Raw genomic sequence first — 144,179 nt, 5'->3', positions numbered from 1 at the left:
AATTTACATTTCTAGAAAAACTCTGAGGTATATGCACAAAAAGATACATACAAAAATATTTATTGCAAAATGACTGATAGAAACAAAATAATAGTTAAAAATTAAAAGTCAACCAAGAGGAGGTAGATTAAATATGTTATATTTGTATGATAGGATATAGCATATGTGTTAAACTGAATGAACTAAAATTAATACATGAAGAATAAATCTCAAATTATGATGATAACATAATTACAAAATGAGAAGATAATGCAAAATGTATGGTACTATGTATGCTTTACAACAAAACACAAAAATACTACATAATATTCAAGAATACATATAAATGTACATGAAATATGTTCAAAAGACTAAAAACATGTATACTAAGTTTGTGATAGTATTTATCTCAAGACATAAATGACTAGTTATGGAGGGAGAGACTTCAAATGTGTCTATAATATGTGTTAATGATTATATAAAAACATATAAAGCAAGTTATAACAAATTATGGAGAAGACAATGGCAACCTACTCCAGTATTCTTGCCTGGAAAATCCCATGGGTGGAGGAGCCTGGTAGGCTGAAGTCTATGGGGTTGCAAAGAGTTGGAGACCACTGAGCGACTTCAATTTCACTTTTCGCTTTCATGCATTGGAGAAGGAAATGGCAACCCACTCCAGTGTTCTTGCCTGGAGAATCCCAGGGACGGGGGAGCCTGATGGGCTGCCATCTATGGGGTCACACAGAGTCGGACACGACTGAAGTGACTTAGCAGAAGCAGCAGCATAACAAATTATAAATTATAAAATTTATGGTTGGTGGGTAAATGATTATGCATTATACTTTCTGCAAATATTTCTTTGTTTTGGAATTTCTTGTCAATAATCACAAGCAAACCCAGGAAATACATTTAGTAAAATTTTAGTTACTGAAATAAAGATAATCATCCCTTCTGTTGGTTATTTGATGTATTTGATATTAGTTCAGTTCAGTCACTTAGTTGTGTCCGACTCTTTGCGACCCCATGAATTGCAGCATGCTGGGCCTCCCTATCCATCACCAACTCCCGGAGTTCACTCAAACTCACGTCCATCGAGTTGATGATGCCATCCAGGCATCTCATCATCTGTCGTCCCCTTCTCCTCCTGCCCCCAATCCCTCGCAGCATCAGAGTCTTTTCCAATGAGTCAGCTCTTCGCATGAGGTGGCCAAAGTACTGGAGTTTCAGCTTTAGCATCATTCCTTCCAAAGAACACCCAGGGCTGATCTCCTTTAGAATGGACTGGTTGGATCTCCTTGCAGTCCAAGGGACTCTCAAGAGTCTTCTCCAACACCACAGTTCAAAAGCATCAATTCTTCAGCGCTCAGCTTTCTTCACAGTCCAACTCTCACATCCATACATGACTACTAGAAAAACCATAACCTTAAATAGACGGACTTTTGTTGGCAAAGTAACATCTCTGCTTTTGAATATGCTCTCTAGGTTGGTCATAACTTTCCTTCCAAGGAGTAAGCGTCTTTTAATTTCATGGCTGCAGTCACCATCTGCAGTGATCTTGGAGCCCCCAAAAATAAAGTCTGATACTGTTTCCACTGTTTCCCCATCTATTTCCCATGAAGCGATGGTAACAGATACCATGATCTTAGTTTTCTGAATGTTGAGCTTTAAACCAATTCTTTCACTCTCCTCTGTCACTTTCATCAAGAGGCTTTTTAGTTCCTCTTCACTTTCTGCCATAAGGGTGGTGTCATCTGCATATCAGAGGTTATTGATATTTCTCTCAGCAGTCTTGATTCCAGCTTGTGTTTCTTCCAGCCCAGCGTTTCTCATGATGTACTCTGCATATAAGTTAAATAAGCAGGGTGACAATATACAGCCTTGACGTACTCCTTTTCCTGTTTGGAACCAGTCTGTTGTTCCATGTCCAGTTCTAACTGTTGCTTCCTGACCTGCATATAGGTTTCTCAAGAGGTAGGTCAGGTGGTCTGGTATTCCCATCTCTTTCAGAATTCTCCACAGTTTATTGTGATTCACATAGTCAAAGGCTTTGGCATAGTCAATAAAGCAGAAATAGATGTTTTTCTGGAACTCTCTTGCTTTTTCGATGATCCAGCGGGTGTTGGCAATTTGATTTCTTGTTCCTCTGCCTTTTCTAAAACCAGCTTGAACATCTGGAAGTTCACGGTTCACATAGTGCTGAAGCCTGGCTTGGAGAATTTTTAACATTACTTTACTAGTGTGTGAGATGAGTGCAATTGTGCGGTAGTTTGAGCATTCTCGGGCATTGCCTTTCTTTGAGATTGGGATGAAAACTGACCTTTTTCAGTCCAAATTTGCTGGCATATTGAGTGCAACACTTTCACAGCATCATCTTTCAGGATTTGAAATAGCTCCACTGGAATTTCATCACCTCCACTAGCTTTGTTAATAGTGATGCTTCCATGGCCCACTTGACTTCACATTCCAGGATCTGGTTCTAGGTGAGTGATCACACCATTGTGATTATCTGGGTTGTAAAAATATTTTTTGTATAGTTCTTCTCTGTATTCTTGCCACCTCTTCTTAATTTCTGCTTCTGTTAGATCCATACTATTTCTGTCCTTTATCGAGCCCATCTTTGCATGAGATATTCCCTTGGTATCTCTAATTTTCTTGAAGAGATCTCTAGTCTTTCCCATTCTGTTGTTTTCCTCTATTTCTTTGCATTGATCCCTGAGGAAGGCTTTCTTATCTCTTCTTGCTATTCTTTGGAACTCTGCATTCAGATGCTTTTATCTTTCCTTTTCTCATTTGCTTTTTGCTTCTCTTCTTTTCACAGCTATTTGTAAGGCCTCCCCAGACAGCCATTTTGCTTTTTTGCATTTCTTTTCCATGGGGATGGTCTTGATCCCTGTCTCCTGTACAATGTCACAAACCTCCATCCATAGTTCATCAGGCAGTCTATCTATCAGATCTGGTCCCTTAAATCTATTTCTCACTTCCACTGTAGGATTTGATTTAGGTCATACCTGAATGGTCTAGTGGTTTTCCCTACTTTCTTCAATTTCAGTCTGAATTTGGCAATAAGGAGTTCATGATCTGAGCCACAGTGAGCTCCCGGTCTTGTTTTTGCTAACTGTATAGAGCTTCTCCATCTTTGGCTGCAAAGAATATAAAAGAATATAATCAGTCGATTTTTTTTCAGAAATCACCAAAATAGCTATTACTGTTTTGAGATGCCTATAGTATTTAACCATTTGTGTTTTTGTCTGTAATATGATATTTGGAGTTTTCCCCAAATTTTGATTTGAAGCTAATTGAAATTTAAGACACATGAAGTGTTGCCCTTCTGTGTTCTAAAGGCGCACATGGAGAGCTTTCAGTCATTGTTACAAATATAATGCCTTCCTATTCCCCAGCTCCTGGAGCACAGTCCTTGTTTTAAAAGGTGATTTCCACTCCCGGCCACTGTCATGGAAGATGAAGAGGTTATATCCTTTGGCTCAGATGCTAGCACATGTCTGAAGCTCCACCAATAATTAGCTCCACCAAAGTGCCACGGACTTTGAATATTGAACATGTGGCTCCGTGTAGGGTCAATGAAAGGGTAAGAACATTGTGGAAGGTTCAGTGTACACTTTCGGTAGCAGCAAAATTTTCAGTAAAGCCTGCAGCTGCAGCAAAAGTTGGCTGCATAGTGCCAGTAACAGCAAGTCCTTGGATGGTCCTGTTTATGAATCAAGTACTTTGCAATTATGTGAGCTAACTGAATAACTTTTCTGTTAAAATGACCCAGAGTTGCTATCTGTTGCTTTCAACCACAAAGTCTAATTGATTAAAATTCAACATGAATGAAACCCCCTAAACAGTAATATACATATATTACTATAATATGTATAAACAGTAATACATATATATTACTGTAATATATATAAACATATATATATTTTAAAAATTATGGCTATTTCTGCACATTTTTGGAAAAAAAAGGTAGAGAAAAGTAAAAATGTTGCTTTGAAATAGAATCTTGGGTACATAGTATATCTGTGGTTAAACAAACAGGTGTTACAACTGGTATAAAAATTTTAATTCAATGCACAAATATGAATTCACTCATCACTAGGAATGTAACTACATTAAAAAAATTTTGTTCTCATTTCTCTATGCTTAATAACCTTCAAATTTCCCAGGTTACATTCATGATATGAGATGGATGTGAAGGGGAAAGTATTGAGCTGATCTTGTCACTTGGATGTCATAGCTAGAGCTGGAAACCCACTAAATAGCATAATTCCTTAAAATTAAAAAAAAATAGAAAAAAACATATTAATTTCTCAATATCAGAAGAATTTTTAATTTATCATTTAGTTACTAAAAATGTAATAGTTCCTGGAAAACTAAACATCTTTTATTCCTTAGAGTTCGTAGCTAAGATGTATAAGTCTCTAAATTTTTCAGACTTAATTTCATTTGTATTTAATCTCAGCGAAAGGGCAAATCATAGATAAGCTGATGTTCCAATTTGTGTGGTGTCGCTGTTGTCATGGGCTGAATTGTATCTCCCTAAAATTCTTTTTTTTTAATGTTTAATTATTAATTAATTAATAATTAATTTAGGCTGCACTGAGGCTTAGTTGTGGCTCCTGGGATCTTCACTGTGGCATGCCTACTAGCTGTGGTATGCGGGAACTAGTTCCCCAAGCAGGGATCAATCCTGAGACCCTGCCTTGGGAGCACAGAGTCATATCCTGTGGGCCACCAGGGAAGTACCTCCCTAAAATTCATGTTGAAAGCCTAATCCCCAGGACTTCAGAATGTGACTGTATTTAGAGACAGGGACTTTAAAGTGGTGATCAAGGTAAAATGGGGCTTTTAGTGTGGACCCTCATTCAGTTTGACTGGTGTCCCTATAAGAGGAAATTTGGACATGCAGATACACTAGGGATGAATTTACACAGAGGAAGGACATTGTGAGGACACAACAGCCATCAGCAAGCCATGGAGAGTCTTTAGGATAAAGCAACTCTGCCACCAAGTTGATCTGGGACTTCTAGCCTCCAGAATTCTGAAAAAATACATTTCTGCTGTTTAAACCACCCAGCCTGTAGTCTTTGTTATGACAGCCAAGGAAACTAATACATCAGGTTTTCAATGACTAATAAGATCCTGGAATAAGTGATATTCAAATTGCTCTTTCTGTCTGATAAAGAGTAGGGATTCAAAACTTGCAGATATGTCAAGAAAGCAGTTAAGTAAATGTAATATGATAAACATTTTTTTCTAGCTTTTGATTCTTAAATATGTCTGTATATAGTGGCCAGTTCTCCTTTTCAGGAAAGATCAGGCTTCTATTTAGGGAATTAAGTCCTTTCTACTTTTTTATATTAATATGCCAGCTATTTTGTGATATTTTGTTGATTTAGATTATATACCTTTTGTTCTTTCATTGGTGTTAATTTCCTTTGCTTAATAAAATAATGTTTATACCCATCTGTCAGAACTGGTAAGAAAAATTTAACCACCTAGGAAATAAGAACTAAATTCTTTACAGAAGTTGGTTGTAGAAGGGAAAAAAAGCAATAAAACATAGTAGATTCATTGGGGAAATAAAAAAGAGAAATACAATTCTCTACTGTTTAGCGCACTTCTAAGGAACAAAATGAGAAAAAAAATATATTGGGAGTAAAATGGTAGTCAAATACTTCTCAGCAAGGAAGAAAATGGTGTAAGGGAATTATCAGACCACTCAATTTATAGCTCATTAAATTTTTGCACTTTGACTGAGTTATTTAATTTTAAACTAAATTGCAATAGATAGTGTGTATTACTTGATCAATGTCCTGTATATAACAGACATTTGCTAAATGTTAGTTATTTCCTTCCTTCTTAAAATCCAAGAAACCTAAAACTCAAATCCTTTGGTAGGAAGAAAAGAAAAAAATGTTTTAAAAAGCATCTTTAAGTGAAATTATCATGAACATGACTATTTGAAGTGTTTGGCTTTATTAAGCAACAAATAGCAGCATGCAGAAGAGGGTTATTTGTTGTTGTTTAGTCTCTTAAGTCGTTTAGATGAGAGATTTCATGGATTAGGCTTTTATGCAGAAAAGGCTATTTGAAAATGTATATGAATAATTTGAAATTCATATGCAGAGAAATACTGGCTTTGAAGGGTTTGAAGAAGGAAGAAGTGTGGGCAAAGCCACACATTTGAGAGATGATTTTGGCAGCAGTGTCTGGCAGCATGTTACAGAAACACAAAAATGTGCACCAGAGGTAAGGCTGCGTATGTGGAAGCTGGGGAGGTGAGATGGAATGAGCCAGCTGCGTATGATGCTGCTGGGGAAACAGAAAAGTGTGTTATGAAGGAAGGAACACTGACAGGGTGTTTTTCAGTTTGGGGCCAAAATACTACTAAATGGTTGATTTTAGGATGTGGCGTCTTAAGAAAAAACTTAGGGATGGAAGAGTAAAGAACTAGGGGGTAGAAAGATATAAATACCAACATTTGGTACCATAAGGAAAAATATTCTGAGTAAAGTAGGTAATTTTTTATTCTGTAGAAAATTTAAAAATTAAGAATGAGAAAAAAATTATTTACTTCTGATTTCTCAAGCCAAAATTGTTAATTTTTGGCATAGATACTTCATATATCAATATAGTTTTATATAAACTGTAAGGTTTCTATAATATGTTTGACATATTTTTCATATTTGCTGCATTAAATATCCTTCAGCAGTATTTATGGCACATTATTCTGCTAACCCTTGCCCCATGAAATACTAATGAATTATTTATAAAAATAAGGTTCTAAGGTCAAATTAAATTTAGAAGCATTCTCTACAGTATCTCATGCATTCTTCTATGTGGTGAAACAAAATGATGTTATAATATTAACATATCTGAAAAGTAATGATGCCTAAATTTATATAATGTTACAGATTCTGAATATTTATTGTTTCATTGAATGCATTTCAGGGGCTAGCATTTTAACACAAGTTTGGGAAATAAAAATTACTTTGTTTTAATATATATATTTTATTACAGTCTGTAGATATAGTGTATTTAGCCAATTCACGATTACTGGAATGTTTCATTTTTTATTTACATAGAGTTAAAGTAGACTAGCCTTATAATTATAAAGTTTAGCACTTATTTGATTATTTTCTTATGGGGCTTTTCTTTTGGTAGGCTTGTTAGAGACAGTGTATACGATTACTCCGGGAGTTGGTGATGGACAGGGAGGCCTGGCATGCTGCGATTCATGGGGTCGCAAGGAGTCAGACACAACTGAATGACTGAACTGAACTGATACGATTAACTATAGCTTTAAGGTATATTTTATATCATCTTTCAGAAAGTGTATACTAACTTACCTTCCTATCAGTATTGTCTGCATATCTTCAAATTTGCCAATTACAAATTGATTTTGAAAAATAGAGCACTTGTCTAAACTGTATTTATGGGATAGGTGTGTATGTTTTTATTTTATAAGTTATGCTTTAGTATTAATTTTTAATCATTTTTGTTTTAATAAGTACAAGTAGGAGATAATGTCTTTCCACTCAGTATGAGAGCTGGTCACATAGTCAGTAAGCAACAGAACTGGTTCTAGAACACAAGTCTCCTTAGTCCTTGTTGTGTTCTCTAAACCACTGTACCACATGCCTTCAAGAGTTTCCCTGTCATAGACTCATTTGTGGGTTGTGCTCGGTTGTGTCAGACTCTACCCACCCAGTAACAGTTGCTGTTGTTCAGTCACTCATTCGTGGCCAACTCTTTGTGACCCCATGGACTGCAGCCTGCCAGGCTTCCCTGTCCTTCACTATCTCCTGGAACTTGCTCAGACTCATGTCCATTGAGTCAGTGATGCCATCCAACCTTCTTGTCCTCTGTAGTTCCCTCCTCCTGCCTTCAATCTTTCCCAGCATCAGGGTCTTTTTCAATGAGTTGGATCTTTGCATCAGGTGGACAAAGTATTGGAGTTTCAACTTCACCATTAAGGGATGTGCCAAATCCTAGTTACTATAGCAGCACAGCAAGAAATACAGTTTTTCTTTCCCACTTTGCCATTCCCTAATTGTGTGAACTAAATACTCAACTCCTTGACAATTTAGATTTCTTTTGTGTAAAATGAAATGGGTCCTTTATAGTACAAACATTCTATAATAAAGGTGGTTTAGTCGTTAAGTCATGTCCGACTCTTGCAACCCGCCAGGCTCCTCTGTCCATGGGATTCTCTAGGCAAGAATACTGGAGTGAGTTGCCATTTCCTTCTCCATCTATAATAGTGGATATGAGTAAAAATATTATACCACCTTAAATGTGAATTGTGTTAAATTGTTTATAACTGCACATGCCTCTTAATTTTGAGTAGCTTTCCTTTCTTTTTTAAATATTGGAATTAAGTACTTTCTCATTCTATTTAGTATAGATAATGTTTGCTGTTTTTTGGTCAATTATTATTAGTTGACATTTTCTACTGAACAAAATCAAGAAGGGAAGAAAAAAAATAAAAATAAACTTTGAAGAACTGCAGATAATTATTAGTAAAAAAAGAAACAACAGTAGTTCTGAGAAAGTATTTATGAGCTACTTTAACTCATTATATAATGTTTTTTCTTTTTTTAATTTAAAGTTATTTATTTTAATTGGAGGCTAATTGCTTTACAATATTGTATTGGTTTTGCCATTTTTTTTTCAAAATTTCTGATTTACAGAAAAGTTGAACAAATACGGCACAGAATTTCTAGACACCTTTCACCTAGATCCCCCAAAGTTACTATGTTACAATATTTGCTTAATCATTTTTTTTAGGTGAAGGGTAGATTTTTCTCTAAACCATTCAAAAGTAAATTGCAACAAGGAAGTGCCTTTGCCATAAACACTTTAGTATTAATTTCCCAAGGAGGTAACCATGGTACAGTTTTCAAAAAAGGCAATTAATATTGATGCAAGGCTTTACTGTGATTTCTCCAGTGTCTATATTAATGAACTTTGTGCAAAAGAAAAGCCAAAATTATGTGTGTTCAGTTGTCATATCACTTTGAAAGAGAAAGTGAAAGTTGCTCAGTTGTATCTGACATTTTGTGAAAAAAGTCCATTTCCATGGACTGTCAATGGAATTCTCTAGGCCAGAATACTGGAGTGGGTAGCCTTTCCTGACTCCAGGGGATCATCCCAACCCAGGGATCAAACCCAGGTCTCCTGCACTGCAGGTGGATTCTTTACCAGCTGAGACACAATGGAAGCCCAAGAATACTGGAGTGGGTAGCCTACCCCTTCTCCAGTGGATCATCCTGACTCAGGAATCGAACCGGGGTCTCCTGCATTGCAGGCAGATTCCTTACCAACTGAACTATCAGGAAAGCCTGTCATATCATTTTAGTTTCCTTTAATTTAGTGCTGTGTCATTATTTTGCATTTTAAAATATTGAGTATCTTGTGAGAAAATGTGCTAAAATATTGTAAATATTTTAATTATTAGCACTTACTGATGTTGCTGACTGATTAAATCATTATGATATTTGGCAAATGGTGATTTCAAATGCCATAATTCTTGCAAATTTTCTGTTAGCATGTTACTGAAACAAAGTAATTTCTCCCTAGTTATATATTCATTTATATCGGTATGAATTACTAAATACTGCTTTATTGAATATAATCTCTTACTGTAATTATTTATTTTGATATTCAAGTTAATACTGTGAGATACTGGTTCATATCTCACAGTAATGCCTGTGAGAGCTCCTTCGAGTTGAGTCTGGGTCCGTCTCATAATTCCTCCATCATTCTTGTTCATTTCTTGACATTTTGGCTCAGAACTCTTCCAGGATTATCTTGTAATTTTCCCACCCCAGTTCTGGAATTAGCCACTTTTTCCCAAGGGTTTCTGATTCCTTTAAGAGAAAAGTGGTATTTGGAGAACAAAATGTAGGTGTTAGATGTGTTTATTGCTTCTGGGCAGCCATTGCTTTTGCACATTTTTACAGTTCAGAAACAGGTAGTTTTCACACGAATATTTCCAAGCCTCATCCAAATCTACAGGCCTCATTTTGTCTTCTTGATTTCCATATTTGTTTCTCCCTTCTCTGTCTCCCATTTCCATAAATTTTTGTGTGTTCAGTTACAGAGAGTATAGACCATGACTTTAGAACTGCTTATTCATTTTTATCATAAAAGCAGCCTTTAACTTGGATTTGAATGTGTTATGAGTGCTTTTAGAAGGTATTTTTCCTTTTGTCTTTAGGCCGGGGCATGTAGACTGACCACTGTGCTGACAGTAACTCAGTTTTTATCTCAACCATCCTCCCTTTAAGTTGTAACATCATTCATTTGAAAACAGGTAAGTTAATATGTTTCTGTTGTATTCAGTTTTAGGGGTTTGTAGATTTTACGTATCTTTTCCTGAAAATATGAAACTTTAACACGACTATGAAAGATGTGTATAGAAAGGTATATTCAGAGAATATACCAATAGACCCTTTCTACCCATTCTTTGATATTAACCAGTATCATTAGTATCTAGTTTAGCCTTTCTTGTTTCTTTGGGTTTAAGCAAGTTTAATACATACATGTATTTTACTTTCCCTCTTTTTTAACACCAGGCTTCCCTGGTGGCTCAGTGGTAAAGAATCCTCCTGCCAATGCAGGAGAGGAGATGTGGGTTCAATCCCTGGATCTGAAAGATCCCCCTGGAGAAGGAAATGGCAAGCTGCTCCAGTATTCTTGCCTGGTGTATCCCATGGACAGAAGAGCCTGGCAGTCTACAGTCCTTGGGGTTGCAAAAGAGTCAGACACAACTGAGCAACTATATAAAACAACAACTTTTTTATACCCGTTACTCTTCTATACGTATCCTTTTTTACATAACAATATGTATTCTAGAAATTACTCCATATAAATTCTTCCTGTTTCATTTTTACACTTTCATAACACTCTATTGGATGTGGTTATATTAGATAGACATAGGGATACCAGAGTTTATACAGTTACTTCCCTATGTATGTCCATTATATTATGGCCAGTATTTTGTGGGAAGTATGTTGGAGTAAATATTGAGCATATCATGTATTTTAGTGTTGCTGGAGATATATTTTTAGATAAACTCCTAAAATTGGGATTACTATATGTTTTTTGGTGAGTTTTACCAAATTCTCCTTCACAAGGTTTGTATAAATGTGTGTTCCCACCATCAGTATAGGAGAGTCTATTTCTCTAGTCCCACCAATAGATGTACTATTTTGCAGTTTAATATTTTCCAATTTGGTAAGTGAAAATACTGTCTCAGCTCTGTTTTAAATTGCCTTCTTCTAATTATGTATGAATTCTAACCTAATTTTGTATGTTTAAGGATAATATTTTCATTTTTTGTCTGAAAATTATCTGTATTTTTTTGTCTGTTTTAGGCTTTTGTAATTTTTCTCTCAGTTTTTAAGAAATCCTTCTATAGTAGAAAGGTTTAGCCCTGTTTCTATGATATGTTGCAAATATTTTCTTTAAGTTTGTGAGTTTTATTTTATTTATTTTATAAATAAATTTATTTATTTTAAAATATTTTACTATATTTTGTCATGTCAATTAAAAATTATATAGCCAGCTAATCATTGTTTTATTTTATTGCCTCCAGATTTTTAGTCATAATTAGAAAGTATTTTCCTACATGCAAGTTAAAGAAGGATCCACCAATATTTTATTTTGCACTGGTAAAATTGTCACTTTATGTTAATCAGTGTCACCTTATTTTTGCTGAAGTTTTTTCTCATTTTAGCTATTAACTATTTGAAAATTAAGTATATCATCAATATATCACCATTTTCCACCTTCCTTTTAGTAGTTGATAGTAATAGTTGATTTGCCATTGACAATAATTGTGGGATCATTTTGGGGATATATGTGTCTACCACTAAAATTAGTGTCTACTGTTAAAATTAGTAATTTTTCATTATATATTATCAAAAATTTTTTTAATTTAAGAGAAGTTTATGGATCTAAATAGCACGATGCTAATAAATTCATGCTGACAAACTATGTGAGCTTCTTTACTTAAAATGGTAATAAAGCCAGGGAAATACTAGCCACTTACATTTAAGACCTTGTAAGATATTCACTTAATTTGGACTTATTCCTAAAGAGAAGAAAAGAGTGTTTGTAGGCTTTTAATAATTGATGTGACAGATACTCTGATTGTAATGTGAATAATAGATTAGAAACATATAAAGCATTAAAAAAGGAGACAACATACTGAAATATGATGATGGTGGTTTCTTCCAAGGAATTAGTTTTTGTGAGAGAAGTGAATAAATTTAAGACATATTTGGAAGGTAAAAGCAACATGATTTAGAAATGAATGAATATGGATGTGAGTAATGTGGAATAGTCCAAGACAAACTCAAGGTTTTTGTTTAGTTCAAATGTATGTAGAGTCATAACAATGGCTTCGTATGAAAAGGTGGAAAGAGATAAGTTGAATTTTGAAATGTTGAGTTTTAGATGACTACAGGACCCTAAGTCTGAGGTTCAATAACTAGTTGCATATATGAATCTGATTCCTAAGAGACTACAGTTAATGATTAAAGAGCTTTAAAACAGAGTAGGATGAGTTTTCTTGAGTAAATTGTGGACATGCAGTAATCATAGTTACTAAAAATGGCATTGTAGAAGGGAAGATGGACAAATGCTGAAAGAAAAGTTTCTTAATAATATTATATATACAGATGCATTTCAATGAATCTATTCATTTCAACAGAAACTCTGGGGATGTTGGGCTTGGAAAGAAAGCTTCAAACAGTTTGTGGGTAGGTGTAGCTTGAGGCCAGATTTTCTGGTCAACCAACTAGGACAGTTATAGATGCGAAGATCTCCTTTACCAATGATTTTTTAAAAGCAAGGCCAATAGGCCACATGGTTATTACTAAACAGAGTCAATTCCTGACATGCCCTCCTCTGAAACCTTACAAAGCAACAATTTGGTAGGAGAGGGAAGTGAGCAAACATATCTAAACTCCCGTAAGGTAACTGTTGAAGCTTAATGCAAGGCATACGGCAACACAAACCTTCTGATCTATATACTCTACCCAGTGTTTTTAAATCCCATATCTACTAGATGCTTGTGAACTTTGAAAGCATAATGCAGTAATGTATTTGAAAGAGTTAATGAAGGAAGTCAAGAGCAATAAAAGATCACAAGACAAGAAGGTCAGTCCGGCCAAAGAAAATGGTGATAAATTGTAACCAGGTGTCTTTATTTCCTGATTCCTCAAGTACTGCACACTCAGCTTTCTCTACTAGAAAGGGCAGCTTGTGAAATTCCATATGGCATTTGTCAGCTTCAATAATTCTTTCCAAGATCTCAGAATTATTTGCTTTAATCTCAGCTACTTCAGAGGCAGATGAGTAAACCATTGGGAACTTACATATGTAGTAAAAGAAAACCTACTGTTCATTGTGATTTAGGAACCTCATAGAAGTACCTTGTAGGCATTCTGATGTTTGTCTGCTATAATCACTGAGGACAAAGTAGGTCTAATTGTAACATTGCTCATATACACAGGTCAAAAACCTAGTTATGAAGCTTTCTATAATTGTATATACTGATGTTTGCAACACAGATACTCAAATTCCTGTGAATGTATTTCATATATTATTCATGTCCTCTCTGAGTTTCTTCATAAGGTTAATTTTTCTTTCATTGCAAACTCACTAGATATAGTAGTCTTTGTTTTTGTATTGGTATTTGTTTTAGTCCATATTGTTTCACTAAACTATATTAACAGGGAAACATTCAAAGAATTCTTCAGTGTAACAGATTGTATCTGTCTCTGAGATACAGAGCAGAGAAACCATCTGGGAAGAAGCAGACAAAGTTTAGCAACATTTTTCTGGTATTGGACCAAGAAAATACACTGATCAGAATATGGCAAGAAGCAAGCACTTGCCACCCAATTGGAAACGAGGCAAGATTCCTATCTGCCATCCATGGCTTGAGAAAAGGGATAAAATATAGAAAAATGCACTGTATTTAAAATATCAGTATAGAAGAAGAAAGAACATTCTTCTACTGTTCCACGTTAAAGAGATGCACTTTTATTTTTTTTTAATGAATTTTTATTTATTTAATGTAAAGCAATGAAGTATCGTTGCTTTACAGTATTGTATTAGCATCTGCTATACAGCAAAGGGAACCAGATATATATATGCATCGTGCTTATGCTTGGTTGTGTCTGACTCTTTGTGACGCTATGGGCTGTAGCCCACCAGGTTGCTCTATCCATGGGATTTCCCAGGCAAGAATACTGGAATAGGTTGCCATTTCCTATTCCAATATGTATACATATACTCCTTCTTTTTTGGATTTCCTTCCCATTTGGTTCACCACAGAGCACTGAATAGAGTTTCGTGAGCTCTACAGTAGGTTCTCATTAATTATCTATTTTAAACATAGTATCAATAGTGTATATATGTCTCATTTCTATGTGAGCATTTTCCTGGAACTGTCTGTCAAAATATTGACTCCCAAAGTGTTCCAGTCTTTAGGCATGAAGCCTCAGGGAATATTTTGATCATCTCAATGGATGGGTAATTAACACATGATATCTTGAAAGATGCAGATCTTTTGGAAAGGAGTAATATCAATAACCTCAGATATGCAGGTGACACCACCCTTATGGCAGAAAGTGAAGAGGAACTCAAAAGCCTCTTGATGAAAGTGAAAGTGGAGAGTGAAAAAGTTGGCTTAAAGCTCAGCATTCAGAAAACGAAGATCATGGTATCTGGTCCCATCACTTCCTGGGAAATAGATGGGGAAACAGTAGAAACAGTGTCAGACCCAAAATCACTGCATATGGTGATTGCAGCCATGAAATTAAAAGACGCTTACTCCTTGGAAGGAAAGTTATGATGAACCTAGACAGCATATTCAAAAGCAGAGACATTACTTTGCCAACAAAGGTCCATCTAGTCAAGGCTATGGTTTTTCCTGTGGTCATGTACGGATGTGAGAGTTGGACTGTGAAGAAGGCTGAGCACCGAAGAATTGATGCTTTTGAACTGTGGTGTTGGAGAAGACTCTTGATCATCCCTTGGACTGCAAGGAGATCCAGCCAGTCCATTCTGAAGAAGATCAGCCCTGGGATTTCTTTGGAAGGAATGATGCTAAAGCTGAAACTCCAGTACTTTGGCCACCTCATGTGAAGAGTTGACTCATTGGAAAAGACTCTGATGCTGGGAGGGATTGCAGGCAGGAGAAGGGGATGACAGAAGATGAGATGGCTGGATGGCATTACTGACTCAATGGACGTGAGTCTGAGTGAACTCCAGGAGTTTGTGATGGACAAGGAGGCCTGGCGTGCTGTGATTCATGGGGTTGCAAAGAGTTAGACACGACTGAGTGACTGAACTGAACTGAACTGAACTGATGTGACCTTCTGGTATCTGATCGTTCAGTGCTAAGAGATGATTTCAACCAGCAGTGGACAAGGATTCACTTTTTAAAATGCTTGCATATAGTTTCCTTGGATAAATATCATATGTACCTTTCTTTTTATTATTTCTTATTCAGGAAGAAAAGTTAGAAGAAACTAGTTTTCACATTAAGCCCTCTTACTTCAAAAGATCTTTTTCATTTCAAAAATAGTTGGGACCTTAAAGTAGGAAAAGCAAGTCTGGTTTTGCCATGATCTGGTTATTTCTATAAATTTAAACAAAAGAGGAAAAAATTAATGCTGTAAGAAATTGCAAAAATGACAGCTCCATTATCAAATAACTGAGTTTGGGATATTTCACAGCATTATTTTTTCAGAGGTAGAAAAGATATGTTCCTGGATAGGAGACAAACATGTATAAATAGAGTGCAGAGGATTTTTAGGGCTTAGATACTATTCTGTATAATACTACATTGGCGGATCATTTCATTATATATTTGTCCAAACCCATCAGACGTACAAAAAGAAGCATCAACCCTAATATGAACTATAAACATGGAGTAATTATGATGTGTCAATGTAGAGTCATCACTTGTAAAAAATGTACCACTCTAGTGGGGGGTATCACTTGTGAGGTTGAGCAAGGGAGTGGTTAGCTGTGCTGGGGAGGTATGGGACATCCCTGTGCCTTGTGTTTAATAATACTGTGAACTTAAAAATGCTCTAGAAACAGTTGTTTTTTTTTAAGTCATGAAAAGACATGGAATAAACTTAAATGCATATTGTTATGTGAAAAAAGCCAGTTTGGAAAGCCTGTGCACCAGAAGATTCCAATGACATGCTCTTCTGTAAAAGGCACAACTTGGAGGCAGTTTGTATGTGTGTTCATGTGCTCAGTTATGTCCGACTCTTTGCAACCCTTTGGACTGTACCCCACCAGGGATTTCTCAAGCAGAAATGGGAAATTGCCATTTCCTCCTCCATGGGGTCTTTCCAACCCAAGCACTGAACCTGAGTCTCCTGTGTCGCCTGCATTGCAGGTGAACCTTTGACCCGCTGAACCATCAGGGAAGCCCATGGCGGCAGTCAAAGGATCCATGGTCACCAGGGATTAGCAAAGAAGGAGGGATGAATTATCAAAGCACAGATGATTTCTAGGGCAATGAAATTATTCTGTATGATACTCTAATGGAGGATACATGTCATTATACATTGATCCAATTCCCATAGAATGTACAACACCAAGAGCTAATTGTAACAAATGTACTTCTCTGGTGGGGAATACTGATAATGGGGAAGGCTGTGCATGTGTGCAGGCAGGAGGTATATGGGAACTTTCCACTTGAATTTTCTTTGAACCAAAAACCGCTCTAAAAAAATAAAGTCTACTAAAAAGAAAAAAGAAACAAAGTGAAACTCAAACTGAAACTCAAAGAAGTGACTGACATTAAGAAGCTACCCAGAAGAAAAAGAATTCTTGGCCTAGTCTGAAGCTTAATGACATGCAAATTGTCCGTTTGAGAGGAATAAAAGAGGAGCTTATTACTCAGACTTTTGGTTATTTTTCTGATTGGGAGGTAGACTATTTTATAGGAATGTTTCAAACAGTCCATTGCTTAAAGACAAAAATACAAGGAATGTTCTGTTTGATGAGCCCTAACTCAGGGATGGAAACTAATAGCCAGACAAAATTGTGCAGGAGCCTCCCATTTCAGAAAGGAGAATTAATCATTTTCCATGAATCATGAATTAGGAAATTTATAACATTAGCAACTCAGTTGTGTTTGATTTTGTAAAATCTTTTTTTTTTTTTTTTTTTCATCTTGATGATTAGCAGTAAAATCTACTGTACTGGCTTGATTGTTTTTAGTGAAAACAAAGAAAAGAAGGAATAAAGGAGACAGCATCCCAATTTCACTACAAGCTTGAGGGAAGAAAAATCCCCAAAGGAGAGATTAGTTGGTTGAAAACAACCAGTGTAGAAATAGAGAAAAATTAGTCCCTTTGGCAAAGTAGATATTAAAAAAAAAAAGAAAGAGGGGTGATTATGATGGGTTTGAAGATGGACCCTGGGACAATGAATGTAAAAGGGCTTTGTACCAAATAACATTATCATCTTATAGACATTTGGAAGAGAAAATGATTTTTGTTTTTCTTGATAAGGATACTAGAAAAAAGCAACTGAGAACAAATTTTAAAATAGAACATTGTTTATTCTTTAGATAAGGATTATTTCCAGTAATCACTATAATTTGTCACTGGTAAAGTGAAATGTGGAGTCAAACCTTTCAGTACTTTTTTTTCTTAAGTTTCATGGCAAAATAGGATATATTGGTACTAAACTACATCTCACTAACCTCTTTGCCTCAGCTATTGACACGACAAGTTGTTTTTATCTTGAAACTGTGCTAAAATACACTTGGCTTTGCCAGTGAGCTAAAATGGCTCACTGTTTTCTTGCCAGAAAACCAGAAACTAGCAATTTTTAAAATGGGTAATAATTTATGCTCCAATGACCTGCACCTACCTCCTTTTGGGTAATATAGTGGTGTTTCATTTAAAGATTTTAATGTATTCAAACTTAGTTTATTACTATTAAAAAAGTACTCAGTTGACATTCACAAGACTGAACTCCTTTGTCTTTAAATATACAGGTATAGCAGGGATATAATTCGGTAATATAAAATGCTCTTCTTGATCACATAGCACCTCCACCTTGTGTTTGATGGAATGGAAATCTCCAACTTTAGGATTGGATATTATTTTTTTCACTTTATTGTTATAGAGCATTGATAACAATGCAAATTTCATTCTAGTTATCATAATGTATGCATTTGATTATTAAGCAAAATAGAAATAAGAGTAGTAAATAATAACTTGCTCATTACACACAATTCATTCAAATAACATGGGTCAAGGAACATAGGCCAAGTAGAAATAAAAGGTTAAAAGATAAAATTCTTCCAGGGAGCTGAAGGTAATAATGGCTGTCTAAGTTTGCATCTTTCAATATATCATCTCCAAACGATTCAAAAATATAAAAAGAAAACAACAATAATAGCCAATTCATAGTAAAAGTATGCCTCAAACATGACATAAAGATGAAAAATGGCCAAACTTCAAAACAACAGTAAATTAAAAAAAAAAAAAAAATCAAGTCCCAGGAAACAGTCTTCACATGGTACACCACTGCCAATCTTGTGGTGAGCAAGGACAGACCGAGAAAAGCAGAAGAGAAAAGAGAAGAAAGAAATTTGTGAGACAATTAGGTAATAAAGGGAAAAAATTAGAGTCTTAGCAGTCAAAAGAAAACCAAATATTATAGACACACAACCTCTTTCCCAACCATTAAAAAAGAAGTAACAATGCCCCCTAAAGGTCTGGATTTTTATCTATTTTTTTCATTGCTATTAATAAAAGAGGATGCCACTGAACTAGAAATTCTGTTAAATGCCCAACGCTCACAAAAATGAGCAAAACAAACAAACAAAAAACAACTCTGAATTTATACAGAATTATTCTAAAATCAGAAAATAAACCTTAATGAACTTTAAGTGATGAAACTCTCCATCTATCCAAAAATTAAAAAAAAGAAAAACATAGCAAAACTCATCTGTAAGGCAACACCTAGTTAAATATACACACAAAAAGTATTTAGATATATGGAAAAATCCCTTGAATTGTAAATTTCAAAATTCAGAAAGGAGCAGAAAGAGAGAGAAGGAAATGAAAGAAGGTGGATTAGATCCAGCATAGAAATGGACGTCATTGAAGAAATTATCTCAGAAATAAAAATAAATGCATGATGCTCTAGAGAAAATAAAATAAATAAAACCACATTATAATTAGGAAAAACAGGAGAACAACCAAAGGTACAAATATTAAAGAACTGAAAAGAGCCAGTATGAACAATAGTCAAAATAGAAGATAAGAAAAGAAGGAATAATGTTTGTATAATTGGAGTTCCATGTGTACGTGTGCGAAGTCACTTCAGTCATGTCCAACTCTTTGAGACCCTAGGGACTATAGCCCACCAGGCTCCTCTGTCCATGGGATTCTCCAGGCAAAAATAATGGAGTGGATTGGCATGCCCTCCTCGAGGGGATCTTCCCAACTGAGGGATCGAGCCCCCAGCTCTTCTGTCTCCTGCATTCGCAGTGGGTTCTTTACCACTAGTGCCACCTGGGAATAATTGGAGTTAGTAAAGACTAAATTTTTAAGAATATACAAAATTAATATTTATACTTGTGATTGAACAAAAATGTCCTGAAGTAGAAAATCTGGGTCTATAAATTTAAAAGGCCAAATGAGAAACTGGGAAAATTATGTGGAATCATCAGTCTTGAGAAATATGTAGTAAACTATTAGACTTCAAAAATAAAGAAAAATAATTCTCAAATACACTACAAATAAGATCAAATAAATTGCAAGAAAAATAGTTACATTGGAAGCAGAATTTTCAAAATCTTGATACAAAGCCTTTTTTTCCTGTTCTTTCTGAGTATTCTTCCATTTATTTTGGAAAATTTTCAGGAACACTTGGGAGATAAGTTAACCTTAGTGACAAATGGATGGGAATTATGAAATTGACTGAAGGGCTGAACTTCTCTGATGAAATAAACACGATAGAAGTGTAGTTAATGACTGAGCAGCTGCACGTTAGAAAGTTCAAAGCACTGCTAATGAAGACTCTGGTCCAAAGGATGTAAAATTTGTATCTGGAAAGTTTGACATACTCTGTTTTCTCCATTTCTCTCCAGTCCTCTGACAAGCCCACTGTTCCTAAAATGCCAAACCTGCACAACATTTAATCCTCATCAGGTCAATTCTCAAACATTCTTCTACTGTTTCAGATCCAGGACCATGTAGCTGAGGATCCATTCCAGGATACCTGTGATGGACTGAAAATAATTTCTAATGTTACAAAAAAGAAGGGGTTTTAAGTGTTTCATCTTCCTTTCAGATGACTTGTGTGGTTATAAAGGAAGCTTCCCAGGTGGCATAGGAGCAAAAGAATCCACCTGTCAATGCAGGAGACGTTGGTTCCATCCTTGGGTCGGGAAGATCCCCTGGAGGAGGAAATGGCAACCCACTTGAGTATTATTGCCTGGAAAATTCCATGGACAGAAGAGCCTGGCGGGGTACAGTCCATGGGGCCACAAATTTTCCTTTTATAATTGTTCTTATCAGAACAGAAGGAGCATCTCTAAGTCAGTGACTTACAGATCAGGAGCAAGGGAGAATTTTGCTCCAGCAATTGCAAGATAATAGTTTTACTAAATCATGGAAGATTATTTTTGGAACTTCTCCAATCACTCCCATTTGGGAAGTATTGTCATTTTTGTTACTTGTGACTAAAGTTTCTGTAGGGCAAGTAGGAAAAGGAAAGTGAAGTCGCTCAGTCGTGTCCGACTCTTTGCGACCCCATGGATTGTAGCCTGCCAGGCTCCTCTGTCCATGGGATTTTCCAGGCAATAGTACTGGAGTGGATTGGCATAATTATTTTGTATTGTTTGAATATTCTTTGAGATATGGGTCTCTGTCTTTTAGCACTTCATATTCTTATGAATTAAATTATTTTCTATAAGAAACTTTTTCTTGGGACCTTAAATACATTATTTATAAAAGAAAATATGTGAATCATATTATTTATATATAATTTGAAATAAATTGAAGTCACAGTGTATATACTTTCAAAGTTTCAACAGAAAAATAAGAAATATAATTTTATATACTCTGTCAGTACTTCTATTTTTCCTTCCTTCCTTCATTCTTGAATAAACCAATTCAAGGTCTACTCACTAGTACTGAGTAAGGCAGGCTTTCCTACAAGTAGAATAAGAGCCCAGTGTATGGTGGTGTTATCCAAGCAGATTGGGAAGGTCAGCCATTCAGGAATGGGAATTGCTATGCTGAGGGGTGCGTGGTTTGGGACATCAGAGCCCAAGTGAGTAAGGAGAGCATCTTCAGGAGGTGTGAATGCAGCAGGCATCCAGCCAAGTATGTAGGATCTGAAGAGGGATGAAGAGAAGCACCCACAACGAGCAGCAGTGAAACTGACATAAAATTGTTTACATTAAGAGGAAATTGATCAAATTTTTAAAATATTGAAGATGATTGGAGACAGATTTTTTTACTTAAATTCAAGACCTAAGAAACTCACAGATTGATCCTTTGTACTTGTAAGATCCCACACTGAAATAGCATCCAGGAGTTTACTGTTGAAGATGAAAATACCAAATGTGTAAAGGGAGAAAACAAAATTGCCCCCTTGTGTATACTGAGTAGGTTGCACATTGTCTGATAATATACCAAGCAAAGGCCACAGCTCACTTTAGTAAAAATGCCACCAAAACATGTAAAGTCTGAATCTAATCATGAGAGCACATAGATCAAACTTGAGAATACTTCTAAAAAATAACTGATCTGTAATTGTCTCAGGTCAAAATCATGAAAGTCAAGGAAAACTGGGAACTTGCTTTGAATTGAAAGAGGCTAAAAGAAAAATGGCAACTGAAGGGAAAAGTGGTCTTAGGCAAATTAATTCCAGGACATTATTGGCAAAATTGAATGTTCTCTGCAGGTTAGTGATTTCAGTGTTGGTTGTAATGTGGCTACATGAGAGAATATACTTGTTAAGAAGTACACATGGAAGTCTTTGGAGTATTAGGACATTATATTGGTAATTTACCCTCAAAAGATTCAGAAAGTAATTGTTTTGTATTATTCTTGCAGTTTTTTAATAAATGTAAAATTACTTCAAAATAAAATAAAATCATACAGTGTAAAACATTTAACTATATTTAAGAAGAACACAGTTATTTCTAAAACTTATTAAAAGAAATGGTTATTTATATAATTAAAAATCATTCAGGAAAGAAGCTAAATTCTGAATTAAATGTTAAGGTAGAGAGATTTTTCACAAATATTTGTTATTTTTAGTAATCTATTTAAAAAGTTTTTGCATGCATCAGATAAACTAAACATTATGGATAAAATATAATTGATGAAATGCAATTTATAAAATCATAGGTAAAATACTTAATAAGTAATTTAGCAGATAAATTATGCATTCAATGAGAGGAGTTCTTATAAAGCTATGTGCTTGTTTTGTTAAGGAAAATATCCTGTTTTATGAGAGAAAGATAACATTTGTGAAAATTCACTCTTGAATAGGATAAAAACTCAAGACGTAAAAAAACAATCAGTTTCCAGAAAAAAATTTATCTATACTTCTGTTTAGCTATACAAAATTGCACTGAGCTCTGTCAGTGAGGCCTCTAATGAATGGTCTTTTGGGACAGTGATAAATAGGGCTTGTTGAGTGTGAACCATTTTCATGTGTTTTAGTCTTTTTTTCGCTCCCGATGATAACTCCATGGCCTTTGAGATTAGTACTCCATCCTCTCTTCCACAGACTGTGCACGACTTGAAAGTTGGCTCAAGGAGATTTTTGAGTCCTATAGTTCATTAATGCTTGTATTTCCCCTGCTGTGCAGAACATTTTGGGCTCCACTGGTGGCTCAGTGGTAAAGATTATCTGCCTGCCAATGCAGGAGACTTCAATTTTGAAGAAGTGTTTGACTGTAGTGAGGTGGAGGAGAGTTGGGTATATCATATTCTCCAGGGGATCTTCCTGACCCTGGTCTCCTGTATTTCTGGCATTGGCAGGCGAATTCTTTACCACTGGGCTAACTGGGATGCTCAGTCGCTTCAGTTGTGTCCGACTCTGTGACCCCATGGACTGCAGCCCGTCGGGCTTCTCTCTCCATGGGGTTTTCCAGGCAAGAACACTGGAGTGGGTTGGCATTTCCTACTCCAGAGCCACCTGGGAAACCATGCTCAATTATTATTTTTATATTTTGAATTTTTAAAATTTATGTATTATTTTAATCGGAGGCTAATTACTTTACAATATTGTAGTGGGTTTTGCCATACAAAATAATGGTTTTGTGAAATTTGTTTTCTTTTTATAAAACTGCCTATGTTACGTCTCTTGATTTTGCCTCTCAGCCTGCAGTGCCTTAAGTACCTCCCACTTGTTCCTTCACAGAAAAAGTTCCTCCACTTCCAGTGTGGCCCAAGGTTGCTACACTCATTTTTAGACTTCAAGACTTTGAGTTACAGATCTGCCCAGTAAAACATTTGCTGCTTCTGATCCCTAAGTTTTTGCTATAATTTTCTGTTTTGCTTTAGCTCTCTTCCCACAGAGATCCATCTCTTCCCATGAGCTTTGTTTTATAGACTCTCCTGAACCTTTTTGACAAGCATGGCATTAGCTTGCTTAAAGACCAGTTCTGTTGTAAATGTTTTAGGATTATAAAGGCGTTACCAAAGAAAAAAAAAATCCACAGACTCAATTTATCAAGGGAATTTTCTCACAGTTAGCTTAAGGGGCCTCCAGATTCCTAAAAGCCTTCGGTACTAGGAATGTTTAATCCAGATCTGGGTGCCAGGCACACATAGGAAGGACAGGACCAGGCTGTATTTTCCCATTGCATTCACCTGAATTTTTCTGGTCCATTGTAGATTTGCCATAATGGAGAGAGAAGTGGCTTTTGTATACAAATATAATATTCTGGTTAGTTTTAGCTCTGAAAAATATATACAGAAAATCCTGCACAGGAAGGTCTCCTGATTTCACAGAATACTATACCTTTCCCTTATAAAATATGCTATAACAATAATAATAGCAAAACAATAGCAACAATTATAATAATAATAATGGAAATTTCCTCAGCATTTATTATGCTAGTACTTTATTAACAATATCTTTATAACATCATGCTAATATGATCCTTAATGTACCAAATGAGAAAGTATCTTATAAAATATATATAATTGGCCTAAGGCCACCCGCAGTTACCACTTGGAGAGTTGTGTCTCAAACCCAACGCTGTTTTGACAAGTCTGTGTTTCAGCCACTCTATTCATTTGCCTCCATGTCTATGTTGCATATAAAAGTTATTCTAAGCAAGAATTAGAGAATCAGCCTTACCATCCCTCTATGCAGTAGTATGACTCTGCTTTGACTCATTGATACAAATTAAAATCACTGTACACAGTATCTGAACTTTTCCAGTAGTAAACATCAGCCTTATCACTCCTGAGAATAAAGGGACTATTCCTTCTGTGTTATGTCCGTTCAAACCATGTTTCAATATGCTGAAGAAGGCCATGATACTGCCTTTATACCTGACCCACAGTTATTTATCTCACATAGCATAAATACCACAGGCTGTCTGGTCAGGATGGGTTCAGGTGTCAGTCAGACCCACCACTTACTAGCGGTGTGCAAGGATATTATTGGTTTTAGTTGATGATGAGTTTTCTCTCCAAAATCCATTGTCTTTAAAATATGACCTCTGTTGGGCTTCCTGGTGTATTTCTGAATATCAGTAGTGGGAAAGCCAAATTACTTTTTGATCAGCAAGTCTTCCACACCTGATGTAAATCAGTGAATGAAAAATAATACAACAGAAGAAGGTTTTGCCTCACTTCTCACCAGTAGCAAGACTCCAGTTCATACCTATCCAATGCAGTTTGTTACATAAGTGTAAAGAAATATATTCTAATATATGCTTAAACTATTATTTATGAACCTACAAATGAAAAAAGTAGTGACTAATATTACTGATTAAGTGAGATTATTTCATTCTAATTATTGGGAATATAGAAATATTTTTAATTATGTAATTATTTTGTGCTTAGAAACAAGTGAGTATACAATTGTTTCATGTTAGCAAGGTGAGCTAATGCATTTATGTCTGTCCTCTGCCAAAATGTCTATACAATGACAATAAAATAATTTTTAATGAATCAACTGAAAAAATTTTAAATAAAGCATGGAAACTAGAAAGTGCTAAGTTGACAGCTAACTCACAGATGCTAAGAAGCTGCCAGACATTTAGCAGGCTGCTGAGGGGTGAAAGAATTTAAATCCTCATCTTCCATAGTGAAGGGCAATACAGACATTAAAATAGCAAGGCATGGCAATACAAATCTATTCTTTGTTGTTAGAGATGTAGAGGGAATTACCAAAAGAAATGGCAAAAGGATTGAAATGAACTGCCCTTTGAGAGTGAATATTGGAGGGGTAGGTAGTACACTGCTCTTTTCTTTACAAGACTTATAAAATTATTTGATTCTCTAAATTATGTTCATGGATCACCTGGATAAAAGTAAAAGTTATATTAAAAACAAATGAGTAGTTTTTTGAAATACTGTTGCCAGTATGGGCTTTCTGTGCTCTATTGTGAGTACTCTGTAGTAACTAAACCAATAACATCAGATCTGTCAAAGCGTTAAGATGAGTTTTAGTTACATTTTATTGAATCTATCCAAATTCACTTCTATCTCCATCTGAAATAAAGATTTGAGTACATAAAAGAGAGGAACCTAATCTAATATGAAAATCAAGGGCTTTTCTAAGAAATATGTAACTTATATTGATCTTCAAGGATGAGAAATATTAAGCAGCAGAGGTGGAGAGAATATCATATGCCAAAGATCTGAAGAGAAAGAAACTTGGAACTGAATTCAGGAGCTGCCAGGGCAGGGGGCTGGCAGGGAGGTGGAGTCAGGACTGCTGGGATGGAGGGATCCAGGATCCAAAATGGTAATCCAAATGGTAAAAACAGGAGCAAGATCATTTAGGGCCTTGGAAGTCATGTTAAGGGTTTAAGTTCATAAAGTTCTAGATTTTTCTTTAAGAAGAAAAGATTGGTTCTATCATGGAGAATATAAATTAAGAAGAGAGAGAAAGGGAGAAAGAGAAAGGGAGAAAGAGAAAGGAAGAAGGGAAAGAAATCAATTATTAATACCAAAGCAAACAAAATGAAGCACAGAAAAGGAGAAATTATCATAGTAGTATTTATGACTTAGCTGTGAAATACATGGTATGGTCATAATAATGTAAGCAAAATTTTGATACAACTCATTTGGGAGGAGACTGGAAGAGTGAGGTGGCACTTAAATGGCAAAGTAATATTTTTACTACTTAAGTGAGTTTCTTGAGAAAAGAGGTAGAAGGAGGGTAGCTAAAAAACTTGAAAAGAGAGCTCAGGATGAAATTCATTTGTATGCACACATAATAGCCATAAATGGCACTATATAAAAATTTGAGAGGAAAATCTTATCCCAAAGGGAATAACCATTGATAGTTGAGGAAATATAATGCTTTCTTACAGCACTTTCATTGCTCTATTCTCTATATATTATGTTCACCAAAATGTTGTCCACAGTAGAATCAAATCTGCTCTAGAAAGCAAGGTGACTTACAAGGTATGAGAGTCAGACATTATACTTGGATTCTTTTACCAAAAATTATCTCTGGGTAACAAAATATTTAAGAATAAATTCATTTATGTATTTACATTTAGGTTGGAAGGTTCAAAGTAGAGCTTTCTTTTTTTTTTTTTTTTTAGCAAACCAACAATTATTGAATTTCCAATCTTGTTTTTCCCTTTTAGAGGCCAATTGTTTGGCCTGTGTAGCCAGTTTTTCTGAGTTATCATTTGGGGAAATAACCTTTTGTACTTTAGCAGAGGTTTGGCTGCTACTGGCCCCATTAAGGGCAGCATTCCTTGCAAAAGTGTCAGCAAGATGATTTCCTTTAGCTTCCAGAAAGTCAAGTTTATAATGCCCTGAATCTTCATAATAGCTAAAGTGTGTCTATCATACCCTAATGGTGGCTTCTGTGTTTTGGGGCAAGTGCCCCAAGGGCACTTTTTTCTTTTCATATACAAAAAGGAAAAAGGGAATCTAATAATTGAAGGGCTCAAGGGGAGAAGTGTTTATAAACTCTACTTTAGGGCCTTGAAAACCATGCCGTCTGGTTGTTCCCACAAAATTGGGTCAGGGTTGTTGTTTAGTAAAGCATACAGAGGTTTGGCCATAAGAGAGAAATTTGGAATCCAGTTTTAGCAGTACCCAACCAGCCCAGGAAAACCTCGCACTTGGCGCTTAGTTTTGGGTTTTGGGGAACTAAGGACACCATGACGTCCAGCTGGATCTAGGTGTGACCATTGTTCTGCTATCAGATGCCCTAAATATTGAACCTGGGTTTGAACAAACTAATTTTTCTTGGGTGACTTTACTTCCCTTTAGGGCTAAAATCTTTAGCAAATGGATGTTGTCGTCCTGTGAAGAGGCCTGAGAAAAAAGCAGAGAAGCAAATAGTTCACATATTGCAGCGAAGTACACCCTTAGCGAACTTCACATCATCCAGATCAGTCTTTAGAACTTGTAAGAAATAAGAAAGACTGTCAGTAAAACCATGACACATTATTGCTCAGGGGAATTGTTTTTCTTCCTAAGTGAAGGCAAAAAGGCACTGGCTAGCTTTATCAACAGGAATACTAAAGAATGCATTGTGTATCTCAATTACAGTGAAGAATATACTTTTGATGAGAATGGATGTTAACAACTATGAAGGTTGGGACAATAGGGTGTGGAGAATTAAGAATGTTGTTTATCACTTGGAGGTCTTAAACACAGCCCTCTACCCTTAGCCCTTAGTATTTCTCACCAGTAAAATAGAAGCAGGCTTTCCAAATGGCTCAGTGATAAAGAATCCACCTGCCAAGTAGGAGACACAGGTTCATTCAATGGGTCGGGAAGATCCCCTGGAGAAGGAAATGACAATCCACTCTAGTATTCTTGCCTGGGAAATTGCATGGACAGAGGAGCCTGGCAGGGTACAGTTCATGGCGTTGCAAGAGTTGGACATGGCTTAGCAACCAAACAACAACAAAAATAGGAGTATTACAGTGACTGATGCAAAGGATAATTAGGTCTTAAGTCTTGTAATCTACTATCAGCCTTATGCCTTGAAGGGCTTCTATACTTGTGGAATAAAACATTGATTAATTCAGGGAAGAGGTTCTAGAGGATCTATTTGAATCTTTATATTAATGGGACGTGCACTATGAATTTCACCAGTATCAGATATTTTGCCTTTGAGGAAGATGGTAGCTGATTCAATAAGGACAAATGATCAGTGTTTCAAGAATCCACACTTGTAGCGTCAGAGACAAAACAAAAAAAAAATGTCAAAAGGTTATTCAATCCACCTGTTTGGTTATTTAGTGACTACTGTCAAATTCCAGGAGTTTTTTCCCCTTTGGGGTAGAGAATTTCAGCATGATACTTTTCTATGGAGTCTCAAACTAATAAATGGATGTTGCATGGGAACTAAAGAGAAAAGTGTATGTATCTCTCAAAGGGCCTAAATAAAAGGAAATAGATTCAGAGGCAGGAATGCCTTGAAATGCATTAGTGATTCCCATTGTTGAACTGTTTTAGTACTCTGATGTTGGGGCTGCTTTATAATAAGTTGAACACTGATAGTATGGTTCCAGTGTTCGGATTGGAAGAAATGCATCCCCAATCTGGAGAAATGTTTTTCCAGTCTGATTAAGAGTGAAGATTGGGAAGAGCGCCCTGTAGTTCCTTAGAAAAGTGAAGAAGTGAAAGTTGCTCAGTCGTGTCTGACTCTTTGAGACCCCTGGACTATAGCTTGCCAAGCTCCTCTGTCCATGGAATTCTCCAGGCAAGAATACTGGAGCAGGTTGTCATTCCCTGCTCCAGGGGATCTTCCTGACCCAGGGATCAAGCCTGGGTCTCTACATTGCAGGCAAATTCTTTACTGTCTGAGCTCCTGGGAGGACAGAGAAAGAGTGAATTTAGGGGCTGAAATTGTGCCCCCACCAAAGTTACTTAAATTTATAACTATCTCTTTTTTCTAATGTCCTGGCTCTTTGCAATAATAGGAGAAACTTGGAGGGTTTTGGTTTAATTTAGGAACATTTAACAGCTAGAGATGAAGGTTAAGAATTTATCACTTTTCCTTTTAGGTGACTCACGTAGAGTGTGAGAGGGCTGGTTTGCTGTATTAACTAAATTCAGAGACGATGTAGTTTCCCATTCTATCCCGGTTCTTTTTATTGAAGGGAAAACTCCTGGTTCAGCCCATTAATAAATGTGTGTGTGTGTGTGTGTGTGTGTGTGTGTGCACATGTTCACGTGCTCAGTTGTGTCCTACTATTTGCGACCCCATGGACAGTAGCCCACCAGGCTCCTCTGTGTGTGGAGTTTTCCAGGCAAGACTACTGGATTGGGTTGCGATTTGCTACTCCAGGAGATCTTCCTGACCCAGGGATCAAATCCGCATCTCTTGTGTCTCTAGCACCGGCAGTGGGATTCTTTACCAGCTATGCCACTTGGGAAGCCCGTTAATAAACAGAGTTAAAATATTTGGCAAAACTAATACAATTATGTAAAGTTTAAAAATAAAATAAAATTAAAAAAAAAAAAAAAAAAAAACTACCCTGGTGGAATCAACATCTGAAGGAAGACCAGAACAGATTCATCAGATTTTGGTGTGCAGGCCTCAGTTTTGCTCTATTGAACAGGGTTGAAAAATCCCTAAAAATTGCCTACTGAAGTCCCCTAAGGATTACTCAGACCTGATCTTTTAATAAATAAGTGGGCTGGTCTCCCAGTTGTAATTCTAGAGACCTTTCAGGATTTTTCCTATTAGTGGTTTTTGTTGAACACTGGGCCTGGCCTTCGCTGACAAAAAAAATTAACTAGCTGATATAACTCAGAGAAATGAGATTGATACATTTGAATCACTATATTACCTTCCTCAGAAGATTTGTGAGGATCTTTGGTTCCTTCAAGAAAATCTTTGACTATGGCCCACAGTTCAGCTTTAGTCTGGGGAATATAAGAAACTAAGAGTGTAGCCTCTAGATACTCAGAAGACTGAATTTTAGAGGGACAGGTTCTGAACAATATAGAAGAAAAGGGAGTGGGAAGAGTTTCAGAGAAAAAGGGAAGTTTGGTGAGAGAATTAGCACGAGCATATAAAGAAGGCATAGGTGGGCACAGAAGGAAGGAGGAAGATGATGCCAGAGGTGGAGTCTAAACATAAGCTGAGGCACAGAGACAAGATGACACAAAAGGCAGAGCCCGAGACAAAGAAATCAAGGAGGAAGAAGCCCCTCTCTACAAATTGCCTGCTTTCATTCAGTCTCCAGAGCCTTCAGGTATTTTTTGTTGTTGTTGTTTATTGTCTAGGTGTATGGCTAGTATTTATGGGAAAGTCAGGTTTTAGGAAGTCATCTCTCCATGCCAGTTAACAATCTATTTCTTTCTAAAGGAGAAAAGCGTAGGAAAGTGTCGGCTTCCTTCTTATGTTTGTGACGTATCAAAGTTGGACCCTTGTTGGAAAGTTGTTATATCTTGCATTTTGAAAGGAAGAAGCAAGTATGTCTACCTGCAAATCTTGAGAATTTTTCCTAATTGGGATTCCTAATTCCTTAACTTAAAGGAAATGTGAAGATTGCTAATATGAGTTCTGTGACCTCATATGCCTCGTAAGAGGCATAGAATTGTGTGTTAACGCTCTAGTAACTGACATGAGGCACAACCATTGTCCCGTGGCTCTCTTGATCCCACCTGGTTTGCAATTTTGCTTGGCTCTTCATCCTCTCTCAAATATCCACTTTAATATTTCTTGATAGTGCCAGTAACTTTCCAGCCAAACATAATGTGTTTCTTGCCAGACGTTGTTCTGCTATCACAGGCTGTGTTCCAGAACACCAAATTCTTTCTTCAACACCATAAATACAGCTGACTATTTTTCATACCATCCCTCCTTTCTTCAAAATGACAATCTAGAGGCAGAAATACAAATACACAGTGAAATTAAATTAAAATTGAAGATTGAAGTGAAAAATACTTTCAACTTCTTATTCAGGGGCTTAATAAATACTTTATCCATTTCTATTTTTTCTTGCTGTTTTTGTCTTGTTTTGCAGTTTATTTTATGGGTATTGTCAGCTTTCTTGACGCATTTTGTCTGTGTATCTTGGAAGGAGTCCTATTCGCTGAAAGTGCTACATCAGAAAGCGGATGGCATTCTTTCAGAGATATGTTAGAAGAGATTCTTACCCTAATGAAAAGTTAAATTTAATATCTCCAAGGTCACTTTCAACTCTAATGGACAAAGATATACTTTGCAAGCTTATCACATCTCATTGGAAAGGAGCTATTGTTTTTACTTAATTCTGTATTCTAGAACTAATGGGTCCTTTGAATACATCAAAATTATTCAAAGGATATTACATCTAATATATACTATTCTAAAAATCACAAAATTAAAAAGAACCTAGGTTAATCATAAGGGCTGATTTATTGCTCTACTACACAAGAAGCCTACCATTAACCTAACAGAGGCTCCACACAGAAAAATCATTCTGCAGTGGAGGAGGCCAAAAAGAAAACTAGCCCCATGCTGAAAGAGAACCTATTATGGGTGATTTGATGATATTAATGGCATTTTCCTTCCTTTTCAGTATTGTAAAACCTAAACATTTTAATGGTGCTCATTTCCTTGCCTGGAGGGGAAAGATTGCATTACTCTAAACCTTTTGTAAATTTTAGAGCATATGTTATATAGTAATTTGATTCTCAGACTTTACTGAGTTTAGGGAGCTTCATGCCTTTGATCAGAAGCTGTGAAGCGAGAGCCACTCGGGCTCCAGCCCCTGTCTGCCAACCACTGGACTTCATGATGGTTCACGCTGCCAGGTGGACAGAGACTGATTATTTTCTGGGTCCCAGTTTCTAAGTCCTGCACTGTAGGTTAGCCCAGCCCATAAAGTTGACTTTGTGTATACAGTGCTCCGAAATGGCATAATCAACACATTTTTCTTTCTGCACATGGCAGCAGAAGAGAAGAACATGCTCTATTAATTGATCTGCTGAAACCTTGGTCCACGGGGAAATAAATCTTTCAACCCTTGAGTTATAAGGACTGTAGTTTTCCTAGGGAAATGCAGATCTTTGAATTTGCTTTTCTGTGTTAAGCCAAACCTTAGTTTTCCGTTCGCCTATGCGTTCGGGAACACTAGAAATCATTCTTATCTGTCCAATATGTTAATGATTATTATAATTTCCAATATTAGATTCTCCTATTTCTCATGCACAACAATGATCTACTTTAGAAGAACAGTAACAGTAGAACAAACGAAAGATATAGAACTCTTCTTCAGTCGTAACCAACACACTATCTCTTACTGAAGAACAATTGAGAATCAAATTGCCAATAAAATTGAGAGGATGCCTGTGGCAGATTGAATTCAGTTCAGTTCAGTTCAGTCACTCAGTCGTGTCCGACTCTTTGCAACCCCATGAATTGCAGCACGCCAGGCCTCCCTGTCCATCACCAACTCCCGGAGTTCACTCAGACTCACGTCCATCGAGTCAGTGATGCCATCCAGCCATCTATTCCTCTGTCGTCCCCTTCTCCTCCTGCTCCCAATCCCTCCCAGCATCAGAGTCTTTTCCAATGAGTCAACTCTTCGCATGAGGTGGCCAAAGTACTGGAGTTTCAGCTTCAGCATCATTTCCTCCAAAGAAATCCCAGGGCTGATCTCCTTCAGAATGGACTGGTTGATTGAATTATTATGTATTAATTTTTCACCACTCTCTGAATTCATAACTTTTGTCACCTAATTTTGCAAGTCCTTTCCGAAAAAGTGGGCTCTACTTTTCACTCCTTCAGGTTTGCCCTTCAGGTTTGCCTGGTGGATATAAGTGAATGCACACGGCAAAAAAGGAAACAAAGTGAAGCATGAATGGGCTTGCTCCCTGGAATTTCTGCCATCTAGGGAAGAACATGCAGCCAAGTAGCCCTCTAGTCCAAGGAGACCGGATATCCTTGGGGGAGAGCTCCATGGCAGATCTAAAGGTCTATGTGAAGCATAGATTCAGCCTATCCCAGCTGATCCTCAGCTGAAACACAGACTCACAAGAAAGCTCAGCTATTAGTGAGGTTGCCTAACTAATTTTCGATCAGATACAAGAATGATTTAGAGATTTATGAAAAAAAAATGTGCTTTTTTTCTGTTTGTGACATCTTATTACAGAGACTGTCTTATTAATTCTGTATACTTATGATTAAAATGATTATCACAGATTTACATTTTACTAATGTCCAGGTCTTTTACTCATAGTGGATCTCCTAAATGCCCTTCTCAGAAGCTTATTTACTTTAATCACCTGTAAATTTTTAAAATGTGGTCATAAAGTAAAAATACAAAACTTTTGATGCATGAAAAGATCAATTCTTTAGAAAACAGGCCGAGAATAACTCATTTCCCTAGAGTTACATATTAACCATTCACTGAAAAATAATTAAATCATTTAATTAAAATTGACAAATTAAAAATCCTAGAAAAAAATTTGATTTAGGTTATAAGTAATAGCAATATGCATCTCTGTAGAACAACTCATTCACTAAAGAGTTCAACGCTGCCATTTCACATCGGTGCTTACGAGAATGGTATGACACTGCAAGATGCACTTACTTTAGCAGATTGTGTCTAAATGCACGTGTTATTTTACGTAGACAAGAAGTAGTGGGAAGGATTTTGGTGATGAATATTAGAACATTTCAGATTTAAGGAGAAATTCTTCATGTTTATGGTCACCAAAAACATTTGAGGTTTACTGATTTTAAACTGTCAAAGATCAAGTTTTCCATACCACCTGTTCTACGTCAAACCTCTTATTGTTTTGCCAAGGATCTCCATATCTGTGTATTCTTATTTGGAGGAATCCAAGGTTGAAACTCCATGCTTTAGGGAAGGGACATGCTTGGATATGGTTGCTATGATCAGTCTCCATCGAGCAAGTAAGGATTGCCAAAATTAATGAATTCTCCTCACCGTGAAGGCGATTTTGTAGCAGTGGCAGAAAACTTTTTTCCAAAGTTCTGTTTGTAAACCACAAGCCTTTCTGGTTGTTGTTCATCTGACCGAGTTTTGTCTATTTGTAGTATCCTGGCTCATAAATTTCTGTGATTCTTCCTTCAACCCCATTCTACAGAATCATTGCCAAGCTCATTGATATCATGCTTTCAGTTTATGACATTCTCTGTGCTTCCTGATGGGTAGCAACCATCTTTAGGTCATTTCCCTGAAACTGGGAAACCTTTTGATACCTAGTGTGATTATTTGCTTCAAACCCTTACATGTACCTCCTTTTCCTAACACCTGAGGAACTTCTGAGTTCTGGGTTAGCTTCATCAAATGTCTATGAAGAAATGCTCAGGTAAATATTGAACAAAAATGAAATTTCTTTCAATGAAGGAAAAAAGATTCAGGCAGCTATATCAAATGTTGTTTAAGCTATGACTGTGGTGGTTCTGGTGAATGGTTGCCATTGTTGGAAACTATAATTAAATCCCTTCAAGGAAAGCACTATAATAAGAAATACATGTTATACTTATTAACCTGACAATGGTATATATATGTAGCATTTGAGGATCTTCTAAAGTTAAAAATATAACAGCTTATTATACCTGAGTAGTTATATCTTCAAAATTAGGAACGTCTGTACCCTGAAATTAGCTTTCCTATCAAATGTATTAATGATTTCATTTTATGCATGCATGCACACTTTAAGGTGCTTCAGTCTTGTCCTGCATTGGCAGACAGGTTCTTTACCACTAGCGCCACCTGAGAGGCCCCTTCATTTAATATATATTTCTTCAAAATCTACCATGGACTAGATATGGTCTTAGTTGATAAGGGTATCATGGTAAACATACATCTGTGCATGGAACTTACTTCCATTCTAGTGGAGGAGATAAACAATACTCAACAGTTACATTAAAGCTTAGTAACGTGGGAAATGCTGTATAAAAGAATAAATGCAGAGCTCATGAGAGTATGTAAAATAATACAAACTGGTAAAGAAGGGCAAAGAGAAAGTAACAGTAAGCTGAAATGAAATTTAAAGATTGACTTAACTACATTAGGGAAAAGCTCTAGGTGCAGTTTCTGTAGAGAAAAGTGCACCCTGAGACCAATAGGAGAATGGTGTATATTGGTTTCTTAGTGCTGCTGGAGCAAAGTACCACACACTGGGTGAACTAAAACAACAGAAATGTGTCCTCCTGCAGTCCTGCAAATACAGATGGAAACTCAAGTTAACTTCAGACTTGGTTAGAAGGAAGAAAATTTGGACATTCATGTTAAAAATTTAAGGGCTACCCCTAACATAGCATAAAGTTGAAATAAAAATATAAGAACTATTTTTTTTTTGTTTATCAATCTGTAGTTAATAAAGAACAAAAAAGATGAGGAATAAGCATGGTAAATATAAAACCTTAATAATATGGTGGAATTAGGTTCAAACATATCATAAGCCCCATGAATATTATTCTTGCTTACTAAGAAACTGAAAATCTCAGATAATATTACTTTTGAAGTGTTAGATTTGGCTAACTTTACCAAGGAAAGACAAATTATGGGAGTTGAAGATGGATTGGAAAGGAGAAAAAGCATAAAGGTCAAGAAAAGTTCAGAGAACATTTCAGTCTTGGTGGTAAGAATAGAAATGAAGTAAAATAGGTATTTTAAGAAAATACTTAGAAAGTAGGTTTAATAATATATAATCCAAGGGTCACAAACCCATGTGTTCCTAAATCTTACAATTCCCTGAAGTTATCCTCACGACTGAACTTTTAAAATAACTGACTATAGGTCCCAGTCCCCGAAACTGAGAAATACAGGTCCCCCTTTTTGCTTTACATCTCTCAAGATTTGTAAGTAACTATTATGCCTCTTAGTGATCTGATACTTATATCCTGTCTCCTGTCAATTCTGTCTATATTACATATCCTACGCCCTGTGACTCTCTTTCTACTTTGCCTCAAACATATCATAAAATTCATTTATCTACTTCTAGTAACCACAAATATTATAAAACGTTGTATATCAGACTTTTATTCAAAATGAGGAGAGTCAAAAGAGTATAACAGAAAAGCATCAAATTAAAAAACATAGTCATCCTTTACCTTAAGCCTACCTCAGCCTTCCATGGGGGGTTCCCAGATAGTGCTAGTGGTAGAGAATCTGCCTGCCAGGGCAGGAGATGTGGGTTTGATCCCTAGATTAGGAAGATCCTGTGGAGTATGAGCTGGAATTCCACTCCAGGATTCTTGCCTGGATTTGAATGCAGAATTCCAAAGAAGAGCAACGAGAGATAAGAAAGCCTTCAGCAATCAATGCAAAGAAATAGAGGAAAACAATAGAATGGGAAAGACTGGAAATCTCTTCCAGAAAATTAGAGATACCAAGGAAACATTTCATGCAAAGATGGGCTCAATGAAGGACAGAAATGGTAGGGACCTAACGGAAGCAGAAGATATTAAGAAGAGGTGGCAAGAATACAGAGAAGAACTATACAAAAAAGAGCTTCACAACCCAGATAATCATGATGGTGTGATCACTCACCTAGAACCACACATCCTGCAATGTGAAGTCAAGTGGGTGTTAGGAAGCATCACTATGAACAAAGCTAGTGGAGGTGATGGAATTCCAGTTGAGTTATTTCAAATCCTGAAAGATTATGCTGTGAAAGTGCTGCACTCAATATGCCAGCAAATTTGGAAAACTCAGCAGTGGCCACAGGACTGGAACAGGTCACTTTTCATTCCAATCCCAAAGAAAGGCAGTGCCAAAGAATGCTCAAACTACCGCACAATTGCACTCATCTCACACACTAGTGAAGTAATGCTCAAAATTCTCCAAGCCAGGCTTCAGCAATATGTGAACTGTGAACTTCGAGATGTTCAAGCTGGTTTTAGAAAACGCAGAGGAACCAGAGACAAATTGCCAACATCTGCTGGATCATGGAACAAGCAAGAGAGTTCCAGAAAAACATCTATTTCTGCTTTATTGACTATGCCAAAGCCTTTGACTGTGTGGATCACAATAAACTGTGGAAAATTCTGAAAGAGATGGGAATACCAGACCACCTGACCTGCCTCTTGAGAAACCTATATGCAGGTCAGGAAGCAACAGTTAGAACTGGACATGGAACAACTGACTGGTTCCAATAGGAAAAGGAGTACGTCAAGGCTGTATAATGTCACCCTGCTTATCTAACTTATATGCAGAGTACATCATGAGAAACCCTGGGCTGGAGGAAGCACAAGCTGAAATCAAGATTGCTGGAAGAAATATCAATACCCTAAGATATGCAGATGATACCACTCTTATGGCAGAAAGTGAAGAGGAACTAAGAAGCTTCTTGATGAAGGTGAAAGAGGAGAGTGAAAGAATTGGCTTAAAGCTCAACATTCAGAAAACTAAGATCATGGCATCTGGTCCCATCACTTCATGGCAAACAGATGCGGAAACAGTGGAAACAGTGTCAGACTTTATTTTTTGGGGCTCCCAAATCACATGGTGATTGCAGCCATGAAATTAAAAGATGCTTACTCCTTGGAAGGTAAGTTATGACCAACCTAGACAGCATGTTGAAAACCAGAGACATTACTTTGTCAACAAAGATCCATCTAGTCAAGGCTATGGTTTTTCCAGTGGTCATGTATGGATGTGAGAGTTGGACTATAAAGAGGGCTGAGTGCAGAAGAATTGATGCCTTTGAACTGTGGTGTTGGAGAAGATTCTTTAGAGTCTCTTGGACTGCAAGGAGATCCAACCAGTCCATCCTAAAGGAAATCAGTCCTGAATATTCACTGGAAGGACTGATGCTGAAGCTGAAACTCCAATACTTAGGCCACCTTATGCGAAGAGCTGACTCATTGAAAAGACCCTGAGCTGGGAAGATTGAGGGCAGGAGGAGAAGGGGATGACAGAGGATGAGATGGCTGGATGGCATCACCGAATCAATGGACATGGGTTTGGGTGAACTCCGGGAGTTGGTGATGGACAGGGAGTCCTGGCATGCTGCGGTTCATGGGTTCAGAAAGAGTCAGACATGACTGAGCAACTGCACTGAACTGAATTCTGGCCTGGAAAATTTCATGGGCAGAAGAGTCTGGTGGGCTGCAGTCCATGGGGCCACAAAGTGTCAAATACAACTGAACGACTAAGCACACAGCCTTCTCTGACATCACAAGTTTATCCCTGGTTGTGATTTGTCAGTCAGTCAGTTCAGTTGCTCAGTCGTGTCCAACTCTTTGTGACCCCATGAATCGCAGCATGCCAGGCTTCCCATCATGAACTCCCAGAGTTTACCCAAACTCATGCCCACTGAGTTGGTGATGCCGTCTAACCATCTCATTCTCTGTCGTCCCCTGCCTTCAATCTCCTCCTGCATTCAATCTTTCCCAACATCAGGGTCTTTTCAAATGAGTCAGCTATTCACATGGTGGCCAAAATATTGGAGTTTCAGCTTTACAATCAGTCCTTCCAATGAACACCCAGAACTATTTCCCTTAGGATGGACTGGTTGGAGTCCAAGGGCCTCTAAAGAGTCTTCTCCAACACCACAGTTCAAAAGCATCAATTCTTCTGTGCTCAGCCCTCTTCCCAACTCTCACATGAATACCATACATGACCACTGGAAAAACCATAGCCTTGACTAGACGGGTCTTTGTTGACAAAGTAATGTCTCTGCTTTTCAACATGCTGTCTAGGTTGGTCATAACTTTCCTTCCAAGGAGTAAGCATCTTTTAATTTCATGGCTGCAATCACCATGTGATTTGGGAGCCCCAAAAAATAAAGTCTGACACTGTTTCCACTGTTTCCGCATCTGTTTGCCATGAAGTGATGGGACCAGATGCCATGATCTTAGTTTTCTGAATGTTGAGCTTTAAGCCAACTCTTTCACTCTCCTCTTTCACCTTCATCAAGAAGCTTCTTAGTTCCTCTTCACTTTCTGCCATAAGAGTGGTGTCATCTGCATATCTGAGGTTATTGATATTCCTCCTGGCAATCTTGATTCTAGTCTGTGCTTCCTCCAGCCCAGCATTTGTGATGATGTACTCTGCATATAAGTTAAACATATAAGGAAAGCAGGGTGACAATATACAGCCTTGACATACTCCTTTTCCTATTTGGAACCAGTCTGTTGTTCCATGTCCAGTTCTAACTGTTGCTTCCTGACCTGCATACAGGTTTCTCAAGAGGCAGGTCAGGTGGTCTGGTATTCCCATCTCTTTCAGAATTTTCCACAGTTTATTGTGATCCACACAGTCAAAGGCTTTGGCATAGTCAATAAAGCAGAAATAGATGTTTTTCTGGAACTCTCTTGCTTTTTCCATGATCCAGCGGATGTTGGCAATTTGATCTCTGGTTCCTCTGCCTTTTCTAAAACCAGCTTGAACGTATCGAAGTTCATGGTTTACGTATTGCTGAAGCCTGGCTTGGAGAATTTTGAGCATTACTTCACTAGCGTGTGAGATGAGGGCAATTGTGCAGTAATTTGAGCATTCTTTGGCACCTCCTTTCTTTGGGATTGGAATGAAAAGTGGCCTTTTCCAGTCCTTTTCCATGGCTGAGTTTTCCAAATTTGCTGACATATTGAGTGCAGCACTTTCATAGCATCATTTTTTAGGATTTGAAATAACTCATCTGGAATTCTATCACCTCCACCAGCTTTGTTTGTAGTGATTCTTCCTAAGGCCCACTTGACTTCACATTGTAGGATGTCTGGCTCTAGTGAGTGATCACACCATCGTGATTATCTAGGTCATGAAACTCTTTTTTGTATAGTTCTTCTTTGTATTCTTGCCTCCTTTTCTTAATACCTTCTGCTTCCCTTAGGTCCCTACCATTTCTGTCCTTCACTGAGCCCATCTTTGCATGAAATGTTCCCTTGGTATCTCTAATTTTCTTGACGAGATCGCTAATCTTCCCTATTCTATTGTTTTCCTCTGTTTCTTTTCACTGATCACTGAGGAAGGCTTTCTTCTCTCTCCTTGCTATTGCTTGGAACTCTGCATTCAAATGGGTGTATCTTTCCGTTTCTCCTTTACTTTTCGCTTCTCTTCTTTTCACAGCTATTTGTAAGGCCTCCTCAGACAGCCATTTTGCTTTTTTGGTTGTGATTACCCTTCTGGATTTTTCCCTAAACCATGTGATTCATAAGCACTTCTATCTCTTTCTTGGTTCCCTCCCACAGTCATGCTCTTCAGATCTTCTTATTCACCAGTGAGAGAGTCATTTCCTAGGCAGGTTGATAAGGAGTCTAGGGGTCCCCAGGGACAGAGGGGTCTGGAATTCTCAAGGAGGAAGAAAGGACAAACCTTTTTCCCTTCTCTACATTCCTTAGGATTATATAATAATAATGTGTCCTACCTGAGGACGGTCTCTGGATTAAACCTTCTGGCTAATTCTGTTATCTTAAAATGTAAATTATGGGGGTCTTTACAACCTCTAGACATTCTTTGGATTCATTGGAGAGTATATAACTTCACTGCTAATACTAGCAAGCGGGTACTCTTTCTGCCCCCTTCTGATGCCTATGTCAGAAGCTTTCTCTATCTCCTTTATACTTTAATAAAACTTTATTACACAAAAGCTCTGAGTGATCAAGCCTCGTCTCTGGCCCCGGATTGAATTCTTCTCCTCTGGGGGCCAAGAATCCCAGTGTCTTCGCGTGAATCAACAACAACTTTCACCAGCATGGAGAAAAAGCTGTCAACAGCCACTCAAGAGTTTCAGTTTCTTCCATTTCTCTCTCCATTTTCCCTGCCTAACAACAGTGTCCATTCACGAGCACAGTCTCAGTGCATTATTCATTCAGAACACCCAGTGTCCTTACCTTGTTTTGCTGACTCTTTTGCCTTGCAGAATACAGAAGAATCATGGGTTCAAAATATTTAGGAGAGTTGTTTAAATCTGTCCGTCTCTTTAGAGATTCTTCATAATTGAGCCCATAGCCTGGAGGACAGGGCAAAAATGTGCTGGGAGTTTTTCTTCATTCTACTCCTGATTGTTTGCTGTGTGCATGTGTGCCCAGTTGCTCAGTCTTATCCAACTCTTTGCAACTCCATGGGCTCCTCTTTCCATGGAATTATCTAAGCAAGAGTACTGGAGTTGGTTGCCATTTCCTCCTCCTGTTTGCTGTGTACTAGGAGAAGGCAATGGCACCCCCACTCCAGCACTCTTGCCTGGAAAATCCCATGGATGGAGGAGCCTGGTGGGCTGCAGTCCATGGTGTCGCTGAGGGTCAGACACGACTGAGCGACTTCACTTTCACTTTTCCTTTCATGCACTGGAGAAGGAAATGGCAACCCACTCCAGTGTTCTTGCCTGGAGAATCCCAGGGGCAGGGGAGCCTAGTGGGCTGCTGTCTATGGGGTCGCACAGAGTCGGACATGACTGAAGTGACTTAGCAGCAGCAGCAGCAGCAGCAGGGTAATATTTTGGTATATTGAAAAATATTGTGTGGTGGTATTTTAAATCATTTTCTCCTTTGGACTGTGTTACATTTCTCATAATTTAGGCTTCCTGGTTTTAGTATTTAAGTCGTATCATTTTAACATTGCATATCATTCATATTCAATTTGTATTACTTTGATTTGAAATGAATATTTTGTTTTCTTTGTTTTCTTGTATTCCTTTAACTTTTTAATATTTTAGATGATTCTTTTAGTTCCTTAACATATGCTTTAGTAGTTTTTATTTATTTTAATATTCATTATTTTTTAATGAAAAAGTAACAGCACATTTATTTGACTATATAATACTAATTCAGTTAAGAGTTAAATTGTTTCTATTAAGATTAATTCCTTTTTTATTGAAATATAGTTGATTTACAATATTTACAAATATTTACAATATTTACAAATATTACAATATTTCAGGTATAAAGCATAGTGATTCAGTAGTTTTGTAGGTTATACGCAATTTTAAGTTATTACATAATAATGGTTATAGTTCTCTGTGCTGTGCAGTATAACTTGTGCTTATCTCTTCAGTAGTTTGCATAGTAGTTTATATCTCTTAATCTCCTCTGCTTGTGTGCTTGTGCTTAGTTGTCTCAGTCGTGTCTGACTCTTTGTGACCCCATGGAATACAGCCCACCAGTCTCCTCTGTCCATGGGATTCTCCAGGCAAGAATACTGGAGTGGGTTGCCATGCCCTCCTCAAGGGGATCTTCCTAAACTAGGGATCAAACCTGTATTTCCCGAGTCTCCTGTGCTGCAGGCAGATTCTTTACTGCTGAGCCACTGGGGAAGCTCCTGGTACTATCTTAACTCTCCCCTTTCCCACCTCCCCACTGGTATCCAGTTTGGTTTTTGTATCTATGAGTCTCTTCTGTTTTACTATGTACTTTGTTTTATCTTTTAGATTCTATGTATAAATGACAATATACAGTATTTGTCTTCCTCTAACTTATTTCACTATGCATAATACTCTCTAGATTCATCTACATAGTTGCAAATATTTTTTCTTTAGATTTATAAACTATTATCTATTTTAATTTATTAAAACTCTTTAAAAGCTACAAATTTAAAAAACTATTATTTTATTTCTGTGTTATCTCTTTTATTGTAGCCTTTTTGCAGTCTCAGCTTTAGTAGTCTTTCATTTTTGTCTTACTCATTTTATTGTTTTTATTTTACTGTTTTTATTTTATTGCTTTGTCATAATTATGCATTTTAATACTTCTGTCTTAATATTTTTCTGATTAAAAAATTACATCTAATTTTAACCTTTCTTAAAACCTTAATTTTGGGCTTTGCTTTATAATTTTAACATTGTTGACTTTTTCTCATCTTTTAGATTTAGTGTAAAGTGTAATAGTCTCTTAGTTTCTGTGACAGGTATAGAAGCTCCAAATGATGTTTGAGATATATTTTGAGAAAAGCAAGTGATTAGTTCCAGCTAATAGGTTGATGGCAGAGGAAATGGCATTTCAAGGGCAAAAGATAATCTTCTTTGTTGAGGTCTTCCTAGGTGTCCAGTATGATGAAAGTGCTGCACTCAGATAAGTCCCTTTATCTTCCCAACAGTCAAGCATAGATGGTATTATATCCAGTTTACAAATGACTCAACTAGAGTTTCATGAAGACTAACTTTTCCTAGATTATCCAACTAACAGAAGATAGAAACCATGCCCATCTGACTAATTCCTACTTTCTCTGCATCACATTTGCTCATTGAAATGGTGGACCAGGTGACTTAAACAGAACCAGAACACACTGGTGCATAAACTGACTGGATGGTGACATTCTTCATAAAACCATATTGGACATAACAGGGAGAAGTCTGCATACTCTTTCGAGGTGGCTAAGAAAGGCAGATGAGGGGCCTATCTTTAGGATTATATCTGTAAATAAGCCCACTATATCTACCTGTGGGCTTCCCAGGTGGCTCTGTGGTGAAGAATCCATCTGCCAGTACAGGAGATGCTGGAGCTGTGGACTCAATCCCTGGGTCAGGCAGATCCCCTGGAGTAGGAAATAGAATCCCACTCCAGTACTTTTTTGCCTGGAAAATTCCATGGACAGAGGAGCTTGGTGGACTGTAGTCCATGGGGTCGCAGAAAGTCAGACATGACTGACCAACTAAGCATGCACACATATATATTTAACAGTATTTTTATATTGAGAGGAAAAATTGTGGAGATGTCTTCTAAAGACTTTTTTCTCTCATGAAAATTCAAATGTTTAAATCTCATCCACTAACTTTTCTTTTTAACATTTGATAGAAAATGTATTTCTACTTAGTAAAGTAACTACTAATTGCAATCTAATTACCTTAAAAATATGTTCCTGGGAAACATGTCCATTTTATGAAATCACTGAGTTTGTTATAAATTTTTCTCCAGAATTCTAAACTAGTACTACTATGCTCTTTAAGCTTTCCACTACTTTATAAACACTCTTGTTGGCCGCAGAGTATTTATAGAGTATACGCCAAACTTAATTCAACTAAGAGGCTGGGTTTGTTTTTCAGTATTTTGAAAACTGCATAAATTTTGATGATTGACACTCAGGGTGTGATTCTTTTTCCTGGACTGAAAAATAAATGAAATCTTTCTACTTTTGAATAATAAATACCCACAACTTAAACAGAGTAAGAGAGCTCTGGTTATTTGTTTTTCAAAGTGCATTCACTATTAGAAAGTAGACTTAGAAGAAACAGCCTTTTGTGTTCATTTAATTTTAAAATTTCTCAGGGAAGATACTAGTGACTTATATTAGTACTGTTATAGTTCCCCTAAAATTACCTATGCATCCCTTCTTAATCAGATTCATTAAATTCAGCATTATTACTAGTGTATATTTAGTTCTTCTAACCATATGGATTAGCTTGTCAAGTAAACAGCATATATGACTTAACACCATTAAGTTATATGTTTTGAATCTGATTCATTTATTACCCCTTAATGCATATTTATATATGACTATAATCTTATCTGTATTATATTGATTGTTAATTGAATTTTAAAATAATTTGATTATATTATTAACAACTTTTATCTTCAGCATATTGGGATTATAAAACATTTTCAATAATTTAGTAACTTTCCCAAGTTTCCCACTGGCAAGTAGGTGCCAAAATATTTAATGCTTTAAAAAAATCCATACAAGTCAGTAAGAGTCATATGCAGTTTAAGTAAAGCAATAAGGACTGTCAAAAGTACTGAAAAGTCATAGACATTAGGATAGTAAATACTGAAAAGAAATACCTTACCTGTGATAATATAAATCACACTTGGAAAGTAAACCACGTTTCATGAGATAAAGTATTGTCCAATGTTTTGTTTAGACAGAAAGTTCACTTTTTATTTAATCACAGTGTCTCCTTAGTTCGGAGTTCTATTAACTGCCCAGATAACCTTTCATTGCTTCACTTTTTTCTCTTTCTGTCTTTATTTTATTTGCTTTATTTTTGCTTTTTTGTGATGTTGTTGCTCAAGTAGTCTCTGAGTTGGATCTAGGAATTTGGGTGCAGAGGATTTCTTATAAAAAATCACCACTACTTTCACTACAATTAGAACTTAGTCAAAATGAATGCTAGTAACTTACTTATTAAAAACAAACAAAAAAGATGTAAATAGACTGCTACACATAAAGCACAGCAGAGAAATAATGAGAGCCATGCACACCCATCACTTATCCTATCTCTGACTCCTGGTACTTAATTAGAATAATCTCAGGATAGAGATCACTATCTGTATACATCATTAGTTACTCCTTGTAGGTGCTGATTTGACTTCATTGGTGTCCTCTTCAGTCTCTTGTTTTCAGGTTGGTGTAGAAGGTGGTGTGGACAGAGAATCCTGGTGTTAATATAAGTATCAGGCATCATCTCAATAAACAGGGTGTAAATGGAGCAAACTGAAGGCTCTTTCCAGATTTCAGCCCTGCTAATCTCCCACAATGCAGATGTTCTCTCTGATGTCATAGGATGAGAGCTGGGGAGAGAGGACCTCTATTGAAAAATGTTAAATGTTTTTGACAAAAATAGGAATTTTTGTAGAATATTTGCAGTGGATTAGAATATAACCAGGGGAATCTTATTCTGAGAAACACTAGGACAAATTTTACAGGTCTCTTTGCTGATGTGTGTATATTTTAACAAGTTATGCTCAAATTGGATGAGTAAATTTGTAGCCTATTTTTCCATTTACTGTTAAATAGAACTAGTTGTCTAAAAACACTTGTAAAAATTCAATGACTATATATTTTTAAATGGATATAACATTATTTATTGCCATTCCCTATTTTTATTATTTTTTTTCAGTTTGTAATGATGCACATTTTCAAGCATTGGGTTTTTTCTGAATTAGAGATTAGTTTTGTAGGTAAATTCCTAAAGTGATTAAAGTATGTAAATGTTTATATAACTCTTAATTCATATCGACAGATGTATATCCTTAGCTGCCCTATTTTTAAATGTTGTCTTAGGCTCTCTTTTCATCTGACTCTGCATATTCTCCCATGGCAAACTAATATACTCCCATGACTTTAATTACCATCTTTAGTCAATTGTGTTACACTTGGAGGTCAAGAACTCAGGAGACAACTCTCAATTTACATATGCAGGCTTAACAACCTTTTGATTAATTCATGTTAGTCAAATGATTAACATCCCCATTTGGATGCTCAGTAGGCTACATATTCACAACATGTACAAAATCTGTGCTTTTTTTGATAGCCCTATCCTAAGGTGTGGGCTCAATGGGACTTTTTTTTTTTTTTTTTTGCTTTCCTGATGGCTCAGATGGTAGAGAATCTGCCTGAAATGCAAGTGACCCAGGTTTGATCCCTGGGTTGGGAAGATCCCCTGGAGAAGGGAATGACAACCCACTCCAGTATTCTTGCCTGGAGAATTCTATAGACACAGGAGCCTGGCAAGCTACAGTCCATGCGGTTGTAAACAGTCAGACATGACTGAGTGACTAACACTTCCTTTCTCAGGAATCCTTTCTTTAATGCCTTTAATCACTGAACACAGAATTTTCAGAGAGGTGATTGGGATGCCTAGGCAAGTTTCTCCATAATAGTTCTTCACCTTTTTCTGAAGTAGATTTTATATTTAAGGCCATAATAAAAATGAGCACTGAATGTCTTTTTTTCTTTTTTTTTTACAACCCGGTCATCAAAATAAAGAGTATATGAATTTTTTTGTGTTGATTTATAAGTTATAAGTAAAGTCTTAGTACTGAAGAATTTGAGAAGTAAAATTACAGAAACCACAATATAAAATTAACAAGTATAAACTTTTATATAAACTTAGATAACATGTTTAGTGTACAAAAATATTTTCTGCTCCCTTGAATAAAAATTAAATCATGTTTTAATGTAAAAAAAATCCTCTCCCATCCTCAAACAAAAACTAAATGAAATCCAGTTAAATCATAATGCGAAAGGAGATGAAAACATAGACCATGAACAAAAGAATTGAATTCCTATATAGGCACATTCCTAGAATACTCATGATCGTAATATGTTTCCTATTCAATATTGTGGTAATAGCAGACATTTTAATACCAATCTAGAAAGCCATGAAATGAAGTGAAGTGTTAGTTGCTCAGTCATGTCCAACTCTTTGCAACCCCATGGACTGTAGCTCGCCAAGCTCTTCTGTCCATGGGATTCTCCAGGCAAGAATACTGGAGTGGCTTGCCATTCCCTTCTCCAGGGGATCTTCCCAACCCAGGGATCGAACCTGGGTCTCCCACATTGCAGGCGGATTCTTTACCATCTGAGCCATCAGGGAAGTCAGTAATTTCCCATATAATAATTATGGTTTGTTATTGTTTGTTGTTTTATGTTTATAAATTTGTTAGATATCCTTTTAGAATGGAGGCGTCTTATATTCTCTAATTTTTCTTAAGGGAACAGATAAAAAGGAACAGTTAAAACAATGATTTTATGAACATTAGCACTGATGTAGGTTGGAGGTTTTTGGCACTGGCTTGTCCTTGCTGCGGGTGGGCTTTCTCCCATTGCTGTGAGTTGGGGGCTGCTTTCTAGTTGAGTGTGCAGGCTGCTCACTATGGTGGCTTCTCTTATTGCAGAGCATGGGCTCTAGAGCACAGGCTCAGTAGCTCTGGCCCATGGGCCTAGTTGCCCCAGGCCATGTGGTATCATCCCTGATCAGCGATTGAACCTGTGTCCTCTTCATTGAAAGGTGAACTCTTAACCACTGACCACCAGGGAAGTTCAGGTGGATTTTTTTATGTATTGAATTTGCAAAAAGCCATTTATTAATTTACTGAATAATTATTATAAATCCCAAACTAATATTCTAAGAAAATTTATAACTTTTTTCATAACTCATTAATTCTTCAAAATGAATCCAGACTCTGTTGTTATTACTCATGATTTCATACTTCTTTGTTTCTCAACTGGTTAGATTTCAGGAGCTTGATTAAGGCTTCTTCTGGTCTGTCAGTAAGAGTAGAAATACGAAGACAGTGAGATGTTCAAGTTTGTGTTTGTTTTTTTTTCTCTTTTATGTGAACAATGGAAGACAGAATAGTCTACTAGCCCGAAACCACATCCTTCTTCCTTATGGTTATTTTATGTTAATAGATGTCTATTTTTTTTTTAATCAAATATAAGGCTCCATGAATATATAAGTCATACCTTCTGGGTTGTCAAAAACCTATAGAAAATTGATGGCAAATAGTGCAGAGATTTCTCAGTGTGAGATTAAATAAATGAAAACATAATATAAATGCTTATGTATTTACTTGGAATAATTTATAAAAATTCCACTTTTATATTCATGAAAATCTTCAAATTTGAAGTCTCTTTGTAAATGTATTTGGTAGAAAATGATCAATAAAGTGAAGGGAGGTATTTATTAATACTGATTTTCAATCCACTATTTCACTTAAAGAAACAACATATTTCAGCTCAGTGCTTAAATATTACCTGTAATTTTACATAATTAGACCACAAGAAGCTGGGACCTGAATTATATATTCTTAAGAAATTAAATAAACCTAATAAAGGCATATTGTTACTGCTAAACGTGTTAACTCTGATATCTCTTTAAAAATCTATTATGACTAAGTCTTGAGGGTAAGGTTCATTTTTTTTGTTGTTATTGTCCCATCTTTGAACACTGCTGAAACAGCTGTGCAGGGATTTACCATGGAGTTACTCTAAGAGACTGCTTGACAATATGGCATCAAGTCAAAAAGCCATCTTAAGTAAGACTGTAGGGGTTCTAACATTGAGCAATGCCAATGCAAGTTTCCATTTAGAATTTCTATACCCTGTCCTTATGGGAGAGAATGGCCCTTGATGGATAATGTAGAACACATAATCCAAGTTTGATTAGTCCATCCTGAGTGCATTTTCCTATATGGTACCACACATATATTACTTTATTCAAACTTTGGGTATTTGTCTTAAATTATAACCTATAAAAATTTTTAAAGTTCATATTTGATATATTACTATTGTGAGAGTTGGGCTATAAAGCAAGCTGAGCATAGAAGAATTGATGCTTTTGAACTGTGGTGTCGGAGAAGACTCTTGTGAGTCCCTTGGACTGCAAGGAGATCCAACCAGTCCATCATAAAGGAAATCAGTCCTGGGTGTTCATTGGAAGGACTGATGTAGCAGCTGAAACTCCAATATTTTGGCCACCTGATGCAAAGAGCTGACTTGTTTGAAAAGACCCTGATGTTGGGAAAGATTGAAGGCAGGAAGAGAAGGGGATGACAGAAGATGAGATAATTAGATGGCATCACCGACTTATAAGATATGAGTGTGGGTAAACTCTGCCAGCAAATTTGGAAAACTCAGCAGTGGCCACAGGACTGGAAAAGGTCAGTTTTCATTCCAATCCCAAAGAAAGGCAATGCCAAAGAATGCTCAAACTACCGCACAATTGCACTCATCTCACACACCAGGAAAGTAATGCTCAAAATTCTCCAAGCCAGGCTTCAGCAATACATGAACTGTGAACTTCCTGATGTTCAAGCTGGTTTTAGAAAAGTCAGAGGAACCAGAGATCAAATTGCCAACACCCGCTGGATCATGAAACAAGCAAGAGAGTTCCAGAAAAACATTTTTTCTGCTTTATTGACTATGCCAAAGCCTTTGACTATGGGATCACAATAAACTGTGGAAAATTCTGAAAGAGATGGGAATACCAGACCACCTGATCTGCCTCTGTATGCAGGTCAGGAAGCAACAGTTAGAACTGGACATGGAACAACAGACTGGTTCCAAATAGGAAAAGGAGTACGTCAAGGCTGTATATTGTCACCCTACTTATTTAACTTATATGCAGAGTACATCATGAGAAAGGCTGGGCTGGAAGAAGCACAAGCTGGAATCAAGATGGCCGGAAGAAATATCAATAACCTCAGATATGCAGATGACACCACTCTTATGGCAGAAAGTGAAGAGGAACTAAAAAGCCTCTTGATGAAAGTGAAAGAGGAGAGTGAAAGAATTGGCTTAAAACTCAACATTCAGAAAACGAAGATCATGGCATCCAGTCCCATCACTTCATGGGAAATAGATGGGGAAACAGTGGAAACAGTGTCAGACTTTATTTTTCTGGGCTCCAAAATCACTACAGATGGTGACTACAGCCATGAAATTAAAAGACGCTTACTCCTTGGAAGGAAAGTTATGACCAACCTAGATAGCATATTGAAAAGCAGAGACATTATTTTGCCAACAAAGGTCCGTCTAGTCAAGGCTATGGTTTTTCCTGTGGTCATGTATGGATGTGAGAGTTGGACTGTGAAGAAGGGTGAGTGCCGAAGAATTGATGCTTTTGAACTGTGGTGTTGGAGAAGACTCTTGATCATCCCTTGGACTGCAAGGAGATCCAACCAGTCCATTCTGAAGGAGATCAGCCCTGGGATTTCTTTGGAAGGAATGATGCTAAAGCTGAAACTCCAGTACTTTGGCCACCTCATGCGAAGAGTTGAGTCACTGGAAAAGACTCTGATGCTGGGAGGGATTGGGTGCAGGAGGAGAATGGGATGACAGAGGATGAGATGGCTGGATGGCATCACTGACTCGATGGACATGAGTCTGAGTGAACTCCGGGAGTTGGTGATGGACAGGGTGGCCTGGTGTGCTGAGATTCATGGGGTTGCAAAGAGTCGGACATGACTGAGCGACTGAAATGAATGAATGAATGGGAGTTGGTGATGGACAGGGAGGCCTGGCGTGCTGTGGTTCATGGGGTCACAAAGAGTCAGACAGGACTGAGTGACTGAGCTGAACTGAATTATTGTGGTGAGTCCTGTAGCAGCTATGTTTGCCATTCTACAAAAAAAAAAAAAAAAAAGTTTTGGATGAGACCACTTGGAACTAAAAGTCAACATGATGACATTGTCAGTACTAACTAGTGATGGGTGGTATCATGAATAAAGACACACTCTAGAGATATTGAGGGTTTGGTTTCAGGCCACTGCAGTAAAACAAATATTTCAATAAAGTAAGTCATATGAAATTTTAGGCTTCCAAGTGCATGTAAAACATTATGTTCTACTATACTGCAGTCTTTTAAGTGTGAAACACCATAAAAGAGACAACAAACCTGTCTTAATTTAAAAAATACTTTATTAAAAAAATGCTGTCATCTGAGCTTTCAGCACATCATAGTGGTAACATCAAAAATCACTGATCACAGATTAATATTATGAATATAACAGTAATTAAAAAGTTTGGAATATTGCAAGTATTAACAAAATGTGACAGAGACATTAAGTGAGTAAATGCTGTTGAAAAAATGGCTCCAATGGGGTTGCAACAAGCCTTCAATTTGTAAAAAAAATAGAATATCTGTGAAGTACAACAAAGTATAATAAAAGGAGATACACTCAGATGGTAAAGAATCTGCCTGCAATGCAGGAGACCGTGGTTCAATCTCTGGGTTGGGAAGATTCCCTGGAGAAGGGAATGGCTACCCACTCCAGTATTCTGGCCTGGAGAATTCCACGGATAGAGGAGCCTGGTGGGCTACAGTCCATGGGGTTGCAGAGTCAGATACAACTGAGCTGCTAGTACTACTTTGATGCGTGTGTATAGCTTCAGACTTACAAAACCTTGTAACCAACTAGATTAAAGCTATGCAAGAAAACTAGCCGGACTGATTCACCTTGCATTACTTATGCAAGATTGAAGTAAATTTAAGTTGCTCTTTTCAGTAAATATCTTGCATCGTTTTTCTCTTCATCTCTCCAGTAACTGGGGAGAAGGTAACATTTTTCATGTTGGCATGAAGACTCTACACGTAAGACAACTGCTTCTGTCCTTGGCACCAACAGTGAGAGACTCTGAAAGACAGCATATACAGGCGTCAGTGGCTGAGGTTTCTATGCCACTAAGATTCACAAAACCTTGAGATTAATATATTGAAATAGATGCTGGTGGATACAAACTATTTGAAACACAAGGTCCTGAATTTAGTACAATATCAGAGGTATTTCTAATTTTGAAGGACAAGGCAAAAATGAAAGCTTTAAAAGAATTTGTGAAAGTTTACTACAGCTTAATAATATCCCCATTTCTGTATTCATTTAAAACTTGTTTTACATGCTATGCTGCTGCTGCTGCTGCTGAGTCTCTTCAGTCGTGTCCGACTCTGTGTGACCCTATAGCTGGCAGCCCACCAGGCTCCCACGTCCCTGGGATTCTTCAGGCAAGAACACTGGAGTGGGTTGCCATTTCCTTCTCCAATGCGTGAAAGTGAAGTCATTCAGTCATGTCCGACTCTTCGCAACCCCATGGACTGCAGCCTACCAGGCTCCTCCATCCATGGGATTTTCCAGACAAGAGTACTGGAGTGGGGTGCCATTGCTTTCTCCGTTTACATGCTATAAAGTTAGGTAAAAAAGAAAAAACCTCAATGTCCATGAGAGACGATGACTGAGAGGTCAGAGAGCCATTAAAGATGACCCAGGTAATAATGTGTGCAAACCAAATATCAGATGAATCATGAAAATTTATTTTGATTCTCAGTCAGTTGGCTTAGCAAATACATAAAATACTTGGCTTTTATCAGATTTCACAAAAATTTGAACTTTGCCAAAACATACATTTGGTCTAAACCTGTATTATTTCCTTTTTAAAGGTTGGGGTTAGATGAAAAATTTCGTATCTATTTTATCTTTACATTATTCATATCTTTAAGTGAAAAAATAAATGTTAAAATTTTTTTTCTTTTTATAGGTTGTTTTACATTGTCACTGTGTTACTATGAAAGCATTTCATACTAAGTCTAAGTTCTTTGTACTAAGCTCTTTATACTGAACTTTTGCAGTCAGATGTGTTTGTTTCTTTTCATTTTATTAACAGTGAATATTCAACAGAAGGAAGTTTATTAATTTGGACTATTATTATTATCGACCACCTTCCCTAGAGCAGCACACATCCTACACAGCCCAATGTAGGCTGAGAATAAAACAGATAAAATTAGATACAGGCTTTGCTTTTCAGGAATTCATAACTGAATTGCGCAGATAAGAATGCACAAAAAAATGTAGTATTAAAAATACTGTCTATAATCAAAGTATGAAAACTATGTGCTATGGAAACGCATCATATGAAACTAGTAACTTACAGAGTTAACACATTTCTGCATTTCATATATAACAAGGGTTTAAATTTCTATGTTGTTGAAAAATCCAAAATCCACCCAGGTACTTTTCCCATACTTGCTTACTCTCAGAGGACATCTTTTTATGAGTCCTGAGAAAAATGAACTAATCTTAGCACCCCTATATGCGTGTAACATATAAAACTCTGCTTACTGCCAAAGAGCTCACAGATTCACACTTTTCAGATAGACCCTCATGGTAATAGCAAATAAAGCTTTTATTCTTTTCTGGCAATTGTACTCTAAGAACCTGAACATAATACTGCTTTGTGGTATCAGTAAAGTTTTCACAAAGATGATGTCCTTTATGTATTGTAAGATTTCAGGTGAACATAATTCTGTTCAGTGAGAATAGATTAAGTGACTGGAGGGTATTTCCTTGTGGAAGAAGCACTAGGCCCAAATGCTCTGACCTACAAAAGCACAAGAAGATGAGGTGTATTCAGCAAGGAGCTCTGACTTGCTGCAGCCCAGGATATATAAATATAGGGAGACAAAGACAGGTAAATAAATAAGCAAACAAACAAAAAATTCATGACATTTGTGGGAAATAGGGCTTTTTTTATTTGTGGGAAATAGCCTTCTTTAAAAGGCTACGGAGACCTGGGAGGTCTTTAAAGGATCATATGGACATAATCAGATTTGTTTTTTGTTTTTTTAAGATTTTTTGATATGGACTATTTTTGAAATCTTATTGAATTGGTTACAATATTGTTTCTGTTTTCTGTGTCTTTGTCTATTTGGCCACAAGGCACATGGGATCTTAGCTCCCATGTGCTGACCAGGGATCGAACCCACACCCCTTACACTGGAAGGTAAGGTCTTAACCACTGGACCACCAGGGAAGTCCCCAGATTTGATTTTTAGAAGAGCAACTGGATGGTAATGTGAGCCAAGGCATGGTGTAACAAGACTAAGAACAGCAAGAACACACTGATAGTAGTTCCGTAAATAGACCAGTGATTCTGAAACTGAGGCGGTTTGTCCTGCAAGAAACACTAGTCAGTCCTTGGAGAAAGTGGCAGGGAAAGTACTCTGGAGTTTAGAGGCCAAGGATGCTGCTGAACCTACAATACAAAACACAGTTAACACAGTCCCCAACAACAAAGACTTTCCTGACCATAATGCCAGTGATGCTGAGAAAACCTGCTTTAGATAGGGGGTAATGTGCACTATCACCCTGAGGGTGTAATTTGTGTTTCGGTAACGGCTAATGATGTTGAGCACTTTTCCTGTGTTGACTGATACTGTTGAGCATCTTCTCAGCTTCTCAGTGTATAGATATATCTTCTTTGGTGAACTGTTTGTTTAAATCATTTGGACATTTTTAAAGACGGAGTTACTCTCTTGCTGTCTTTTTTTTCTTTCCTTTTTTTTTTTTTGGTGGAGGGCTGGGAAGGGTATAGATACCTGATTGTTTCAATCAATTTTGTTGAAAAGATCACTGTTTGCTAAAGCAACTTTGGGGAAAAATGACTTAGTCATATATCGGTTGGCCTATTTCTTGGTGTTCTTCTCTGTTTCATTGATCTGTTTATCTTTATGCCAGTACCAAATTGTCCTGATTATATAGCATTATAATAATTCTTGAAGTCAGACAGTGAAAATCCTCCAGCTTCACTCTTCACTTTCACACATGTATGTCTTTTCTAGGCCCTTTGCTCATGTAAATTTTAGAAACACTTGCCAATTTCTGTAAAAAGTCTGCTGGTATTTTGATTGGGATTGCACTGTCTGTAGATCAGTATGAGAGAATTGTTACCTTAAAAAGTTTAGGTCTCCTTACTCATAAGCTGAATTTATATTTATATTTCCATTTATTTATGTCTTTTTAAAATGGTCTCGAAAAGTTTTATAAATTATTAATTCTAGAATCTTTTCAGAGATTCTTTGTGATTCTTGTATACAATCATGTGGTCTGCAAATACAGTTTTAGTATTTCCTTTCCAATTCAGATGCTTTTTGTTGACTTGTAACACTGAATTGAATGTATAAATTGTTATTTAGTTTCCAGGATTAGGCAGTTTTCCTTGTACAATATTTCTGTTACTACTGTCTATTGATAATTTATTTCCAGGGTGGTAAGATACTTTCTATAACAAGAATGCCTCAATATTTATTGAGATGTATTTTATAGTTCAGAATATGGACATATTGTTAAATATTTTATATGTACTTGAAAGTAAACGTATTCATTTTCTGTACATGTGTTCTATCAATTATTGTGGAAGGGATGTTAAAAGATAGGACTGTAACTGGATTTGTCTGTTTCTCCTTACAGTTCAATAAATTTTTTAAAAAATTAATAATTGGAGGCTAATTACTTTACAATATTGTAGTGGTTTTTGCCATACATTGACATGAATCAGCCATGGGTGCACATGTGTCCCCCATCCTGAACCCTCCTCTCACCTCCCTCCCCATCCCATCCCTCAGCGTTGTCCCAGTGCACTGGCTTTGAGTGTCCTGTCTCATGCATTGAACCTGGACTGGCGATCTGTTTCACATATGGTAATATACATGTTTCAATGCTATTCTCTCAAATCATCCCACCCTTGCCTTCTCCTACAGAGTCCAAAAGTCTATTCTTTATATCTGTGTCTCTTTTGCTGTCTCATGTATAGGGTCATTGTTACCATCTTTCTAAATTCCATATATATGCGTTAGTATACTGTATTCATGTTTTTCTTTCTGACTTACTTCATTCTGTATAATAGGTTCCAGTTTCATCCACCTCATTAGAACTGATTCAAATGTGTTCTTTTTCATTGCTGAGTAATATTCCATTCTGTATATGTACCACAGCTTTCTTATCCATTCATCTGCTGATGGACATCTAGGTTGCTTCCGTGTCCTGGCTATTGTAAACAGTGCTTCGATGAACATTGGGGTACATGTGTCTCTTTCAATTCTGGTTTCCGTGGTGTGTATGCCCAGCTGTGGGGTTGCTGGGTTGTATGGCAGTTCTATTTCCAATTTTTAAAGGAATCTCCACATTGTTCTCCTTAGTGGCTGTACTAATTTGCATTCTCACCAACAATGTAAGAGGGTTCCCCTTTCTCCATATCCTCTCCAGCACTTATTGTTTGTAGACTTTTTGACAGCAGCCATTTTGACCCACATGAGACGGTGCTTCATTTGGTTTTGATTTACATTTCTCTGATAATGAGTGATGTTAAGCATCTTTTCATGTGTTTGTTAGCCATTTGTATGTCTTTGGAGAAATGTTTGTTTAGTTCTTTGGCCCGTTTTCTGATTGGGTCATTTATTTTTCTGATATTGAGCTGCATGAACTGCTTGTATATTTTTGAGATTAATTCTTTGTCAGTTGCTTCATTTGTTATTTTCTCCAATTCTGAAGGTTGTCTTTTCACCTTGCTTATAGTTTCCTTCATTGTGCAAAAGCTTTTAAGTTTAATTAGGTCCCATTTGTTTATTTTGCTTTTATTTCCATTACTCTGGGAGGTGGGTCATAGAGGATCTGGCTGTGATTTATGTCAGAGTGTTTTGCCTATTTTTTCCTCTAAGAGTTTTATAGTCAATCAATTTTTTATTTATATTTTTCAAACCCTGTTATCAGTACATTTCTGTTGTTTAGTTGCTGCTAAGTCGCTTCAGTCATGTCCGACTCTGTGCGACCCCATAGACAGCAGCCCACCAGGCTCCCCCGTCCCTGGGATTCTCCAGGCAAGAACACTGGAGTGGGTTGCCATTTCCTTCTCCAATGCATGAAAGTGAAAACTGAAAGTGAAGTCGCTCTGTTGTGCCTGACTCTTAGAGACCCCATAGACTGCAGCCCACCAGGCTCCTCCGTCTATAGGATTTTCCAGGCAAGAGTACTGGAGTGGATTGCCATTGCCTTCTCCATGTTTAGTTGCTAAGTATGTCCAACTCTTTTGTGACCCCATGGACTATAAGTGGCCAGGCTCCTCTCTCCATGGGATTTCCCAGTCAAGTTACTGGAGTGGGTTGCCATTTCCTGCTCCAGAGGATCTTCCTAATCCAGGGATTGAACCTGTGTCTCCTGCATTGCCAGGCAGATTCTTTATCACTGTATCACTGAGCCACCAGTATATAAACATTTACAGTTATTATGTCTCTTGAAGAACTGACCTGTCATTATGAAATAGCCTAGTTTATTCTTGGTAATATTTTTTCTCTAAAATCTCTATTTTCTGATATTAATTTAGCCACTCCAGCTTTTTGATTAGTTGGTGTGGTATACCTTTATTTATGTTATTACTTTTAATATGCTTGTCTTTTGTTTAAAGAGGTTTTATAGGCTTGGGTCTTTCTTTTTTTCATTCTAATCAACAATCTTACTTTTACTGAGGAATTTAGACCATTTATACATCCTGTTGATAAGGTTGGAATTAAGTCTTTCATCTGGCTCCTGGCTACAGGTTTTTATGTATACCATCTGTTCTGTGTTCACTTTCTTTGTCTTCTGCTTTTTTAAATTATTTGAATATTTTTGTGATTTCTTTTTATTTCCTTTGAAGCCTAATTAGATATAACTCAGATGCTGTTGTTTTAGCGTTTGCTCCAGAGGTTATGGTACACCTCCTTCATTTTTACCTTCTACCTTCACTTTGATGTTATACCACGTCACAGAGAGCATACAAAAACTGACAAGAGTGTATTTTTATTTCTGCCACCTTGACCTCTGTATTGTTGTTGTGCATTTTAATTCTATATAAATATCACATTATTTTATTATTTTTCTTCTGAACAGTTAGTAATCATTTTTGAAGATTTCAATGCAGTTAGAAGAAATGCCTCAATTGCAGAGATAGTTACTATTTCCAGTGCTCTGAATCTCCATCTGGTATAACTTTTCTTCTGCCTGAGGGTTTTCTTTAACATTTCTTAGGTTACAGCTCTACTGGTTATGAAATATTTCAGCTTTTGTGTATCTAGCAAAGCCTATTTATCTTTCATTTTTCAAAGATGATTTGGCTGGTTAGAGAATTCGAGGCTGAGAATGCCATAAAAATACCATTCCCCTGCAGTCTCATTTGCTTTGTTTCTAGTGAAGAGCCTACTAGTGAAGAGCCTACTAGTGAAGAGCTAGTGTTATCTCTGTTGCTCTGTATGTCATATATCATTTTCTTGTAAATGCTTTTAATAATCTTCATGACTCTTTTAAATTAATTTGGTTATGATATACCTTAATGTAGTTCTCTGTTTCTTGTGCTTGGGGTTCTTTATCTTGGTTCTGTGGACTTATACCTTTCATCAAATTTTAAAAATTTGGTATTTATTTCTCCAAATATCTTTGTTCTCTGTTCCTTCTTCTCCTTCAGGAACTGTAATTGCATATATATTTGAGTATCAAGTATCCCAGATCTGTCCAGTTATTTCAGCCTTTTTTCTTCCGCGTGGTGTATATTTGGTTGGTTTCTATTGCTGTATGTTTCAATTCAACAGTCTTTTTTCAGCAATATTTCGTATACATTAATACTCTTTAATGTATTTTTATTCACAAATATTTAAATTTTTACCTTTAGAAGTGTTGATAACACTGATGTCTCTGCTTTCCTATCACATATTTCCTCTAGCTTCTTAAACATATATAATACAACTGTAATAACTCTTTTTGTGTCTTTGTCTATTTATTCCATCATCTGTTATCACTTTTAGGTAGGTTTCAATTAATTAAATTTTCAGGTCATAATGGGCTCTATTTTTGATTGGATGCCAGATATTGCTATTTTTACTTTGTTTGGTACTATTTGTGTTTATATTTCTATAAATATTCTTGTACTTTGTTTTGGAATACAGTCACTTGGAAGTCACGTGGTTCTGTGGGGTCTTGCTTGAAAGTTTATTCTTCAGGGCCAGAGTAGTGTTTAGTCTAGGTTAGTGGTTCCACTTTCACTTTTCACTTTCATGCATTGGAGAAGGCAATGGCAACCCACTCCAGTGTTCTTGCCTGGAGAATCCCAGGGACAGCAGAGCCTGGTGGGCTGCCGTCTATGGGGCCGCACAGAGTTGGACACGACGGAAGCGACTTAGCAGCAGCAGCAGCAGCAGTGGTTCTCTATTAGGGTGATTTTGTTGTCCAATGTATATTTGGTAATATCTGGAAGCATTGTAAAATTTTCACTATTTGGTGATGGTGGTGGTGGTGGCGGGTTGCTTCTGGCATCTAGTGGGTAGAGGAAAGTGCTGCCCTTAAACATCTTACAATCACAGGAAAGCTTCTCCTACCTAAATAAAGAATCTTACAGCTCAAATGTCAGTAGTGCTGAGACAGAAAAACCCTGTTCTATAAAAATGATGACAAGCTTGTGCACTATGTAATTGACATGATAAAGAGAGAAGCTTGAGGTAAGAATCATTTCTGAGTCCAACAAAACAGCATTTGAAAAATGCATGAATGTGCAAGAGAGAAGTCAGTGATTTTAAAAAGGAATTTTTTTCCTTATAAAAGTACCAGTTTATGATTCCTCTAATTTGGATCAAGAGCACTGAAAGGGAAAATTTTAAGGGAAAGTTAAGTAAATCTGAAAATGAAAATAGAGAAAATTCTCTTCTGATCAACCTGATGAAGGTGGAAGAAAGTTGACAAGACTTCCAATTATAGCATTTATAGTAGTTGATAATTTCAGGCTACATAGACAGGAACTGTCTATGAAAATGAAGTGGAAATACTTCTAAAATAAGTTTCATTTGCTTTTCTTTTTCATTTTTTGATTTATGATTCATTGTTATATCACATTGTGGACTCAAACATAATGATATCACAGATTGGTTGGCCTCAAAGTTCATGTTGCAACCTGCAAGGTTCATATATCCTCTGTTCTCCCTGAACACCCCTCTCAATTAATGGAATGATGAGATGGTACTATCTCAGTGCTAAATTGTTACATATAGCTTCTTTTGACATTCCATCTCTCTACATATTATCAGTGTATGAATGCAAGAATGTTATAGCAATAAAATACATACTTACTAAGCCTAAATATGGGAGCTTCCCTGGTGGCTAAGTGTAAAGAATCTACCTGGAAATGCAGGAGACGTGGGTTCGATCCCTGATCTGGGAAGATCTCCTGGAGAAAGAAATGGCAATCCCCTCCAATATTCTTTCCTGGAAAATCCCATGGAAGAGGAGCCTGGCAAGCTACAGTCCATGTTGTCACAAAAGAGTTGGTCACAACTTAGCAAGTAAATAACAGCAACAATGGCTAATATAAAGCTGTCCTGATAAAACATTAAGGAAAAAAGTTCCTCCCCACAAAAAGGTGTCATTAATTAAAGTTGGACCTTTCAAGTTTATCTAGACTGAAAATATTCACTGGGAAGCTGAAATACAGATACTGACTTTGGAAGAAAGGGTCAGGCTAAGGATATAGCTAACCTTTAAGTGGAAACTTGGGAATGACAGAAAGCACCCAGGGAGACTGTGCCAAACAAGGAAAGGAATGAGCCCAGGAAAATGAATCTGAGGAATTTTCATGTAACACAGAAAGCTCCCAAAACATAATTCATAAAAGGTTATCTTTATGTATGCTATCAAATGATGAAACTCTTCAGTTTGCTGTACAGCAGAAACTAACACATTATAAATTGACAATAAAATTTTTTAAAAAAAATATTAAAACCTTAAGTTTCTTGGGCCTTAAGAGCAAAAAAGAAATTTAATATTTCTGAAATAAATATTCTGATATACCTGTAATATACACATTGTGTGAATATAAACTTAGTAAAGTTGCAAAGGCTATAAAATGTTACTGTGGATTATTTTCCAAGGGCATATAGGAAAAGTTAACATTCTATGAAGTAATCATTGCATGGTTGATTTTAATGAATCATTTTCTTCTTAGCATAGTTTGTTCTTTATCCACAGAGAGAAACAGTAGCCACTTGGGGTTGAAATGGGCACCAAGCAGCAACATGGCTTATATGTGTTAACATGAACTGTTCTAGAGTGCCTTACTTGTAATATCCACTGTGACATCATAAAGAACTGTTTACAGCTTTTATAATATCTTCCATGAAGAGGGTTAATAAAGACTGCTAACAAGCCTTTTAGCACTTTCTTGCTCTTGTGCTCAGTTGTGTCCAGCTTTTTGCAACTCCATGGACTGTAGTCTGCCAGGCTCCTCTGTCCATGGGATTTTCCAGGCAAGAAGACTGGAGTGGGTTGCTATTTCCTACCTCAGGGCATTTTCCTGACTCAGGGATCAAACCTGCAACAGATGGCAGGTTGTTGCTAAAACCCCATTCAACTAAAAAATGGGGTCTTATAAGCATGTTGTGAATCTCCTTTCTCCCTTTAATTTTGATAGTTACAAATCTTTCAGTTAACAAGTAACATTCTCCCTTAACACTTAGGAATTCTTCTCTTAAGCAGAAAAGGAAATTTAATCTTTAAAAATGGTAATATTATGAAATAAACTAAGCTTTATTTTCCAAGTAGCAAAAAGCATTAAACATGTTGAACAACAGGAGTTCATAGTTACATGTTACCATCTGTCTACACACTATTGTTTCCTCACTGACTAATCCTTAATAGATGTTATTCAGAATTTGAAATGTTATTACTGAGAAAATTTCTGGGAAAATTGATACATTGTGTGGGCTCAACTAGAATTTTCAAATACTTTAAAGTAGACCCATAAGTATGCTTATGTCTAGAATTTTATTAAAAATCAATTATTAAGCAGAATTTGGAGAGCATTGTGTTCTTTTGTCATATTTTCAGAAATGTTTACTTATGATAATTAACATTTTCGAGATTTTAGTTTTCCTAAACAACTGCGCATATTTTATGGAACAAGTACCCCTGCATACACTGTAAGTTAGAACAGCTTGCACGTGCAATAGTAATAATAATGCAGAGGTCATAAAAAATATTTTAATGGTGTTCATAAAGTAAAATTTGTTGATATAAATAGGGAAATATGTAGTTTGGGGAAAGTAGCACATTTATTCACTCACTAATTCATTAAAAATATTTTCAGATTGTTCTTTTGTTAGCTCTAGGTACAAAATGCTAAGCAAGTGAGACATTAAAGAAATTAGAAACTAGCAGAAAGAGGAAAGACAATGTTAGAAGATGATTACCACTGCTGATTTATTTTGTCTATGCTGTTGTGAGTCCTTTAATAAAAGAGCCAAAGTACAGTCCATTTAATTTCATCTCTACCGTGACTATATTATGCTCGGTAACCTGTATTTCTTCTTTTCACTCACTGTAGGTCTGCTATAATATTTTGTAATAAATGATAACATCTTTTCAGAGAAACATCTATTTGTATCTCTCTCTCTCTCTCTATATATATATATATATATATATATATGATTTTCATTTTATAAGTTTTTGATAAATTGTCAAATATTGATTTAATTTTTACTTCCACCAGTATCTATGTTAGAAGAACAAGCAACAAACCTTCACTCAAGGAACTTAAACACTAGAGGAAATGACATTGAACAAGTTGTCTCAAGTGTATTACGTATGGTAAAAGAGCTGTACTGTGTGCTATGGATGCCTAGTGCAAATGATCTAACATTCTTTAAGTGGCCTGAGAATGTGTATTGAAGACATTAATTTAGAATGAAAACTGAAGAGGACCAGGCTGTATGTCGGCAAAAGCATTTGCTGTAGTGGAAAGAAATTGGAAACTGCTGCTGGCAGAGGAAGGAATATGTGCAAAGATTATAAGACAAGAAAGAATATTTGAGATAGTCCTAACCTGAAAGGAGAAGTGGTAGGTAATGAAAAGAGAGAGGTAGTCATGATGTAGATTCTGTTAGGACTCATAAGCTAAGTGATATACTTTGGTCCTTATCCTAGAATGAAAGACTTTCAAGAAGGAAGTGATATAACCAGATTTGCTTTTCCCAGAAGGTTGATATGGTTGCACTTTGCACTGCATGGATTAGAACAAACAAGAATAGATGCTTGGAGAACTGATAGAATGTTACTGCTGTACCAGATTGGAAAATAGATGATGATTCCTTAGACAACAGCAGATGTAGTAAGATAGTACTCGGTGGATTGTGAAATATTCTGGTGATATTATCAACACAATTTGGTAGTTAATTCAATATGGGGGCTGGAGAAGAAAGTATCAGAAATGACTGCAAGTTTTCTGGGTTCAGTACTGAAAGGGTTAATGAGCTGAGAAATACCAGATGAAAAATATATTTGGAGATGAGACTTCATTCGGAAATGTTGCTACTTAGGGACTGTAAGATCTCAGGTGTATACATGTAGTAGGTGGCTAGATACATAGGGCTAGAATTCAGAAAACAGATTCTGATATAAAAGTTTGGGACTTAGTTGTTTACCTAGAAATTCAAGGAAGCCATAGACGGTATAAGGTTGCCCACAAGATGTGGTTTTCCAAGAGAAGTTTGTGGAGAGCACTCTTGTCTAATGAAGTGATTTCTTATAACATACACACAAAGTTCTTGGTAATGTTATACCAGGAGAAAAGCTCCAGCTTGGTCCAAAAGGCATGGAGTGAGTTAGTACTGACTGCCATATCTCCAACAGGTTGATAAAATGAATCAAATGAAAACACATACTGTCTTTGAAGAGAAATCCTAGGCCAGAGTTAGGAGCCCAAAAAGTGGAATCACAAGCCAGAAAGGATTATTTGTAAGGCTTAAAATCAAATGGGGCTCTTTCAGATGATATCTAAATTACTTGGGACCAGTGACATTTTTTAAAAAGTTTTTTTTTTCCTTTTTTAGGGAATACTGTTTATGTAATACTATCTGATGTCTATCCACCATTGCATTTTGGCCACAAATTGCCTGTTTCTTGAATTTTACTGGTTCACAACTGGAGATGAATAGTAATTTAGGATGAATTGTAACCAGAGCCTTAACCATACTTGATTTAGATAGTAATATCTGAGACTTTTAAGCTGATGATATTTAGATGAAGTATTGAATTTTGACTCAATGCTCCAATTGGCTGAGACTTCGGAATGTATTAAAATGTGATGAATATATTTTGAATATGAGACAGACATGACTGTTTCAGTGCTAGAGGGTAGACTGTGAAAGGCAGAATGATGCCCTCACTTGAATGGCATTCATGTTCCAATCCCCAGAACTTGAAAATAAGTATATATTACATGGCAAAGGGGCATTAAAGTGGCAGATATAATTAAGTTTGATAGTCAGCTTACCTTATGATAAAGAAATTGTCATGGATTATCTAAAATTACCCAGTAATTACAAGGGATCTTCAAATGCTGGAAAAGGAGGCAGAAGTGTCAGTGTCATAGAGATGCACTATAAGAAAGAATCAGCTGGCCACTGTTGAAGATGAGGGAGAATAAGTATCTAAGAAATGCAGACAACCTCTAGGAGCTGGAAAATAAAAAACAAAAAACAAATTATTCCCTGAAAATTCCAGAAAGTAATGCACTCCTGAGGATGTGTGGCCAAGATGGCAAAGTAGGAAGATGTTAAGTTCATCTCCTTCCATGGACATATCAGTATTACAGTATTACAGTATTACAGTACATACAGTATTACAGAGTAACTATCAATGAAAATGACCTGAAGACTAGCAAAAGAGATTTTCACAACTAACTATATAAAAAGGGAACCACAGAAGACAGGAGGGTTAAAGACATGGTACAGTCAAGCCAACACACCAAGTAGGCAATCCACAAACCCACAAAGCCAATTGAGGATAATCACAATAGCAGAGGTTCTCCCTAAAGAGCAAAGATTCCGAGACTGACATCCAGTTCCCCCGTCCAGAGGTCCTGCACAGGCGAGATGAGCCCCAAGAACATCTGGGTTTGAAGGCTACTGGGGTTGCATACTTTGCAGGACAGAAGTGTTATCCAGTTGACCCTTGAACAACACAAGGATTGGGGCACCAACCCCCACATAGTCAAAAATTCCATATAACTTTATAATTGGCCCACTGTATCTATGGCTCCATGTCTGCCCATTCACCCAACCACGGATCATATAGTTCTTGTTATTTTAGTTGCTAAGTTGTGTCTGACTCTTTGCAACCCCATGGACTGTAGCCCATCAGGCTGCTCTACCCATGGGATTTCCTTCTCAAAGGGATCTTCTTGAGCCAGGGATCAAACCCATGTCTCCCACACTGGCAGGTGGATTCCCTACCACTGAGTCACCAGGGAAGCCCAGTGATCATGTAGTACTATAGTGTATATTTATTGAAAAAAGTAATCTGGGTATAAATGGACTCAAGCTGTTCAAATCCATGTTGTTCAAGGGTCAACTGTTTTTAAAGTAATAGAGGACTCTGGGAGAAAGTGAGGGTGGGGTGATTTGAGAGAATAGCACTGAACCATGTATATTATCATATGTGAAATAGATCTCCAGTCCAGGCTCGATGCATGAGACAGGGTGCTCAGGGCTGGTGCACTGGGATGAGCCTGAGGGATGGGATGGGGAGGGAGGTGGGAGGGGGGTTCAGGATGGGGAACACATGTACACCCATGGCTGACATGTCAATGTATGGCAAAAACCACTACAATATTGTAAAGTAATTAGCCTCCAATTAAAATACATAAATATAAATATAATTGCATGTTGAATTTGTCAAATGGTTTTTCTGCATTTATTAAGATGGTTATTTTTTTCTTCTTAAATTGAAACTGTGAAAAAAAAAGTAATAAAAGGGAAAAAAACCTACAACCAAGAATACTATATACAGCATAGTTATCATTCAGATTTGAAGGAGATGTACTTTTATAGACAAACAAAAGCCAAAAGAGTTTAGCACCACTAAACTGCTTTATAAGAAATGTCAAAGGGACTTCTCTGAGCAGAAAAGAAGAGACCGTGCCTAGAAATAAAAAAGTATATAGGGGAGTAAGGGCAAAAATACAGTAAAGGCAGAAGATTAGCCATTTACAAAGCTAGTAGGAAGGTTAAAAGACAAGTCATAAGATAATGTATATCTGCAATAAGTAGTTAAGGGATACGCAAAGCAAAAGGGTGCAGAACATGATGTCAAAAATAATAAACATGATGGGGATAGTAAAAATTAAGGGTTGCACCCCACTCCAGTCCTCTTACCTAGAAAATCCCATGGACAGAGGAGCCTGGTAGGCTGCAGTCCATGGGGTCACAAAGAGTCGGACACGACTGAGTAACTTCACTTTGACTTTTCACTTTCATGCATTGGAGAAGGAAATGTCAACCCACTCCAGTATTCTTGCCTGGAGAATCCCAGGGACGGGGGAGCCTGGTGGGCTGCCGTCTCTGGGGCCGCACAGAGTCGAACACGACTGAGGCAACTTAGCAGCAGCAGCAGCAGCAGAATATATTTGAACATAAGAGATGATCAGCTTAAAATAATAGCCGCTTACATCAATGGGCAGATCATCCAGACAGATAATCAATAAGGAAGCCCTGGTCTTAAATGACCCATTAGACCAGATGAACTTAATAGATATGTATAGAGAGAACATTCTATCCAAAAGCCTGGGTGCCGTTTTACAGATTTATACATTCAGTCAACAATTATTGCATTTCTTCTTAGAGCTAGCTTTAAGGAAACATTAAAAACACAAAACTAATAAGGAATGTCTGCTCTAGAGAAGCTAAATATGGAATTTATGAACATTAGAAAGTCTAAAGTTGCTATGATGTGAAAGGTCACCTTTCTGTCATGATGAAAGACTTGACTCATTAGGTAAGGCTGCATACTGGAGAGGCAGGGAAATAATTTCTGACGTTTGGGATGGGGTCATATTCTGGAAGAGCTTACTTATGAGAGGATTTTCATATTTGTATGGTAGAAGGAACTCACCTGCCAATGGAGGTGATGCAAGTTTGATCCCTGGGTCAAAAAGGACCCTGGAGAAGGAAATGGCTACCCACTCCAGTTTTCGTGCCTGGGAAGTCCCATGGACAGAAGAGCCTGGAGGATTGCAGTCCATGGGGTTGCAAAAGAGCTGGACATGTGTTAGTGGCAAAACAACAGCAACAAAATCACTGTAGATGTATTTGCTTAACAGTACCATAATGAAATCATTATTTAAGCAAGATTGATCTGATAGCTTTATAGGAGATTCAAAAAAGGAAGCAGAGTAAGAGATGCCAATTAAGAAAATGTTGTAGTAATTCAGATGCAAAGCCAGAGACTGACCAAAGAGTTGGCAGTAAAAACAGTGGAAAAGAAATGAATACAAATAATTTTTAAAGGAAATATTTACAGGCCTTCACAACTCTTTGACCTAAAGAAACAAAATAAATAACCATGACTCTATATTTACAACACATGGGGCATGAAATCACATCAGACCTAGTAATGAATACAGTCTGTGCATGTCAGTGTCTAAAGAGAAAAACTCAAGGGTTCTCTGAGTTAAATGAAAAATCATAAAAGAAAAGAGATGGTTTGGGGAAATGGCATTTAGGTGTGTCTTAGGTAATATTTTCAGGGAAGGGAATAGGTAATAATCTGTGAAAAGGAAAATTTGGGGTTTGGAAAAGAAAGAATATGGGGTAAAGGATCCAATGCTTGAAAGAAGAAATGGGCCTGAGGTTTAACTGGTAGAAAACCCTAAGAAGATTCCCCCAAAAAGCAGCACACAGATGGAGGAAATGCCTGAGGCAGATGGGCCTTACCTCTGACATACGACAGACTGTCACCTGATCCTGAATTCCTAGAGAACACGATTTGACTGATGCTGTCACCTTTAATATAGCTAGCAAAGTGACATCTGTGGAATTGCATTATATACCTATTACAGTGCCTAATGTTGCTTTAATACAAATCTGAATTTTATAATTAAAAAAAAATCTATGCTCATAAATTTAGTCAGGAAATATATCAGGATTCAAGGATAAATGAGTGTTATGTCTACCTTGAAGAAACTTAAATTCTAATTTTACTTATTTACTCATTTATTCAGAGTCCATTGCATTGCTATATTTAAAAATCTTATCTTGGGGGAAAAAGGTCCTATATACTGAAAATTTACAGAGAAGTGACTTTTGAGTGAACTAACTTGTTAATTAAGCTTTAGATATTTATATTTCAGTGAAAATGGTTTAAGTTATAGACTGGACTCCATTTCCTTATTTCTTAGATGAAATACAACTACTTTCTTCTACAATCGGAAGTCCTTGGTTGAAAAAAGTGGCAGATGTTGCATGCCCTCTAGTGGCCACAAACATGCATATTTACATCTTGCCATAAGTTTCTGTGACTTTGTCAAGAATGAATTTTACATGTCACACATATTAATTTAACTAACATCACATTCTAAATATTTCATTAAATCTGACTTCATCTTGACTTCAGTGGTTCAAACTCAAATTTCAACCTCTCTGTATGGAGAGAAAAACATATCCTATATGCTCCCTAGAGAAATCCAGTTTCAAACCCCAGGAATTTTGTAAAGGTAACCCAGTAAGGCCCACATCCAATGAAAAAAAAAAAAAAAGCTGGAGATTAAATTATTTCAAAACCATTTATATAGTTAACATTACCCATTATGTTCTGCTAGTATGAACCCAAAGAATAACATCTGGATGTCAAGCTGCTGTACTAGTCAAAGTTCTACTGAGAAAGAGAACCAATAGGATATATATATATATATATATATATATATATATATATACCCCAATAGGAGACACACACACACATGGGTTATATATTTATTGGTTATATATATTACTTGGGGCTTCCAGATGGCTCAGATGGTAAAGAATCTGCCTGCAGTGCAGGAGACATGGGTTTGATCACTGGGTCAGGAAGATCCCCTGGAGAAGAGAATGGCAACCCACTGTAGTATTCTTGCCTGGAGAATCCCCATGGACAGAGGAGCCTGGTGGGCTGCAGTCCATAGGATTGCATAGAGTATATATGTGTATGAAAGTGTTAGTCGCTCAGTTCAGTCTAGTCGCTCAATTGTGTCCAACTCTTTGCAAACCCCATAGACCTCAGCACACCAGGCTTCCATGTCCATGACCAACTCCCAGAGATTACTCAAATTCATGTATATCGAGACAGTGATGCCTTCCAACCGTCTCATCCTATGTCATCCCTTTCTCCTCCAGTAGGGAAAAGTAGGGAAAACCACTAGACCATTCACAAATGACCTAAATCAAATCCCTTATGATTATATAGTGGAAGTGACAAAAGGATTCAAGGGATTAGATCTGATAGAGTGCCGGAAGAACTATGGATGGAGGTTAATGACATTGTACAGGAAGCAGTGATCAAAACCATCCCCAAGAAAAAGAAATGAAAAAAGGAAAAATGGTTGTCTGAAGGGGCCTTACAAATAGCTGAGAAAAGAAGAGAAGCTAAAGGCAAAGGAGAAAAGGAAAGATATACCCATTTGAATGCAGAGTTGCAAAGAAGAGCAAGGAGAGATAAGAAAGCCTTCCTCAGTGATCAATGCAAAGAAATAGAGGAAAACAATAGAATGGGAAAGACTGGAGATCTCTTCAAAAAATTAGAGATACCAAAGGAATATTTCATGCAAAGATGGGCTCGATAAAGGACAGAAATGGTATGGACCTAACAGAAGCAGATGATATTAAGAAGAGGTGGCAAGAATACACAGAAGAACTATACAAAAAAACATCTTCATGACCCAGATAACCACGATGGTGTGATCACTCACATAGAGCCAGACATCCTGGAATGCAAAGCCAAGTGGGCCTTAGGAAGCATACTACAAACAAAGCTAGCAGAGGTGATAGAACTCCAGTTGAGCTCTTTCAAATCCTGGAAGATGATGCTGTGAAAGTGCTGCATTCAATACGCCAGCAAATCTGGAAAACTCAGCAGTGGCCACAGGACTGGAAAAGGTCAGTTTTCATTCCAATCCCAAAGAAAGGCAATGCCAAACAATGTTCAAAGTACCACACAATTGCATTCATCTCAGATGCTAGCAAAGTAATGCTCAAAATTCTCCAAGCCATGCTTCAACATTATGTGAACCGTGAACTTCCAGATGTTCAAGCTGGATTTAGAAAAGGCAGAGGAACCAGAGGTCAAATTGCCAACATCCATTGGATCATCTAAGAAGCAAGAGAATTCCAGAAAAACATCTACTTCTGCTTTCTTAACTACGCCAAAGCCTTTGACTGTGTAGATAACAACAAACTGTGGAAAATTCTTCAAGACATGGGAATACTAGACCGCCTTACCTGCCTCTTGAGCAATCTGTATGCAGGTCAAGAAGCAACAGTTAGAACTGGACATGGAAAAACAGACTGGTTTCAAATCAGGAAAGGAATATGTAAAGGCTGTATATTGTCACGCTGCTTATTTAACTTATATGGAGAGTGCATCATGTGAAATGCCAGGCTGGATGAAGCCCAAGCTGGAATCAAGATTGCCAGGAGAAATATCAGTAACCTCAGATATGCAGATGATGCCACCCTTATGGGAGAAAGCAATAGAGAGCCTATTGATGAAAGTGAAAGAGGAGAGTGAAAAAGTTGACTTAAAACTCACCATTCAGAAAACTAAGACCATGGCATCCAGTCCCATCACTTCATGGGAAATAGATGGGGAAACAATGGAAATAGTGAGAGACTTTATTCTTGGGGGCTTCAAAATCACTGCAGATGATGACTGCAGCCATGAAATTAAAAGACGCTTGATCCTTGGAAGAAAAGCTATGACCAACGTAGACAGCATATTAAAAAGCAGAGACTTTACTTTGCCAGAAAAGGTCCATGTAGTCAAAGGTATGTTTTTTCCTTTAGTCATATATGGATGTGAGAGTTGGATTATAAAGAAAGCTGAGCATCGAAGAATTGATGCTTTTGAACTGTGGTGTTGGAGAAGACTCTTGAGAGTCCATTGTACTGCAAGGAGATCAAACCAATCCATCCTAAAGGAAATCAGTCCTGAATATTCCCTGGAAGGACTGATGCTGAAGCTGAAACTCCAATACTTTGGCCACCTGATGTGAATAACTGACTCACTGGAAAAGACCCCGATGTTGGGAATGATCGAAGGCAGGAGGAGAAGGGGATGACAGAGGATGAGATGGTTGGATGGCATCACTGCCTTGATGGAAGTGAGTTTGAGTAAACTCCAGGAGTTGGTGATGGACATGGAGGCCTGCTGTGCTGCAGTCCATGGGGTTGCAAAGATTCCGACACAACTGAGCAACTGAACTGAAAGAATCTTAGGATGGAAAGACCATAATGGATTATCTAGGTAGAGCCAAGCTAGTGATAGGTGATTTTAAGAACAGAGGATTTTTACTACCTTTTCCTAACTTTTAAAGCAAGTTTTATTGGAGGATAGTTGATTTACAATCTTGTGTTTCTGCTGTACAGCAAAGTGAATCAGTTATACATATACATGTATCCATTCTGTTTTAGATTCTTTTCCTAGATAGATCATTAGTGTACTGAGTAGAATTTCCTATGCTGTACACTAGGTCCTTATTAGTTATTAGTATCTATTATACAGAAATGTGTATATGTCAGTCCCAATGTCCCAATTTATCCTTTCCCCCTCCTTTTACCTCTGGTAACCATAAGTTTGTTTTCCATTTCCGTTTTGTAAGTAAGTTCATTTGTACCATTTTTTTTTTTAAGATTTGACACATAAGTGATATTGTATTAATGTATTTCTCTTTCTCTGTTTTTCTATCTTCTTTTTAATAGAAAGAGAGAAGGAGTGACAGAGAGATGCAACATTGCTGGTTTGGAAAATGGAGAAAAGGAATCATGAGCTAATGAATATAGGCAGCCTCTGGATGCTTGAAAGGTAAAGACCATATTAAAAATATTTTTGTTTATTTATTTTTAGTTGTGTTGGGTCTTCATTGCTGTGTCTGGGCTTTCTCTAGTTGCAGTGAGTGGGGATCACTCTTCGTTGAGGTTCACAGGCTTCTCATTGCGGTGGCTCCTCATACTGTAAGGCAGAGGCCGTAGGCACGCAGGCTCAGTAACTGTGGTACACAGGCTTAGTTGCCTGCGGCACAAGGAATCTTTCTGGACCAGGGATTGAAGCTGTGAACCTGCATTGGCAGGCAGGTTCTTAACAACTGGACCTCCAGCGGAGTCCCTAAAGTTGATAAATGATACAACTATCTGACAAAATTCCTCTTTTTCAAATGTTAGTTCAATTCAGTTCAGTCGCTCAGTCACGTCCGACTCTGTGACCCCACGGACTGCAGCACACCAGGCCTCCCTGTCCATCACCAACTCCCAGAGTTTACTCAAACTCATGTCCATTGAGTCGGTGATGCCATCCAACCATCTCATCCTCTGTTGTCCCCTTCTCCTCCTGCCTTCAATCTTTCCCATCATCAGGATCTTTTCAAATGAGTCAGCTCTTCACATCAAGTACTCAAACTATTGGAGTTTCAGCTTCAACATCAGCCCTTCCAATGAACATTCAGGACTGATTTCCTTTAGGGTGGACTGGTTTGATCTCCTTGCTGTCCAAGGGACTCTCAAGAGTCTTCTCCAACACCACAGTTCAAAAGCATCAATTCTTCGGTGCTCAGTAAATTCCTTATCCTGAGTAAACATCCTAGTATCACTGTTTTTTTTTTCTGGTAAAAACAGCCTACTTACATTTATGTGTCTGATATATATGTTTTCCATCTTATATGTTTTCCATCTTTTTTTTTTAAACAAACTTTTTGAGAGCAGTTTTAGGCTCACAGATAAGTACGGAGAATTCCTAAATACCCCTTGTCTCTCCATCCATGCACAACATCCCCTGCAGTCAGCAGCCTCCACTACTGTGGTACGTTTGTGACAATTGATGAACCTACACTGAAACATCCTTCCTCCCCAATCCAGAGTTTATATTAAGATTCACTCTTGGGTTCTATAAGTGTATAATGATATGTGTTCACTGAAATCGCATCATATACTACCATTTCATTTAAAAATTCCTCTGTCCTCTGTGTCTACTCATTTCTGCCTTCCCTAAATCCTAGCAACCACTCATCATTTTATTCTCTTTTACAGTTTTGCCTTTTCCAGAATGTTGTATTTGAAACAATACAGTATGTAGCCTTTTCAGATTGGCCTGTTTTCCTTAGTAATGCACATTTAAGTTTGCTCTGTGTCTTTGCATGCCTTGATAGTTCATTTCTTTTTTTTGTTTCTCTTCAGTTTTGACATTTGTATTTTTTAAATGATTAAGGAATATATATTTTTACCTCAAAGCAGTTTATATTTGTGTTTACTTATGTTTTCTCTATCATTTAAATGGTTTAGCACTTAAGAAATGATTTTGACTCTACAAAGATCACCAAAAGGGTTTCTAGTGGTATCTAGTTAATCAATCATTTGTTTTGAAACCACTGATAAAGCATATATTTATAAGGTATGCCTGTGGTATATTAATAACCGTTTAATATGATTTCTAAGCATCACATGAATCAGAAACCCAGAAGTTTATACTTTTCTATTTTTGATACATAGCACTAGAAATTCTTTAATGTATAATTTTTGAAAGTTCTTGAAAATGATCTGTGGTATCTCTATTCATATGTCCAAGGAGGCTATTAAACTGACACTTGACCAAGATACATATAACAGATACTAGCTTGTAATTTGAAGCTTCCCAGATGGCGCAGTGGCAAAGAATCTGCCTGCTATTGCAAGAGTCGCAGGAAATGCAGGTTCAGTCTGTGGGTCAGGAGGATCCTCTGGAGTAGAAAATGGCAACTCTCTCCAGTATTCTTGCCTGGAGAATTCCATGGACAGAGAAACCTGGCAGGCCACCGACCATGAGGTCACAAAGAGTCTGACACGATTGAGCATTCATACAAAGCAAAGCAAAGCTTGTAATTTATAATATGTCATGTAAAGTCTTCCCTGGTGGCTCAGACAGTAAAGAACCTGTCTACAATGCAGGGGACCTTGGTTCGATCCCTGGGTCAGGAAGATCCCCTGAGGAAGGGAATGGCAACCCACTCCAGTGTTCTTGCCTGGGGAATTCCATGGAGAGGAACCTGGAGGGCTATAGTTGATGGGGTCACAAAGAGTCAGAAGACATGACTGAGTGACTGACACTTTCACTTTCATGTCAAGTTTATAACTTGACTGGAGGCACTCTGTACCAGTTTGTTTACTTTGTTTATTGAAAATGTATAGCTTAATGGTTTGGATCTATTTCACCTGTTTAAGGCCAGTCTGGTCTTAGCTCTATGACCAGTGAAGTATAAAAGACTCATCTAGTGAGCTTCTGTCTCGTCTCTGCTGAAACATGATTTCCCACACTTATCTTGGTGTCATGATCCAGACATGAAGCATGTCCTGTGTCTGAGGAAAGAGTCTGGAGGCTGTATCTAAAAATTTCCGTTTTTCTCTCATGTTTGTCTGTGCACTTTATCTTCTGCTGTGTCATATCTTTTACTTTCATTGAAGCTTTATGAGTGTATCCCATGGCATTTTGTGAGTTCTTTCAATTATCTAATGCTGTGTAATCATCAGATAATTGCACCATCTGGTAATCATCAGATAATTGCTGCAGCTGGTCCTCTGAGCAGGTTACAAGAAGTGGCCCTTGGCTGTGTCATTAAATGATGGATAAGGCTTTGTTTGAAAGAAAGGAAGATGAAGAAATGGCATATGAAGGACCTTGATGCCAGGCTAGCTCCCCTATGCTAGCCAACATTTGACCATTGACAGCAGGGTAAACATAGACAGCTTGGAAGTGGCTAGGCCTGGAGCTGAGGGAAATACCTAAATGGATGAAAAAAGAAATTGAGACAGAAGGAAAGCCAGTCAGGAATTCTGTGCCTTGGCTGCTTTAGGCTGCTTTGGCAAAAGTGAGACTAAGAAAAAACACAAGACTTCTCATCTGCCAACTTACCACCATCGATTATGTCTGTAATGAGAAAGGACATGATGAAAGCAGGGAGTCTAATGTTCAAATCTTTTTTTCATCAGTTGCATAACAGATAATCATTAAAAAGACTATTCAGACTTTGGGTGTGGTGAAGGGGAAGGTGGGGATTAAGAGATCCCCTAAACATGGAAACATTCAAAATGTTCATGCAGTGTATTTTTGTAGAAATGTGGGTCTCCTAATATGTTGAGTTGGTGAAATGCAGAGTCATGCAAAAATACCTTAAGAGAGGGAATATTCCAGCTTCACCATCATTTACATATTGAGTAATCCTGAGGTGCTGAAATCTTGAAAATGCAAGCACTTTCAGATTGATTATATAATGACGAAGTATGCTCCAATTTTAGACCTTATACCCAAGAAATGACTGATTTGATAAATGGAGCTTAAATGCTTGACATTTTTGTGTGGACCCTCCTGTTGGAAGGAAAAACCCATGAGGGAAGCTATCACTGGCTCAACTCTTTTTCAAGGTGTGTGTGTGCGCACACATGTGTCCTCAGTTGTGTCTAACTTTGGGACCCTGTGGATTTTAGTCCACCAGGCTCCTTTGTCCATGGGACTTTAAAGGGGCAGTACAGTTCAATTCAGTTGCTCAGTCGTGTCTAACTCTTTGTGACCCCATGAATCGCAGCACACCAGGCCTCCCTGTCCATCACCAACTCCCAGAGTTCACTCAAACTCATGTCCAATGAGTCGGTGATGCCATCCAGCCATCTCATCCTGTCGTCCCCTTCTCCCCCTACCCCCAATCCCTCCCAGCATCAGTCTTTTCCAATGAGTCAACTCTTCGCATGAGGTGGCCAAAGTACTGGAGTTTCAGCTTTAGCATCATTCCTTCCAAAGAAATCCCAGGGCTGATCTCCTTCAGAATGGACTGGTTGGATCTCCTTGCAGTCCAAGGGACTCTCAAGAGTCTTCTCCAACACCACAGTTCAAAAGCATCAATTCTTCGGTGCTCAGCCTTCTTCACAGTCCAACTCTCACATCCATACATGACCACAGGAAAAACCATAGCCTTGACTAGATGGACCTTTGTTGGAAAAGTAATGTCTCTGCTTTTTAATAGGCTATCTAGGTTGGTCATAACTTTTCTTCCAAGGAGTAAGCATCTTTTAATTTCATGGCTGCAGTCACCATCTGCAGTGATTTTGGAGCCCCCAAAAATAAAGTCTATCACTGTTTCCACTGTTTTCCCATCGATTTCCCATGAAGTGATGGGACCAGATGCCATGATCTTAGTTTTCTGAATATTGAGCTTTAAGCCAACTTTTTCACTCTCCTCTTTCACTTTCATCAAGAAGCTTCTTAGTTCCTCTGCACTTTCTGCCATAAGGGTGGTGTCATCTGCATATCTGAGGTTATTGATATTTCTCTTGGCAATCTTGATTCCAGCTTGTGCTTCTTCCAGTCCAGCGTTTCTCATGATGTACTCTGCATATAAGTTAAATAAGCAGGGTGACATTATACAGCCTTGACGTACTCCTTTTCCTATTTGGAACTGTCTGTTGTTTCATGTCCAGTTCTAACTGTTGCTTCCTGACCTGCATACAGGCTTCTCAAGAGAGAGGTCAGATGGCCTGGTATTCCCATCTCTTTAAGAATTTTCCAGTTTATTGTGATCCACAAAGTCAAAGGCTTTGGCATAGTCAATAAAGCAAAAATAGATGTTTTTCTGGAACTCTCTTGCTTTTTTGATGATCCAGCAGATGTTGGCAATTTGATCTCTGGTTCCTCTGCCTTTTCTAAAACCAGCTTAAACATCTGGAAGTTCACGATTCACATATTGCTGAAGCCTGGCTTGGAAAATTTGGAGCATTACTTTAAGGGGTTAGTGATAGGAAAAAAGATTAGAAATATTCAGTGAGGCAAAAGGAATGTTAGGATTAGAAGGGATTAAAAAAAGAAACAAACAAACCTTAATATAATTAAACAGAGTGGAACAGTTCAGAATTTTAACTTAAAAAGTCATGAAAAATGAAGTGATAGATGGAATAAGTACTAAAATTTAATAGATTACTAGAGAGATTACAAGGTCCAGCTACTCCAGTAACTCCAAAAACTATAGAGATTTGTTCAACTTATCTTAACCATGATGAATTTTCAAAAATCGTATGGTGATACTACATTAAAAAAAAAAGGATCCTCATAACCAGCACTGATTAGAATAACGTGAGTTAGAAAAGATATACCAGAGTACCAGGTTGTGCCCAGGGTGGATATGGTGGTGGTATCTCCAGGTATCAGAGGCCATTTGCATTGGTTGTAGGTAAATTGTCACAGATGAAGAAATTGTATTGGAATCTTCTACACTGACTCATAATGTATTGTCAGATCTAAACCTGCTCATAATGTACTGTCATATCTAAACCTGTTATAAAAAAGCAACATAAGTTACGGAGATGTGATAAATTATCAATAACTTAAAACTGAAACTATGACCTAAGGTAGAAATTTGTGAACAGAAGGTATTTATGATTGTGTATCAACTCTACCAGAATATATTATGTGATTTCTTGAGTAAGAAGGAGGTAAAGTTCTTGGCTTACTCAAACAAATGGGGAAAGGGATGTTGTAGAAATCTGCTATAAGTTTTGTTATAATTGGGCATGCTAAGTGCAAATCCTGACACTGACCTTACCCACTCAGCTGGTTAATTTAAGATGACATAGCACACCTGCTGGTCATCAATAAATTCCTTATTTGATTAAGGGTATATTAGAACAAGTATATTATCATCCCCAAAATACCCTCTTTAAAAACCCATTATTGCTTGCAAGAAAAGTTGGTGAGTCCTGGAGGTTAATTGTAGACTGTGTAAGACTGGATAAAATGGTTCTTCCAATAGTATCAGCCAGGCTGATAGGATGTTAGTGATTCAACCTTGCAATAAGCTAAGGATGATTGGTATTCTATGGTTAATTCATTGGCTTATCAAGTGGTTTCTTTTTTAATTTCAGTTATGGAAGTAAGCCAAAACCATTGTGCCTTTGTGTTGGACAGAATCTGACACAGGTTTACTAAGCTTCCACAAGGTTATTTAAATCCACTCGCTTATTTCACTGTTGAGAAGAGGTTTTAATATGATTCAGCTGAAATGTACTATTATGCATTACATATACTGATGATATAATAGCAATCTCAAAGATCAAGTTAAGATGATTAGAAATTTTGATTAATCATGTCACTGCCAGGGAATGGCTAATTAACCAGCTAAAATAGAGGTTCAAGGATACCTGGTAACATTCATAGGAATTACTTAGTGTAGTTGCTGCTAAGTCACTTCAGTCATGTCCGACTGTGTGTGATCCCATAGACAGCAGCCCACCAGGCTCCCCGTCCCTGGGATTCTCAAGGCAAGAACACTGGAGTAGGTTGCCATTTCCTTCTCCAATGCATGAAAGAGAAAGTGAAAGGGAAGTCTCTCAGTCGTGTCTGAGTCTTCGCGACCCCATGGACTGCAGCCTACCAGGCTCCTCCGTCCATGGGATTTTCCCGGCAAGAGTACTGGAATGGGGTGCCATCGCCTTCTCTGACTTAGTGTAGAGACATTAACAACATTCTTCAAACAGCCACACATAAGCTATGGTTTCTGTCAGCTCAAAAACTGAAACAAAAATTAATTGGTTTGTTTTATTTTATAATTTGAGCCCCCACTAACAATATTACAAAGAAAAAAAAGTGCTGAATTTGAATGAGGCTCTGAACAACAGGGAGCTTCCTGGTGGCTCAGCCATAAAGAATCTGCCTGCCAATGCTGGAGACTCAGGTTCAATCCCTGGGTGAGAAAGATCTCCTGAAAAAGGAAATGGCAACCTATTCCAGTATTCTTGCCTGGGAAATCCCATAGACAAATGAGTTTGGCAGGCTACGTTCCAGGGTGTCAGAAAAGAGTGGGACACAACTTAGCAACTGAAAAACAATAGCAACTGAACAACAGGAGCCTATATTGGGGCCATTACCCAAGGGATACTTTTGGGGTCACATGCTCAAGTGATAGAAGTGTCAGCAGCCCCAACTGTACCCACATTTGTTCTTTGGGAGTGACTTTTGGGTTACAGAAGATGAGCAGCAACAGAATCATGTAAGCAATGCAATGAAGAGCTACCAAAATGTATCCTGCTGTCCCCTGTCTGACTGAGAAAGGATGCTGGGAACTGCACTGCTAAGTCTCAGACCTCTCCAAAATGTGTCTACACTTTGTTTCTGCTGCTGTATATTATTATTATTTGTTGTTGTTGTTTATTTGCCATGTCCAGCTCTTTTGTGACTCCATGGACTGTAGCCTGCCAGGCTCCTCTGTCCATAGGATTTCCCAGATAAGAACACTGAAGTGGGTTGCCATTTCCTCTTCCAGGAAATCTTCTCAACCCAGGGATTGAACCTGTGTCTTCTGCATTGCAGATGAATTCCTTACTGCTGAGCCACCAGGGAAGCCCTTTAGCTTTATTTAAAACTTACAGGCCCCGGGGTTGCAAAGAGTCAGACATGACTGAGCAACTGAACTACACCACCAAACATTACTTGAGTATAACTTGTGGAGTCTCCAGCGTCCTGTTAATCATCTGCTGCTGCTGCTAAGTCGCTTCAGTTGTGTCCGACTCTGTGCGACTCCATAGACGGCAGCCCACCAGGCTCCTCTGTCCATGGGATTCTCCAGGTAAGAACACTGGAGTGGGTTGCCATTTCCTTCTCCATGTTAATCATCTGGTTGTGTATAATTAGCATAACCATATAAATCAAATTTTAAAACATTCTCAAACAGTATTTCTGGTTTTTGAAGACTATCATTGTCTAATCTTATTGTAGTTGAGTCTTCTAAATCTTATTTTTGGTGGATTTCCTTTCATGTGTTTATTTATTATTAGTTTCAAGTGTGTGTCACTGTTCAGTGGGACTTGATGTGGAGTAATTCTGTGCAGCTAGAGTGGACAGTGTACAGAATAAAATACTCCAGTAGTTTTTTTTGCTTTTGCAAGGTACCCCTGGGATTCATGGTATCATAAAACATGATAAAAGTTTTTGGCATTTTTAACTTACCTTTGCTTCACCCTATTCTCTGGGATATTGGCGGTCCTACAAACTTCAGCCCATGTTCCTTACATGGCACCTGGTTCCATAAGGAACAGAATAGACCTTGCTTCAAGGATCTTTTTTTTTGTTTTGACCCATCTGTGGGTTCCCTACGGAGAAGGCAATGGCACCCCACTCCAGTACTCTTGCCTGGAAAACCCCATGGATGGAGGAGCCTGGTAGGCTGCAGTCCACGGGGTTGCTAAGTCAAACACAACTGAGCAACTTCACTTTCACTTTTCACTTTCATGCATTGGAGAAGGAAATGGCAACCCACTCCAGTGTTCTTGCCTGGAGAATCCTGGGGACGGGGGAGCCTGATGGGCTGCCGTCTATGGGGTCGCACAGAGTCGGACACGACTGAAGCAACTTAGCAGTAGCAGTGGGTCCCCTGAAGGACTGATGCAAGGGACTAATCTTTGTTTCACCTAACTCAGTGAAAGAAAATGAAAGTGCTAGTCAGTCAGTCATGTCCGACTCTTAGTGACCCCATGGACTAAAGCCCTTCAGGCTCCTCTGTCCATGGAATTCTCCGAAAACTGGAGTGGGTTGCCATTTCCTTCTCCAGGGCATCTTCTCAACCCAGGAATCAAACCTGGGTTTCTTGCACTGCAGTAAGGTTCTTTACTGTCTGAGCCAGCAGAGACTAAGTGTAAAGAAGTGCCTATATGGAGTATGTTCATCAAAAACACTTAAAGGCAAGTGAGCAACTTGCCACCACAATAGTAGTGGAAAGCAATAGACATGCTAAAAGCCTGGATGGAAAAGCTGGAGAGTTTGGGGGCATAAAGACTTTAAACTCATCCACATGTTCTGGGGAATCTGGAAAGCCCATGTGCATGCACAGAGCAGGATGCATGCTCAGAAAACACCTGAGAAGAGCATGTGCTTTCACCTCCGGCTGATCTTTAAGCAACAATGAAGACAAGAAGTGAAGGATCAACTGGATCAACAGGAGTTTTCTACCATCTTTCCCCCAGTGGCACTGATTTTGACAATCACCCATGTATGGGAATACCTCTTTGCAAACCCAGAGGTCCAGCGGAGAAGTTCCAGCATACTATTAAAGCAAGAACAAAAAAAAAGTCCAGATTAGATGCAATGAAGATGCTAAAGATCAGTTATACTCTACCTGCATTACCACTCCCCTAAGTAGCACAGCCTAGAGCCAAGAGAAGCTCCCTCGGGCTGATCTGTCCACTATGGGAAATTGAAAGCATGTGAGTGAGCATGTGGCTTCCCAGCTGTCTAAGAGACTTGCAGGAAACCCAATTTTTTCTCACCTGATCCAGAATACTGAGGCGTGCTGCTTGACTGCAGAGTGGGATCAATTGAAATTGTACCAGAATATAGAAAACCAAAAGTTGGTTTTTTAAAAAGAGCAACGATATTGACAAACATTTAAGTAACCAACAGATAAGTAAGTGTGTGTGTGCAGGTGGGTGGGTGGGTGGGGGGGAATGGAGAGAGAGGAGACACACACATACAAATCAGAAATTAAAATGAAGGCATTGCTAATAACTTTGAAAAAAGGTCAGTGTTAGTCACTGAGTTGTGTCCAACTCTTTGTGACCCTAATAACTTTCTAAGACTTAGCCACCACAAAGGACCACATATTGTATTATTCCATTTATCTGAAATGTCCAGAATAGGCAAATCTATGTGTGTGCTTAGTCACTCAGTTGTGTTGCACTCTCTGATGCCATGGACTGTAGCCCGCCAGGCTCCTCCATCCATGGGGATTTTCCAGGCAAGAATACTGGAGTGGGTTGCCATGCCCTCCTCCAGGGGATCTTCCCAACCCAGGGATCTAACCCAGGTCTCCTGCATTGAAAATGGATTCTTTACCATCTGAGCCACCTGGCAGATCTATAGAGATAGATATAGATTAGCAGTTGCTAGGGCTGGGAGCTCTGGAGGTTGGAGGCTAATGGCTAAGGTGTGTCACGTTTCTTTTTGGACTGATTAAAAACTTCAAAAATAGAATATGGTGATGGAAACACACATCTGTAAATATTCTAAAAGCTATTGAATTGTGCACTAAATTGGTGAAATGTATGGTATGTGAACATATATCAATAAACTTTAAAAAAATTTCCTGTGTATACATACCACTCCAACCACACCCCCCCACACACACACATACAAAACACTAGAATTTGGAGATTATATGGTAATAGTGACATAGAGCTGAGGAAACGAAGAAATAAAAACGAGGCACTCATTACTTCTAGGGACAACAGAATTTTAGATCTGAAAAAACTAAATATAGAGAGTAAGTATGGCCCAACTATAAATTGTGATTCAGGAGTAATTATAATTGAGAGAAAATAGAGAGATGGGGTACAGTAGAGGAAGGAATGGGAAAGAATTAAATCCTTTTTTTTAATTATGGAAATTTAATAAATAATGTCTAACATTGAAAAGAAATAGAGGAAAACAATAGACTGGGAAAGACTAGAGATCTCTTTAAGAAAATTAGAGATACCAAGGGAACATTTCATGCAAAGATGGGCACAAGAAAGGACAGAAATGGTATGGGCCTGACAGAGCAAGCGATACTAAAAGAATGTGGCAAGAATATCCAGAAGAACTATATAAAAAAGATCTTCATGACCCAAATAACCATGATGGTGTGATCATTCACATAGAGCCAGACATCCTGGAATGTGAAGTCAAGTGGGCCTTAGGAAGCATCACTTCAAACAAAGCTAGTGGAGGTGATGGAATTCCAGTTGAGCTATTTCAAATCCTGAAAGATGATGCTGTGAAAGTGCTGCACTCAATATGCCAGCAAATGTGGAAAACCCAGCAGTGGCCACAGAACTTGAAAAGGTCAGTTTTCCTTCCAATCCCAAAGAAAGGCAATGCCAAAGAATGCTCAAACTACCGCACAATTGCACTCATCTCACTGGCTAGCAAAGTAATGCTCAAAATTCTCCAAGCCTGGCTTCAACAGAACGTGAATCATGAACTTCCAGATGTTCAAGCTGGTTTTAGAAAAGGCAGAGGAACGAGAGATCAAATTGCCAGCATCCACTGGATCATCAAAAAAGCAAGAGAGTTCCAGAAAAACATCTACTTTTGCTTTATTGACTACAGCAAACCTTTGATTGTGTGGATCACAAAAAACTGTGGAAAATTTTTAAAGAGGGGAATACCAAAACACCTGACCTGTCTCCTGAGAAATCTGTATGCAGGTCAAGAAACAACAGTTAGAACTGAACATGGAACAACAGACTGGTTCCAAATAGGGAGAGGATTATGTCAAGGCTGTATATTGTCACCTTGCTTATTTAACTTATATGGAGAGTGCATCATGCGAAATGCCGGGCTGGATGAAGCACAAGCTCGAATCAAGATTTCCGGGAGAAATATCAATAACTTCAGATATGCAGATGATACAACCCTTATGGCAGAAAGCGAAGAAGAACTAAAGAGCCTCTTGAAGAAAGTGAAAGAGGAGAGTGAAAAGTTGGCTTAAAGCTCAACATTCAGAAAACTAAGATCATGGCATCTAGTCCCATCACTTCATGGCAAATAGATGGGGAAACAATGGAAACAATGAGAGACTTTATTTAGGTGGCGGGGCGGGGGGGGGGGGCCTCCAAAATCACTACAGGTGGTGATTGCAGCCATGAAATTAAAAGATGCTGGCTCCTTGGAAGAAAGGCTATGATGAACCTAGACAGCATTTTAAAAAGCAGAGACATTATTTTACCAATAAAGGTCTGTCTAGTCAAAGGTATGGTTTTTCCAGTAGTCATGTATGGATGTGAGAGTTGGACTATAAAGAAAGCTGAGCACTGAAGAATTGATGCTTTTGAACTGTGGTGTTGGAGAAGACTCTTGATCATCCCTTGGACTGCAAGGAGATCCAACCAGTCCATCCTAAAGGAAATCAGTCCTGAATATTCATTGGAAAGACTGATGCTGAAGCTGAAACTCTAATACTTTGGCCACCTGATGCGAAGAACTGACTCCTTGGAAAAGACCCTGATGCTGTGAAACATTGAAGGCGGGAGGAGAAGGAGATGGCAGAGGATGAGATGGTTGGATGGCATCACCACCTCAATGGGCATGAGTTTGAGTAGGCTCTGGGAGTTTGATGGAGAGGGAAACCTGGCCTGCTGCAGTCCATTGGGTCACCAAGAGTCATGCACGACTGAGTGAGTGAACTGAACAGAACAGAACAGATATATCTTTCTTAAAATAGCTCAAACAGTAAAGAATCTGCATGCTATGCAGGAGACCTGGGTTTGATCCCTGGGTTGGGATGATCCTCTGGAGAAGGGAGTGGCAACCCACTCTAGTATTCTTGCCAGGAGAATCCCATGGACAGAGGAGCCTGGTGGGCTACAGTCCATGGGGTTGCAAAGAGTGGGACACGACTGAGCGACTACCACCACCACTACTACTACAGATATATCTTCCTTACAATATATCAATAGATCCTTTTCACAGGGGATGGGGGAGTCCACACACTGCCTGTTATGTTGTCTCTGAGATGGAGCTAAAAGCAAGACCAGGGGCATTAAGTTTCCATTCAAATACGTGTCCCTATAGGAAGCCTTTGCACTCTATTGTCTTTTGTTCATAGCCAAAACTAACTTATATTGCAATTAAATGGCAAAGCTTTTTTACTTGCTTCAAATAAAATGACATTTATCAGCACATAAAAAGCCAGTTATGGGTATTTGAGTAGGCATTACAGTGGGGGAAAGTAAGCACAAACCCATTGGGCTTAAGATATTTCTATGTCTTCATGATTAGCATATCAGATAGAGGACTGCTGGGCTCTCTTACTGAAAGGCATTGTCTCTTACTGAAAGGCATTGTCACCATTTCTTCTCTCATTTCCATGACAATAATATTAGGGATGGAAAATTATGAAAAGCCTTCAAATGTCAGTTCTGTTCAGTCTAACTGTAACATCTGCCCCAATTTTTCCTGTTAGGTTGCAGATTCTGTTCTCTGTGGCAGACTCAGCTGAAATCAAATCAGGAGGAACTATTGGAAAAATTGTTCAATATTCAGGCATGATTAAGAAGGCATTATACTTTGCGTGTAAGTAAAGATTTAAAGGGAACTCATTACATTGTATTTCTCTTTCAGTATCTTCTAAAATACAGGAATTGGGAATAGACCATCATTGCCAAGTTAAGGATTTTGTTATGGTTGTTTCTCAGAAGCAAATCTCTAAATCAGGAAACATCACTACTTTTATATGCTTGTATCTTATAAAAGGGCTTCCCAGGTATTTCTGTAGTATAGAATTTGCCTGCCAATACAGGAGACACAGAAGGCACGGGTTCAATCCCTGGGTCGGGAAGATCTGCTGGAACAGAGAATGGCAACCCACTCCAGTATTCTTGCCTGGAAAATCCCATGGACAGAGATGTCTGGTGGGCTACAGTCTGTGGGGTCACAAAGAGTCAGACAAGAGTGACCATGCATACACACACGGACATCCGTATCTTATAAAAAAAGACATACGTTGTCTTTTCTTAAATATACATCTCAGCCCATTGATAAAGGCTTGTATGTGAGGACTGAGTTACCTGAAATCTATGGGTTCCTAAGAGCTTTAGACATAATTAACATTTAGGGCAAGTAAATCTTTGTTATAAATGTTACTGTTTGAAAATGTAAGATTGTTTAAGGGTATGAGACTGTTGGCTTTTAAATCTACAGCCTTCAAAGAAGCATTTTGGAAGTAAGGAAATTTTATATTTTCCACAGTGACTTACAGGGTGTTTTTTTTTCCTCTTGAACGGAGAACAGCAAAGGTGACTGAGTACTGTAGGAAAATCCTCCAAATAAAGCCCTGTCTCATAACCAAACTTTTTCTTAGTTTTCAGATCTCAGTTTGCCTAGTTCAATATTTCTTTATCCATCAAAGAATAGCCTTGAATAACTTGATTTATTAGCATTATGAAAAGATTATTTTTTTCCTTTTCCTCCTTTTAAATTTACACGAAGACTAGTAAAAGAAATAGCTGCTTCAGCCTTTTCAAAAGAAATGTCATCATTTCTTTTCAAAATATTTTATATAGTTTATGACTCAACTATAAATCATCATGCCCAATGAACAGAGGAACACTATTATGGATGATCAAGGATAGTCACTGATCCAAATATTATAATACAAATAATATTACAAGTAAATATTTAATGTACAAGGTGTGTGTTATAGGGAGCATAGATAAGAGTGTGTCATGATTTTCACTTCTTTCTCAACATCTCATTTAGGGTAGAAAAAAACTTCTACCCTAAACACCACTCAAAGAGCACCTTGTTTGAGAAGTTGACCTTATTCTTGCAATTAATTGTTCCTTCCTCTAGGATTCTTTCATAATACTTTCTAGATCACTTTTACTATTTATGTCTGATTTATTTTAACTCCTGTCTAGACTGTGAGCTTTGTCAGGTCACTGGCCCTATATCACATGTGTGTGTATTCTTAATACTCATTGATTCTTTCATTCAACAAACATTTTTATTGAGTATTTGTTATATGAGAGACACTGTGCTAGGCACTGAGAACAAAATAGGTTGAAAACATAATGATTGGCTTCTTTCCAAAGCTTTAGTCTAGTAGAGAAGAGAGAGATAACATTTTTTTTTGTTTGGTTCTTCATAATAACTGATAAGCATTAACATGAAAATATACATGATGCTCTGATAGTGATAAGCAGGAACACTTAAAGCTAGTAAAAGGGTTGAAGCCTGAGCTCACCATAGCAGAGAAGAAGTTAACTAGTCAAAATTATGGCAGGAGTGAGATGGGGGAAAGTTTTAGGGTTGAGAGAGAAAGCATAAGAAAATGCCATGTGATGTGAGGAACATGGTCAGTCCAAGTGGTTCTTCTCAGAGTAATTAGAGCACAAAATCAAGATTTAGGCATGAAGTGAAACTGAAGAGGAGATTAAGGCTAAGCCATTTAAAGTTCTTATTCTTGTTGACAATTTCCTACTTTTCCCTCAGAGCATTAATAAATCAGTGAAGTGACTGAAGGAGGCAATATTTTAATAAGATCTGCCTTCACTCTGGATTTTCCATGTGTTGATAGTCGTATTGCAAAAACAAGATTGGAGCCAAATATGACTAAATGGTGGAAGTCAAGGAATACTGATCTTAAACCAGTGCTTATGTGATCAATGAATTGTTACATCATAGCCAGTTAGTTCCGGAGAAGGCAATGGCACCCCACTTCAGTACTCTTGCTTGGAAAATCCCATGGATGGAGGAGCCTGGTGGGCTGAAGTCCATGGGGTCGCTAAGAGTGGGACACGACTGAGCGACTTCACTTTCACTTTTCCCTTTCATGCGTTGGCGAAGGAAATGGCAACCCACTCCAGTGTTCTTGCCTGGAGAATCCCAGGGACGGGGGAGCCTGGCGGGCTGCCGTCTATGGGGTCACATAGAGTCGGACACGACTGAAGCGACTTGCAGCAGCAGCAGCAGCCAGTTAGTTCAATTCAGTCACTCAGTCATGTCCAATTTCTTTGTGACCCCCATGGACTGCAGCACGCCAGGCCTCCCTGTCTATTGCCAACTCCCAGAGCCTACTTAAACTCATGCCCATTGAGTCGGTGGTGCCATCCAACCATCTCCTCCTCTGTCTACCCCTTCTTCTCCTGCCTTCAATCTTTCCCAGCCTCAAGGTCTTTTCCAATGAGCTAGTTCTTTGCATCAGGTGGCCAAAGTATTGGAGTTTCAGCATCAGCATCAGTCCTTCCAATGAATATTCAGGACTGATTTCCTTTAGGATGGACTGGTTTGATGTCCTTGCAGTCCCAGGGACTCTCAAGATTCTTCTCCAACACCACAGTTCAAAAGCATTGATTCTTCGGTGCTCAGCTTTCTTTATAGTCCAACTCTCACATCCATACATGACTACTGGAAAAACCATACCTTTGACTAGACGGACTTTTGTTGGCAAAGTAATGTCTCTGCTTTTTAATATGCTGTCTAGGTTGGTCATAGCTTTTCTTCCAAGGAACAAGCATCTTTTAATTTCATGGCTGCAGTCACCATATTCAGTGATTTTGGAGCTCAGGAAAATAAAGTCTGTCACTGTTTCATCCCCAAATACATTTAAAAGGTTCACTATCCCAGACTTTTATAACCAGGTGAGAAGAATCTCAGTGGGGACCAGAAAGGACTGCATTTGAGATAAAAAAAAAAAAAAAAAATCAGCCTATGAGCAATTCACTGAGATTCTAGAAGTCAATAGAATTTGAGGAAGTGATAATAGTTGTTTAAAAAGATTATTTAGAGTTCATTAATTTGATTTCAGTAATAGATGTGTAGATATGTACTATTTATCTCCTTTTAAAAGTTCCTCTGTGTGTTCATTTTATGTACTGTGAGACTCGATATACAAATGGATAATGGCCAGACTATATATAATATAGAACTTTGAACTACAACCTGCAGTAAACATCCCAGGAAGCCAGTCCATTATCTGCAGTAACCAGCCTACAAATCTAGCCTGCTATTGATAAGTCAAATTTGTAGGAAGTCATTGTGATCTCTAGTAACAATCCAAGAGCCAACTACTAACAGTCAGAACCAAAAGATAAAATTTGATTAATAACTAAAAGCTTCCAAATTTTTTTCCTAGTTTCCAGCTTATTACCAACCAGAGAAAGGAAATATGTATCCTGGGCCAATTACATAAGATGCCCTGCTTCTAGTTAGCCTGTCCACAGCTTCTCTCTGCCAACAGACTCCACTCAGAGTATAACCTGAAACCTTTCTTTCATTCCACTCTTTGCCAGCCTTTGAATCTGTGAAGCCCATAAATGATGATGGCTAAATTCCTTGCTCTAACAAACTCTGAATAGGTAACCTTTGCTTCCTTGCATTTGGTTGGTCTTCACTTACTTCCACAACAGGCTGTCTGTCATAGACAGTTCTGTTGTAGAGCTGCTTCTTTACCTCTAGCTACCTATCCTGTTCACTAGGATCTGAGATAGTGAATGGATGGGTTACAATGTTTTATAGCTACTATGCATAAAGTGTGGGTTTCCCAGATGGTGCTAGTGGTAAAGAACCCTCCTGCCAATGCAGGAGACATATGAGATTTGGGTTCAGTCCCTGGGTTGGGAAGATCCCCTGGAAAATGCCATGGCAACCTACCCCATTTTCTTACCTTAGAGTATCCCGTGAGCAGAGGAGCCTGGCAGGCTACAGTCCATAGGGTCGCAAAGAGTTGGACACTACTGAAGTGACTTTGCACACACACACACACACACACACACACACACATATATAAGTGTACATGTGTGAGAAAGAAAGAACAGAAATAAAGAATGGAGATAGAGAAAATGAGCTGGGTATTTAGGAGTCTAAGGTTGGTGACATTCATTCACTCAACCCATTAATATTGAATGCCGACAAAGTGTCAGGCACCATTTAGGCCCTTTTGATGCGTAGGAGAAACCAAAGATCCCTGTTCACATGGAGCTTACATTTCAGGAAGGAAACAGGCAATAAACAATGAATATAAGAAATAAGTAAATTTTATAGTATCTTCAAAGAAAGTATGTGTTATGTAAGAAAAACAAAGGAAGGTAAAAAGGTTGCCAGGGGTTTGAATGGAGAGTAAATTGAATCGGTAGGTAAGGAAGGTCTCATTATAACGGTGATGATTGAAGAAAAATTTGGAGAGTATGAAAAGTGAAATAAGCAGATATATATCTGGTGGGAAAACTTTTTTAGGGTGAGATGAGCTAAAACAAAGACCTGAAGATGGAAAGGTGCCTGGTGTGTTCACAAAATAGCAGAGGCAAATGTGAGAGAGGGAGAGAATGCTCTTACCATTATACTGATGTTTGCTTTTTAGCTGAATAAAGTGGGAAGTTGCTGTAGAGTTAAATTTTAGAAAGATTCTCTTCAATGCATTGAGGATAGACTAGAGAGGGAGGAGTGGATTTATAATTCAGTTTTTTGTTTACGTTTAAGTATTAGTATGTTCAATAACATAGACATTCATGTAGTGGCTAAAAATGTAACTAGACAGTTGTAAAACACCAGTTCCTTTTTCCCTATTCGATCCAACTAGAAATCAGATGAAGCCAGGCTATGCCTTCCCTCTCACCTTAACTCCTCTAGAGCTTTTTGTTGTTCAGTTGCTAAGTTGTGTCTGACTCTTTGCAACCGCATGGACTGCAGCACGCCAGGCTTCCCTGTCCTTCACCGTCTCCTGGAGTTCACTCAAACTCATGTCCATTGAGTTGGTGATGCCATCCATCCTCTGTCACCCCCTGTTCTCCTGCCCATAATCTTTCCCAGTATTAACGTCTTGTCCAATGAATCTACTCTTCGCATCAGATGGGCAAACTATTGGAGCTGCAGCATGTCTTTCCAATGAATATTTAGGGTTTATTTCTTTTATGCTTGACTGGTTTGATCTCATTGCAATCAAACGGATTCTCAAGAGTCTTCTTCTAGAACTTTAGTAGACCTGAAAAAGTACACATGGCCTCAAATAAACATATGTTAAAATAAAATATTTCATATTCCCTAAATTTGAAGTCCAGTCTACATCCCCTCTACAATTTTCAATCCATGTGACAATTATATCTAGCATCACTTTACCATAAATGAATCACATACATTGAAAAGCGTAAGAATTGTGAGAGGAAAATAATATGTATGTATATATATATATAGAGAGAGAGAGAGATTCTGATGCAATTGTAATAATTGCTAATGTGTAAGAGGGGCAAACTGAAACTGAAATAAACTTGATTTAACCTTAACATTAATCCTGAACTCTAAGAAAGTTACTCCCTGAGACTCTCACCCATGGCCTGTGCCTGTGGTTTCATGTTAAAGTGCTACTTAAAAGCAAAATGTAGGAGGACTGACACCGATTGAAAAAAAAGTACATATACACAGAAAGCTGACTTACATAGTAAATGGAAGATGAAAAATATGTGGTTCACAGGAATTTATTACCTGAAAATTCACCCACTTTCTAACTTACCTCATGTAAAGAGATTTGAGATGGAGAAATATAAAACGTCTTACATTTTGGCATCAAAATGATATTCTGTCTCTCTATATTTTCATTGAAGAGAAAAATGTAGGAATTCAGAAGGAATGCATGTCCAGTTAACCTGATTATGGCCCTTTGGTAAGGCTTTTCTTTCTAACCATAGTTTTTTCCCTGATGGTTGAGAGATATTTAAAGAGCACAACCTATTTAGATATTCAAGGTAAATGAACAAAGATCCATCTTCACTATTTTTTCTGATATCAGTTTATCAATGCAATTACAGAATACAAAATTTCCATCATTATTTTTGGCCAAAACATAAACAGAACTAAAGTTATTTGCTTTAATTTCAACTACTCATGAGTTTCAACTAAACACTGGGTAAAAAGTTAATACAGATGTTATAAATAACCCTCTATACATTAGACGGCTATTATCTTGCAGTATACTCAAGGGACTAAAAGTAGCCTGTGTTGAAATTATTGCTTAAAATAATTTAATTCTTATTAGAATTTGAAGATTCTATTTTCTTTCTTTCTTAGGTTTTAGACCATTTATTGGAAATAGTATTAAATACATAAATGGGAACTATTAAAGAATCAGAGAATCTAAAATTATTTTCCATTGTATATCAAAGAATATATTGTTCTTTTTTTTCTTTTTAATTACCATGTTATGGACCTAACAGAAGCAGAAGATATTAAGAAGAGGGGGCAAGAATACACAGAAGAACTGTACAAAAAATATCTTCACGACCCAGATAATCACGATGGTGTGATCACTCACCAGACATCCTGGAATGTGAAGTCAAGTGGGCCTTAGAAAGCATCACTACAAACAAAGCTAGTGGAGGTGATGGAATTCCAGTTGAGCTATTTTAAATCCTGAAAGATGATGCTGTGAAAGTGCTGCACTCAATATGCCAGCAAATTTGGAAAACTCAGCAGTGGCCACAGGACTGGAAAAGGTCAGTTTTCATTCCAATCCCAAAGAAAGGCAATGCCAAAGAATGCTCAAACTACCGCACAATTGCACTCATCTCGCACGCTAGTAAAGTAATGCTCAAAATTCTCCAAGCCAGGCTTCAGCAATACATGAACAGTGAACTTCCTGATGTTCAAGCTGGTTTTAGAAAAGGCAGAGGAACCAGAGATCAAGTTGCCGACATCTGCTGGATCATGGAAAAAGCAAGAGAGTTCCAGAAAAACATCTATTTCTGCTTTATTGACTATGCCAAAGCCTTTGACTGTGTGGATCACAATAAACTGGAAAATTCTGAAAGAGATAGGAATACCAGACCACCTGACCTGCCTCTTGAGAAATTTGTATGCAGGTCAGGAAGCAACAGTTAGAACTGGACATGGAACAACAGACTGGTTCCAAATAGGAAAAGGAGTAGGTCAAGGCTGTATATTGTCACCTTGCTTATTTAACTTATATGAAGAGTACATCATGAGAAACGCTGGACTGGAAGAAGCACAAGCTGGAATCAAGATTGCTAAGAGAAATATCAATAACCTCAGATATGCAGATGACACCACCCTTATGGCAGAAAGTGAAGAGCAACTAAAAAGCCTCCTGATGAAAGTGAAAGAGGAGAGTGAAAAAGTTGGCTTAAAGCTCAACCTTCAGAAAATGAAGATCATGGCATCTGGTCCCATCACTTCATGAGAAATAGATGGGAAAACAGTGGAAACAGTGTCAGATTTTACTTTTTTGGGTTCCAAAATCACTGCAGATGGTGATTGCAGCCATGAAATTAAAAGATGCTTACTCCTTGGAAGGAAAGTTATGAGCAACCTAGATAACATATTAAAAAGCGGAGACATTACTTTGCCAACAAAGGTCCGTTTAGTCAAGGCTATGGTTTTTCCAGTGGTCATGTATGGATGAGAGAGTTGGACTGTGAAGAAAGCTGAGCACCGAAGAACTGATGCTTTTGAACTGTGGTGTTGGAGAAGACTCTTGATCATCCCTTGGACTGCAAGGAGATCCAACCAGTCCATTCTAAAGGAGATCAGTCTTGGGTGTTCTTTGGAAGGACTGATGCTAAAGCTGAAACTGCAATACTTTGGCCACCTCATGTGAAGAGTTGACTCACTGGAAAAGACTCTGATGCTGGAAGGGATAGCGGGCAGGAGGAGAAAGGGACGACGGAGGATGAGATGGCTGGATGGCATCACGGACTCGATGGTCATGAGTTTGGTTGAACTCCGGGAGTTGGTGATGGACAGGGAGGCCTGGCATGCTGCAAATCATGGTGTTGCAAAGGGTCGGACATGACTGAGCGACTGAACTGAACTGAACTGATTACCATGTTATTGACCACGGCACATGGTCCCCAGAATGAAAGCCATTATTTCTGAACTTGTTTTGCAGTCTCGTGTGGTGATGCACCTAATTTTTCTCCAGTCTGATTTGAGTGTCTCTGTCTCTGAGCAGAAATGATAACACCCTAATATACATTATAAGCACATCTTTTGTAGCTGAGAGTAGAGATAGAAGAATGAATGTGGCAAGGTGGATAGCATATGGAATGTAACATCTGTGTACCCAAGTTAAAGTCCCACTCTTGTCATTTTCAATAGTTATTTACTTATGGCAAATCAGTGAACTTTCAGAGCTTTGGTTTTCTCATCTGTAAAAAATGATGATATTAAAAGTGATTGCACAATTTTGATGGGAATGAAAATGTTTTATAAGGTGAATCCAACTGTAGACATTCTAGCATTGGTGGTATAGTGGTGAGCATAGCTGCCTTCCAAGAAGTTGACCCGGGTTCAATTCCCAGCCAGCACAGCGGGCTGACCTTTTGGAGAAAGAAGTGGCAACCCACTCCAGTATTCTTGCCTGGAAAATCCCATGGATGGAGGAGCCTGGTTGACTACTGTCCATGGGGTTGCAAAGAGTCAGACACGACTGAGCGACTTCACTTAAGCAAGTTATAGTTATATGCCTATCTTTAAGTTAAGTGTTAGTCATACAGTTGTGTTCAACTCTGAGACACCATGCACTGTAGGCCCACCAGGCTCCTCTGTTCATGGGATTCTTCAAGCAAGAGTACTGGAGTGGGTTGCCATGCCCTCCTACAGGGAATCTTCCTGACCTAGGGATCGAACCCAGGTCTCCTGCACTGCGACTGACTCTATACTGTCTGAGCCACCAGAGAAGCCCTGCTTATCTTGAATATATAAATAAGTAAACAGCTGAGTTAAAGCACAGATTCTCTACATTTATGTTAGCTCTATACTGAAGGTGTGTATCTTGTTGATGGTCTAAGAACTGACGGTATCTGGGGGATGGTTGTTTGGTATTGGGCTTCCCGGGTGGCCCAGTGGTGGTGAGTCCATTTGCAAGTGCGAGTGATGCAGGTTCAGTCCCTGGGTTGGGAGGATCCCCCGGAGTAGGAAATGGCACCCCACTCCAGTATTCTTGCCTGGATAAGGTGATAAAGATATGAAAAACTAGTATGATTGTCCTTTTAGTGTTCAGTGATAACTAGAAGCACATGTGTGCACTCAGCTTTTTAGAGTTTGAATGTGAGTTAGTGGAAGAAACTTGATTGTGCTAAGTATGAGGTGAGATTCTTTTGTGCCGCCTCATTGACTGCTATAAGCAACCTACCTGCAGATATGATCCATGCATCTCAAGTTTGACTGAAGAGTATCAGGTTGAGGTTAAGATTCATATAGCCAGGAAAACAGAATCTAAAATCATCAGAGCCTCCCTTAGGCCCTCGAGTCCTTAATGGGTCATTCCATTGTCCGCACTATTCATGGAGAGGCAAGGTCACACCACATCTGGAAAGGTCAGCACATGCCCCTATATTGTTCTTTCATCACACTGTGAGCTTATCCCATTATTGTGAAAGAATGCATGTAATAAATTGAGTGTTTCTGTTTAGGGAAACATTTATTCTGAACTCTTTTAGGTTTTGAAACAAGCACAGCATCAAAACGGTCTTGTTCTAATGAGATGGGAAGGGGATTAAGAATCAGGCCCAACTAATCTTGAACACTATGTCTCCTTCCAGTTTCCCAGCCTGTCTTCCCCAGTATGTATTTGTATTCATACCTGCATATGCTCATGCAAATATTTGTTTGTGAAGTCTGTGTATACATTACCTTAATGGCATGTCAGAATGTGTCACTGTCACTGTGAGCATTAGTAAAATCATTTTCATCTAATCTCATTTCCTTCCTATTTACACATGTAATCTATTTTGATGGATCCTAATAGTTGACTTGAGGATCAGTAAAAAGCACGACTTACTAGATTAGACCACAAATACATGCTGCTGCTGCTGCTAAGTCACTTCAGTTGTGTCCGACTCTGTGCGACCCCATAGACGGCAGCTCACCAGGCTCCCCCGTCCCTGGGATTCTCCAGGCAAGAACACTGGAGTGGGTTGCCATTTCCTTCTCCAATGCATGAAAGTGAAAAGTGAAAGTGAAGTTGCTCAGTCATGTCCCACCCTCAGCGACCCCATGGACTGCAGCCTACCAGACTCCTCCACCCATGGGATTTTCCAGGCAGGGGTACTGGAGTGGGGTGCCATTGCCTTCTCCCAAATACATGCTAACCCCTAAATTATCTCTCAATTCTCTGATGGAGGTAGATAATGATATAAAAACACAGGAGTAATTTCTGTTTAGTTTGGAATGCATTTCCTTTATTTAATGTGCAAACATACACTTTTTAAAAAACTGAGATGTCATCGTACTTTATTTCCAACTTATTAACAAACAATAACTGTGAAGCTCTAGAAACTCAGAATTCATGCTACTTCTTACTCTTTGCTAGAGCTCAAGTGTGGCAATCTGACACTGGGACAAGGATCAGGTTCCCTGACAGTATGTAGTATCTTGTTGTGGGGAGGAATGTAGCAAAAAGACATATTAAACCAGAGTTGTCATAGTGTTTACCACCCTGGTGTCTTGAGGCAGACAATGGTGCGGGCGTGAATGAGGAGCAGGACACCAAACCGGGAAAGAGCTGTGACATTCTCATGACCTCTCTCCCTTTATGTAGATCAGTTATTTATCTGCTGATTCAAGCAAACAGCAATGGGAAAATATACTTGAATCAAAAGAAAAAATAGAAAGAGCATATCCATTATAATTCTTCATATAGCTATTATATATATTATTATTATATATAATTTATATTATTATATGTACATATGTATGTGTATATGTACATATATAATATTGCTATTTAGTTGCTCAGTCATATCTGACTCTTTTGTGACCGCATGGACTTTAGCCCACCAGGCTCCTGTGTCGGTTGGATTTCCCAGGCAAGAGTACTGGAGTGGGCTGCCATTTCCTTCTCCAATATATATATATAGTATCACCCAGTAAATTTATTATGTTTCAAGTTCCACTTTTTGCAAGTTGGATTATAGTGTTGATAAAGTTAATTAAACATTTCCACTAACCATATAACTGAACGGCACTTGGAGGACTCACCTGTTGACATTTAAATATCTACTTGGCAAAGTGGAAAGCAAGATTCACACCCAACAATGCCACCTGGTTAACCCAGCAGTTTTTATAACCCAGCAAATTGTTCTTGTGCAATAGCGCATTCTTATGAAGTTAGGTGGATATTGTTAGTGTTATAATCAAGCTTTTTTCTCATCTCTCTTGCGTTGGAGTAGCTCCATTTTAACAGATGTTTCCCTCCTTAGTGTTGAGGCAAAACTGCATGTATCTTGACACAGAGGCAGCACTTGGCTTTGGAACATTCAGTCTTCCATCAGGTTATTCCCTCAGCTTCAGTCATTGGCTTAAACAGGACTGTTTCTTCCAAGCTTAACAACGTGGTATCCAGACACTGTTTCTCCATTAGTCACCTGGTTCTGCACTCCAAAATGCAATTCAGACTTGGAAACAAGTGTGTAGTCATGACCTTTTAGGGCTAACATGGTCTGGTGGAAAGGGTATTGGAAGAGTATTTGTCTCACCAACTTGCTATGTGACCTTTGACAAATTACTTGACCCCAATGTGCTTCATTTTCCTTTCTACACAGGGAATGTGGAAGTAATAATATATAGCTTCCTGCCCTACCTTGCAGGATTTTGTAAGGTTCAAATGAAATAACTAATTGTTTACTTTCTATTTTGACATGTGATGTTGAAATGCCCTTCCCTTCTGTTGTGGTAGAAATACATTGCCATATTTATAAGAAAAAAAATTGCTGAAAACGGATTTAGAAGAAAAATAATACACTCCACTTTTACTCTCTTGGAACACATTTATTCCATCAAATAGTGATGCCTGGTATATTTTAAAATGGTAAAAGCACAAGATTCAAACTTCAGAACTGGGATTGAAGTTCTGCCACAGCTACTTCAAAGATCTCTGCTTCATTTCCAGGAACGTGGTCATGCCTCGCTCCATGTATCTGGACTCACTAACTCTCTTCCACCTTAGCCTAAAGCTAAGAGATTGTCTCTAGGTTGAGGTCTAGAGCATTCTAACAGCCGAAGACTGTAGTACCCCCCAGCTCCAGTGACTCTTAGATGTGTGCTGGGCTCCTATGTTATTCAGTTTGTCTACCTCCTCACGAATAAGGTCCAGGAAGCAAGATTACTCTTAGGATACCCAGGGCATGTGGGTTGAGCCATAGTTTTATCAAGCCCAAACTCTCCTGAGTGAGTAGTATAGTTCCCATGCAGGTCTGGAGTTCTGGTCATTTCTGGAATAGTCTTTGGAATTCGGTAGGCAACAAACACTTTGTGAACAATAACGGGACCCTCTGTTTTTCTCTTCCTCCCCTTCCTGTCCTCCTCTCTGAGACTGTTTTCCCTCATAAATTGGAATCTGCGTTCCTAACTTACAAGATGTATCCTTTAAATGACAGGCATCATTTGACAACTGTTTTAAATTCCCTGAAGTTGCACTCCAAATGGAAATATCTGGATCTTACCATTTTCAGAGTCCTAGTTTAGAATTTCAAGTCATCTGGACACCAATGGCCTAGGCACTGGAAACTATGAAATAAAAATTTAAAGCCAGATGAATTAACTTATCTCTTTTCATTTTGATTTGTAAATTCCTAGAAAGCAGACATCCCTCCCAGGCATTCAAAAACATGTATCAATCATCCACTATGTGTCTGGGTAGAATTATAATGAGCTAACATTAATATGTGCTGTGTATTCGAGTTGTTCTCATTGTTTCCTTTACCCTCACAACAACCTTGTGAATAGGTAATATTCCAATTTTCATTTTACAGATGGAAACTGAGGCAAAGAGAAGTTAAATTCCTTGCCAAGGTACACACTTGAATCAGATAGGCTGATTTCAGAACCTGTGCTCTTAAGTGCTCTGCTATACTGAGACAAGGAGGCGGGGCGGGGGTGGATTATATATTGCTTCCTGGAGAGATGATATTTGAAATGAGATTTCAAGAGTAATTAGAATGACTCAGGCAATGAACTGGGGAGACAGCAATCTCCAAAGACCACATGTAGAAATGGAGGAGTATTAGAGTATATAACTGGTTTGGGAAATATAAGAAATTTAGCACAGAGCAAAGGTGTAGATTAAAGAAGCAATAACAGATAACTCTAGAAAAAAAGGAAGGAACAAGAACAGCCGCATCTAATGTCTCAGCTGTTTGGATTTTGTCATGATATCAATGATAGAAGGTAAAGTAATTTAAACAAAGGAGTGGCATAGACAGTACCACTCTTAGACATGGGGAGGAGGGATCCCTGAGCCCTGGAGCCACACATATCAAAAATGTACACACAATTTTTTTTAATATGAATTTTAGAACGATCAACATGTTTGAATTTGCCTGGGACTTTCTCAGTTTTAACACTGAAAATTTTGCATCCCACAGAAGTCCTCAGTCCCATGCAAACCAGAAAGGATGTTCACTTCTGTTATTTGTAATCTAGCCTAAAAACCCACTCTCATGACTGAACCCATTCAGGTTCCAGAGAAATGCTTCTTCACATATTTTTCCCACACTTTCTCAAAACAAGAGATGACCACACCTAAAAGTCATGCAGGATTGTAGGTTGTACCACTATGGATATTGCCAATAAACAGCATTTTGAATTATGGGCAGAATTTATGGTACAGAAATATTGAGGTAAGAAAAAAAGAAATTTTTTTTCAACTTGTCAAATACTTCCCTTACGCTATCATAAAGATAATGGATATTTAAAATTATTTTGTTGTTTTTCAGTTGGGCCAAGCATCCATTTTCTTGGTCCTTACTGTATTTCAGTTCAAAGTATGGAGGTGCTCATAAAATAATATGGTACATCCAGTATTACATATGGCAATGGGAAGTATTTTCTGTTATTAAGGAATTTATAGCTCTAAAAATTATATGAGAAGTAAGCATATTATAAAAGAGGTACAGTATAAATGTGATACCAAGGCTTTATATTAATAAGTGGATTTAGATATTGCTTTAAGAGAAGACTAAAACAGTGATATGTTTAGTTTATATAACAAAATTAAAATAATTTGTAATATTTACTAAAATAATAATACTTTATCATGTGCAGCCCCATTTCACAGTTTGAATATTATATATAAAATTTATTGCTCATCTCTCATTTAAGTATTTCTTGAAGACTTTTATTGACAATTCCAATTGCTACTGCTTTGGCAGTAGAAAAGTTTCTCCAAATTGCCATTAACAGAAAGCTGTTTAAGAACTACAGCAATTTAAGGAAAACTTTCTAACTTGGTATTGCTAGGAATAAAACTTGAATTATAAGAAAGTTTTAATAGTATAATTTATGATTTTTCTAAAATAAAGTCAAGAAGCATAAAATTTATTGAAAACTATAAAATACCTTTATTTGATTACGTATGTAAATATTATTATCCCAACAACAGAAAATCTAGTTGAGTGGTAAAAATGATTTATTCATTTATCTGATAATCTGTCAAATATTAGTTACATAAAATGTAGCTGTGTGTTATGATTTTGTTATTATAAAAATATATTTAAGGTAGAAGTATATAATTGATTTTATTTAACAGCTTGTTACATTCACATATAGTTTTAAAATATTAGACATACTGTATGTGAGAACCTATTTGCACTCTTGTTCCAAGCCCGCTACTTTTGTCAGCAGGCCTGGGCAGAGGTGGTTAAATATACATTTTGGAAAGATCATTTGCAAACAGTGTAAATCCTAGATTGAAGGAATGGTAGTAAAAACACAGAGATCAGTTAAATTTTTTAGCAACCCTAACCAGTCCATTCTAAAGGAGATCAGCTCTGGGTGTTCTTTGGAAAGAATGATGCCAAAGCTGAAACTCCAGTACTTTGGCCACCTCATGCGAAGAGTTGACTCATTGGAAAAGACTCTGATGCTGGGAGTGATCGGGGACAGGAGGAGAAGGGGACAACAGAGGATGAGATGGCTGGGTGGCATCACTGACTCGATGGAGGTGAGTTTGAGTGAACTCCGGGAGTTGGTGGTGGACAGGGAGGCCTGGTGTGCTGCAATTCATGGTGTTGCAAAGAGTCGGACACGACTGAGTGACTGAACTGAACTGAAGCTCATGTATGACTTTGAGATTTCCGGCTTGTATACCAAAAATATGCATATATATATATGATGTATAGTATACACATATGTGTGTGTGCATATTAATATGTGGGACTGGAGTTTAAAACAATGGTCTGAGCTCTACATTTATAATTGTGGGTCATTAAGATGAATAAGAATCAGTTTCATAAGGAAGAATGTGTATAGTATACAGTGTGGTATGTCAGAAACATAGGAAAGAGCTAGTTTTAAAAGAGAAGAAGTCAGAGTATGTCGAATGCTGAGATATACCAAAAAAAATTAAGAGTTGAAAATTATGAATGAAAGGTACTGAGAGCAAAGAAGCAAATTGCAGTGACTGAGTCATAAGTAAGAGATAGATAATTGGAGACTGTGAGATTAAACTGTCTTTCTCAGAAGTTTGACCATAGAGGGAAAAGGTTATCTGCTGAGCATAATTGTGACAATATAGCAATGTTTGTGAGAAGCACAAGTTCAAGGAAGATGTATTGTTTTTCAAGCTTGGAGTGGTGCAGGTTAGACACTCAATCATGTTCGAGTCTTTGCTACCCCATGGACGGTAGCCCACCAGGCTTCTCCGTCCATGGGATTTTCCAGACAAGAATACCAGAGTGGGTTGCCATTTCCTTCTCCAGGGGATCTTCCCAACCCAGGGATCAAACCTGTGTCTCCTACATTGCAGGCAAACTCTTTACCATCTGAGCTACCAGGGAACCCCTCAGGGTGTTTATATTCCAAGTGGAAAGGGATAGAAAGTGAGGCCAAAGAAAAGGGAAGAGTATTGATGATCAATAGCACAAAAGAAGACTGGATCCAGAGCACATAAACAAAGGGAGATGTAATAAAAGAGCAGAGATAGAAGAGAAAGTATTTTACTGAAACTGGAGAGAAGGAGAAAGAATGATTGTAAACAACTTGCCTAAGTGGATTTTTTAGCTGGGGGAGGAGAGTGTTGCAAGTTACTACAACTCATTTGAATAGATTTAAGCAAGTGGGTAGAGGATATAAGCTTTAGAAGTATCTGCTGGGATCTCAAAGCAGGAGATCCACCTTACTAGGAGTAGAAACAGGAACCAGAACCTCATCAAGATCCAAAATTACTCTCTCCAGGGCAGAGCTGTGGGTCTCCCATCCCTGCTTTCCTTGGAATCGTCACTTCAGTGTTACCTTCTCTGCTTTTCCATGCACACGTGGCTCCTGAATTTACATAAGGCAGTTTAAGCCGTCATCAAAGACTGCCTGTGACTACTTTTGAAAGCAAATATTAAATGCTCAAAAGAGTTAATCTAATTATCCCAACTTGAGTAGTTATGCTAATACAGTCATCTGTGGTCTGGGGAACAGTAAGGGGCCTGTTATTAAATTTCAGCAACAAAGAACACATCTGTGCAGGTAAATATCTGAAACTTCATCCCTTGCTTAAGTAATGTGTTACAATGTAGGTGAATTTGTTAGTGAGAGGGGGACAAGAATTGAAAGAATTCTTGCTGAATACCCTCTGTTTAGTTATGGAGTTAGGAAGAAAGGTTTTTGCTGACTGTGACTGTGGCATGTGCATGCATGTGTGTTCAGCCGTGCCTGACTCTTTGGAGCACTATGGACTGTAGCCCACCAAGCCCCTCTGTTCATGGGGTTTTCCTGGCAAGAATGCTGGAGTGGGTTGCCATTTCCTCCTCCAGGGGATCTTCCCCACTCAGGGATCAAACCTGGGTCTCCTGCATCTCTTGCATTGGCAGGCAGATTCTTTACCACTGAGCCACCCGGAAAGAGTGCCACAAGCCTGAGACTGTGGCAATGTTACGTAAAAGAAGAATTGTAATGAAAGTAAAGAAGGTTAAAAGTGGTTGTTTTGAGAAATGGTAGCTGGCTCTCTATGTCATCTTCAGATACTTCGGTAAGATAGCATTAGGTTTCTGGCTGAGAGTATAGGGCATGAATCTATTTTGGTGCCAGTCCAAATCATTACCTGAATTCTTGGCAGACAGGCTGTAAGAAAAAGCCTTAATAAGTGGACTAATTCCGTGTTACAATGTTTTTAGGGGGTACTATAGAATTTTAAGTTTATGTAGAAAAACTCATAGACGAAGCAATGGCATATTAGCAATCTAGTAGTTTAAGTAATAAGGTTTTTAGGATACTGAGAAAGAGAGGGAGAGAGAGAAGAATGGAGTAGAGAGAGGAGAACTGTGAGCTAAATGTCCCCAAGAGGTCAAAGGAAAAGAAGTGTAAACGTGAAGATATGAAGGATCTTCATGGGGATAAATTTGCATTAGAGAGTGGAACATTAGAGATTATGTTTAAGAATGTTGGGTAATTATTAGTAATGATCAATTCCAGGGGATGGCTGTGGGTGTGATTGGCTGAATTAGAATTGAAATGTAAGTTGGTGGCATTAAGAAAGGCAACAAATTGTGATACACAGTTATTGATACATCAATATGGATACTGAAGCCATGTAGGACGCTAGTGGGATTTATGAGTGGGAAGCCTGCAAGCCAGATGCGGTAAACAGTGTCTGACCATGAAGCTATTAGATACCATCATTGAAAGGTGGAATAGCATAACAATACAATCTAAAAAAGACTTTTTTATTTGAGTGAGGTGGAAAAATGTGTTAGGAGGCAAAGAAGTGGAATCTAACACTCTTTCTTCTTAGCCCGCAAAGTATGGAATTTTGGACAATAAGCAATCTCCATTTAAAGGCATAAGAAAAGAAACAGAATTCTTCAGAGAACTGGGTTTTGACCTTAATAAGAGACTGAAGGTTTAGATTAGTCAGAGGTTTCTTTACCATGGAAGTGAATTATCTGGCTCAGGTGCAATGGGATCATATCAGTAAATTATTGGAAGGTGAAAAGAGTATAAAAATAATAATTAAAATTAGTATTTTTGGATCCTCCCTTGATTCGGACACTTCCAAGCATCTTATATGTAATGTTATCTCATTTTTAATCATCACAAGAACTCAGCAGATATGTATTATTTTGCCTATTTCTCCATTAATAGAGGATCAAAGGCTTAAGCAACCTATGTAAGCTCTTTAGGTAGAGAGAGGTAAAACCAGTGTTTCAAGCCAGGTCTGATACCTGGGCATACTCTTCACCATTATGTTATAATGATGGAAATATGAAGGTTAGGAAAGAGAAGATGATTATAAGTTTAAGAACTCAGTTTTTGGAAGTGAAAGGAAGACTGAAATCTCCATTTTGGCCAGTAGTACAGATTACAATGGGTTTCCCAGGTGGCTCAGTGGTAAAGAATCTACCTGCCAGGCAGGATGTGAGTTTGATCCCTGGGTTGGTACAATCCCCTGGAGGAGAAAATGACAACCCACTCCAGTTTTCTTGACTGGAAATTCCATGGACAGAGGAGCATGGCAGGCTACAGTCCATGGGGTCGCAAAAAGAAGAGAAGCGAAAAGCAAAGGAGAAAAGGAAAGATATAAACATCTGAATGCAGAGTTCCAAAGACTAGCAAGAAGAGATAAGAAAGCCTTCTTCAGTGATCAATGCAAAGAAATAGAGGAAAACAACAGAATGGGAAAGACTAGAGATCTCTTCAAGAAAATCAGAGATACCAAAGGAACATTTCATGCAAAGATGAGCTTGGTAAAGGACAGAAATGGTATGGACCTAACAGAAGCAGAAGATATTAAGAAGAGATGGCAAGAATACACAAAAGAACTGTACAAAAAAGATCTTCACGACCCAGATAATCACAATGGAGTGATCACTCACCTAGAGCCAGACATCCTGGAATGTGAAGTCAAGTGGGCCTTAGAAAGCATCACTACGAACAAAGCTAGTGAAGGTGATGGAATTCCAGTTGAGCTATTCCAAATCTTGAAAGATGATGTTGTGAAAGTGATGCACTCAATATGCCAGCAAATTTGGAAAACTCAGCAGTGGCCACAGGACTGGAAAAGGTCAGTTTTCATTCCAATCCCGAAGAAAGGCAATGCCAAAGAATGCTCAAACTACCGCACAATTGCACTCATCTCACACGCTAGTAAAGTAATGCTCAAAATTCTCCAAGCCAGGCTTCAGCAATATGTGAACCATGAACTTCCAGATGTTCAAGCTGGTTTTAGAAAAGGCAGAGGAACCAGAGATCAAGTTGCCGACATCTGCTGGATCATAGAAAAAGCAAGAGAGTTCCAGAAAAACATCTATTTCTGCTTTATTGACTATGCCAAAGCCTTTGACTGTGTGGATCACAATAAACTGTGGACAATTCTGAAAGAGATGGGAATACCAGACCACCTGATCTGCCTCTTGAGAAATTTGTATGCAGGTCAGGAAGCAGCGGTTAGAACTGGACATGGAACAACAGACTGGTTCCAAATAGGAAAAGGAGTACGTCAAGGCTGTATATTGTCACCCTGCTTATTTAACTTATATGAAGAGTACATCATGAGAAACGCTGGACTGGAAGAACAAGCTGGAATCAAGATTGCCGGGAGAAATATCAGTAACCTCAGATATGCAGATGACACCACCCTTATGGCAGAAAGTGAAGAGGAACTAAAAAGCCTCTTGATGAAAGTGAAGTGGAGAGTGAAAAAGTTGGCTTAAAGCCCAGCATTAAGAAAACGAAGATCATGGCATCTGGTCCCATCACTTCATGGGGAATAGATGGGGAAACAGTGGAAACAGTGTCAGACTTTATTTTTCTGGGCTCCAAAATCACTGCAGATGGTGACTGCATTCATGAAATTAAAAGACGGTTACTCCTTGGAAGGAAAGTTATGACAAACCTAGATAGCATATTCAAAAGCAGAGACATTACTTTGCCAACAAAGGTCCGTCTTGTCAAGGCTATGGTTTTTCCTGTGGTCATGTATGGATGTGAGAGTTGGACTGTGAAGAAGGCTGAGCGCTGAAGAATTGATGCCTTTGAACTGTGGTGTTGGAGAAGACTCTTGATCATCCCTTGGACTGCAAGGAGATCCAACCAGTCCATTCTGAAGGAGATAGCCCTGGGATTTCTTTGGAAGGAATGATGCTAAAGCTGAAACTCCAGTACTTTGGCCACCTCATGCGAAGAGTTGACTCATTGGAAAAGACTCTGATGCTGGGAGGGATTGGGGGCAGGAGGAGAAGGGGATGGCAGAGGATGAGATGGATGGATGGCATCACGGACTCGATGGACATGAGTCTGGGTGAACTCTGGGTGTTGGTGATGGACAGGGAGGCCTGGCGTGCTGCAATTCATGGGGTCGCAAAGAGTCGGACACAACTGAGCAACTGAACTGAACTGATAATCTCTTCTTCAAAGATGAGTTTAAATACTCAAACATCTTTGAAAAAATTTTAGTCTAGTTGTACATCTAAACTAATTAGTTACTTATTTTCCTCACTCTTCCTTTCCTTATATAGGAACTAGGTGGCCCAAGACAGTTTGATTTGTAATATTGCCATGATGTAATCTTTTAAGTATTATCTTTTAACTCTCAAAAGTTTCCTAGTTTGGACAGTGAAGTGTATGTATACCCACTTTGGTGTTCCTCACTAAACCTACAGTGAGATACTGTAGGTGCGATACTACCATTGCTTCTGCTTCTACTCATGCATTCAGTTCAGTCTCAAAGTGAGTATCTGTCCTCTGAGTATGATATGCATTTATAAAATGCTCCCTATATTCTTCAACACTTTTAATAGGTACTTAGGCTAATTTTAACTGGAAAAATAGTAGTAACCATAAATTATAAGGAACATTGATTCATATCCCTATATTATTATATAGATATCATTTAAATATAATATCTTTACCATTCTAAATGTCATTACCATTAATTTTTTACTACATAGTTAATATGGAATTACCTGTGCTAACCTGGGTTTCCCAGGTGGCATAGCAGTAAAGAATCTGCCTGTCACGTGGGGTAACCTGTCCCAGTGATACATGTTATAAAATAATTTTTTTTTCGGTCAGAAAATTACTTTGTTTGACTTTATCTTTCCACTGAATTTTGAAATTTCCCTTGGTACTATTCTCCGTATGGTGAATATTGTAATTTCTCTTGCCTAAGGCAATACAATTCTAACCTTGTAATACTTGAAGTTTTATCATGTCATGTTAAAGATGCTATTATCCTTTTTCTTATTCTGTCCTTTTCATATATTTTAAAATGATATTGATAAAAGGGTTTTGTAAAGTGTAGAGCAGAATAATTAATAACATGATTAAACATATAAAGACTTTGATTTTGCTTGTTTTGAAGCCTTCACAGTCATAAAAAGCTTACTCAATGCTTCACATTAAAGGGATTAAATTAGAAGGATGGTGTATGTCAACATGGAGAATTAGATTAAGTCCCTATAACAACACTGTTTTGTCCAAACAAGAAACAACAGGAAATAAGAACAACTGTCTAGATGAAGTAACTAGATATTTATTGAAATCAAGATTGTTTATATGAAGGAGTTACATAATATTCACGAATACTACAAGTCACACTGTTGATAGATTTTGGAAAACAAATGTCTTGTTTCTGAGTTTGGTACACAGAGCCTTCCAGTAGAGGGCTCCACAGGACTGAAGGATATTATATTCCACAGACGTGAGAGGGTTTCTCTTGAGAAGCCATCTTAAAAACCCAACATAGTAAATGGTATTTTGAAACACCACCCATAGCATTTTCCACAACTCCCTTCAGTAGATGGACTCTTTAATTTTTATTTATTTATTTTGGGGTCGTCTGTGTTGCATGGCCTTTTCTCTAGTTGCCGTGAGTGGAGCCTACTCTGTTGCAGTGCTCTGGGTTTCTCATTGCAGTGGCTTCTCTTATTGCACAGCATGGGCTCTGGAGCATGTGGGCTTTGGAGGTTGCGGCCCCTGGGCTCCAGAGCACAGGCTCAATAGTTGTGGTGCGTGGGCTTCGTTGTTCTGTGCCATGTGGGATCTTCCCAGATCAGGGATCAAACCCGTGTCTCTTGTGTTTAGCAGGCTGATTCTTTATCACTGAGCCACCAGGGAAGCCCTGGAGACTTTTTAAATGGTGATCCAAAACTGATGACAGTGAGATTTTTAATTTGATTTTAATACTCTACCGTATATATAAATTAGCTACTCTAGACTCTTGTCTCATGATACAAAGCAATCTACTGTCTGAACTGCAGGATGTATATGGAAAAAAAAAATGATGTTTCCTGGGAAACAGCTATCTGAAAGTTCTAGGAATATCTCCATCCCAGGAGTTAATTTGTTCCAGATGGGGAAAGGTGATTAGGTATGAACCATAGAGAAAGAGACAGAGAGAGGAACTCATAGGTTTCTTTACTATCATCACTGTTAATTTTTTCAGAAATGAGTAACAGATGGTAGTGGCAAGAGTAAATATTAATGACATTGTTTCTGTGCAAGGTTATTACTCTACAGCAGCTTTTGCTTATATGTGGAAGAAACATAGTGGGCATGCAAAAGGAAAATTTCTTAATTTAACCAAAGTAGATCAAAATGTGCTGCCCATCCTTCCTAATTTCCCAACTTGCTGGAAGTTTTCCAATGCTCTGCTTCAATTATTGTTGATCATTATGAAGTTCATATGTTAACCACTTAGGTAGAATTAGCTGTAAAAGATAACAATCTGTCATTTTGTAAAAATGGAACTTCCAACTCACTAACTTGATTTTTCCTCCATGTAGTGAAGTACTAATTTTGCTCAGTCAGCTCTTTTGCTCTACTCCCTATCGTTTTTGTTTCTCCTAGTGTGGCTCCATTAAGAAGTGTCATCTGCTCAGAACTACAGAAGCTTCAATTTTGAATACAGGATAGTAGGTTTTCAGTAAGACTCTGTTCATTGATTGGTTAACTGTTAATATTGCTGACCACAGTTGAGGTGTGGTTAACTGAACAAAGCAAAGCAATCAGTCCTGATGGGAAAAACTTAGTACCTATTCTGTGGTATCATTTTCTAATGAACCAAGTTAACCAGACAACAGACAAACGTAAATTAAGAGAGTTCAGAAAAAACAAAGCCTACTAAACAATTTCATTAATAAATTTATTGAGTGTGTTAACTACACTTTATACAGCCTCTAAGCTCATATGGTCTAATACAAGGAAGTATAAATTAACCTGTAATATTTCTAATTGAAATCAGAGTCAGGTATCTGCACTGTAAATTCATAGGACAAGCAATACTGTACTTGGGATAGATGGCACTGATAATATTAGCTCATCTTTGTCCACGGATTTTTTTAGAAATGTGAGTTAGCATGTTCTGTAACTCTGTCAGATCAGATCAGATCAGTCGCTCAGTCGTGTCCGACTCTTTGCGACCCCATGAATCGCAACACGCCAGGCCTCCCTGTCCATCACCAACTCCCGGAGTTCACTCAGACTCACGTCCATCGAGTCCGTGATGCCATCCAGCCATCTCATCCTCTGTCATCCCCTTCTCCTCCTGCCCCCAATCCCTCCCAGCATCAGAGTCTTTTCCAATGAGTCAACACTTCGCATGAGGTGGCCAAAGTACTGGAGTTTCAGCTTTAGCATCATTCCTTCCAAAGAAATCCCAGGGCTGATCTCCTTTAGAATGGACTGGTTGGATCTCCTTGCAGTCCAAGGGACTCTTAAGAGTCTTCTCCAACACCACAGTTCAAAAGCACCAATTCTTCATCACTCAGCTTTCTTCACAGTCCAACTCTCACATCCATACATGACCACTGGGAAAACCATAGCCTTGACAAGACGGACCTTTGTTGGCAAAGTAATGTCTCTGCTTTTGAATATGCTATCTAGGTTGGTCATAACTTTCCTTCCAAGGAGTAATCGTCTTTTAATTTCATGGCTGCAGTCACCATCTGTAACTCTGTACATTCACAGAACAAAGGAAATGACTAGATTAATAAAGCTCTTTCCTTGATATTCAACTATATTGTCATGTGAAAGTAATAAAGAATTCCCATAACAGTGAAAGAAATAATTCTTGGGGGTGTTCATTAATGTCATTCAGATATTCTCTATTTTATGTCTTCAACTTCCTGTAAGATGTTCAAAACCAAAGAACACAAAATGTTATATACTTTATTGTTAAATATGCTAAATATCACCCACTCCAGTATTCTTGCCTGGAGAATTCCATGGATAGAGGAGCCTGTCAAGCTCCAGTCCATGGGGTTGCAGGGAGTCAGACATGACTGAGTGACTATCACTCACACTCACATACTAAGCATCAGTTGGTTCTGTTCATTCAAGCAATTGTAATATTGTTAGTATTCAGGTATTGTTCTATTTGTTTATGACACTAATGGAATTTTTAAATATCATCAATTTCCATAGAAATGCTACTTGATTATCACAAATATATAGACGCAGTGACATTCATAAGGAAAAGATATATTTTTCACAAGAGAAAGATATATATTTCTAAAAGCACAATTCCATCTGGCCTCTTTTACCAAATATATAATATAGAATAGCAAAAACATGTAAACATATGTATCATCCAAGCAACAATAATGTTCAGATATATTTAAGTAAATAGAATATCTATACCATTGCACTTGTGAGCTTGGGATTCTAAAAAGAGTCATAGATGGTTAATCATAGCTTGAACAGCGAACACTTATTTCTCACAGTTCTGGAGGCTGACATGTCTAAGATCAAGGTACAGGCAGCCTCCATGTCTGGTGAGGACTTGGCAGAGAGAAAGAGAAAGTACTGGCTTCTTCTTTTTATTTTTATGTGTTTACTTATCAGCCACTCCATGGGGCCTGCAGGATCCTAGTTCCTCAACCAGGGATGAACCCATGCCCTCTGCTTCTTAAACGCAGAGTCCTAACCACTGGACCACCAGGGAAGTACCCCTTTCTTCTTTTTAAAGGCACTAATCCCCTTATGGGGGCTCCACTCTCATCACCTCATCTAAACCTAATTATCTCCCAAAAGCCCCACCATGAAATAACATCATATGGGGGATTAGGGCTTCAACCTCTGGATTTGGGGTGGGTATGAGACACAGACATTCAGTTTGGTGTTGAGAAGATTATGAGATACTCTTGAGCAGGGATAAAATTCATTATTTAGGGCAGATGTTTTCTGGAAAAAACACTTTATCAGTTCAGTTCAGTTCAGTCCCTCAGTCATGTCTGACTCTTTGTGACCCCATGAATCACAGTAAGCCAGTCCTCCCTGTCCATCACCAAATCCTGGAGCTCACTCAAACTCATGTCCAATGAGTCAGTGATGCCATCCAGCCATCTCATCCACTGTCGTCCCCTTCCCCTGCCCCCAATCCCTCCCAGCATCAGGGTCTTTACCAATAAGTCAACTCTTTGCATGAGGTGGCGAAAGTATTGGAGTTTCAGCTTTAGCATCAGTCCTTCCAAAGAACACCCAGGACTGATCTCCTTTAGAATGGAGTGGTTGGATCTCCTTGCAGTCCAAGGGACTCTCAAGAGTCTTCTCCAACACCACACTTCAAAACCATCAATTCTTCAACTCTCAGCTTTCTTCACAGTCCAACTCTCACATCCATACATGACCACCGCAAAAACCATAGTCTTGACTAGATGGACCTTTGTTGGCAAAGTAATATCTCTGCTTTTTAATATGCTCTCTAGGTTGGTCATAATTTTCCTTCCAAGGAGTAAGTGTCTTTTCATTTCATGGCTGCAATCACCATCTGCAGTGATTTTAGAGCCCCCCAAAATAAAGTCTATCACTGTTTCCCCATCTATTTCCCATGAAGTGATGGGACCAGAACCATGATCTTCCTTTTCTGAATGTTGAGCTTTAAGCCAATTTTTTCACTCTCCTCTTTCACTTTCATCAAGAGGCTTTTTAGTACCTCTTCACTTTCTGCCATAAAGGTGGTGTCATCTGCATATCTGAGGTTATTGATATTTCTCTCAGCAGTCTTGATTCCAGCTTGTGCTTCTTCCAGTCCAGCGTTTCTTATGATGTATTCTGCATATAAATTAAATAAGCAGAGTGTCAATATACAGCCTTGACATATTCCTTTTCCTATTTGGAACCAGTCTGTTGTTTCATGTCCAGTTCTAACTGTTGCTTCCTGACTTGCATACAAATTTCTCAAGGAGCAGATCAGGTGGTCTGGTATTCCTATCTCTTGCAGAATGTTCCACAGTTTATTGTGATCCACACAGTCAAAGGCTTTGGCATAGTCAATAAAGCAGAAATAGATGTTTTTCTGGAACTCTCTTGCTTTTTCCATGATCCAACGGATGTTGGCAATTTGATCGCTGATTCCTCTGCCTTTTCTAAAACCAGCTTGAACATCATGAAGTTCACAGTTCACATATTGCTGAAGCCTGGCTTGGAGAATTTTGAGCATTACTTTACTAGCGTGTGAAATTGTGTGAAAGTGGATGAGTGCAGTTGTGCGGTAGTTTGAGCATTTTTTGGCATTGCTTTTCTTTGGGATTGAAAGGAAAACTGACCTTTTCCAGTCCTGTGGCCACTGCTGAGTTTTCCAAATTTGGTGACATATTGAGTGCAGCACTTTCACAGCATCATCCTTCAGGATTTGAAAAAGCTCAACTGGAATTCCATCACCTCCACTAGCTTTGTTCGTAGTGATGCTTTCTAAGGCCCACTTGACTTCACATTCCAGGATGTCTGCTCTAGATGAGTGATCACACCATCATGATTATCTGGGTCGTGAAGCTCTTTTTTGTACAGTTCTTCTGTGTATTCTTGCTGCTGCTTCTTAATATCTTCTGCTTCTGTTAGGTCCATACCATTTCTGTCCTTTATTGAGCCCATCTTTGCATGAAATGTTTCCTTGGTATCTCTAATTTTCTTGAAGAGATCTCCAGTCTTTCCCATTCTGTTGTTTTCCTCTGTTTCTTTGCATTGATTGCTGAAGAAGGCTTTCTTCTCTCTCCTTGCTATTCTTTGGAACACTGCATTCAGATGCTTATATCTTTCCTTTTCTCCTTTGCTTTTCACTTCTCTTCTTTCCACAGCTATTTTTAAGGCCTTTTCAGACAGCCATTTTGCTTTTTTGCATTTCTTTTTCATGGAGATGGTCTTGATCCCTGTCTCCTGTAGAATGTCACGATCCTCTGTCCATAGTTCATCAGGCACTCTATCTGTCAGATCTAGTCCCTTAAATCTATTTCTCACTTCCACTGTATAATCATAAGGGATTTGATTTAAGTCATACCTGAATGTTCTAGTGGTTTTCCCTACTTTCTTCAATTTAAGTCTGAATTTGGCAATAAGGAGTTCATGATCTGAGCCACAGTCAGTTCCCAGTCTTGTTTTTGCTGACTGTATAGAGCTTCTCCATCTTTGGCTGCAAAGAATATAATCAATCTGATTTTGGTGTTGAGCATCTGGTGATGTCTATGTGTAGAGTCTTCTCTTCTGTTGGTAAAAGAGGGTGTTTTCTATGACCAGTGTGTTTTCTTGGCGAAACTCTATTAGCCTTTGCCCTGCTTCATTCTGTACTCCAAGACCAAATTTGCCTGTTACTCCAGGTGTTTCTTGACTTCCTACTTTTGCATTCCAGTCCCCTATAGTGAAAAGGACATCTTTTTGGGGCGTTAGTTCTAAAGGGTCTTGTAGGTCTTCAGAGAACCCCACTCTATACCATGAGCCTAACAAGATACTGCTTTTTCCCAGAGTCATCTTTTAAAAGAAAGGTGAAATTTAGTGTAAAATTTTATTAGGAAAAAAGTACCATTGTGCTGCGTAATACAAATATGGAATTCATCACAAAAAGAAATATTCTTTTAAACTATATTTAATAAAACATGAAAATATTTCTCTTTCTTCTTATTGATTTCTATGCTATGTCTGAAAATTAAGGTAGTCAATGGCTTTAGTGTGTGTGAGTCCCTTGGACTGCAGGAAGATCAAACCAGTCAATCCTAAAGGAAATCAACCCTGAATACTCATTGGAAAGATGGATGCTGAAGCTGAAGCTCCAGTAGTTTGGACTCCTGATGCGAAGAGCCAACTCACTGGAAAAGGCCTGATGCTGGAAAGATTGTGGGCAAAAGGAGATGGGGGTGGCAGAGGATGAAATGATTGGATGGCATCACCAACTCAATTGAAATGAACTTGAGCAAACTCCGGGAGATAGTGGAGGACAGAGGAGCCTGGTGTGCTGCAGTCCATGGGGTCACAAAGAATCAGACATAACTTAGAAAAAGAACAACAACATGTGTGTGTTTAACAAAGAGAACTAACAGGAATATTTATGAAAAGTGAAAAAAGTGAAAGTTGCTCAGTTGTGTCCAACTCTTTGCGACCCCATGGATTATACAGTCCATGGATTTCTCCAGGCCAGAATACTGGAGTGAGTAGCCTTTTCTTTCTCCAAGGGATCTTCACAACTTAGGAATCGAATCAGGGTCTCCTGCATTGCAGGCTCTCTTTTTTTTTTTTTCTTTACCAACTGAGCTATCAGGGAAGCCCAAGAGGATATGCATAGGTGTTTTGAAAAACTGAACATAACTATACAGTGGAAACAGTGTCAGACTTTATTTTTGGGGGCTCCAAAATCACTGCAGATGGTGATTGCAGCCATGAAATTAAAAGACACTTAATCCTTGGAAGGAAAGTTATGACCAACCTAGACAGCATATTCAAAAGCAGAGACATTACTTTGTCAACAAAGGTCTGTTTAGTCAAGCTGTGGTTATTCCAGTGGTCATGTTATGGATGTGAGAGTTGGACTGTGAAGAAAGCTGAGTACTTAAGAACTGATGCTTTTGAACTGTGGTGTTGGAGAAGACTCTTGAGAGTCCCTTGGACTGCAAGGAGATACAACCAGTCCATTCTAAAGGAGATCAGTCCTGGGTGTTCATTGGAAGGTCTGATGCTAAAGCTGAAACTCCAATACTTTGGCCACCTCATGCGAAGAGTTGACTCATTGGAAAAGACTCTGATGCTGGGAGGGATTGGGGGCAGGAGGAGAAGGGGACGACAGTGGATGAGATAGCTGGATGGCATCACCGACTTGATGGACATGAGTTTGAGTGAACTCCAGGAGTTGGTGATGGACAGGGAGGCCCGGTGTGCTGCGATTCATGGTGTCACATAGAATCGGACACGACTGAGTGACTGAACTGAACTGAACTGATACCTTACATACCCATACATTTATTTATAATATTTATTGTTCACTTGTACTACATATTGCTTTAAATGATTGGCTATGTCACTAAGCATATAAATATCTAAGATTTTGTTTTGCATATATATATATATCTCAAACTTTTTATTTTATATTTAAATAAAGCTGATTAATGATGTTGTGACAGTCTCAGGAGGACTGCAAAGGAATTCAATCATACATATACATGTATCTGTTCTGTTTTTCTTATATATTGATGGGAAGATCTTAACTGGTATTACACTGACTTTCAATCTTCATTTATATTATAGCTTATTTGTCTCACACTTCAATTGTTTACGCTTACAAGAGTGTCAATAACAAACCTAGACAGTTCTTAAATTTGCAAGGCTACCCTGATTTGGCCTGCTCGGATCAGGCCTCTCTCTCTGACTAACCCCCTACCTCACTACAACTCACTACAACTGGGCTTCCCCAGTGGCTCAGCTGGTAAAGAATCCCCCTGCAATGTGGGGGACCTGGGTTCAATCCCTGGGTTGGGAAGATCTGCTGGAGGAGGGATAGGCTACCCATTCCAGTATTCTTGCCAGGAGAATTTCATGGACTTATAGTCCATGGGGTCACAAAGAGTTGGACTCAACTGAGTGACTTCCACTACAACTACCATTGTCATATATTTTTCAACTTCAGTCATACATGTAGAAACACAAATTAAATACCAATGAGTAAAGAAAACAGTGGAATAGGCAGTGCTGATACCTTAGAGGAATTTTTAGAGGAATTACCCACTGATAAATTATCAAGTGAATAATACCAAACTGGGTTTCAAACTACTCTCCCCCATCTACCCCCCCCACACAAAATAGTACATTAAAGTGGCTCTCGTATAGTAGTAAGCCCTGATATTATATTTGCTACCACTAGCCCCATGGCTTTCTTCACAAGTGAATATTACAATTAAGCATTCCCTTTTATGGAAGTGTCATAATTAGGTTAGACTTGAAATGACTTTTTGAAATGTAAGTAAGAATGGTAATTGTCTTATTTATTGTTATGCTCTCAATATCTGGAGCTTTGCTTTGCATGAAGAAGGTGAGAAATACAGATTTAAGCAAGTGAGTAAATCTATAGCTGACATTTATATCTGTTTACCACGAAGAAGGACTGTAAAATCTATGGAACTGTCTTGCAAAGATACTTCCTTTTTGAAAATGCCATGTAACAAGTTTTTGTTGTTATTCAGTCACTAAGTCATGTCTGACTCTTTGCCACTCCATGGACTGCAGCATGCCGGGCTTCCCTGTCCTTCACTGTCCCGGAGTTTGCTCAAATTCATGTCCATTGAGTTGGTGATGCTGTCTGATCATCTCATACTCTGCTGTCCCCTTCTCCTTTTGCCTTCAATCTGGCCCAGCATCAGGGTCTTTTTCAGTGAGTTGGCTCTTTGCATCAGGTGGCCAAACTAAATTGGAGCTTCAGCATTAGCCCTACTAAGGTTCATTAATAATTGGTTTGTTTTAGAAAGCAAAATAAAAATTAGGTATAACACACATGCAGATCTATGTCAAAATGGGATCATATGGCAGCTTTTGTTAATTTTCTTTTTGAATAGCTAGAAGTAAGTTTGATTACAGTTTTTGGCCCAAAACACTGGCTTTTGATCTTCTATTTGTATAAGAGTGTATCTGCATCTATTTCTACCAACTACTTTCTTCTGCTAATACTATGTTTTCTCTGGTTCTTTGTACATTTTCATTCAAGTCCTAAATGTGGACCTTTTCCAAAGTTCTGTCTGGACTCTAACTTAGATCATTTCACACATCTTTAAATATAACTCACATACAAATTGTATCCTAAAATGTCACCAGTAGCTTTTATTTGTCACCGCAATGTTTTTATTGTTACTTTGCCTTGAAAGGTCAAAAAACAAGCCTTTTTTCCCCCATTCCTAATTGTGCTTCTCTTGAATTCCATATTTCTTATACTGTTTTACTGTTTTCCCAGTAGTCTTAAACTGAATCCTTATACACATCTTATCTCTGTCCTCAAGACTCTCAAATAAAGTCGGTTGCTTAAAAAAAAAATAAATCCCGTCAGTACTTTCTTTACCTTCATCTTTCACATCTTTATTCTATCACATTGACTCATTTTCCTCCTGCACCATTACTGTTGGGCTTCCCAGGTGGTACAGTTGGTAAAGAATTTGCCTGCCAGTGCAGGAGATGCAGAAGACCCAGGTTGATCCGTGGGTCAGGAAGATGCCCTGGAGGAGGAAACGGCAACCCACTCCAGTATTCTTGCCTGGAAGGTTCCATGGACAGAGGAGTCTGGCAGGCTCCAGTCCATGGGATTGCAGAGTTGGACATGACGGAGCGCAGCACAGCACTGTAACTATTACATAGTCTTCCAGCAGTGCACTGTATGTCTTCTCTTTCAATTAATCGTCTACATTGCATTCAGCAAATGAAAAAGTACTGCTTTGCTTACTTTATGTACCTAATTCAACTAAATAAGATATAAATCCCAAACTTGACTTTCCAGACCACCTATGTTAAACTTTTAGTGTACTATTTTAAATTCTAACCTCTACAAAATATTCATGTACATTATACTCCAGAAAATTCAACTAATTGCTTTTCCACAAATATACCATGACATTTCCTAGCTCTGTATATTTTTTAGGCTCTTCCTTCAACTAAGAATGTACTTTAACCTCCTTTCTTCCGTTTATTATGGTTTTCCAGGTGACATAGTAGTAAAGAATCTGCCTGCCAATGCAAGAAACTCAAGAAACTCAGATTCAATCCCTGAGTTGGGAAGATCCCCAGGAGGAATAAATGGCCACCCACTCCAATATTCTTGCCTGGAAAATTCCATCGACAGAGGAGCCTGACAGGCTACAGTCCATGGGATTGCAAAGAGTCAGACACGACTAAGCACGCATTTCTATTTAAGTCTACTACCTGAAATTTTCTTCTCTTTCATGGCTCTCCTTGTGGCAATAGTCAATTATGGTTGTGCTCCAAAATTTAGTGGTTTAAAACAACTAACATTTATTATCTCATAATTTCTTTGCTTCAGGAGTCTGAGTATAATTTGGCTAGATGCCTCCATCTCACTCTTTCCCTAAGTTTCAATCAAGTGTCAGTCAGGGCTGCAGTTATCTTAAGGCTTGACCAGGAAGAGAGTCTACTTCTAGACTCATCTGTATGGCTTCTGGCAAGATACAGCCCATTGCAGATTACTGACTGAAGCTGTTCCTGGCTTGTGATTATTGTAGATTACTGACTGAAGCTGTTCCCCGCTTGTGATTACAGGCTGCCCTCAATCCTTTGCCACTGCACAGTGCAGCTCCCCGTGTGGGCATTTGCTTCACCTGAGTAGGAAAGAGAACACAGAGACCAAGGCAGATGGAAACCAGGATAGCTTTGTCATGTCACCTCAGAAGTGACGTCTGGTCACCTTTGTAGTATTCTCTCCATGAATTTAGTGTCTCAAAGGATAACATAAGGATGTGAATGTATTGGGAGTCAGGGATCTTTGGGAGCCAACTTAGATGCTGTCTACCAACCACACTCTTCAATTGCCATCCCTTCCTTGGTTCTCACAGGAAATATAAATCTCTGTTGAATCCTATACTAGTTGATTGGCTTTGGCTTTTTACCTCTAATCACTTTTCTCTTTTTTCTTAGAATACTTCATACATACTAGCTATTGACTCTAATAAATTGAATTCGAAGTATATTTCTGTCTGTTCTTGTTCAGTCTTTTAAGTTGTGTCTAACTCTTTTGCAACCCCTTGGACTGTAGCCAACCAGGCTCCTCTGTAGCCAACCTGGCTTCTCCAGGTAACCAACTGTCCGCCATTAAACTGATGCTATGACCATTGTAGTACATTCCATAGGCTTCCCCAGTGGCTCAGTGGTAAAGAATCGCCTGCCAGCACTATTTACAATAGCTAGGAAATGGAAGCAACCTAGCTGTCCATCAATGGATGAATGGATAAAGAAGTTGTGGAATACTACCCAGCCATAAAAAGAAACTGGAGTCAAGGAATTGTGGAGTCAATTCTAATGAGGTAGATGTTACACAGAGGGAAGTAGGTCAGAAAGAGAAAAACAAATAGCGTATATTAAAGTATAATCTGGAATCTAGAAAGATGGTGCTGATGAACCTATTTGCAGGCAGCAGTGGAGACACAGACAGAGAGCGCAGACTTGTGGACACAGTGTAGGGGGAGGAAGGGGTGGTTCAAATGGGGAGAGGAGCATGGGAACATATACACCACCATGTGTGAAGTAGCTTCCCAATGGGAGTTTGCTGTATGACTCAGGGGACTTAAACCAGGGCTCTGTGACAAGCTAGAAGAGTGGGATGGGGTGGGAGGTTGGAGGAAGGTTCAAGAGGGAGGGAACATATGTATACATATGGCTGATTCATGTTGATGTTTGGCAGAAACCAACACAGTATTGTAAAGCAATTATTCTTCATTTAAAAATAAATAAATAAAAAGAAAAGAATCTCTTGCCAGTGCAGGAGACATGGGTTTGATCCTTGGGTTGAGAAGATCCCCTGGAGGAGGAAATGGTAACGCACTCCAGTATTCTTCCTTGGGAAACCCCATGGACAGAGGAGCCTGGTGGGCTACAGTCCATGGAGTTGCAAAGAGCTGGACATGACTTAGAGGCTAAACAACAACAACATATTTCTATGTACCACCACATTATGCATGTAGTATTTTCTGACTAAATATTGCTTAATTGTTTCCATTTCTGTCACAATGTCTCCTAATTGGAGAAGCAGTTTCTTGGTTCCTTCCTATATAAACCCTTACCTCTAATTTCATGAACACTCCAACCAGAAAGACCAACATAAACTTGCAAAATACCCAGTGGAAGAAACTTGTAAAATGGTCCAACCTTTATTTTCCCTTTCTGGACTCAAGGCATAAGGCCATTGTGGTTTTTAATGGTGCAATATTTTTGAACAAATATTTGCTATAACAAAATATTCTTGAGATCAAGACACAATTCTAACTGCCACATTGCTTTGAACATGGTGATATACAAATACTTGAATATATGAAAGACTAAGATAAAGTAAGAATCATTTAGAAATCTATAAAAGTGCAAATTTGATGCATGAAGCAGGGCACCCAAAGCTGCTGTTCTGAACCAAGAGGGATAGGATAGGGAGGGAGTTGGGAGGGTTGTTCAAGATGGTGGAGCACATGCACACACATGGCTGATTCATGTCAATGTATGGCATAACCCACCACAATATTGTAAAGTAATTTGTCTCCAATTGAAATAAATTAATTAAAAAAAGAAATCTATTAAAAAATAGTCCTAATGGCATTTCATCTGTATTCATATCATTTTCTACAAAAAGCATCTAGAAATTGCTGATTAACCCATCACCTTGAGATAAGTACACAGAATTTCTATCTTCTGCCATATATTGTTCAAGATTTGTATGCTGAAAAATTAATCTGAAACTCAACCTAAGAGGATTGGTTTATAAGTTATATCCAATCCATCTTATTGAAATCTAAATCTAGACAATAATCTCATAAAATATAGTGTAATAATTTCATAAAAATAGCCAAATAATGAACTGATATTAGCATCCTCACCTCATAAAATATGGGGAAAGTGGGTAATCATTATTTTTCACACATTAGTCAACTAACACTATACATTATTTATTTCTATAAATTTTGCTGTAAAATTTAATGTCTTTTTAAATAGTTTCCAGATACATTGTCTACATAAGTCATATGCTCTTACCAGAAATGCTTGACTTGCTTTAAGAGAATCCAATAGTGGCCAGTCAAAATTGAATGCCTATCATAGGCCTATTAAATGACAGTGATTATTATTTTCTTCTTACAACACTCTGCTTTATTCATTTCTTCTAAAAACAATGAAGTGCATTTAAACAGTTATGCATGCTAGTTATAAATATATTATTTCTATAATTTTTACTACTAGCATCAAAGTGAAGCCCCATTGTTGTTGATTTTAACCATTGATGACTTTCCATGGTCAATTGCAAGGCCAAAGGAATTATTGGTGATGCTACAGAAATATTTCAAAAACAGTATTGCCCCACATGATACACAGAACTGTCATAAATTAAATGCACCATCTGGTGCTGTTTAAATAAAATAATGATTTGAAAGCTCCGCAAAACATATAGGAACTTCAGGAAACAAAGTTTTGCTGCAAATAAAGGTATAAAACTTGATTCCAGAAGAAAAGGGAGGAAACCACAAAGTCCTGAATTCCCTCTGAGGTTAAGTTAGACTCCAGGTCTCCCTGAACTCAGTTCATTTTGCATCAGATCTTTAGTTGATCTGGTTTCCCAAAAGATATAAGTTTAGCTTTCATAATTCATTTCCAGTTTGGCCTGGAATAAGATAGCTTACCTCCACATTCCTGGCAAGCAACATTTCTTTGCTGGAAGAAAAGTTCACCTCTTAACTGAATGTTTGGCTAGAGATCAGGAAAAAATAAGATCCGATTTCTTTTACACTTGACTTCCTTTTTCATATGACCCTTACACAGAATTGTCTTTATTCTTCACTCTGTCAGCTGGAATAAAATAAATTATGCCAGTTCCTGTTCATCTGGCACCCTTAGGAATTCTTAAACATACTCCACAAATAATGTATCTTTCAGTTCATTGAAATCTAGCAGCTTGAGAATACATCTCAAACAAAAGATGTGAAATGGTCTTTACATCCTAAAAGGCCTAATGTACCAACTGCCTTTAAACTGGTATTTGATTTTCCAGGCTTCTCACTAGTGTCAGAGTTCCTTCTTTACAATGTTGCTGACTCCTCAGTTTTAGCCTTTTCTCTTTTTGCTTTCTGGTCATGCACATTTCCCTCCTGCAGTTTTTAAACTGCTATTGCTTCATTTACACAAGGTAGCAATCCCCTACCAGCTCTTTCTTTCTCCCCTCCTGTTTCTTTGAACAGCCTGATCAACAGGGAAAGGCATGGAAGAAGGAGGTAGAGAAACCTGTGGGTTCTAGAGCCCATTTGCAGGAAGAGAATGGCTATAAATGATCCAGTTTAATATTTATTAAGTGTTTTCTGTGCCAGTGTATGAATGAGAGAGTTGAACTATCCTCATATAATGAGTAAAAAGATGTCAGTCTTACAATGAAATAAGAAACTTACCAACAAGAATGGTGTTTAATAAAATTTACCAATTGTTGAAATCATATACATATTTTCTTGTTTGACAAAGTAGAATGCTATTGTTCAGTCGCTTAGTTGTGTCTGACTTTGCGACCCCATGGACTACAGCACGCCAGGCTTCCCTGTGCTTTACTATCTCCCAGGGTTTACTCAAAAAGTAGAATAGAGGACCTTGTATTACATGGGAGGTCTTCTATAATTACTTAGCTCAAATAGTTCTCTATCTATGTCTATACTGTAGGTACGTACCTATACCTATCTTTCTATTTATCTATCTGATCTATCTAGGTATTGATCTATCTGTGTGTGCATGCTCAGTCACTCTGTCATCTGACTCTTTGCAACCCCATGGACTGTAGCCCACCAGGTTCCTCTGTCTATGGAGTTTTCCAAGCAAGAATTCTGGAGCAAATTGCCATTTCCTCCTCCAGGGGACCTTCCCAGCTCAGGGATGGAACCTGCGTCTCCTGCATCTCCTGAATTGGCAGGTGGATTCTTTACCCATGGGGAGCCCCCATTTACCTATCCAGTTACATATCTGTCTATCAAAAGAGAACACTATTGCTCCACCACTAACATTATATACCCTTCAGGGTGTCTAGTACAGTGTCTGAAACATTGCAGGCTCTCAGATCCTTGTTCAGTTGGTCTGAAGTGAGTTTTTGAGTATAAAATGTGTGTGTGTGTGTGTGTATACATATACATAAACAGAAGAATTTACTAAAGATTCAATAGGAACAAAAGTCTATGAACTGTTTCCTGCTGAATGTTCAGAGTGAGAAGGAAAATAAGGAAATATATTCATCAGGGTCCATTCAGGAAGCAGTGATTATGCCAGCTATTTTAATGGAAAGAGTTTAATACAGGAAATTAAACCAATACGGAAAGACTACAAAAGCAAAAAACGAACTGCGGTGACACAGAAATAGTGATTTCGAGTGACAGCCTTCATCTTTAGGGCAAGTGAAACAGGAGGGAACCACTGGTCATTAGACGCTTGAAGTTTGGAAAGGCGTCTCATGAGGCTGAGACCCAAAACTCTAAGGAAAGCTGTTGTCAGTGATGCTGGGACCTCAGAAACTGAAGAGGAACTCTGAACTCACACCTCTGAGGAACTGGGCACCAGTTGGCTGGTGCTAATATCTCTGATATGGCTAGTTAGGATGTAAAACAAACCAACAAAAAGAGAAGGTGGAAATTGTTACCAGTTACCCCTGACATGAATGTTCCACACCCTGCTCTAATTTGTGGCTGATCTCTTATGCTTCCCTCTCTCTCGCTCACCCAGCATCAGTCACACTTGCCTCTATGTTCTTGTCTCAGGATTCAACACTGGCTTTTGCCCTTACCGGAAACCTCTTTCTCCAGATTCCCATATGGCTCACCCCTCAGTTCCTTTAAACATTGTTCCAACGGCATCTTCCCAATGAGGTTTTCCTAACTGTGGTTAAGAGAATTCTCTATTGCAAACTCATCTGTCCCTCACTCTGTATCTTTTTCCTTGCTTTATTTGTTTACCTAGTTCTTACCACTCTCTAATATACTATATAACTTATAATGTCTGCTCCACAAGGGCAAGTTTTTGGTCTGTTTTGTTAATGTCCATAGCACCTGGTCAGCCACATGGTAGATCTCAGAAAATATTGTTGAATGAATGAACTGGGACAAAATAAGAAACTGCAAAACACTGGGGTGCTGAAAAATGTTAGCTGCTAAAGAAAGGTAATGAAGCATGAAAGCAATAAATAGGCTGGTGGATTTAGTGAGTTTGTGATCACTGATGGCTATCGAAAGGTAGTTTTAACAGGAAATAGAAATCATATTTTAAAAGCCTGAGGAGAGAGTGGATGTTAAGGCAATGAACGTGGTCTTTTTCCTTTCAAAGATGTTATTCCTTGAATGTACAGAAAGACATGGGGAAAAGCTATTAATTTTTGAAGATGAGAATGTGGGACTAGACAAGAATTTGATAGTTTTTAAAACACATTTTTGAGGGAAAATAAGGCAATTGATTGTGAGCCTAAATAGCATGGTTAGGCTTCAAAAATAAAAACCCATGGAATGGGGGAGGTTCAAGAGGGAGGGATATATGTGTGTGTGTGTGTGTGTTTACATATATATATATATATATATATAAGTATGGCTGATTTATATTGTTACATGACAGAAAGCAACACAACATCGTAAAGCAATTATCCTCCAATTAAAAAATAAATTAAAAAAAGTAAAATCTCATTGTCCTCTGAAACTGGAAGAAAAGCAGGAAAGTGAAGGTGAAAATTTTTGTTTCCAGGCTAAGAGGAAAGTATCAGAATGCCTCTGAATGACTTAGAAAGTTGAGTCATCTAGTTATACCACCTGATCAGAACGAGAAAGAACAAATGTTCTGTAGCAGCAGCAGAGTCAGAATGAGGGCCCCAGCAAGTGAGAACCATGAGTGCCCAGAACTCCTGTCCTGCCCTCTGAGGTGGTGGGGGAGGAACATTCACCCTCAACTTTTTCCTGCAGCAGCATTTCCCAGGGCAAGTACAGGATTACAGGAAGGATATTTGCATTTGTCAACATCGCTTCAGATTTGAACAGATGGCAATGATCTGAGAGCAACTGGTAGACACAAAGCCAGTGTTGATTTGAGCTTCTCTCTAGGACTTGGCAAGTAGAAAGTGAGAAGGAAGGAAAGAGAATACTTATCATTTGCTTAGGTTTTTGAGGAATGCAGGATGTGTGGTGGGGAAGACCTAGCTTTCATAAGTGGTAGAAAGGACATTTGCAACAACATTAATAACGTAGGAGAGGTCCCTTCAGCTGAAGCCAACTCATACCACCAAAGCATACAGTGGAAAGAGATAGATGGCCAGCCAGCAGAGAGAATTGGAAACAGAAAGTGGCATTAAGGAAAATTAATGACTGTAGTGTAGTTGAAGTCGGTCTTCTGGGATAGTAAGTGAGGTATCACATGAAGAAGAAAGCAAGTCTTTCATGAGTAGTCTTCAGAGAATTCAGGGAAAAATTGACCTCAAAGTGGTGCATTCAGATGATATGTTTGTTCAGTGTGGTGATTCTCATGTTTGACCTTAGTAGTCCCTACATTCCCTCCACAGTTGAGCTTGTGAGACAAGCAAGTGATTCTGTAAAACTCAAGGGACACTGCCAAGGTACCAGTCTATTACTGTCTCTCTCTCTCTTTTTTTTTTTTTTTCTGTAGGAAATGCATTAATTAAAGTACATATTTATGTGATCATATATCTATTGATTGCTTTCAAACACATATTTAAAATTCTTTACAAACATTATTGAAGTACTTGGGCTCCCGAGATTTGTGGTATATATAATATGTAAGGAGATTAAGCCAATGTTGGTATACCAAAAACTGAATAGAGAAATTAGTTTGTGTCTATATAAATCCCCTGGTTCTTTATCAGACGTCCTTTCAGTTTTTATTTTTGCATCAAATTTTGAGTATTTTGGGGCACTAAATTTCCTAGTATTTTAAACATGCTACTAATATAAACTAAAAATATTGCATCACTGATGCAGTGGGCATGAACCTGGACAAACTTCAGGAGATGGTGAAGGACAGGGAGGCTTGGCACACTGCAGTCCGTGGGGTCACAGGGAGTTGGATGCAACCGGAAGACGGAATAGCAACTAGTACATTTAACTTTCTCATTTATGCCATTTCAATTTCTTCAAAATAAAGTTTAAAAAATAAAATGTAGTTTGTCACTTTATAGACTAAGAGTATACAACTTTTAAGATGAGTATAATTAAGAACTGTTGATAAGGAACAGTTTTTAAAAAATTATTATAAAAACTGAATTTTTCAAGTCACTGTATGCTTATACTAGTTGTTTTCTGTAGCTTTGCATTATCCTGGTTTGGTTAACTCTCACATCTTTAATATTTTAGTCATGCTATTTATTTGACTGATAACATTAGATTATGCCTAGCATTATGGTATCTCCAGTTCTTTTGATCTAATTAAGTTCACAGAAAGTGAAAATTCTAGAAATACAGCCTTCAAATGGGTACGAAGTACAAAACACTTGTAACCAACCAATGCTTGGGGTGTTATGTCATCTATGAAGAGCTCATACCTTAAAAATCAGAAATGCCCAGAAGGCTTTTAGTTTTGAATAGCTATAAATTATGCAAACCATCCTTCCTTATCATGGTAATTAAGTACAAATTTAATAATGTGTAATTGAGAAACTGGGCTTCTCTGGTGATTCAGTGGTAAAGAATGCCCCTGCCAGTGCAGGAGATGTGGGTTAGATCCCTGGGTTGGGAATTTCACCTGGGCAGGAAAATGGCAACCCACTCCTCTATTCTGGCTGGGAAAATACCATGAACAAAGGAGCATGGTGGGCTTCAGCCCTTGGGGTTGCAAATAGTTGAACATGACTTAGTAACTAAACAACAGCAATGACAATTGAAAATCTAGTTAATTTTTATATTTTTAGTTTTTAAAATGATCTCCCTATTGTAATTCATTCACATTTTGGAATTAAATGGAAAATGTCAAAAGGATTTTAAAATCTTCATAAACACTAGTGGAGTACAGAAGTCCCTACGCTTCATTTGACAGCAAAAATATTCATATTTGCTAAACCTACTGGACTTAATGGGCTTCTCTCGTAGCTCAGCTGGTAAAGAATCTGCCTCCAATGCTGAAGACCTGGTTCAGTTCCTGGGTTGGGAAGATCCTCTGGAGAAGGGATAGGCGACCCACTCCAGTATTCTTGGGCTTCCCTGCTGGCTCAGACAGTAAAGAATCTGCCTGCAATACAGGAGACCTGCTTTCAATCCCTGTGTTGGGAAGACCCCCTGGAGGAGGGTATGGCAACCCACTTCAGTATTCTTGTCTGAAGAATCCCCATGGACAGAGGAGCATGGCAGGCTAAAATCCATGGGGTCACAAAGAGTCAGACACAACTGAAGACTAAGCGCAGCACAGCACTGGACATAAGATGAAATATACATATAAACCACCTCTTAGTTCAGGCACATGTCCTTCTGTAGACTGTTCTAGATTCAAACATTTCTAAAATAGCGAATTTATACTATCAATCCATCAACCACAGCTTTCTATTAATAGAATTTTATACATGAAAACACACCCTTTTCCAAAATGTACTCAACTTGCAAACCAGCCCCACAATGCTTTTATTTTAAAAAAATTAATTTATATTGGAGTACGTGAACTGTGAACTTCCAGATGTTCAAGCTGGGTTTAGAAAAGGCAGAGGAACCAGAGATCAAATTGCCAACATCCGCTGGATCATGGAAAAAGCAAGAGAGTTCCAGAAAAACATCGATTTCTGCTTTATTGACTATGCCAAAGCCTTTGACTGTGTGGATCACAATAAACTGTGGAAAATTCTGAAAGAGATGGGAATACCAGACCACCTGACCTGCCTCTTGAGAAACCTGTATGCAGGTCAGGAAGCAGCAGTTAGAACTGGACATGGAACAACAGACTGGTTCCAAATAGGAAAAGGAGTACATCAAGGCTGTATATTGTCACCCTGCTTATTTAACTTCTATGCAGAGTACATCATGAGAAATGCTGGACTGGAAGAAGCACAAGCTGGAATCAAGATTGCCAGGAGAAATATCAATAACCTCAGATATGCAGATGACACCACCCTTATGGCAGAAAGTGAAGAGGAACTAAAAAGCCTCTTGATGAAAGAGGAGAGTGAAAAATTTGGCTTAAAGCTCAACATTAAGAAAACTAAGATCATGGCATCTGGTCCCATCACTTCATGGGAAATAGATGGGGAAACAGTGGAAACAGTGTCAGACTTTATTTTTTTGGGCTCCAAAATCACTGCAGATGGTGACTGCATTCATGAAATTAAAAGACGCTTACTCCTTGGAAGGAAAGTTATGACCAACCTAGATAGCATATTCAAAAGCAGAGACATTACTTTGCCAACAAAGGTCTGTCTAGTCAAGGCTATGGTTTTTCCAGTAGTCATGTGTGGAAGTTAGAGTTGGACTGTGAAGAAAGCTGAGTGCCAAAGAACTGATGCTTTTGAACTGTGGTGTTGGAGAAGACCTCTGAGAGTCCCTTGGACTGCAAGAAGATTCAACCAGTCCATTCTAAAGGAGATCAGTCCTGTGTTCTTTGGAAGGACTGATGCTAAAGCTGAAACTCCAGTACTTTGGCCACCTCATATGAAGAGTTGACTCATTGGAAAAGACTGATGTTGGGAGGGATTGGGGGCAGGAGGAGAAGGGGATGACAGAGGATGAGATGGCTGGATGGCATCACCGACTCAATGGACATGAGTCTGAGTGAACTCCAGGAGTTAGTCATGGACAGGGAAGCCTGGCATGCTGCAATTCATGGGGTCGTAAAGAGTCAGACATGACTGAGCGACTGAACTGAACTGAACTGATAGTTGCTTTACAAATGTTGTGTAAGTTTCTACTCTATAACAAAGTGAATCAGCTATATATAACAAAGTGAATCAGATATATATATATCAGTATATATATAATACTCCAAAAAAGAGTATTCCCTCTTTTTTGGATTTCTTTCCCATTTAGGACAAATCACTGAGTAGGGGTCACTGAATTATACAATGGGTTCTCATTCAGTGAGTTTAGTTGCTCAGTCATGTCTGACTCTTTGCAACCCCTTGGACTGCAGCATGCCAGGCCTCCCTGGTCAACACCAACTCCCAGAGTTTACTCAAACTCATGTCCACTGACCACGAGTTTTGACTCATCTGCATGTGATTTTGGAGCCCCGAAAAATAAAGTCTGTCACTATTTCCACTGTTTCCCCATTTATTTGCCATGAAGTGATGGGACCAGATGCCATGATCTCAGTTTTCTGAATGTTAAGTTTTAAGCCAACTTTTCACTCTCCTCTTTCACTTTCATCAAGAGGTTCTTTAGTTCCTCTTCACTTTCTGCCATAAGGGTGGTGTCATCTGTATATCTGAGGTTATTGATATATCTTCCCACAATCTTGATTCCAGCATTCGAGATGTTCCCTGCATATAAGTTAAATAAGCAGGTTCTCATTAGTTGCCTATTTTATACATAGTATCCATAATGCTTTTAAAAGTACTTTCTTTATCGATGAAGGAATCTAAATAGTATGCCAAAGTGTACCTAGCCAGTATACATATGTAAAATTTGACTTGCTTTGACTGTGACTAGTCTAATTATTTATGTATCTGCACTATGACCTATAATGTCACCTAATATTTCCTCACCCTAATATTTCCTTTGAGGTTTAGGAAGGTGTTCTACTAGGATATAGTACTTCTCTGGAGGGTAAACTGTTGACTTCCTCATTATACTCCCCACATTGTAACTATGAAGCATCTTTGAAAAATATGGCAGTTCATGTAAAAAATGTTCATGTTAATGTAAAGAAGCTCACTGTCACAAGAGAACTTTTTGTAAATTTTTATTTTTCACATAGAAGATGCTCAGCAAACATTGTTTAAGAAATATTCCTTGACATCGATGGAGAATTAAATGCGTGTGTGAAGAAAGAGAGAGACCGAGACCAAGAAAGGGAGGGTGAGGGAGAAGGAATGGGAGGGGCCCGATGTTTCTCAGCATTGCCCGCAAAATCCTTAGGTAAAACTTTGATTGGATGACTCTAAGTCACCTGACAATGTCTAACCAATCACTGTCACAAGGCAAACAAAATGCTTAGCCATATTCATATAAATTCACGTTTTCTTTAGAACCACATAGATCCCCAAACAGGAGTCAGTGACACCTGGGAAAAAAGAAGGAAGGAACGGAATCAACAAAGGAATTTTTAAAATAGATGCAATGTAACTGTAATTCGGAGAAGGCAATGGCACCCCACTCCAGTACCTTTGTCTGGAAAATCCCATGGACGGAGGGGCCTGGTGGGCTGCAGTCCACAGGGTTGCTAAGAGTCGGACACCACTGAGCAACTTCACTTTCACTTTTCACTTTCATGCGTTGGAGAAGGAAATGGCAACCCACTCCAGTGTTCTTACCTGGAGAATTCCAGGGACGGGGGAGCCTGGTGGGCTGCCGTCTATGGGGTCGCACAGAGTTGGACACGACTGAAGCGACTTAGCAGCAGCAGCAGCAGCAATTGTAATTACCTGGATTTGAGTCAAGAAGGACAAACATTTCCTCTCAAAGTTCTTTAATGCTTTTGCAGACATACTGATGCTATATGCATCTGTCTGTTTGACAGAAGACTGGCGCTCACCAGAACACATGCTCCATAAGGGCAGATACCCTTGTCTTTTTTCCCCTGTGACAATTCATCCACTGTATCTCCAAAGTCCAACACATATTAAGAGCTCAATATGTATTTGAATGAGTGAATAGAAAAAATCTTAAGGTCTCACCAAGTATTTTAATACCCCTGTAGCTTACTTTCTGTTATATTCCAAAATATGTTGTTAAAATCAAAATTAATAAAATATTTGAAGAATTTTCAAAAATGATTTTAATGGAAATTTATTTTAAAAATTAAAAAAACTATTCTATTACCTTGAACATCCATCTACATGGAAATGTTTTCCTAGGTATAGGCTACATGACCATGGGTGAATTGAATCCATGTTGAAAAACTAATTGAACAGTTCAGCCACTCTGCGTTGCTGAGGAGGCTGTTTAATACTTTACAAGTGTCAGGACAAGTCCTGCCAGTTCCTCACAGCTGTGTACAGGCATATAGAGTGTCATGATTCATTGTGCCAAGGCAGATTTCGTATTTTTCTCATTCTTAGTTTTAGTCCTCATGCGTGCATGCTAAGTCACTTCAGTCATATTTAACTCCTTGTGGCCCTATGAACTATAGCCCACCAGGCTCCTCTGTCCATGGGGATTCTCCAGGCAAGAAGATTGGAGTGGGGTGCCATTTCCTACTCCAGGGGATCTTCCTGACCCAGGGATCGAACACATGTCTCTTACATTTCCTGCATTGGCAGATGGGTTCTTTACCACTACAGCCACCTGGGAAGTTTTAGTCCTCAAACCATGACATTTGTGATCCATGAGCATCTCACATTATTCACCAAAAGTCTGAAAGCAGCAGAAGTTTTGCCCATACTTAGCTTTTTCCAAGGTTCTTGGGCAAATACAGGTTGAAAGCAAACACAATAGCTTCAGGGTCAGTGGGAGTGACTTTCCTATTGTATTCTTTGCCTTAGCTTTAGTTGTCTATATTCAATAGTTTTAGGTGACCTTTTTAACAACTTTAAACAAATTTATTTTCTTCTAAAAAAAATAAAATCTAAATGTAATGTTTTTTAGTTTGACCATAAAGCAAGAATATCACAAAGAGGATTCAGTTATTGTGTCCTTGCATAATACATACAAAGTGCATACCTGGAAATCAGCCTCAGGATAGTGTTTTATCAAAAGAACTGAGAGTCCAGCAATAGCAACAGATTAATTTAAAAGAAATTGTCTAGTGGTCCTTTGTTGGATCCTAGAACAGAAAATACACATTGCCAAGAAACTAATCAAACTTGAATTTAGTTTGGTGTTTAGTTAATAATTCCGTATAAATATTGGTTAATTAGATGAAACAAATGTACCATAGTAATGTAAGACATTAGCAAGAAGGGAAACTTGGTGGGGAGTATGTCTTTAGTACATTTGTAACTACTTTTTAAATGTAAAATTATCTAATATAATTTTTAAAGCAAATTACATTGAAATTGCTCTTAAAGACACCAAAAATTCCATTCGTTATACATGCCAAAATGATTGAAATTTAACATTTTTCTTTCCTTTTTGCTTAGTATCTCACATTTAACTGTCTAGAGATTCTTTACTATTCCATATGAAGATTCCTAAATTTTTTTCCTACACATAGACTGCAGGAGTTAACTCATTCTCCTGCTGATCCTTTCTCATTTCCTCATTTTTTTTCTCCTTCCCATTGATATCTCAGATTCTCTGTTACCTGTCTCAGTATTTAAACTTATGCTATAAAATACTCTGCAATCATTGAGCAAGATAGAAATTTTGGTTGTGTGTGAGACAATGATTACACATATATTATTTAGAAAGTTATAAATTATAACACAACAGACTTTCAGCAAAGCAATTTATTATAAAACAATTGAAATGTGTTTCATCTATACTTCTAAATAATCTAGCTATATACTTGATATGTAAATGAAGGCTGGATATCATTAAGCTGTTAATCCTCTAAAATTTAATGTGTGCAGTTCAAGAAACTCTGAAGAAATTCTTACAGAATGTTTATCAAGTTTGAAAACTGATTCTAAGATTTGCATTGAATCAGAAGTAGCCTAGATAGTTTGAAAAAGAGAACAAGAATTAGGAGCCATTCTTACAAAGCAAAATTATCACCATCTATATACCTATATTTTATGTTAACTTCATCTCTGTCTTCTACAAATGACATGTTTCCTAATGGAATATTGTCTTTTTTTCCCATTGCTGTATCTCGTGTTTCTATAGCAATGATTGGCACATCATGCCACTTTAATATTTGTGGAATAGAGCAGTTATACATGTATAGTCTTTAATGTGGTGATTGTGTAGAGGTAGTCGACCAGCAAAAGACCAAGGAAGAAACCCAAGCACACCTTAACCTAGGACCTAGAAATATGTCAAAGGAGTTGTTCAAAATCAGTCAGACTCAAAGGAATCTGGTTCTGTGCTAAGTCCAGTACACTTACATAGCTGAGACATGAAAGGAAAGAAAAGAAGAAGAGGAAAAAAAAAGTGTGCCTGAAACTTCTTTTTGTGTTGAAATATGAAGAAGCATTCAAAAAATTATGGGGCTACGTGTGAAGGTGATAGACACCACCTTAAAGGGGCAATCTGCAAAATCTGAGTTAATTTATAGATCAAAATAAATAATGGTATTATAACCAACTGGAAAAATTAAGACTCATGAGTCGACATTGATATAGGGAATATGAATGGTGAATGAAAGCAAGAAGAGGGCGTCTTCTTGCTAACTCATAAATGTAGAAGAAATGAGAAGAGTAGAAAATTACCATTTGCCAACCATCATAAGCACTTAGATGCAAGAAGAGATTCAATGTGAACATATGGGTGAATCTAAATAAACACTGATTATGTAAAATGATATTAGTATAGTTCAAATTGTTGGAGTAAGATTAAAACACCAGACAAGAGCATACTGTAAATTGGAAGAGGTTGCTGAGAATTCTAGCTTACTATCATTTGTATTGATTGGAAAAGAAAAGAATAAAGGTTGATTTTGGAACTTTTTAAGTTAAAGATATATATAAAATTTCTAAGGTTTTCACTAAGTTTACAGGCAGGATGTTGGAGTGGGGTACAGTTGTTGAGATTGAATGTAGCTCAAAGTAGCTCAGTCACATGCCCAGCAATATCATGCTAGTTGTTGACAGGAGGCCTCATTACCTTGCCTCACAAACCTCTCCATAGGACCATTTTTTAGTTTGTCTACTATATATGCTTTTAAATAATATGTGTTCTACAATGGTGGCTCAGATGGTAAAGAATCTGCCTGCAATGCAGGAGACCCGGATTCCATCCCTGGGTAGGGAAGATCCCCTGGAGGAGGAAATGGCAACCCACTCTAGTATTCTTGCCCAGAGAATTCCATGGACAAAGGAGCCTGGCAGGTTACAGTCCATGGGGTGGGAGAGAGTCAGACATGACTGAACAACTAACACTTTCACCTTTCACAATTATTAAATATGGTGTCATAAGTACACAGGAGCTAAAGCTTTGTATTGTGTTGTTCAAATCATCTGATTCTTTATTTTTAGTTTTGAAATAATGTACAACACACATAATAAAGCACACAAATCTTAACTTTTCAGATACATACATTTGGGTAAGTGCCACCAATATCAAGAAACAGAACATTAGTTATTGTTGTTTAGTCTCTCAGTTGTGTCTGGCTCTTTGCCACCCCATGGACTGCAGCACTCCCGGAGCTTGCTCAAACTCTTGTCCATTGAGTCAGTGGTGCCATCCACCATCTCATCCTCTGTCATCCCCTTCTCCTCCCACCCTCAATCTTTCCCAGCATCAGGGTATTTTCAAACGAGTCAGTTCTTTGCATCATGTGGCCAAAGTATTGGAGTTTCAGCTTCAGCATCAGTCTTTCCAATGAATATTCAGGACTGATTTCCTTTAGGATGGACTGGTTGGATCTCCTTGCAGTCCAAGGGATGATCAAGAGTCTTCTCCAACACCACAGTTCAAAAGCATCTATTCTTCGGTACTCAGCTTTCTTTATAGTACAACTCTCACATCCATACCTGACTACCAGAAAAACCATAGCTTTGACTAGATGGACCTTTGCTGGCAAAGTAATGTCTCTGCTTTTTAATATGCTGTCTATGCCAGTCATAACTTTTCTTACAAGGAGCAAGTGTCTTTTAATTTCATGGCTGCAGTCACCATCTGCAGTGATATTGGAGCCCCAAAAGACTGTTTCCATTGTTTCCCCATCTATTTGCCATGAAATGATGGGACCGGATGCCATGATCTTAGTTTTCTGAATGTTGAGTTTTAAGCCAACTTTTTCACTCTAGGTCACTTTAGGTCTTCTTCACTTTCTGCCATAAGGGTGGTGGCATCTGCATATCTGAGGTTATTGATATTTCTCCTGGCAATCTTGATCCAGCTTGTGCTTCATCCAGTCCAGCATTTCTCATGATGTACTCTGCATATAAGTTAAATAAGTAGGGTGACAATATACAGCCTTGACATATTCCTTTCCTTATTTGGAACCAGTCTGTTGTTCCATGTCCAGTTCTAACTGTTGCTTCTTGACCTGCATACGGATTTCTTAAGAGGCAGGTCAGGGGGTCTGGTATTCTGATCTCTTTAAGAATTTTCCAGAGTTTTTTGTGGTCCACACAGTCTAAGGCTTTGGCATAGTCAATAAAGAAGAAGTAGATGTTGTTTTTGAACTCTCTTGCTTTTTTGATGATCCAACGGATGTTGACAATTTGATCTCTGGTTCCTCTGCCTTTTCTAAATCCAAGTTGAACATCTGGAAGTTCACAGTTCACATATTGTTGAAGCCTGGCTTGGAGAATTTTGAGCATTACTTTACTAGCATGTGAGATGAGTGCAGTTATGCTGTAGTTTGAGCATTCTTTGGGATTGCCTTTCTTTGGGATTGCAATGAAAACTGACCTTTTCCAGTCCTATGGTCACTGCTGATATTTCCAAGCTGTTACTATATAGACATTTGTTGACAAAATTATGTCTCTGCTTTCTAATATACTGTCTAGGTTTGTCATAGCTGTCCTTCCAATGAGCAAGTGTCTTTTAATTTCATGGCTGCAGTCACTGGCCACAGTGATTTTGGAGCCAAGGGAAAGAAAATCTGTCACTGCTTCCACTTTTACCCCTTCTATGTGACATAAAGTGATGGGATCATATGCCATGATCTTAGTTTTTTGAATGTTAAGTTTCAAGCCAGCTTTTTCACTCTCCTTTTTCACCCTCATCAAGAGGCTCTTCAGTTCCTCTTCACTTTCTGCTATTAGAGTGGTATCATATGCATATCTGAGGTTATTGATATTTCTCCTGACAGTCTTGATTCCAGCTTATGATTCATCCAGCCCAGCATTTTGCATGATTCACTCTGCATTTAAATTAAATAAGGAGGGTGACAATATGAAGCTTTGCCATATTTCTTTCTCAGTTTGGAACCAGTCAGTTGCTTCATGTAAGGTTCTAACTGTTGCTTCTTGAGCCTCATACAGGTTTTTTAGGAGGCAGGTGAGGTGGTCTGGTATTCCCAGCTCTTTAAGAATTTTCCAGTTTGTTGTGATCCACACTAAAGTCAAAGGCTTTCATGTAGTCAATGAAGCAGAAGGAGATGTTTTTCTGAAATTCTCTTGCTTTCTCCATGAGCAAAGAATGTTGGCAATTTGATCTCTGGTTCCTCTGCCTCTTCAAAACCCAGCTTGTACATCTGGAAGTTCTTGATTCAAGTACTGCTGAAGACTAACTTGAAGGATTTTGAGCATAACCTTGTTAGAATGTGAAATGAGTGCTAGGCTAGGCTGTGATAATACTCCAGCAGTTTAGACTATGGTAAAATGAGTTCTCCTGAGTGTAAGGCTTGTTAAAATCCTCTTAGCCATTATGCTAAGTGAAATAAGCTGGAACAGAAAGATACATACTGCATGATGTCAGTATTATATGTAGAATCTGAAAAGTAAAATTAGTTACAGAGAGTAGGAGGGTGACTACTAGAAGCTGACAATTGGGGAAGTGCAGAGATGTTGGTCAGAGGGGACAAAATTTTAGTTATAGGATGAATAAATTCTGGAGACCTAATGTACAGTTTGTTGACTATATACAATACACAGCATATTATATACTGTGTGCAATATATAATATTCAATTATGTATTGTATGTTGGAAATTTCCTAAGAATAGATCTCTTGTTCTCAGCACACACACAAAATAAAATATATGTTATACTATATACAGTATACCTTTTACAATAATAATAATGTTTTCCAGTAGTCATGTACAGTTGTCAGAGCTGAACAGTAAAAAAGGCTGAGGGCCAAAGAATTGATGCCTTCAAACTGTGGTGCTGGAGAAGACTCTTCAGAATCCCTTGGATAGTAAGGAGATCAACGCAGTCAACCCTAAAGGAAATCTACCCGAAATATTCATTGGAAGGACTAATGCTGAAGCTGAAGCTCTATGCTTTGGCCACCTGATGTGAATAGAAGGATGGAAAGCAGGAGGAAAAGGGGATGACAGAGAATAACATGCTGGGATGGCATCACCGACTCAATGGACATGAGTCTGAGCAAGCTCCAGGAGATAGTGAAGGACAGGGAAGCCTGGTGTGCTGCAGTCCATGGGGTCGCAAAGAGCCTGACACAACTGAGTGACTGAACAACTACAACATGTTTGAAATTTGTGAAGAGAGTAGATCTCAACTGTTCTTAACAAACAAACAAACGATGGAGAATTTCTTGACAATCCAGTGGTTAGGATTCCAGCATTTTCAGTGCCAAGTCCTGGGTTCAGTCCCTGGTTGGGGAGTTAAAATCTAGCCAGTCATATAGCACCAAAAAAAAAATGGTGATTGTATAAGGTGATGGATATATTAATTAGCCTGATTTTAGTAATCATTTTACAATGTACACATATATGAAAACATCATGTTATATATCCCAAATTGATACAATTTTTGTTTGCCATTTATACCTCAATACAACTGAGGGGAAAAGGAATGAATGTGTATTCTCCCTGCTCGATTGGGATACAGATATGATGGTGGGAGCTGGAGCATCCGCTTTGGTAACAGACACAGAAGCCAAGGGTGATGGTGGGTGTCAACTCTGGGACACTGATTTGGAGGTTGTTTTGTGAACAACAGGAAATACATTTCTGTCATTTTTAAAAATCCGAAATGCTATGGCATATTTCAGAGCAGTTCCTTTTCGCAGAAGCAAAAGGGGATTTGCTTCTAGTATTTAACTTGGAGAATCTGGTTAAACTCCTGGAGTCAAATCCACGTAAGTGTGGGAACCCCCAGTGGCTCACCCCGCCTCACACACATACACATCCCTGGAGTTTTTAACTCTCAGGCTTGTCCACTTTGAGCCTCTAGCAGTTTGTCAGTTATGACACGTGTTGTCCTACCCTGGCACCGGTATCTGTGGAGGTTCTTGCTCAGAGCGTTTCTGCTTTGGAAAGTTGTTATAACTGTGTAATTTCCTGTGTGTCTTTCTAATTTTGAGGGCAGCACTTTTCTAATGGATTTAAGAAGAGTTGTTTTTTTCAGTTTATTTTCAACTTTCTATTTGTTGTTAAGATGGAATGACAACTTGCAGTCTCCTTACAAGCTGGACCAGAAACAGGAAATCACCCTGATTATGCTTTTAATTTCACTTGATCTGTCTATACTACTCCAGGACCACTAACCAAGTTGCAGTTTTTCTAATGTTCTCTGCTCTCTTACATGGTCACATTAGAGATGAGAAAACTCTTTTCAAGAAAATTAGCTTTTAAAAGGAAAAGAGTTATAGCTAGTGGAGAAATAATGATGAGACAAGAGTCATGATTTGGTGAATTGACTGAAGAGCAAGAGGGATGTTGATGTTCCTGGGTTGAAAAAGTAACTGATGCAACAAGGCTTAGGAATAACAAATGAATTTTAACACAAGTCTCTTCTAAGGATGATGGAGGCTTAAATATCTCATTTTCCTTAGGCAGAGATTCCTGTTTATGATTAGGAAAAAAAAAGAAATCAGAGGCTCAGAGAGGTTAAGTGACATACACAAAATTACAATGTCCAATTAGTGTAAGAAGTTTTTATGTATCAGATATATCAGGGACCATCAGAATTCCATTTTAAATAGTTTACCATGCCACAGAAACATTATGCCTAAAAGCTCCATTCACTATGAGGTCTGTACCTTAGAACACTACTGTTTTTTTCAGAAATGAAGTTAGTCTTACAGGGTTGTTTTTAACAAAATTGACTCTGTCAGAAATATTTTTAAGAAAGCCATTAGGCCATCACATGCCTAGTGCTATGGTTTCAGTTTGGGCCTTCATTCTACAAAACCATTTCTCCTGAACATAAAAGGACTTTTATACTAAGCTCCATTTCATCTTGATTATTTTAGACATAATATAAATATACATTTAACACACAGGAAAGTAAGGAATGGCATTTTATGTCAAAATTATCATGGTATAAAGTGAAATAGATATGAATCATGAGAAAACTACTCTAAAACTAAAGGAGTATTTTAAACCATAGTACTTATTCAGTACCCTTGCTTTATGTGTACTGTATAATGATGAGATTGTGCAGACACACGATGCAATCAATTAAATAATATATCAACTAGGTACCAGTAAGTCACATTTAAATATCCTATTCTTGATGGCTAGAAGGAAGCTCAGAGGGTACACCAGAGAAATCAAGTTGTTTTTTACTAGCTATATGGCTATATAGTCCTAAATAAATTGTGCCTTGCTAATGCCTTTTCTTTTGCACAGAAATTTATTCTAGACCAAAGAAACTTCTAATATAGGCATACCATATTTTTGTATGTGTGTTTTTGCTTTATTGTGCTTTATAGATACTGCTTTTTTGTTTGTTTGCTTGTTTTAATTGAAGGTTTGTGGCAACCCTGTGTGCAGCAAGTCAGTTGGAATCATTTTTCCAACAGCATTTGCTCAGTTCGTGTCTCTGTGTCACATTTTGGTAATTCTCACAATATTTCCAACTTTTAAATTATTTTTATGTTTGTTACGGTGATCTGTGTTCTATGATGTTACTATTGCAAAAAGACTACATCTCACTGAAAGCTCAGATGATGGTTAGCATTTTTCACCAATAAGGTATTTAAAAATTGAGGCATATAGTTTTTTTTAGACATCATTCTATGCTCTTTCACACTTTAATAGACTACAACATAGTGTAAACATAACTTTTATATGCACTGTGAAACCAAAAAATTTGTATGACTCACTTTACTGTGACATTGGTTTTATTGTTGTGGTCTGGAACCAAACCGACACTGTCTCCAAGGTGTGCCTCTGTAAATCCCCCCCCCAAGTATAAGACTACCCAATTTTCTCCTATCAGAACGAGAAGTGTAGTTGTTCTCCACAAAAAAATCTAGTCTTGGAAGTATTCTTAATAAATATGGCATTTGCTTTGGTTCAGTTCAGTCGCTCAGTTGTTTCTGACTCTTTGCGACCCCATGAATTGCAGCACGCCAGGCCTCCCTGTCCATCACCAACTCCCAGAGTTCACTCAGACTCACGTCCATCAAGTCAGTGATGTCATCCAGCCATCTTATCCTCTGCCATCCCCTTCTCCTCTTGCCCTCAATCCCTCCCAGCATCAGAGTCTTTTCCAATGAGTCAACTCTTCTCATGAGGTGGCCAAAGTACTGGAGTTTCAGCTTCAGCATCATTCTTTCCAAAGAAATCCCAGGGCTGATCTCCTTCAGAATGGACTGGTTGGATCTCCTTGCAGTCCAAGGGACTCTCAAGAGTTTTCTCCAACACCACAGTTCAAAAGCATCAATTCTTCGGTGCTCAGCTTTCTTCACAGTCCAACTCTTGCATCCGTACATGACCACTGGAAAACCCATAGCCTTGACTAGACTGACCTTTGTTGGCAAAGTAATGTCTTTGCTATTCGATATGCTATCTAGGTTGGTCATGACTTTCCTTCCAAGGAGTAAGCATCTTTTAATTTCATGGCTGCATCACCATCTGCATTGATTTTAGAGCCCCCAAAAATAAAGTCTGCCACTGTTTCCACTGTTTCCCCATCTATTTCCCATGAAGTAATGGGACCGGATGCCATGATCTTCATTTTTTGAATGTTGAGCTTTAAGCCAACTTTTTCACTCTCCTCTTTCACTTTCATCAAGAGGCTTTTGAGTTCCTCCTCACTTTCTGCCATAAGGGTGGTGTCATCTGCATATCTGAGGTTATTTATATTTCTCCTGGCAATCTTGATTCCAGCTTGTGCTTCATCCAGCCCAGCATTTCTCATGATGTACTCTGCATATAAGTTAAATAAGCAGGGTGACAATATACAGCCTTGATGTACTCCTTTTCCTATTGGAACCAGTCTGTTGTTCCATGTCCAGTTCTAACTGTTGCTTCCTGACCTGCATACAGGTTTCTTAAGAGGCAGGTCAGGTGGTCTGGTATTCCCATCTCTTTCAAAATTGTCCACAGTTTATTGTGATCCACACAGTCAAAGGCTTTGGCATAGTCAATAAAGCAGAAATAGATGTTTTTCTGAAACTCTCTTGCTTTTTCCATGATCCAGCGGATGTTGGCAATTTGATCTCTGGTTCCTCTGCCTTTTCTAAACCCAGCTTGAACATCTGAAAGTTCACAGTTCATGTACTGCTGAGGCACGGCTTGGAGAATTTTGAGGATTACTTTACTAGCGTATGAGATGAGTGCAATTGTGTGGTAGTATATAGATGGAGAAACAGTGGAAACAGTGTCAGACTTTATTTTGGGGCACTCCAAAGTCACTGTAGATGGTGACTGCAGCCATGAAATTAAAAGACGCTTACTCCTTGGAAGAAAAGTTATGATCAACCTAGATAGCATATTGAAAAGCAGAGACATTACTTTGCCAACAAAGGTCCGTCTAGTCAAGGCTATGGTTTTTCCAGCGGTCATGTATGGATGTGAGAGTTGGACTGTGACGAAAGCTGAGTGCTGAAGAGTTGATGCTTTTGAACTGTGGTGTTGGAGAAGACTCTTGAGAGCCCCTTGGACTGCAAGGAGATCCAACCAGTCCATTCTGAAGGAGATCAGCCCTGGGATTTCTTTGGAGGGAGTGATGCTGAAGCTGAAACTCCAGTACTTTGGCCACCTCATGTGAAGAGCTGACTCATTGGAAAAGACTCTGATGCTGGGAGGGATTGAGGGCAGGAGGAAAAGGGGACAACAGAGGATGAGATGGCTGGATGACATCACTGACTCGATGGACATGAGTCTGAGTGAACTCCGGGAGTTGGTGATGGACAGGGAGGCCTGGTGTGCTGCGATTCATGGGGTCACAAAGAGTCGGACACGACTGAGCGACTGAACTGAACTGACTTGAGCATTCTTTGGCATTGCCTTTTTTTTGGATTGGAATGAAAACTGACCTCTTCCAGTCCTGTGGCCACTGCTGAGTTTTCCAAATTTGCTGGCATATTGAGTGCGGCACTTTCACAGCATCATCATTCAGGATTTGAAATAGCTCAAATATGGCATTATTATACAGTAAAAAAGGCATTCAATTTTTTAAAGAAGTGAATTATACATCAGTCTTTATGACTTGTTGTATTAATATATACAATTTTGGGATTGTCATCTGCCTTTGCCAGGCCACTCAGTTTCCTGACTAGAAAAAGAGAATTACATATACTAACTCTCAGATTTCTGGGTCTAATATTAAGTACCATGAAAGAGCTTACCATGTGCTAAACAATTTTTATACCTTTTAATTTTTGTTCATAATCTATAAAAGAGGTATTACTATCATTTTACAGGTTAAAAGCACGAAATTCAGGGAGGTTAAGTACAATAGTCCTTCTCTTACTGAGTTGGGAAGATCCCCTGGTGGAGGAAATGGCAACCCACTCCAGTAGTCTTGCCTGGAAAATTCCATGGACAGAGGAGCCTGGTGGGCTATCAGTTCAGTTCAGTTCAGTTGCTCAGTCATGTGTCCAACTCTTTGAGACCCCGTGGACTTCATGGTGGGCTATAGTCCAGAGTATTGCAAAGAGTTGGACACAACTGAGCATTCTCACACTCTTATCAATAGTTATGCTTTCAGTTACTGGCTGTCAACTGCAGTCCAAAAATATTATATGGAAAATTCCAGATATAATCCATAAGTTTTGAGTTGTGCACCATTCTGAGTAACATGGTGTGTCTCACAGTGTCCAACTAGGTCCTGCCTGGGACCTGAACCATTCTTTTGTCCAGCATGTCCTGCCTGTTAGATACTTAGTGGCCATTTCCTTATTAGACAGACCCTTGAGGTATTTCAGTGCTTGTGTTCAAGTCACCCTATTTCACTTAATAAGGGCCCCAAAGTGCAAAAGCAGTGATGCTGGCAATTTGGATATGCCAAAGAAAGCATAAAGCATTTTATTTAAATGAAGCCGTGAAAGTTCCTAACTTAATAAGAAAACTATCATATGCTGAGGTCGCTAAGATAGACAGTAAGAATGAATCTTCTATCTGTGAAACTGTGAAGAAGGAAAAAGAAATATCTGATAGTTTTCCTGTCACAACTGAAACTGCAGAAGTTAGGGCCATAAGGTGTAATAAGTGCTTAGTTAAGATGGAAAAAACATTAAATTTTTACCAGAAGATATTTTGAGAGAGAGTGAAAGTGACCAAATTCACACAACTTTAATTAAAATATGTAATTGTTCTATTTTATTATTATTATTATTGTTCATGTCTTATTGTGCCTAATTTGTAAATTAAACTTTATCACAGATATATGTGAATAGGAAAAAGCAGTGTATATATAGGGTTCGGTACTGTCTGCAACTTCAGGCATCCGCTAAGGGTCTTGGAATGAAACCCCTCTCCACCCAATGGACAAGGGGGAACTTGAAGCTTCCCTGGTGGCTCAGGATCTGCCTGCAATGTAGAAGACCCAGGTTCAGTCCCTGAGTCAGGAAGACCCCCTAGAGAAAGAAATGACTACCCACTCCAGTATTCTTGCCAGGATAATTCCATGGACAGAGGCTACAGTCCACAGAGTTGCAGAGTCAAACGACTGAGTGACTAACATTTTCACTTTAAATAACCTACTCACAGTCAGGATGGCTGGTTAGTTGTAGAATCAGGATTTGAATCTGCCTCTCAGTCTCAAAAACTCATTTTATTCCCTTATTTATGTTTATTACTTTTGACTAGTGCTATCTCCTATCCATCTTTGAGCTGACACTTTATTAATCCTGTAAAAGGAATAAGAAACAAGTGCATTCATCCTTATTGTCTTTCCTGAGGAAAACAAAACAAAACAAAATTCTGCAATACACAGTAGAAGAAAACCATTACTGAAGGCTGCCGCAAACAAATAGTTTCCCTCAGCCTCAAAAAGGGTGTACCAATGTTGCTGTGAAGATACAAATACTGAAATTCAGAAAATTACTACCCCTGTCACTAGCATACTTAAATAAATCCACTCCAAGTGGCACGTGGCCGCAGTTGTTTTCAGATGGTATATTATGTTTGCAGATAATTGCTTACTCCTTGTAATAATGATGGAGGGAGAGAGGAACTGAATTTGCAGTAACAGCACTCTGTGCTGGCATCACAGAGGTGATGCAGAACTGTCCCTCGAGGTGATGGTGAAAGGGAGTGGAGATGTCCAGACTCCTTGCCCTTCATATGAACACTATTGCTGACAAGTCATAAATAGATAACCTTGTATCTCATTCGAGTTTTGCACCTAAATTAAAATTAGAGAAAATTTCCATGAATACAATCCTCATGTTGCTGTTCAGTTGCTCAGTCATGTCCAACTGTGCATCCCATGGACTGCAGCACACCAGGCTTCCCTGTCCTTCACTGTCTCCCAGAGTTTGCTCAAACTCATGTCCATTGAGTCAGTGATGCTGTCTAACCATCTCATCTTCTGCTGCCCTCTTCTCCTCCTGCCCTGAATCTTTCCAAGCATCAGGAAAATTAGCT

Source organism: Bos grunniens, chromosome 14 (genome assembly GCF_055505025.1).
Source record: "Bos grunniens cultivar Pamir isolate PY7600 chromosome 14, Bosgru_T2T1.0, whole genome shotgun sequence".
Classification (NCBI taxonomy): domain Eukaryota; kingdom Metazoa; phylum Chordata; class Mammalia; order Artiodactyla; family Bovidae; genus Bos; species Bos grunniens.
This window is presented reverse-complemented; position numbering follows the sequence as displayed.